This window comes from Aptenodytes patagonicus, chromosome 1 (genome assembly GCF_965638725.1).
Source record: "Aptenodytes patagonicus chromosome 1, bAptPat1.pri.cur, whole genome shotgun sequence".
Taxonomy (NCBI): Eukaryota; Metazoa; Chordata; class Aves; order Sphenisciformes; family Spheniscidae; genus Aptenodytes; species Aptenodytes patagonicus.
In genome coordinates this window covers 126,752,694-126,854,258 of record NC_134949.1, presented here as the reverse complement: position 1 = coordinate 126,854,258, position 101,565 = coordinate 126,752,694, and the positions used below count along the sequence as shown (strand labels likewise).

Below are 101,565 nucleotides of genomic sequence, written 5' to 3'. Positions count from 1 at the left end.
ACATCAGGAAAAATAAAGTGGTGCTGAGAACATCCCTAAAGGGTTACATTACAAAAGATCTAATCAGTTTTCATTCTCCAAGTTAAAGGAACTCAAAAAATAAAATAATATTCAGAAGTAAAGGAGATTTTCTAAATGTTCAGTTAATCTAGTGTTAATAATGTAAGTAAGGTTTATTTAAATAAGTTTCTACGGCATCATCCTGTATAATCCTTGCTGTACAAAGCTCAGAAATGTTCCTTATGCAGGTGCCTTCAGCTCCCCTGGCACAGGAGGAGTATAAGAGCCACAGGGGCAGTCGGAGAGTCTCTCAGGTGTTTGCAGTACGATGCGTATGGGCAGTACTCTACAAATATGAAAAAAAGGATTCCTGCTGGGGGTGTTAGTGCCCAGGCAGGGTGCAACAAGCTGTCATGACTCAGACCTTCTGGCTCGACCTCTGGTCCCTGGGGATGCTCAGTGAGGTGGCTGTGGTGGAGCATTTCCAGCGGATGGAGGGGAAAAGGCCTGGCTTTGCCTCAGAGGGGGCTGAAGGCAGGCACCCCACCTCAGAGGGGGCTGAAGGCAGGCACCCCACCAACCAAGCCCATCGTCACTGCCGCACTGGAACTAAGACTTTTTGCATGAGCCCCCTTTGCTTTTCACATGGACCGTCCCTGACACATCGCCCACAGTTTCGGTGGCATCGCTCTCACATTACAGCGAAGTCATACCCTGCTTCATGTTTACACCCAACCAGCTTTTAATGCCTGATGTTTACAGCTTGCCACCAGCGTCAGCAGTCTGTTTCCACAGGGAAGCAGTGCAGTGCAGTGTCACCCCCTCGGAGGCTTCTCGGGGTGACGTTTAGAGGCATACCAGTCTGCACAGCAACGTTATGGCCGTACACACAGATAGGTGCTAGGGACTAATGTGAAGAGAGAGAAACCATTAAACTGTGCAGATTAGCATATTCCGCTTGTGATAGCAGGCCAAGACCACAAACTACTTCACTAAGTAGCCCTTTGCTTAGAGGATTGACCTGTCTTGGGCCTATTTATAGTGGAAGGCAACACACCCCTGAGTTCACAGCTATTTTTGATATTTGACCAGGCAGATCAAATATCAAATGCAACCCTGGAGTGGCTGCACTGATTAGTTAGGAAAAGGTATTTATGTATCTCTATGCTTTTATATTTTTTTATATAAACGTATGTATGTATGTGTATGCATATGTTTGTGCAGCATATACACATGTTGTTTACCTTATCCTTTGCTTTAGATAGACTGTAACTAATGTGATGTGCACCCAAAACCAAGGGAAAACCGTGGGTTTCTGGGCATCACAGAGTCATCGCAATGCTTACAACAAATGTGTTGCTTCCACCCAGCCATCCCAGACGTGCCCTGGTGCTTCAGACCTGTCTCCAGGCAGTCAGTATCCACCAGAAGCACTGCCAGTTCTCCTCAGTTTTTAATGACAGGCCTTTCTGTCCGTGGCTTTCTCCCTGACCTGAGGGCTCAGCACTGGTGCGTCTACACTTTAAGATCCATGCTGGACCTTACAGAATGAATCCCAGGGTCGACTAAACATCACACCACCTGCAGCTCTGCTGCTTTCTGGTTGATAGCACAATGCCACGTGTTGAAGGAAAGCAGTATGCGGTATGGGGACATGGTTTAGTGGTGGACTTGGCGGTGTTAGGTTTACAGTTGGACTTGATAATCTTAAGGGTCTTTTCCAACCCAAATAATTCTATGATCCTATGATATAGATATATGGCTGGCTACCTGCCAATATGCACAGCAGCAAGGGCAACTATGGCCCTGACGTGAACGGGTGGCCAAGGAGAGGCTGCTCCTTCCCCTCCCCTCTGCTGACGCCAGGGCTCTGTGACATGCAACCTTCAGGTCCTGTCAAGGCAGGTTGTCCTGCCTGTGCTGTGGTGCAACCTCAGTGCCTGATCTACCAGGGCTGCGGCGTGGGAGGAGGCACTTGCGAATACCAGGGAGGCAAATGCCACTGCGTGAGGATAGCAGAGATCTCCTCCAACCGAGCACAACTGGGGAGCAAGAACAAGTGCTAGGAGGAACTCAGGGTTATCTATGTACTGGCCCGAGCCAAAGGGAAACAATTCTATCTTGAGGCTATTAAGTACACGAACTAACTAGAAACAATTGATTTCTTTCTCCTGCAGCAAGCTGGAGTGCTGTGGGGCAGCTCAGGAACCGGTGTGCTCAGCTGGTGGTGGAGGGAGGGAGGGAGGGGAAGGGGGAAACAGGAGGATGACCCTTCGGGACCCCTGGTGCCTGGATTACAGGAACCGTTTAAACAAGCAGCATTGGGTCATCTGTGCGCAGGAACCATGACAGGGAAGAGAGGCCAACGGCTGGATCAGGTTGCTCACACCTGGGTGTTGGGTGCCCTATAGCAAGCCTCCCAGGTCCTGTGTGATACCAACCAGCACCCAGCAGTGTCGCAGATGCCATGGGGTAGTGCAGCTGGCACTAGGGGTGCAGACAACCGAATCGAGCCCTGATGCAAAGCTCTCAGGGACTCTGGCACGCCCAAACCCACAAGCAAGCACCATCAGGGTCATTTCCCCAGCGCAACCCACAGAGTGGGGTTTCTGCTTAAGGAGACCCTCCCACCGGGGTCTGCACTTAGGCAGCTGGGGCAGGAAGCTCCTGTCAAAAGAGAGGCAAGTGGTCTCCCTTGCAGGGAGGAGCCGAAGCCCCTCCAGGTAGGTGAAGATGGCTGGGGAGAGCTGGGTTGGCAGCAGCGGGGCCGAGGGGGGCTCAGGGCAGGCAGGGTCCCCCGTTGCCAGCACCTGCGAGCAGCTAGCAGCCTTTCTGCCAGGGACCACCACCACCGTCCCTCCTCTTCCTCCCCCTGCACACCCAATCCATATGCCAGAAGAGAGAGTGCAAAGCCCACTCACAAAGCAGGGCACAGCACTTCGGAAGATCAGCGCTTCCTAGGTTAAAACGTGCTCAATTTAAAAAGAAGAAATGAAATGAAGACCCCTATCTCCGGTAATTAGTCGCTTCATATTTCCTGTCCCAATATTGGTGAAGAAGAAAAAGCAGGAGGAAAATATGGGGTGTGCAATTACCAGCCCTTCCTGTGCAATCCTGAGGGCTGGCAGGGCAGGAGAGTCTCTGGAGCTGCAGCAGCTCCCCCGGGTCAGGGAGGGCCCCAGGTCCAGGGCTGCAGGCAGGCAGGGACAGGCAGGGAGGGTCCAGCCATGGCTGGTGCAGCTTCAGCCCTTCCTGGGACTCAGTTAAAGCTGAACTTCTGCCGCTTGACCCACGAACACTTGTGTTTTCATGGGAATTGGGGAAAAAAGGTTCAGATAGCGCAAGGAGCAAATGGATCTGCTGACAGCCCCAGACGTCGGGAGCCTGTGGTCCTGGCTGTGCTCTCTTGTAGGCAGGAAAGTGTTGTTACAGGCAAAGGCTGGGGCAGCAGAGCTGTGCGCTGGCTTCAGCTGACCTGCTGAATACAAACACTGTGACCTTGACTCTCTCCATCTCCTGCAAGGATCTTGCATTTCAGAGGGGGTTTGCTCCTATGATTTCAACTCTGGATAATTAACCCTACCCTAGAGCCTGGGGAAGAGGATTTCAAAAACAGTTTTGCTAACTTTTAGGCCCAGGAGACTTTCTATGGAGGACCAGAGAGGAAAGACATCTTCTAAATTTGACTGTGTGAGAAGGCAGGGGAGTAAAGGACGTGCTGAAATCTGCTTTCCTCCTGCTCCTTTCTTGCAGAGGGGGCTTGCTACCTATGTCCTCTGAGCAAACTGGGCTAGGCAAGACCTCGGATGGAAAGGCTGGCACCCAAAGCTCGGGACAGAGGGCTGATCCAGCATGTGTGACCTTGTTTCTTCAGGAATTAGCACCAATCCAGCATGAACAGAGGGGCTCGAGATACCCCTGCTGCCTCCTGGTTTGTGAAGGCGGGAGAAAAGGCCATCTAAGTCTGGGGCTGCTGTCACATTTCCTTGGACACTAGTCCAGGGTGCATCAGATTAAAAGCCACCAGCCCAAGCAGGAACAAGCCAGCAACATTAGCATAAGCCTGGGCTGGGCTGTTTTCCCCCGTGGCAAGGTCCAGTCACATCAAGCCCTGTGAAGCCATCGCTGGCCCACACTGAGCTTCAGGTGACATGTAGTCAGAGGGGTAACCTGTAGTGCAACCAGGAACCTAAGCCATTAAAGCAAGTATTCACTATGGCATGTGTATTTTTCATTTTAAAATGTCTATAAAGGTAAAAGGATGCTAAGAGAAAACTATTTCCTTCTCCTAAATCTCGTCCTACTTCCAGCTGTGTCATGGGAGAGTAATGAGTTCAAGACAGGAATGGCCCAAATGTTACTGTAACAAAGCACAGGATTTAAAGCACATCTGCTTTGTAGCCATCTATATGCCCAGAGCCACTTTGATTTAACCAGCTAAGAAAAGAAAGAAAGAAAACAAAAGAGAGAGAGAAATAAACAATATTTAAGGGTTTATTTTCTCCCCATCAGTCCTACAGATAGATGACTCACATTTCTATATCATAGAGGAACATAAAGATGATAGATGGAGCATATAAAGCCCTTTGTCCTCATCTTGTCCTCATCCACCCATTTTGCTACAACCACAGCATAGGAATTGGTCTCTTCAAGAACACACGTAAACCTGTTTCCTTTCTTTCTGTTAAAAGGTGAGGTGAATGAGGTCAGGCCAGTAGCAGACAGTCCTGTTGGCACTAGGATGACCCACCTAATGTGAATGGGACTCAAATGTTCATGCCCGAGCTGAAGCCCTGACCCTGGGGCCATTAAAGCCAGCGAAGCTCACCTTCCCGGCTCCCTCCGTGGCCAGACAGGCTCTTTCAGAAGAGAAAGAAGCCTCATTGCCAAGGTTACCCTCTTCGGGACCTCCCAGCTGTCCTGATGGCTTCTCCCACTTGAATTCTGTTTGAAATCTATTTTTCCAGGAGCATTTTAGCTGAGGGTATCTCATCAGGGTCACTACTTTGCACCATCTGCAGGTCTGCGTTTCCCAAGGGCCAACAATAGGGATCGTTTGTTTTGAACATTGAAAATCTCTGAGACTAATGTAATACCAAAAAAATCACCAAAATAGCCCTTAAAGTAGCAAGCATTTTGTTACATCACGCAGTTACAAAGGCCAAGTTTAGTTACAGCATGGGAAGAAAACTTCTGACTGAAAATTTCTGACCAGCGTGTTGGCTCCCATAACTGGGCAGGGAACGATCTAATCAAAGTTTGTATAAAGCTACACTTAGGAATGGCAAACAAAGCATTTACTAAAAAACAGTTATTCTGAATAGATCCTAACACAAACATCAGGGGCTGTATAGGTGGCAACAGATAATTTGAATTAAATTATTGGCAGAACTTTTTCTTACTTCTAGTGTAATTTTACTAAGTAAAAGTATTTTAAAGGGGCAAAGGGACTGAGCCAGGGATTTACCTCCAGTCCAGGCTAGAGGAAAGAATGAGGGGAAAAACGCCAACTCCAAAACCTTCAGGTGAGGACACCTGGCAGGGGCTCCCAACTTCTGAGGCTTCATTCTGACTCACCTGGTTCACCTCTCAGTTTGTCCCCTTGCAGGTGGCCCTCCTTAACGCAAACAATTAAATGTGCATTAGGTAAAAGTGGCTGATCCTATTGCCTAATGAGAAGGACATTTGGCAGGAAGGTAAGGGCACCTGGCTTGTTGTTCAGAAATCGGGCCCTTTCTTATAGGGCCGTCATGTTTTCCACACGTCTAAAGCTCTCCTTTGTTATCGAGGAGATGAATAAAGAGGTTCTGAACCTCTCCAAACAAAGTCCAGCCAGCCTGAGACTGAAACCCAGAAACAGTGTTTATAGAACACAGTAACAGTGGGTTCCAGCAACCAGAAACTTATCGTCCAGTTTATATGTAATTAAAGCTTGCTGGCCCTCCTGTCAGCAATGGGTGCTGCCATTGCAATGCCCTCAGCTGCAAAGTGCTGTGCACCCGTGCTCTGAACTGGTAACCAGCTCAGGATGCAACACAGCGGGTCTCTAGGGGTATGGGAGGGGGGCGTTTGCCACCAAGGAAGTGTTTTCAGTGGGGCAGGACTGGTGAGAGGGCTGGCCTGCTTTCCGTTGCCTGCCTGGCATGAACGTACCTGTAACAGCTGGGCAAGAGCCTGTTCCTGCTTTGGGAAAAATGGTTTCACTTGGGGAAAAAAAAAGCAGTCTTCAGTCTCTGGCTGGTGAAATGAGAAACGCCATGGACTCGGCCTGAAGTCCGCCAGGTTTGCATGAAGTTCATCAATGGCAAAGCCTGCCCTCTGTGCACATGTGGTTTTGCAGATGTTGTTGCTGAAAAAGGCCATCCAGAAGCCTCGATGGCCGTTACAACAGGTCACTGAATCTCACCAGCGCTTCTTGTCTAGCCTGGATGTGGTTAATGTGCCTTCATCTATGAACAAAAAGCAGTGGAGGGCTGTAATGCAGATACCGCAGGTCCTGGGGACCAACAGGAAAAAGAGTTGGGGACGGCCAGGGCTGTGCGCACAGCCGATCCCAGCAGCGTTGTCCTCCTTCAGCCCAGGGTGCAGGTCACCCCCAGCATCCCTATCGTGTGGGGCAGCCCCAGGGAAGCAGCAGGCCCTGAACTCCCAAAAAGTCTCCTACAGAGCTAGAGCTGAGCCAGGCTGTGGTGTATGCTGTCAGGAAGCAGCTACCTGTTGGTGACTGCCAGGGTGGCCAAGTGTCACTGGAGGTAACAGAGTGTCCAGGATGGTCTGGTGCTGTGGTTCAGTATTTGTCTTCACCCTTCAGGAGGAATCTGTGATGTTACCAGGCAGGGATGCCTGGTGGGATGGTTTGCTGCCCTTTTGGTTAACTAAAACCACAGATGCAGCCCCTTCCTTGAGAAAAGGTAAAAGCCCACAGGACATCTCCGGTTCTTGCATCGCAATCTCTCCCGGAGCAGCATCTGTTAGCGCTGACACCAGCATACCCCCAGCCCTCTCCCTTCCTTGGCCTCCCAGCACACTGACATCCAGCTGTCTGAAATGGCACCCAGCGTACTGCCTATTTCCTTTTTCTCTTTCTATTCTTATTTGTAGTCCCTTCATCATTAGTTCCCACAGGACTATCAATAGCAGATTTGTCTGACACAGACAGTTTCACTGCTATAAATTCTCCACAGCCCATTGAATAGAGACTTTTTAATTAGCTTTTAGAATTTTTCCATTAGCAGAGAGACATTGAGAATTCAGGTCTCACTTCTGAAAAGCAAAATACGAGAGAGAGGGAAGCTGCTTGATTTACTGCAATATTAACATTTTCCTCCCTGTATTTATGGGCATGAATCAATTGCTGTTTTGCTACTGTGGACAGAAATGTGTTTGACAATTTACTTTATTGTGCTACAAATGAGAGATTTAATCCAGTGATCCAATGTGAGAGCCCTCCTGGGCTACTGTATTGTCTGTGTGACATATACAGAAAATGTGAACAACATCTTTTATCATAAAAATTTGATTGCTTTCCTATTTGCACCCAAAAGGCTGTACGTTCTCACTATTAAAGGAGTTTTCTGGCTTTAGCTCTCACTTTGCCTCACAGATCTGAGATAGGGCCTCATATGAAAGGGGAAAAGATTGAGCGGGTGCCATCTCCTCGACAAGTGTGAAAGAGCAAAGCTGTGCTGCCTTCGGCCCTAGACACCAGCCTCCACGGTCACAACAAGAGGGCAAGCATTCACTTCTAGTATACTCCAGCTGCTGGGTATTCCCGACTCAGGGAATTCATGAACCAACTGTGATATTTCTGGTTTTTTAAAAGCCTGGATGGATTTTCCCTTCCAGGAACTGTTGCAAATGGCTTTCTGTTGAGCTGACAGAGAGCTCTCTTGCTTGCTGTCTGTCACATCCCAAAACACCTTCAGATCGGGAAGGACTGTCACGGAGGTGTTTTACCAATGCAATCCTTGCAGGCATCAAGTTTCTATTTCCATCTACCCATCCTGACAAAACTTTATGTTGAAAAAAATCCCAGCCAATGCTAACGAGCAATGTTTTAATCCTGCTGGGTACATTTGATCTAGTTCTTGCACCTCAGCTATAGTCCAATGTGTTGCATCATCTTTTGTCGGGTTACGCCGGGTAAGCAGGACACAGCAAGGGCAGCCTCAGGTGCCATTTCATCCGCCGTGGCATCCTTTGTACCAGCTGGAGACCGCCAACATGCTCGTCTAGGCCTGAGCTAAAGAACTTTGTGGCTTCTGCAATGCTCTCACCTGCAGTAACATATTATAAAAAACATGGTAAAGAAAAAAGTTCTTATTAAGATTTTATAGTTTTGAAAGGAGGAAAATTTTTTTTCCTTTCCTGATTCTTGCCAAAACTTTACAGTTCACTTCATACGTTCACTCTCTTTAAAATCCTTAAAAGGAAGATTTCGAAGGAATTTTATAACTAGCCTTCTTTTTTCTTTTGAAATGTCTACTTTTTTCTTTCTACTTTTTTCTTTCATTATTTTGTTAACTCCTTTGAAGAATTTAACTATATAGAGAGACGTTTTTCCCCTGAAGTAGCTCTCCCATTACTTCTCATATACTCTTGCTAACATTAGACCTTAATATTTCTCCCTCTATTTTTAACCACATTTAATTGGTACGGAAGGAACACTTCCTGGCCAGTATTTCCTCCACTCACTGTCATCAATGAAAAGACCAATAACTAAAACTTGCTAAAAGCAGCAATTGTCTTGACTCCACTCTGCCACCACAGTAGGTAATTTTTGCTAGCGGCTCAGCTGAGCCAGTCCAGGTCACTTTCTGCCCTCTAATTTTTTTACAGACCCTGCCACACTGCACCTCCCTCTGAGCATTCTCCAGTCCTCACCGTTATTTGGAGACAGCAGTTTAGGCCGTATCTTTTTTGCTACCCGCTTTTGAAACGGCTAGGACAAAACTCTGAAACGACCTTTTCCTTCCACATGATGTCTTAGGCTCACTTATTATTTCCTAGGTTTCCTGCTTCTCCTATTTAAAGAATTTCTCATTTGTATTTCGCTCTTTAGCTGTTTATGCCAGAAATAACCTTACAGCCCTTTGCCTGCATTGCCTGGTTTTCGAAGTTTTGATCACCCACTGTTCCTATAGTAGCAAATGAGAACTACATTTTTTTTTCCTCATGTGTCCTGAATAATATTCAGTCCTTGACATGTAAGGTGAAAACCACAGTTCACAATCTGCTCTAAGAAGCTGCAAGAAAACTAAAAGGGAGACATTGACCTTTAGCTTGCAGGATTAACGGCTACTAACCCCTGCGTGCTCCTATTTACATTACCACCTGCTCTGACATTAATTAATTAACTATGCTAATATGATACAATACAGGCAACATTTATCAGCTGCTCCATGCCATTGCCCTCAGCACATCAGTGTTTGGAGCTGCCGACCGGTCTCGGTGCCTCCCCGTCCCCTGTCTCAGGCGCAGATGAGAGGTGTTGGCCTGCTTGTACCCCTCGCCGGCTGCACCGCAGGCGATGCATTTCCCTGCACCTGCGAGCATCCCTCACGCCAGTCACCGTGGGAGAGAACCGACCCAGAAACCCTCCCCCTCCACAAGCGGTGCTAGATTTGTGTCTTTCTTCCAGTAATTGCAATGGATCCATGGCAGGTGGGTTTGCTTTGGGTTTGGTGAATTTCAGAAGCATCTGTGAAACTCCACACATCAGAGCATTTTCCATTCTCCAAACTGAGACATTTTTACCAGATTCAGAATTAAAAACAAACTAGGTTTTATTGATTTTGAGCTCAAAACTTTCACCGGATGATAAAACTCATCAATTTAGGAGCATCTTTTCAAACTCTCCCAAAAAATGATGAAAATCAAAAGATGCAATGATAAAATCATAGGATTGGCCAGACTAAGCCAGGCTAAATCCATCCCCAGCCCAGTTCCCCATGCCGTGCATGGCCAGTCACAGTTGCTTACAGGAAAACTTCAAGAAGGAGTACAGAGAACACAGTCATGCACTGTATTCTTCTCATTTACAACCCCTGCCTCATCATTTAGTTGAATGTCTTCTGGTTGTTGCATTCTGAGAAATGATGAGTAACATTAGCTCAAGTCCAGCCAGCCAGTGTCCCGTCTTCAAGAGCGGCAAGAGTAGTCGTACGGGCAGTGATACTTCCCCAGAATACTCTTCCAACCTCCAGTGATTTGCTGCTTAGACATTTCCTGAGATAGATACATTGGGGATTTAATAGCCCCAGACAATGTTTCTTCAATGAGTTAATCCAATTGCTTTTCAGACCTGTGTGAAGTTTTAGCATCCACAACATCCTGCAGAAGGGAGATCCAAAGCTGAACTGCATCATACCCATGTGCTCGGTGAAGAACCATCTTCCTTCATGTGCTTCTAACCTGCCACTCAGACTTTTATATAGTCGAGACAATGAGCTCTGCCTCCTGTGACCTGTGCAGACCTGGCAGCCTGGAGAGACCTAGCGTATGCAGTCATTCCTGGTGTGGATGCTGTCCCACACCACTGTCCTCGTCACGGGACCTTCTACAGGTTGGAGTTTGAGAACACGGCATGAAAAAAGTAGACGTACCGTGGGTTTATAAGTTGGCATAACAGCGTGAATCTGTGTGATTCTCTATCCCTTCCCTAATAATTGTTAACCTGCCATTTGCTTTTCTCATGGTTGCTAAGCACTGAGCTGGTGTTTTCATAAAACTGTCTGTTATCCTCCATATGCTCATGTCATACTTACATTGCACTTGCATGTACCCGAGTGATCATAATCAGCTCAGGGCCCATAATTTTATTTGAAGAGGTAGGATTGCTCCTTTCCCAGGTGTGTGTTGCTTCATATTTACGGACATTAAGCATCACCTGCCATCTTACTCTGCAGTCATTCAATTTTGCACAATCCATCTGAGCAATTGGCTCATATCTTTGCCACCACAGAAATATTGTGTTGTCAACAAATTTTACCCTCTCGCCTCCTCTTCCAGATGGTTTATGAGTTTGTTAAGCTGCAAAGGTCCCGGCGTAGCTCTCTGCAGGAGCCTCCTCGTGACCTCTCCCCGCAGCAAAAACCGTCCGCTGGCTCCCACCCTCTGCTTGTTACCCCGTTATTTATCCAGGAGAAAACCTCCCCGTCTGTCCTATGACACCTGAGTTTCTAAAATCCTTACACTATTCAAAATCTTTTTTCATAGCTCATTGCTCCCATGAGCCAGAGGGCTTTTCTCAGCATCTCTTCTAATTACACTTTCTCCTCCTTAACCTGGGGCAACCAGAACATCAAAAAGTGATGCAGGCATGGGAGCAGCAGGGAGTGCGGCTGTACCAAAATTATGTTTGCCGCTTTGTACTCAGTTCCTCTCCTAATAACTGCTACAACTCAATTTGCCTTTTTGACACTTTGAATATTCAGTTGGCATATCCACAGTGATGCAAAGCTCTCTGAGTGACAATAGCTAATTTGCAGCCCATCTTTATGTTTATATAATTAGGTTACTCTTCCTCCATGCACTTTACTTTGCACTTACCCACTCTGCCTTTCATTTGCCATTTATCACCCAGTCACTCAGTCTTGTAAGATATTCCTGCAACTGTTCAGTTACCTGCACTTTTGAAAAATATGAAAAATATTCTGAATAATCAGCATATTCATCGCCTCATTATTCACTAACCTTTCCTGATCATTTATGAGTATATTGAATAACAAAAATCCTCTCCTCTCCCTGGCGATAGCTGACCTTTGTCTCCTATCTTAAAATAAGTTATTTGTTTATCTCTTTATGATTTTACTTTCCTGCAGCCAGGGTTTTTTTTCTGCTTTCTTTATTTGGCTTTGAAAAAAAGTCTTTTTTTCTTCTAGTAGCTTCACTTACTCTGCCATTTACTTATTCTGGGTCTATATGTGTGACTGAGGACATCCTTTTCGTATTTTTTGTTTGGTGGTAAATATTTACTCTGAGTCTTTCATATTGTGTCTTTAAATAGCACCCTGCTGTTTGCGAGCTTTTAACTCATTTTACTCTTCCTTTAAGTTCCATTTAATAAGTTTCCCTGGTTTATATATTTCCCTTTTTAGAAGGTAGTAGATCAGGATTTGGGTTTTTTTCTTGCTTGGGGCATGGTAAACTGGAATACATCACAACCACTATCATGAAGAGGCTTTTCAATAGGCACGTCTTGAACCAGATCTTCCGCATTTCTCGGGCCAAATTCAAGAGTTTCTTCCCCTGTCTGGGTCACTGCAAAGACTGATGGGGTCTAGAAAAGAGATTAAGACTACATCTTTCACTGCCTTGCTGGTTACAGCCAGCGTGCCCTTTTCTCCACAGGCTGGTCCCCACCTCATCTCAGGAACGATAAGCATTTTCTGGTGTTGCTTTGGCGCTCACAAAAAAAAAAGGTGAATGCTGGCAACACAGGTATCATGTGCTGCTTGGAGAACCCAGAAACATTAGGAAAAATAATAGGCTCGGACCTGCATTTCGAAATTGGCACTGAGCTTTGCAGTTGCAACCAAAACTTTTTATGATGTATTGGATGTTGAAATTCAGGCTTTTAGGTCTGATTCAGCTCTGAGTTATATATTTGATTAACTTCAGGTAATTATTGTTTTCATTTTACTTTGTGCAAGGATGTTGGCCACAGAAATGTGACAAAAGCCCTCCTCCAGCACTGCCTCTGGTTTGTAGAAATGACATATTCTTTTACAAAATTCCCCTGAAGGAGTCTGTACACACTAGGTTAAGGTTGGTTTTCACACCTGCATTAGTACATCTCAGGTAGGTATGTTTATCGAAGTGATGGATCTCAATTGTTACTTTGAACTGTCCATTCCCAGAATTAAGATGTAGGGTTTTCTCTACTTTTTGAACCCACAGTGTTATGTGGTAGATAGGCAGATAACATCCTGAATTGAGGGCTTCTGTGTGCTAACTCATCTAGTTAAAATATGTGGGAGGCTAACGGCGCTCTCCCTCATTCACACCAGAAATGCCAGGGTTTCCCCACTGCTCCCAACGCATGGATCAACACACCTTACACAACAGGTTGTCAGAGACCATACAGTACCTATTATCCCTACTATTTTCTTCTTTCCCCCCCCCCCCCCCCCCCCCTTTACAGCTCAAGGCTTCTTTCTCTTTCTCTAGTTCCTTCTCCAGACCTGTTCAGATTTTAATCCCACAGAGGGTGAGTTTAGCAGCTTGGGGAGACAAGAAGTGTGGTGGAACACTGTCTGCTGTAGTGACCTACATCCAAACTTAGGTGCATGTGAGGGTCACAGAGTTCCTCTCTATATCCAATTTCTCCTGACTCAGTGCCTCCCCTGTTTTCCCCAGTGACACGTATCTGCCCCTGCTCTGATGGCTGATGTTTCTCTGTAGCGTGGCTTGCAAAAGTAAGCCAGGCAGCAACCATGCAACTGGAGCATTGCAAAACCTTTGGCTGGACTCCAGGGGCTTACATATATAAATGAGTGTTTACATTTTTCCAAAAATCTCACCTGTCCCATATTTCAGCCTGTGTTTAACAACATGTTCAAGCTTTAGAGTCCCGTGCACTATAGTTAGGTCCAGCTGTATTTTCCTAGATGTGGTATTTTTAAGCTTCCCTGTGAAGCATTGCTTGGCTGATTGCTTCTGAAATGGGGGCCACCCTGAAAGAAAAAGGGAAAGCCAGCCCCAGTCCATGCCCAGCAAGGGTTACCCAAGCGAGCGGCACAGGTCGTACTGCTCCGCCTGGACACCTCCAAGCTGCAGCACAGCTCCTGCCTGCATTGTGGGAAACAAAATTTTTGAGCATGTTTTACAACAGACCTATATCTAAAAATAACATGGTTAGACACCTCCCACACACACTCAAAATATTGATCTTTAAGCTTCAAAAACACAGGGATTTCCTACGTGGGCTAGAGAATAACCTCTGGTAGGGAAGCCCAATACAAATCTGAGACCGTGATGCTTGTTACGGGCATTGAGCAGTGAATCTTACTGGGAACCTCTTCCTGGTATTTTTGCTTCTGTTCAAATGCACGCTCCTGCACAATCCCAACAACCTTGCTGGCCTCTTGAAAATCCTATTGCCAGATGTGTTTGGCACAGAAATAAATGAGTAGAGGCTCAGAACAAGAAAGAACATTAGGAATAGACTGCAACATCACTTAAAATTTCCATTACAAGTTTTTCAACCTCCAGGTAACTCTAATTTACACCAGGGACTGGGGAATGGAATGATTTCTGCCATTAGCCCAGGATCCCTGCTGCATGCAGAAACCTGCAGCTCCAAATCCAGACCCCTATGTTATTTATCTTTATTTAATTTTCTCTAGGGTTTAACAGGAGCAGCAAGGAAGCTTATCGCCGTACCATGCCTTGCAAGGACAAGTGGCACGTGGGAATGTGCCTATTGACAACATGAGGGTCCGCAGGACAGTAGCTGGAAGAGACCCACGTCCCTCATTTCAGCATCTTATCCAGAGATGCACGCTGAGATGAACATCCCCGCGTTGGGAGCCCAGACCCTGCCCACAGATGCAGCAGCTGCCCGCTGTGCGGGTACCCTGTGTATATGCACACATAGGCAGTTTGTGTCGGTGCCTGCTCCGTGCGTGATTTGCCCGCTCACCATCTCACCCACTCCCCTGGGCACCGCCGTTGCGAGCTGCGTGGGGGGATTGCCTCACCTCCTTACTGCAAAAATAAACGCCAGGTCCCAGTCACACATGCGCTGTGTGAGCCGGTGGCTGGGACCTCCCAGCACAGGGAGAGGACGAGCCTGGAGCGCAGGCATAGCCCAAAGCCTGCGGCCAGGACTGCAGCTCCCTGTCTGCAATTCCCAGGAGGGACGGAGACCCCTGGGAGCCCCAGCCCCTGGCTGTCCCTGCCGTCGCTGGTGTCCCTGCCATCCCCTTTGCACCAGGACAGGGCCAGGTGGCGGCAGTCACTCAGGGGTACTGTCAGCCTTCGCAGAGGGTCGTCCAGACCCTACGGGGCTGTTGCAGGCAGGGTCATATCAGCTCCTAGCTCTGCTCTCCAACTCAATAGGGTCATCACAGGGACCCCACATCGAGATACGCCCCTCTGCCTCCAAATGCCAAAACCTCCATATGCAAACCATCTATATAACTCGTCAGGGTAGAGCAGACCCACAGCACAGTCTTATGGGCCCCAGGGAAAGTACACTCTGAAAAATACACCCTTTAAATGTTGTGGTCCTACAGGCCATACCGTGGGGGAGAGCAGGCACCTGCGCTGCCTGTTCCCCACACCAACCCCCGTGTACCTGCAAATGACATGGAGGAAGGGAGATATAGCAGGGCACCAGTGGCCGTCAGAGCAAGGCAAACAGTAAGCCTAATGATAAGGGAGGAGAGTACTGCTCATTGCTATGGTTTCTAGAAACACTCTCATAAAAACCAGTATTGCGGTGAAAGAGTGGCATGGAGTGAGGTTCACCTAAGTGGTGTTGTCAAACCATCCCTGCTCCAAGTCTCTCCTCCTGCTGAGCGCCCCTTGCACAGCTGGAAGGAGCAAAATTGCTGAAGACTGCCCCCTCCCTTGTCTCTGATTTTTTTCTCTTTTATGATGTTTTATTTTAGGGAGCACTCAAAACTTGGGATTTATTTTGTTGGGCTCACATGCAAGTGGTGTTGGCCCAGTGACAGATTTCTGAAGTCAGCACTCATACTAACAGTTACCCCAAAAGGAAATTCCATTTAGAACAAAATACTCCCTTTAGGATGAAAACCTAATTTGTGCTGTTGGTTGCTGGTTCTTTGTTTTTAAGTGAAAAGGAAAAGAAAAAAATACCCACATCCTTTAAAAGTTCTGCAATATCAGAATACAAAGTTGCAGCCTGTTATTCACCCGCAGGGAGAAGGTCTGTATCAGCCATGGTAATTTCTCATTTCCTTGCTGGGAAGGAAGTGAGAGCACCACAGCTCAGCTAAAAGCCCCGTGGGACCGGAGGAGGGTGGTAAGGGAGGACATGGAGGCTGGAGAGGAGGAAGGAGCCCTCCAAGCCCCTTCTGGCCATGGGCACTTGCTGACCCTGAGCGCCCTACGCCGAGTTACCAAAATGTCTAGCTAGGTGCCGGCCTCAGGGAAAGAAACACGTTTACAGGGGAACTCCAGATAGTTTTCAAGGCTTTGCTATATAAACATATTAACGATATTAAAGTAATTCGCTGGCAGAAAGCAAAAAGCTTATTTCTTTCAGTGTGTTTGTTTTAAGATGCCAATCAAATGCTCTTTCCGCAGCAAAAACTCAGTGGTAGATTTGCCTTTGTGCACGCAGTTGGGATCGGGCCCAAGAGGTGACAGCTGACAGATAAGGAGTTAATTAATGTCCAGTAAGAGGCAGGAGGAACAAATGTTATCGGCAGTTTCACCTGACTCATGCGATGGGCTGATAATCTACTGAGAACAGCTACGGAGGTCTGAAAGCAGCGCGGTCCCCCACTCAGGATAACCGCTTTCCTTTCGTGCGTGGGCAACATTTCAGCCAATCTCACCCCCTGCACTGCGAGAAGAAAGCTGATGGAAAAATTGCTAATGACTTCACTGGACCAGGTGTAACGATGGACATTTGGGAGCACTGTCAATGTTGCACATAAGGAGAAAACTGTGTTTTTAAGTTTTAAATCTGATGTTTTCTCCCAGTGATGGAGGTAAAAGGTGTGATGCAAACTGCTGAGTGCTGGAACACAGTCCTCTTCTGCCTGCAGCTTGGTATCTCATGAAATGAAGGATACACAAAATGTTTGGTTTACGAATCATGACTTTCAACAAGAAGTGTCATCAATATATTAAGTAGGGATGGGCATAAATAAAGTATTAAAAAAGTTAAACAGCAGGAAAATGAGCTCTATTATTTTTTCCCTTGTAGACCAAAATTCTTCCTACAGGGTTCAAAATACTTTTCAACAAATAAATTACCTTCAAAACACAACCATGGAAGTTAAAAGTTCTTGCTTTGAACTTTGCCAAGGAAAGAGGCACAAAATAAACTCATATATAAAAATCAAAGGCATGAAGACTCAATTCTGTCAAAGATCAAAAAAGTGCATTGAATCCCTTTTCTGGTGAGGAACAGGAAGAATTCCCTGGTGGTTCTCCCATGGGAAAAGGGACGCTGCAGAGCACCACGGGGGCTGCGGCTGGCCATGCCTGCTCCACAGGTGCCTCCTTTGGGGAGGGTGTGGAGCCAGTCCCACCAGCCCACTGCTTGTGTCCCCCTCCCTGGCACTGCTCTGCTTGTGTTCAAGCATCGGAAAGTAGCTAGAAGTTAAGAAATGTTACAGTAAATGGTAGAAAAAGATCCAAAAGGAAGACTAAAGCCTGACCAGGCTGTCCAAGTCCCAAGGCCCGGTGTCCTGACACAGCCCAAAGGCTGCGTTAGAGGTCACCTTTAAAACCAGGAGAAAAACAATTGTGAAATTAATAGGTCAAACGTGGTGCTTCAGAAGTTTGTTTCTGGTAAATCACGTGCCTGTGGTGTTGGATGGGTTGCGAAGCAATACCCTGCTCTGGGGACCAGGCAGAGGGGACAGGGACGTGGTCCCCAGGGGCAGGACCTGCAGGCTGGGAGGGGGTCTGCTCCAGGAGCCTGACCTTCCTCCTTGCACAGGACCTCGAGTCCAAAATATTGGCTGGGGCACTCAGCTCTGATCCCTGGACGAGCACAGTGCCTGTGGGTCAGGCTGAGATCATACATAAACTCTCCTTTCCTCTCTTGAGTCTCTTTGTGCTGTTGCCTCTCTTGCTTTTTTGTTTGTTTGGTTTTTTTCCCCTGATCTTACCTTCTTTTCCTATTGCAAACTGGTGTAAATTGCCTCATGTGTGGAAACAAACAGCGGCCTCAGCCAGGCTCGGTATTTCACAGTCACACCTTCCACTTTCTGTGTTTACGTATTTCTTCAGGTCTGTAGCAGCAGTTCTCGGTCCCCCAGCACGGTTCGCCCTGTGGTCTCCTGAAGCTCGGAGGTGCCACACCTCCAACCCTCCTGCCTTACCCGTTTCAGAGTAAGCGTAACCAAAACCTTAAGGCCAGGGAAAAATTCAGGCAGAAAAGATACACTTGGATAGGAAATATATGTATATATTTTTCAGTAGTGGCAAAAACTTAAAGCTGCCCAGAAGTCTGAAATACTCTAATGGCAATGAAAGCAGCTGGGGTTGCCAGAGCCACCCAGCAGCATCCAATTAAGAGATTATGGGATCACGTAATAGATACGTATCTATAGGTATGTAATAGGTACAGGATCAATAGATCATGGGAGCCTAGAAAGTTATCTCAGGGATATCAAAATATGCACGGCAACATTTCCTAATTAAACAAAGGAAAACCCAACCTCTGGGTGAAACATTGGATGGAACAATGTTATCAGACCTCGCTGGGCAAACACGAGGAGCGTATAAAACGAGCTGCTCCGAGGGAGAGCGGCACCTCTCCTCCACCCGCCTTCCAAGAGCAATGGATCTCAAAGTGATCTGTGTGCTCTCCGTCGTCCTCATCATAGCCCTCAGCACCTTGGCAGAGGGAAAGACAGTACCAAGTAAGTACATTCATCTTCTGCTGCCTTCACAGGTATGTATGTGGGCCTGATCCTACTGACTGTAACTGCAGCAAGACGATGTCTCCAGTTTACGTATCAGACAGCAAATGTCTGGTTCTGGTACTATTACCAAAGTTGGAATCTACTTTTTAATTTTTTCAGAGAAATCTATGGCAAAATAAAAAAGACTGCAGATGGGCTCTTGTGTTGGTGGAATAAGCAGGAACCTGCTACAAAGGTAGAGGGACAGACATGTCCAGGAGCTTGCTAGAACAGGACCAGGACAGGAACAGGAGCTAGCTTTGTCTAAATAGTCTTCTGACATTAATTTTATGCTACTTTGCCACATGAATACCATTTTAAAGAAGTCTATCTGCCTCCTCAATAAAAGACAAGTCATTTAAGACTTTCCAATTAAGTCTTGGAAATTTGCTTCCAATTAAGAATTGGAAAGCAAGTAACTCAATGGCAGACACCTAAGGACATCTCCAGAATTTCTTGGTTGCGGATGACTGTGCAATAGGCTTCAAATGTTAAAAGTATAGCTGCAACTATTTGCATGTAATCCTACATTTTTATAGTCACCTGACGATAATGCAAAGATTTTGTATTTTTACACCTGTTCGAATATCTGCTGGACCCTTAACTCTTTCTTTTTTTCACATGGGATGGGCAAAGCAACAGACATTTATTAGCATGACATTTGAAGTTATGGGGTTTTACCGTTTGATGTGGTCTATTTGAAGTCCAGAGACCCCACTGTGCTGGGCTGGCTCGGCTGCAAATGAGACCACAGATTCTCAAAGGGTGGAGTACAACCCTTACTGAAATCGGTGGGAGTTTAAAAGCAGCTTTTAAACCGCACGAGTTCTGGTCTTAGCAAGCGACACTTGCAAAGATGGACAGAGCCTAGGGGAAGATCATTGTTCCCAGTGGACATCTGATAAATGCACCTCTGCTAACGAGTGTGCAAACTGACACCCAGTAACTTGCTACTTCTGTCCTGAACAGCAAGATGCCAGTGTAAATTGCCCCCCAGGGAGCGGAAGAACTGCGGCTACCCGGGAATCTCAGCAGTGGAGTGCAGGAAAGCTGGGTGCTGCTTCAACACTTCAGTCCCTGGCGTTCCCTGGTGCTTTGCTCCTAAAGCAAAGAAAGGTAATATCTCTGCCAGAAACACCGATTTACCTAGTGTTTGACTATGCAAAAATGTGTACAACTGGGGAGCAGCTCTGCTTTTCTTCTTAGGCCAACGAAGTGGGCACAAACCTCTATTAGAAGACCACTGGTAGTAAAATGCAAAGTCAAACCTTGCTTACCCATCAGTCTTTTGTCTCATCTCTTCACACTATAATACATTTCCTCTTCCTTCAGGCTTCTAGTTATGAAATAACCCGTGCTCATTATTTAAAAACATTTCACTGCCATTTGTGGTCCTGTTCATCAGTAGAGCAAGGGATCCTCAGCACTTATTTAAGTTTCTATGTGGCTGAGGAGGACTTCAGCACTGCATGTCAAAGTCCTGAGTAGATGAGTCCCTCTGTAGTTTTTTGACACCTGTACAAAAGACCACAGGCATCCTGTAACTTCTGGGGTTTTCGCTCTTTTCTCCAGCCTGTTTTGATAATTGCTACTTCCCTCCTCTCCTGCCTCTTTCCCAGCATGATTCCTCTTGGTGTTTCTTTTTTTTCCTGTCATTTTTGCTCCCAGTCTTCATTCAATGAAATCTCCAAAATATCCCAGGAAAAATCCTTTTCTCCGTTAGATCCTTCCTTCTAAAGTCCTGCTTCTATTTTTTGCCTTTGTTTTCTCAAAGAGGGTAAGAGCTGCTCTCCCAGTCCTTCAAGGACCAGGTGTATTTTTCACATAACTGCTGAATGTAACCTACATTTGCTGGGCTGACCGCGCGACTCCTTCTTAGGAGAACTTGAGGGCAATCTCAGCAGTTGCAGAGGTGAAATGAAAGGAAGTCAGGGTGCAAGGCAACATTACCCAATAAAAGAACTTGATATGAATCAAGATTGGTCAACAGGGCTCAGAATTGTCAGAGGAAAAAAATAATTTTTCTTTTGAACATTGTTGCATCTCATGAAAATCTTGAAAAATGAATGGCAGCACCTTACAGTGTCATTTTCATAGAATTGCTTTTCTGAGCAGAACTGTTTTAGGAGAGGAAAACTGAATTATTCAGGCTGGGTGGTATAACCTCTTTACCTGTCATTCTACTTTAAACTGCCTGGATGAGCTGCAATTTCCTCCTAAATGACCTACCTCCTTTCCGTAACTCAAGTTGGCACGCAGAGGAGGCTGGGTTTTCCTGTCCCCGCATTAGCCAGGCTGCTTTGGGGTTAGCTTTGGGTCTGGTCATGAATATACCCTGGTCCGAGGCCAGTGTCTGTGGTACCATTACAGGAGACACGTGGCTTTTCACCCCATTGCTGGATCTAGGAAAAGTAAAGCTGGGTCGCTGCCTACCGGACACTTGTAGGGGCAAATTTAGCCCCTTCTGGCCCCTGGGGCACAGCAGCAATTTCTCACCCCCTGGTATTTAGTTTTGCCTAACAGGCGTGGTAAGGATTTGGGTGAACCTGCTGCCTGAAATTGGTATGGAGAAGGTCATCATGGCTGTCACGTCTGCTCACTGACCTCACCTTCGTGGTCTGCCTTTTATTTGTGAATTATGCCACCAGGAGCATAAAGTAACACGGCCTCCTTTCTTCCTTTGTTTTTGCTTTATGCAGTTGAGAAAGTATGTCCCAACGATCCTCACGCCAGGATAAACTGCGGCTTCCCTGGCATCACGGCTAAGGAGTGCGAAAGGAAGGGGTGCTGCTTCACGGCACATCCCGCTGGTGTCCCCTGGTGCTTCTACCACCGCGTGGTGGAGGAGGGTAATGTCCTGCACGAGGCAGCGTCCCCCGTGTCCCCGTGGACCCACCACGGCTCCCAGCAGGGTCCGTGCTGTGCCCGGGCTTGGTGTGCTGTGCCAGCCCGGCACGGCGGGAGGCCACGCTCGAGGGAGTGAGCAGGATGGGGTCTCCCCCCCCTTCCCGGTGTGGGTGCAGACCTTCCTCACCCAGGGCATGAGAGGGGAAGAGGTGGCTAAACCCTAAAAAGACCGTCTTCTTGCACAGACGGGTGGGTGTTGCCGACGCATCTGAGCCAGGGACTTGTGAGCAATGTGGCTGCACAGGTAGCCTGGGCTCAGGTGTGAGCTCAAGCCCGCAGCTAATGCGATGGTAGAGGTGCAGCTACCAAACTCACATCTACTTTACCACAAGAGAGAAAAGGCTTTCTTTTAGAAATGTGGAATGAAACTTACAGAAATTTCTGATCCCCTGCTTCCATTTTTTTAGTTAGGGTTGACCTTTCAGCATATCTAACATATTGACCTTTCAGCATATCTAACGTAGATAAGCAATAGCCTCAGCCAATTCCAACCCACCCCACAGTGTATTTTGTACTGGAAACAATTCACCATAATTTGTTTTTACTGACCTGAATCATAGCTAGGAAACAACATGTATGGATGCGGGGGGGGGGGGGGGCGGGCGGAGGGGAAGCAATTGCTAAAAAATTGCCTTTTTGGTGTCCTGCATCTAGGCAAAACACTTGCTAGCATCTTGTGTAATTCGTGGAGAAAACATGTCCCTTAATCTGCTTCTCCTCTTTACCTCCCCAGCTTGTTAAAGGAGAAACTTCCATCACGAACCTTGCGATCTTTGGACCTACTCCAATGGGAAACAACAGCCGGAGGTCCCAACTCAGACTTTATAGTTTGTAACAGCTATGATTTCTAGGTCATTTTTACCTTGGATTGACTCCTTTCCAATGAAAAGTTACTTGCAGCTTTTATTCTGTCAGTAGGCTAGTACCGTGCATTTTTTTCACTGTAATAAAAGCACTAAGACACAATTCTTGAGTTCTCTGCTATCTTTATTTTAAAGCTGTGTATTTCTCTGTTTCCCAGGCAATTCAGCATCTTAGCAACTCACCACTGACAGAGTAGTCACTAACACTTCTGAAAGGAACATGGCACTCAGCTTTTTGTGTTAGTTACACTTCACACTTGCAAGTGACTGCTTGCATTTGTTAGCTGATACATGGCTTCACACAGGCCACTCGCCCTTCTGAATGCTGAAAATATTCAGTGTTTCCCTTTATATAGCTACAGCTGTGGGTTTGGGCTTTTTTTTTTCCCCTAGAGACATAGAGAAGGGTACCTTTGTTAGCTGACCACCGAGCTGGTCTGACTCAGACACCTCCTGCTCTCTGCATCACCGTGTCTCTGGTGCTGCCAATCCCTTGGTGCGATGACCAGCGGGGCACCGAGTAGCTCAGGAAGGCAGGTACCCACCTGGTACCCTATCTAACCCAACATGGGCCTCAGCTGCTGATGTAACACGCAGCTGAATCACTGGGCACTCTCACTGTTAACCAGCGTCCCCACAGGCGGGTCCCATGGGTCATGCTCAGGAAAAGTCTCTGCAACGGTAAAGGCAAGAAACAGGTCCCCCTGGCCTTGACTTATACCTGAAATAGAGCCTGCTGTGTCTCACCAGACACAGGAGAATCTCCTGGTCCCCAGGTGAGTGTGACTGCTTTCTCCTTGGGTGTTTTAAATGCCCGGCACTGCAGCTCAAATGCTTCCCTGCTTCAGCTGAATGAGAGCACAGTAAAAAGCCTCTAAGAGCACTGTTGGGAACAAAATCATAGAATCATAGAATGGTTTGGGTTGGAAGGGACGTTAAAGATCATCTAGTTCCAACTCCCCTGCCATGGGCAGGGACACTTTCCACTAGACCAGGTTGCTCAAAGTCCCCATCCAGCCTGGCCTTGAACACTTCCAGGGAGGGGGCATCCACAACTTCTCTGGGCAACCTGTTCCAGTGCCTCACCACCCTCACAGTGAAGAATTTCTTCCTTCTAGCTAATCTAAATCTACCCTCTTTCAGTTTAAAGCCATTACCCCTTGTCCTATCACTACATGTCCTTGTAAAAAGTCCCTCTCCAGCTTTCTTGTAGGCCCCCTACTGATAGGCTGCTATAAGGTCTCCCTGGAGCCTTCTCTTCTCCAGGCTGAACAACCCCAACTCTCTCAGCCTGTCTTCATAGGAGAGGTGCTCCAGCCCTCTGATCATCTTCGTGGCCCTCCTCTGGACTCGCTCCAACAGGTCTGTGTCCTTCTTATGTTGCGGGCCCCAGAGCTGGATGCAGTACTCCAGGTGGGGTCTCACAAAGGCGGAGTAGAGGGGCAGGATCACCTCCCTCGACCTACTGGCCACGCTTCTTTTGATGCAGCCCAGGATACGGTTGGCCTTCTGGGCTGCAAGTACACATTGCCAGGTCATGCTGAGCTTCTCATCAACCAACACCCCAAAGTCCTTCTCCTCAGGGCTGCTCTCAATCCATTCTCCGCCCAGCCTATATTTGTGCTTGGGATTGCCCTGACCCATGTGCAGGACCTTGCACTTGGCCTTGTTGAACTTCATGGGGTTCACACAGGCCCACCTTTCAAGCCTGTCAAGGTCCCTCTGGATGGCATCCCTTCCCTCCAGCGTGTCGACTGCACCACACAGCTTGGTGTTGTCGGCAAACTTGCTGAGGGTGCACTCAGTCCCACTGTCCATGTCGCCGACAAAGAAGTTAAAGAGCACCAGCCCCAATACTGACCCCTGAGAAATGCCACTTGTCACTGGTAATGTGAGACTGCCATGGCTGCAAGCCATGCTCAGGGCTTAGCAGGAAAGAACCGTTGTGCAGGGTTGTGCTGCAAGGAGAGAGAAAATGGTGGAGACACATGCCTCCTTAGGGATTTCTCCAAGTACACTTTTGTGATGAGTAAGTTTATCCAAGCGGGTAAAAATTAGTCATTCATAAAACTTCATTACCTTGCACTTACAATAGGCTCAATAATATGATTTGAATATGGTAGGATATTGGTTGTAATATGAGCAATAAACTGACAAGTCTACTGAAGGTCTTTGAAGGTCTTTGCTAAGGAAGGTTTGGCGCTGTGGCCCAGGTGAATTTGGAAGGCCTAAGCACAGTGTAATCACGATAATACTGCACTGCAAAAGCTGGTGCAACAACTAGGTGCATTCACCAGGTAATGGGGCCTTCATGGGAGTCTCGTTGGCAGAAAGAATTAAAATGCAGCCACACTGAAAAGGGTAACCCTAATTAGTGCTGTGGGAAATCATCTGCAGGGACTGAAATTAGGCTGCCAGAATCAGTGCTCTTCCAGGGCAGAGCTCTCACTGAGCCACGCATACTCACCAAAAGGCTTTTCCTTCTGCAGAGGCACGTGCCGACGTGCGCAACACAAGAGTGTAATGGGGCATGCAGGTATTTCCGAGGGATAGGCTCAGATGGGTAACTGCTTGCTACTCTTGTCTCACCCTCCAGATCTCTCCCCTGGGGCTGTGCCAGTGAGGCAGGCGCAGGTCAGTGGTCCTGCTGAGCTTCCCCTGCCACAGTGTACCGGGGCTGTATTTGGCTTTGCAAGAAAAATGATGAACAGAAATGTCTTAGCAAAGGGGGTGGTGGGTACTGTGGCGTCCTGTGCTGCAAAACCTGATTGGGAAACTCAGCCTGGCAAGGCACAGCAGCTGAAACTCCTGGGAACTGCTTGAGTCCCTCTGTTGAAATGGTCTGCATGTTGGCATGGAGAAAAACAGCTGCCATGGTGCAGGAAAGCCACACTGACAGCGGTCTAACCCCAAAAGGATGAAGCACGAAGGGCTGAAATTGCTCACTTGCTGTCCCTGGGCATGGTGTCCACTGCAAAAACCATTAACTGCTGTGTGCTGACCAGCACACCATTCCCAACAGCATGCTAAGCCGAGGCACTGGGTCATGCAGTTTTCTGGACGTTTGAGGTTATAAATCAGAGTTAGTTGCTCATAGCACAAAGAATTATGACCTAAGGATCTGTCATCATCAGTAAGTCCTATGGGACGATGGTTATTCTGGGAATTTACATTAAGTAAATGCTTGAGGTCTGTCTATGTAGACTGTTATCCACACCCATCCAAATGCACTTGAAAAAACTGCCTAGAATTCTTAAAATTAACATTTCTGGTGAGAAAACAAGCTGGCAAAAAGAGAATAAAAGCCACAGCCGCTGAGGATTTGAAGATGGCAGGCAGAGCCAAGGTAGAGCAAAGTGAGATCCCAAAACAGGAATGCACACCAAAGAGGAGTGTGCAGGACCTGCAGGTATGTGGCTACAGAAGGAGGGACCTTCCTCTCCTCACCCTCAGGGTCACGCTGCGGGCTCCCCACACCCGAGTCTGTCACCACGGGCCCCGTTCACAGCCCTCAGAGAGAAAAAGACACCTCTGGGCTGGAAATCATCTGGCTAATTCAGATGTCCCCAGTAGGGTGAATTGAACTGCCCAGAAAGGCCTCCTTCCTGCCCAGCTCCAAGTGGTGTCTAGACTAGCAGCTGTATGTATCTGCTCTCCTTCCTTGGGTTTTCCCATCAGTGCCTTTTGAAGCTGGAGAGAGCTGCTGAAGGGACAGGAGAGAGGGAGAGATGGGGAACACCGCTGCCCTGGCACAGATTTCTGACTTGATGCTAGCTTTCCTAGCCGACCTGGTGGCAGAGGCCCAAGACAGACAAATCACTGCACGGGAACAGAGAGGACCTGGCTGCTGGCAATTGATTGCCTTTTGGAGCTCACAGTCTGACCAGCAGATAGACACAAGTAGATATGCACAGTTCATTCATTTATTTTGTGTCAATAGATCGACAAGCTTCACTAGCTAACGCGATTGAAATAGCTTCACATTATTGGATTGTGTAAAGTCTGTCCTTTTCTGTCCCTTCTTCATCTTTTTTGTTCTTTTTGCTTGTATGTAGCTCTATCCAGCCCTAGCAAGCAAAATTCAAACAGAAACTTTAAAGCTGTTCTTAGTGTTTCAGGCTGGTTACTTTACCCAATTAATCTGTATAATGGAAAGAAATCCGAGTGCACCCACAACGCCTTGAGACTGACGGGTGGCCACACTGGGTCATTTCAGATGTTCATCTAGCCCTCTGTCCGTCAGTGACCAAAAGGGTCGTCTAGGGACAGGTGCAGGATAAACATATAATGAGGCTTCTCCTCTAACAAAATGCAGGACTGTCACAAATGTGAATCAGTTTTAACAAGCAAGTATGAGAAGCCCAAATGAAGACTTACCCTTTGTATCTCTGCAACTCTGCTCGCACACCCACATAGCTGTACAGCGAGTGCCGGAATAAGTAAACAAAGTTCTGAATATTTTACTGGGGGAAAAAAAGTAGGTCAGCTACATGATTTTCGCCAGCAAAGGTGTTACCATAACAGGAATCAATTCTCTGTGACACAAAGCATTTGTGCTGATGAAGCTATTATGCAGATAGTGAATGACGTTTAGAATCACGAATGCCTGGTAGTCCTAAACTGTCTGTAATCATGACAGCTGTGTGCAACCAATGCTTCAGCTTCTAATAAAGGCTGAACAGAAAATGTTTGACATTGCAGATTGATTGCCTGTGTGGTTCTTCAATGAGTGAGGATATTCTACTGTTTTTTAAAGCAATTGTAGCCAAGGAAAAGGTCTTGGAAATAATTCATTTTGAAGCAATGCAGGAAAGCTGTATTTGGCTGACTTGAAGAATTAACAGGGGAGAAAACTAGGACAGACAAGGAGCTCAGAGCAGATGGGTGCTAGCAACAACGAACAAACCTGTAGCAATGTGAAAAAGGGATATAACTGAAAACACCTCCAAAAATGTGTATTTTAATGTGCCCACTTACTTCAGATCCCATTCCCAAATGTCTCTGAAAAGGGTATGCTTCCTGCTACAGTTAGTATCACACACCTCCTCTGGCAAAGCTCCTGTTCAAAAGGAAGGTTTCAGACAAGGTGCTAAACCAAAGCGAAAAAGAATACAGAAACTGAAATCTTCCTCTGTTGAGAGCAGCTAAATCGCACGGCTCTGCCACAAGTCTCTAACGAGCTACCGGTTTTACTAAAGCTTGAAAACTTGACCATGATGCCGTTAAACAGCTTGGAAAGCAGAAGGTAAAACACAAGAACCAAATCTGATTCCCTGTGTTAAAACCAGGCAGAATGACGATCTCAAGACCCAGATTCAATTTCCAGGAGGTTGCCCTCGCTGCCAGGCTGAGTCCAAAAAGGGGGACTCGCTGCTCTGAGGTGCGGGTCGCAAAATCTTCCTTACGAGCGAAGTTCAGGTGAGAGTTTCAGAAACTCTCAGGTGAGAGCTTCCCAAGCAGCTCTCTGAGAGAGAAACAAAAGTCCTCTTTGGCCAGAATAGTCCATTATTACTCTGTAGACTTCTTTTTCCCCATCTGAACCTTCTCCTAAAGCATTTGAAAGCTGCCAGTGTCAGTACACAAAACAGTGAGCTGCCCGACTACCTAAGACAGCGTGCACGGTCCCTGTCCCAGTACGCTCCACCAGGTACACAATGGGAGGATGAGACTACAAACGCGTCCTCAGTACTAGAAGAAAATGGCCAAACAGATAGACTTTGCTTTAAAATACGTGTGCTGCAATGCGTAATACATTCAAGCGCTAGAACTAGTAGCACTCTCAGATGCTATCAAAGAGGATGCTGTTTTGTTCAAGTGTTTGCAGTCATTTGGTGCTACTTTTCCTGCTAGTGAATGGTAAAATTTCTGTGTGCCTATCATCAGAGGTGAGCAGGGTAAGAAAACAAAGTACTTTTCTGTTAGAGACGAGCGTATCTATTCATCTAGCTATAATAACTTCTTGTGCTTTGTGAGCACCCTTTGTATACCCATTGTGGTACCCAGAAATTCCCCTCAGAGAAGACACTAGACAAAGACAGGCTCTTTCAGGGTCTTGCTCCCATCTGTCTCCGAGTTAAGTCTCCCAGGCTTCCCTCAACATGCGCTTCCGCCTCCGAGCATGACAAAAGGTTGTTTTGGAAAACAGAAGTTTTGAGGGTTTTAATACTGAAATACCACAATTGAAATGTAACTCTGGAAGTCTTGAATCAAAGCATTTCACTGCAGCTGAGCCAAACACCTTTATTGCTGAACTTGTTGCAGAAACTCTAGGAAATTCCCAGGGTTCAGAGCCCCCGAGTTAGTTGTGCCTGACTAAACACAGGAGTGGACTGACGGATGTTTGAAAGCAGGTATCATCAGTTTGATGATTTTGGTCTGTGGTGTTTCCAGGAAGCTTCATGAAAGGTAAATTTGGCAAGTAAAACCCAGCCCGGACACATGCTCCTTCCTGCCACAAAGTCGGATTTCCCCTGCTTGTTACCCTTTTTCAGACTTGGCGTTACGCCCCATCCAAGGGATGCTTCGCCAAGACTTAGGATATGGGTTTCAACAAACAGAAGAAGCAAAAGCAAAAGCTTTACTGTAGCTTTTGTTTCTTCTCCATCTATTTTGGGGCTACTTTCTGATTCTTACACAGGAGAAAGACAAAAAGCACCTGTAAGACTCTTGATAAAGCCATGAAATCTACTTAATATCTGACTCTACAGATGCCAGTGGAGATGAGCAAAGAGGTCCTAGGAACAGGTGGAGCTTTGTTCGACCTGCCCAGCAGAGCAGATGAACCGGCAGTGGGACAAGAGAATGACTATGTGCTAGAAAGAAGTGGGGGGAAATAGTGCAACTCTGAGGGGTGGTTTTGCAGTCAGAGGCTGACAATGGATCAGCTTCATGTTCTGGTAATACTTTCCGTCTGTGGAAGAGATCAAGCATTGACTTCCTTCTCAGCCTTCCTATGTGTGTGTGGGCACAGGCACAAAACTGAAATGTCAGGTATTCAGCAATGCCATTGCACAAAGTTAACATTGCATAAAAAATTCACAGAGGTTGAAAAGATCTTCAAGGCACAGAGAAAAATAAAAGAAACCAAATGCGGTTACGAAATTTAAAATGAAGTAAGAAATTGATGCAGGTAGTGCCAATTTGACTCATCCAACCCTTGACAGCTTTTCTGCCCTCAATAGAGCTTGCAACATACACCTCCCCGCCAAGCCCTTTATTAAGGCTCTCCCAAGGTAAGATGTCCGTGCTAGCGACTTGACAGCACAACGGCTGCTCATTGCTCACCTGGGCACTGCACAGATCCTGGTATCCTCCCATGCTGAAAGAGGCGATCATTCTTACCGTAGCAGCTTCCCTGGCTTCCAATGCCTTTCAACCTGCGTTACAAAGCAGGTTTTAAATGGATGGCTTTATTTTCAAACGCTCTTTATTTTATGAAACCATTTGGAGTACACAGTGGATGGTAATTGCATGTGAGGTCTATTAATTTTTGCAGCGTTGCTAATGAGAAGTTTATGGTTGGCTTATTTCATAGCACTAACTGTAATATAAAACACTTAAAGTAATCTACATTGCCACTCAGGCTACGAAGGACTCCTGTTCCTCCTCTTCCCTTCCTGCTCTATGGACAGTTGGCAAGGGGAGGCATCTAGTTTTTGGGACTGTAATTCCTTCAATCTAGTATTATTTGCAGGTCCATAAAACATAACATAAAGTATTATCTGTTATCATTAGAAGATTGTCTTGCCGTTAGTTTTGAAAAATGCAATCCTATTGCGTCCTTAGGGTAATTTATCCTTTAAGCATCACTGCTCACGTTATCTAGGACTGGACACTTAACTAACTTGTGAAAGTTACGTCTGCTGTCCTTGAACTGTGGTGACCAATGCAGGTAATTTTGTTGCTGTGGTGGTCAGGAGGGGTGGCACAAGGACAGCGATGTTGTCTAGGCTTGACCTTAAGTCCAATACAGGAACAGACAGCTTGAGAGCATGAAAAGCCACCCAGCCAAACAGAGTATATGGCAAAGTAAGGGATACCTACACTGAAACCCTTCTTCTGACACTGCTGTTCCCGGGCCCTTACACAGGTCGAGTTTTCTGCCCAAGAGTTTCCCTGCCAGTGCAACAGGAAGCAGCAGTCCCAATGCCTCACGGACCGTACTTTGGGAGACTGCTCAGCATGGCAGAAACAGTAAGCATGTCATTTCTTGGACAATGTGGAACTTCAGGAGAAACATGAGAGGAAAAATACTGGCTTTTTAAACTAGCTGAAGAGACCTTTCATGATGACAGAAATGCACAGAAGGCCGCAGAGGAACATAGCACGAGTGTTGTGGCTGAACGAGGGAGAACGGTGTTTTGTGAAATGGGGAATGGACAGGTGTGACCGGCAGAAAAAAAACACTGATTCTCTTCAGCTAGGAACAAGGGAGGAGGAAATCTATACATTCCAGAGCAGAAGGTAAAGAGGGAATGATACTTTATGGCCTCCTGCAATGCAAAAGCATGGGGAACATCTGCCGGCACTTGCAGGTAGCACGGTCAAGATGAACAGCAGGTAAGCCTGTGGGAAAAAAATCCATCAAAGGCAAGAAAATACAAAGACAATCCCGCTGGCTCAGGAAGTCCTCAAATTGTGTATGGTTTGTCAGGGAAGCACCCCTTGACGCTCGCCCTGTTCTTGCACTCTTCCCTGTGCAGTGCTGTTGTTCACTGTCAGTGTTGTGGTTTAACCCCAGTTGGCAACTAAGTAGCACCCAGACGCTTGTTCACCCTCCCACCCCCAGTAGGACGGGGGAGAGGATTGGGGGGGAAAAAAAAAGAGTAAAATTCGTGGGTTGAGATAAAGGCAGTTTAATAGGACAGAAAAGGAAGGGAAAATAATAGTAATGATAAAAAATATACAAAGCAAGTGATGCACGATGCAATTGCTCACCACCCACCGACCGATGCCCAGCCAGGCCCCGAGCAGCGGCCCCCCTCCTGCCAGCTTTACCCAGTTTATGTACAGAGCATGACGTCACATGGTATGGAATGTCCCTTGGCCAGTTTGGGTCAGCTGTCCTGGCTGTGCCCCCTCCCGGCTTCTTGTGCACCTCCAGCCTTCTCAGTCGGCAGAGCATGGGAAGCTGGAAAGCCCTTGACTAGTGTAAGCACTGCTTAGCAACAACTAAACCATCGGTGTGTTATCAACTTTGTTCTCCTCCTAAATCCAACACACAGCACTGTACCAGCTACTAGGAGGAAAATTAACTCTCTCCCAGCCAAAACAAGGACAGTCAGCTACTGGGCAATACAGACCTTTGCTCTGAGGCAATGTGACTGCACTTATGTTTTTAAGAATTTTTACTGGAAATTTCTGTAACCTACCTGTATTGGGAGTTACCTGAAACCACCACAATGTACTTGTGAAACAAGCAATTCTATGTCCTTGCTGGCTGCCAGATCCTAGGAGCAGGCAGTGAAAACATATCACTACCAATGCACCTGCCACTTCCCTTTGAGAGAGAACAGGGAGAAAGACATCTGTCTGAAAATAATAACACTTTATTTGATTTTTTTTTGTTACATTATCATAAATGTTTTCTATTCTCAGAAAACAAAGCCCTAGCTTGGAAAATAATGCACGTACAAATCTCTTCTTATGGGTATTGAGTATACAGAAATATACAAAGATTTCTCTATTATTGTAATATATCATCAGAATGCCCCACATCCCACATTTTTACTCAGGTCCACTGTACCGGTAAGCGTAAACTACAAAGGTAACAAGCAACCTGAAAAAGACATGGTTTATATAATATAATTATATATATGTGTATATATATATATCTACAACAGTGCAAATGTATCACAGCGTGCAGGCAGCAATAGTCTCTAGAGAAGCATAATAAAATTGATTCATAGTAATGCAAATGCATTACAGAAACAAGAGACAACAATGACATATTAGATACACAGAATATGCACACTTCAGCACGCCGATTTAAAATGATACCTTGCATTGACTCTTGCTTTAAAAACAAAAGAACAAATGTTAAATAATTCAATAACAGATTCAAGGGCAGTATCTCACAATAAGGTCAACTGATTCAGATAAGGAATTTCACAAATCTTTACTGACATAGGTAAAGGCTTGGCTACACTGCAGGACTTGTTTGTCTTCTTTTTAGATGTATCAGTGTAATCTTTTCCTTAAATTTCATTTACTTTTACCGTAATTCAAGAGCATTTTTTCCGTATTTTTAAAAATTGTTTAACAACTAATTCACATTTGTAAAGGTTGGTACAATTATCATTGAGGCCAGGAAAGCTGGTTTTTGGAAGTAATAGAAAGGAGCTTGTGTAGTGATTTGGGCTACTAAAATAAGATACAATGGGGTCAGAAAAAAAGACATCACAGATGCCACTGAGGTAAAAAACCCTGTCAACCTTATAAGTAAAGACTTCCACGTTGCCTTGCGATCTGCTTAAAAAGACATTTTAGATTTTTTTCTTCTTGAAAGAGTAAAGCACACCCACGGATCCAGCACATTAGGTATTCGGTAGCTCAAAGAAGTCTAAAAGTAATCCCTTCACCTCTAACTACCTCTCACTGTTCCCAAGCAGCTCATTTTTACACCCCACGTGGACAGCAACCACAAGTATCTAGCAATAAGCACACAAGGAATTGGTAAGCATGGGCTGAGCTGCATGGAGGCCCCCAGAAAGAAAATGGGTCGACAAAATCTTGATGTATCTTGAAGGCATAAACAATGCAGAGAATGCAGGCTGGCAGGCTGAGCCATGGGGATTTCTTGTGCCAAAGGATACGTATTTTGACTGGTCACCCTTTGTTTTACAGTGCTGGCAATGGGTCTCAACAGAAATCTAAATCTTTTAAAGGAAGGTTCTACAGTTGACAACTGCATAAAGTTATGGTTCATTACAAGATGTCAAAATAATAAAAACACTGAAGCTAGATTTCGTGCTCTACAGTACCATTACCCCTTCACAAACTCTACATGAAATGTGTACAGAAACAGAAATACGCTAACATATGCACAGAATTAAAAGGAAACTTGTTACGCTTGCAGGCTCAACCTGCAATTTTTGGACATGTAATATGCAGAATGATATCCAGGGTTATAAAAACCACTCAGTGGGATACATTACAACAATCTCTTTATGTATTATGAAAACAGGTATTTAAGAACAGGACAGTAGGAGTTGATCCCTGAAAATGCTACTGCCCCTGTCCACGAGTAGCAGAGCTCATGATTAACTTCAGTGACACTCAGCACTTAACTTATGCACTCACTGGTGCTGTGTGGCAGGATTAATAGGACCTGTGTCACGGGCACAGCAATGATCAGCCTGTCACAAACTGCTACAGAGGACATGACACGGTGTCATTTTCTGCCTACTTCTAGTTCCCAAAGGCTTTTCAAAATGCCTTTGTTATTATCATACTTTATAAATGGCTTTCCATACAGAACTAAAGGAAAGAAATTCCTCAGCAATTGCACCCTGTTGACCTGTTCTGGTATGAAAATGGATATACACGAGAAGATCATTTTCTCAAAGAAAAAAGAACACGTGGGGCAGCATCTCTGCAGCTACCACTGAGATCTCCTCTGCAGAAATACAGACCGATTATCTACCACAGTCAACCTGCTCCGGAGGAGCCTAAGGCTAGCTACTGCCAAAATCAACCTCAATGTTTTCTAATACTCCTGCTTTTGGCAGGGATCTTTGCTGCCCTGTGTGAATGTTAAAGGGAACAACAATCCTAACACTCAGAGTTCAGGGCAAAGTCCAGACCTTTTCTAACTTACAGTAGGGCTACAGAAACAAGGTAACTTAAAACACCACATCTACTTGTTAAGTGTGCCATGGCACCCACAATGCAAGACCAGTTTTAACAAGTTTCCATTTTAGCAAGGAATTGCTTGAACTTCCAGCTCCAAAGGTCTGAGCTCCAAAGCTCTAAGCGCCAAAGCTTTAAGCTCTAAAGTTTCAATGTACAGGGGCTCATCTCCTCTAACTTGACGTGTCCAGAGCAGGTAGGCAGACTATCTAAGGTACCTTCCTCAGCTCCCTTGATCCTCAGTGCAAGAGTTATGTACCTCCCTGAGGGCAAACCATACTTTTTTGTCACATTACCTAATTCCAAATCTTCTGCCAGTGCCCAAAACACATGCCTAAGAAAGACCACAAAGGAGATGCTAAGTTCAGTGTGAAGAATTGCCTCTGCAGCTGCCTGTCTAGTCCCCATTAACTAGAGAAGGAGCTTGGGAAACCAGAAGAAATGCATAAACTACCACGCAGTTAAGTCCAGGAAGCTGAATTACACTGCTAACATTTCAATTTATCCACTTCAGGGCTGTTGCAAAAACTGGAGCCACATTGGCAAAATGAGGATGATCCAGTTCTGCTCCAGCTGACATTGCTCTGAACCCCCCTGGGAACAGGCACAACTTCAAATGTGGCAACTGCTATAATAAAACTCACCGCATGGGCCAGAATTCAAGCCACTAGGGAAAATACTTCAGGGAACTACGGAAGTACCTCAGGTCCATTTGTCCTGGAGATGGCCATTTCCTTCCTTTTATTACAGAGAAAAGTAGATGATTAACTTAAGACTGGGCCTCTCGTTTTTAGACAGCTATGGTTCTGTGAGATAAACCGTGTCCAAAAACACTATCCAGTTGATGAAAATGAGAAAGAATTTAATTTCATTGGCCGAATCACGGTATCCATAGTTAAAAGCAGCATGCATGTAATTTCCTCTTACTCCACACCTGGATCCTAACAAGTAGGCCAATGCTGCAGCTGGCCACCTGCACCCAGAGCTCTGCCCATGCGTTCAGAAGGAAGCTCTGCCTCGCTGCTACTCCTGCAGCTGATGTCCTTTTCAACCATGTTCATACTGCCTCACAAAGCTTGGCCCAAAACAAACACAGGTCAAGAGAACTGTTCTGTTTGGGAAAGCATTCGAGCTTGTGCTTACATCCCACTCAACCCAAGACAGCTGATGCACTTCAAAATCCTCTGTGAATGAGGATACACCAGAGTAGAGCCAGTGCCAGACTGGGACAGAAAATGCTGCGCTCAACCCCGGTGAAGAAGACTCCAAGCCAGCTTCTGCTGCACTAAGATCAAGGAGCATCAGAGCAGATCCCACAGGTATCAAAAACTCTCCACAGAACTAACTTGACCCCAACGAAGGAGCTGATTAACCAACCCTGCAGTGCTGGTGGGCTCTCCTGCATTACGCAGGACAAACACGTGTGACCCTCTCTCCCACACAGCCACCAAATGAGACTGGACCTGAAGCTCAGTGAGCGAAGGCAACGTGGAAGAAGGTGCATTAGGCTGCAGAAAGAGGTACGCATGCCATTTGCACCCTCCTCACACACATTTTCTGAGGAGCTCTGTTTGGAAACAGCATCATCGCACCTTAAGTCTCTCCCTCTGCCCTTTGTTATCGTTCCTGAATATGATCGTCACAGAGCAGAAGACAAAAGAATAAAATCATATTCCAGTAAGAGTTAACACTGAAAAATAATTAATTAAGATCCCTTCCTGCTTAGTTTGGAAAGCAAAAATAAATGCTGACAATGTTCGTAGGTAAAGCAGTCCTGGATTGGCATTTCTAGCACAGAAAGAAAAAAAATAGAAAGTTCCTTTTTCCTTACCGAAACTATGCAGGTAACAAAAGCAATTATGCAAAGCAACAGTAAATACACAGAAAAATACACTCATCTCCATGCTTGATTTTCATTCTCCTCTTCCCCTCAAAAGAAGTATTTTGTGATTTGAAAAGATTAATTCAAGATCACTGTAAAGCTGTAATCTCCTAGAGACTAACCCAACGCAAATGGATTTTTCAGTATAGTCTCCGAGTCTGTTTAGACAGCCAACATCTCAGCCTTCCTGTGCAATACAGCCCTCACCCAGCAAAGCACTTAAGCCTGGACTTTATTTTAAAGACATTAGTTGTTCTTTTGATTCACATGAGACAATGGAGATGTGAGAAGTTATTAAGACACTTAAGCACTTTGTTGGAACAGGGCTTCAAAGGATCCCATTAGAGTCGAAAACATCCATCTAGTGCTGAGTAAATAGGACAGACAGGACCTCCTCTGGGAGGATCACTGGGGTGGTACAGGTCAGTATGTACCACACTGCTTTCTAGAAACAGATGTTTAATGAAATATTCACTTCAGTTGACAACATAGACTTTGACATAAAAGAGTAGATCAAAATGCCATTCATCGGATACATCTAGTACTTGGACTCAAGGGTTCATTATCTCCCACTTTACATAACCAGCTCTCCCTAATATGTGTATATATATTCCTCTCCTTTAATGAAAAAAAGGTAACTTGGGCTCCAAATATTAAGGAGTGGACAGGATTTCAGCACCAGATATTCTTCTGTTACCCCCTTTGATCCATAAAGATGCAATTTTTTCTATTTCTTATGTGAGTAGAATCTGCTTTCCATATCTTTTATTTAATTGTAAATAATAATGTTTTAAGTTCTTTTTAAAAATTTTCAGGGTTTTTCAGATTATATGCAAGTTTCCACAAAGAAAAACAACAAAAAACCATTTGAAGCACATAAAAGTCTTAACTGATGCACACAGTAACCAAAGCGACATGCACAAAGGAAGTCCAAATAAAACAAGACGGCCAGCAGAACACAAAAGTCTCCCTGCAGTCCCAACAGAAATCATACATTCAGTCTTCAACAGACCTTTAAAAAACCTTTAGCCTCTTATGCAACTTTTAGCCAGATTGTGACTGGTTCGAATGGTAATAATGGCATCGATTTCAACCAGTTTATGGCTATTTATATATGGCTATATAAATTGAGGATGTGAAGTCTTTAGAATCTTGCTGGCCTCATTATTCTTCCACATGAAGCCTCCAGAACTTCACAATGTGCTTGCTTCACGCTACAGCACGTGCATGCTCAGTCCATTAACCTGGGAATGCATTTTATACCAGCCTGTTAGAATTTATTTCCACATAAATAGAAAAAAGCCAAGTTGAGACTATGTTAAAAATCTTTGCAGTATATGAAAACATAATTGGGATGGACTTTACATACTCCTGTCGCACAGTAGTGGCAAAAGAGATATCATTAGTTAATTTTGGAGCTAAGGAGGGAAAGAATGATTATCTCATTTATGTGTAGCACTGAGTTGCAACAGAATTAATTTATTTCTTTACTGCGATACTACCGTCTGAAAGTGTTCCTTAGAATAGTAACTTTCAGCTAAATGCTGCCAGCAGATGGCTGGGAAAAAGCGTATCTAACAAAAAAAGGAGTGACAAAAAATATTCCAGAGCATGCATTTTTTTAGGAACACCTGTGGAGGACCAGACTTTTGGCTACCATAATACCATACAAAGGTACAGCACAGGAGGACATGTTGCAGACTAAAGAGGTAAAATAAGAAAGTCTACAAACAGAGGAATAGGCACAGCTAACAAGACAGTATCCAAGGAACTCATACTGCTAAACTGGTCTAAACGGGAGAAGACAGCATTGTCATCGTGTAAGTTAACAGTGTTGAAATGTCAGCAAAGTTACTTCATTTGGTAAATTGCAAGTGATTTTCAACGTGGTATTTGGTAAATGGTGTTGGTAAACACAAAACATGAACCCTGAAGGTATTTAATGCCATGGATGTCACATTCATACTTAGCTAGCCTGCGGCTGGACCAGCAGTGTGCAACAAAAGAGTAATTTGGCAAAGGTGGTCTTTTGTCTGCTTGCAAAGAGCATTTGAACTTCAGCCTGTAACATTCACAAATATTTTGAGAGTCTTGAAAGAATCAAGGCACGTTGTGCCAAGGGATTTCAGCTTGTGACTTATTTAAAAACTGTTCACAGTTACGAGCGTTATTTAGAACAGCCAAAATTCTTAATTTCTCCTATCTGACAGCCATATAGGCCCATACATGCTTGTGATTATGCCTGGAGAAGCTGCAGAACTGTATAAAAGCTCTACTGGCTCCAGGACATTTTGTGAAACACCAGCAACAAAACTATGCAAAGAGGTTGTGTAAGGATTTTTTTTTCCTTCTACAGTAAAGATTGACCTTGCTTTCACAGGTCAATCTTATTTTCAGGGAAAGTTCAGCTAACCTTCCTAAGCATGTGACTTGACTTAAAAGTTTTCCACAACACAGTCTTAATTCAAGCATCCTGAGTTTAACAGATACATGTGGTCTATGTCTGTATTGGTAAATTAAACAGAGCCTGGGTACGGGCCAGGAAAACTGAGAAGCAACTGTCTTCAGTTCTAAATGGCAGAGCTGCAGCCCAGCACAGCCAGAGCTTTTCCAGACAATGTTTGGGCTCTGTTTAGAAGTTAGTACAGGACAGGGACCATTCCTATTAGTCCCAGTTGTCGGAGGACTAACAGAGCTGGCCCTGGCACTATTTAGTTTACTAGTATAGACGTAGCCATGGAGTCCTCAAAAACAGTCTGTGAATTGTGACTGCTGGTGACCAGCAGATGCACAAGGTCTCTCTTCGTCTACTCTGTCATGAGCTGCTGAGCTCCTGAATGGTTTGCTGACATGGAGCTCCTTGCAATCTACAAGACTTCAGCATCCTGATAGGAATACTGCATTCATAGAATCTGCAGGTCTGACTCGGAGGTCTGTGATGCTAAGGTAAATGCACAGTAATGGCAGAAGGTAGTGGAATTTGCAGAAGGTCACCCAGGTGTCCAACACGAGTATGGGCCCCACAATTTCATTTTGGGTTGAACATCCAAACCCATGAAAATCCGTAACAAAATTCACATCAACTTAGAACCAGAATTCCCCCTGCCAAGTTTACAAAGGTGAGATATGCAAAACAAATGCACGCTTCTTTTAACGGTTTCATTGGTGTTTAGATCAATTAGCTATTAATTCCCATGTCGCACACATAGACTTCGGGATGAGAACAAAACTGCTTGGCATAATTACACCTGCAGTATTACAACATCATTTGTATATTTTGAGGCGCGTCCTACAAGTAGTATGTTGCAGATATAATGAACACTGCCACATGAGGCAGTCACAAGTGTTTTAACACAATACCCCAAGCTTTGAGCTGTGGCTAGCTCTTGCACTCCATCAGGCTTTAACAATCGCTCAGGCTTTAGGGATAGATTCTGCTTTCACAATTTAAGAAAAAATGAGCCTTGGAGTGCTTTGATTTTTTCATTCGCAGGAGGTAGATCAAACAGATAATGAGCAGAGTTAGTATTTTAAATATCACAAATATTGAGGATTGAAAAGACACTGCAAAAGAACATTTTTTCAATCATTCGGCAACAGCTTGAACATGTCTGAATGCCTGTGCTATCTGTTGTTGCTTCCAAATATGGACTACAGGTTGAGTGCAGACTCAGAATTTGCCTTTTCCTCCTATCATTACAATTTTCAGATATGAGACCAGCTCGACAAGTAAAGCACCAGAATTCTAAATTTAGACAGAAACAAAAATAATGACTTGAATCACTTTAGGTTTGTTTTAAAAAAGTATCCATATTAAAAAGATCTCTTTAACTTATTAATTAATACATCTACAGACTTTTGGCCAGAAGGGGTAATTCTGTGGAAAAGACTTGCAAAATAATACATAGAAAACTGCAAAGATGAAACTCTGAATTTAAAAAGATGAGAGAATCCTATTTTCTTTGCATTCCCCATTTTGCACCTCATTACCTTGTCACCTATAGATGACATTATATTATTCTGGCTACAAGGACTAGTATTACCTTACCACGAAATTGTTTTTCATAAGGAAAGTTCCTGCAGCCAGGCTTTTTATTACAGTTACTCTGCCTCAGTATTGATATTCTCTGGTGTAAAACTCCCTTCTATTTTTTTCTTCCTAGTTAAAGCTAGAAAGTGTAATGAAAGCATGACCCAACCCAACTGGACTGATTGGCTTAACACTATATGTCCACTATCCCATTGTGGTTCTCTATGGGCTAGGTCGTAACAGCATCTAGCTGGGCACTGGAGACTGGCCTGCCACAGTGAGACAATGTCAAGTGCCCTCTATAGCATGTCTAAAGATCTTCCTACTGCATTGTTTTAGCTGTTTTTCCTTTACCTCTCTGCGCGGATTTTGTATCTGAGAACAAAATAGGCAATTAGGCGCAGAGAGAAGAAGAAAATTCCAAGAACAATGAAGTCCAGGTAAAGTTTGGCATTTTCTACATCCAGTTCTCTCAGAATGGCCTCTGATTTTTGAAAATGGCAAGTATCATCTTTGTCACAATGCAGATCTTCTCGATCCAGTCCATAGATGGAGAGAATAACTCCTTCGAACCCGTATCTGGAAAGAAGAAGGACGGATTACAAGGAAAAGTCCTGATGATCTATTTAGAAGTACTCCACCAGCAATACAATCCCTATGAGAGCTCAGCTGGAAACACCGAGGGGTTCAATATCATTCTGACACACATGTCTCGGGGCAAGTTCTATCCCTGTTACAATCAAGCAAATGACATGTCACTGGCATTTTACGTAAGATTGAACAAAGACAGAAGTTTTGTCTTCAACTGCTTCCAGATAGCGTATAGTGCAATTTCTCCAAAGAAAAATGTTAAAATACAAAGCAGATTAATTTCATATTCAGAAATTCCCCTTTTAAAAGTAACATCATTAATTCCATTTTTTGAAACTAAGCAACGGGGATACAATTATGATTTGAAGTCAGAAATATATTAAAACTGGCATAAATCTAGAACATTGCTTCTCCTTCCTTCCATGTGCTATAGTTTCACTGGCAATGCACAATCTCCCCTGGCACTGGGTGCACTTAGGATTTGACTTTGTGAGCAGATACACCATCATGGATCCCATGCGTACAATAGCGCCCTCCGGCTTCAGGAGACTCCACACGGGCTAAACAATGCCTTAAGGCCTCATCTTGAATTCAGCTACTAATTCAGGGGGTGCGATCTCTTAATCTTTGATAGGTCTCTGTGTAAGACCTCACTGCCAAATGAGAGGATATTTTAGCTTGGGTTTTCTCCGTAATAGTGCAGCTTGGGCAGGGTGGAGAAAAGGGGGATGGGAAAATTCACCTCACCTAATTTCAGCTATAAACATTTAAGTGTCTAGTCTAAACTATCCCTTCGTGCCAGTCTTCAGAGGTTTCCTGATGGCAATCATCCCATCTTAAGATAGCTGTCTCAGACAGTGAGAGTGACAGACATAGATAGGATATAAAGTGCCTATGGTTCTTAAAACACTAGTTTAGATTAGAGATGACACAAATCCCACGCCTCTTGTGGCAGCGCTACTGCGAAACGTAAAAACAGGCCTTTATCCAACAAGTCTACCTAGGATACAGCAGTGATTTATACAACATTTTCTTCCAAAATGAGGTGCTGGCATCAATTTCTCAGCTGGGCATACTGTCCCTATTATTTCAGAAATCCACTATTGCAAAATCCAGGAAGATTTGCATGCTGTGCAACCCCACTGAATTCAAGGGGACTGACATGGACTTGCGGCCGATAATCTGTACTGAATGTTCCTATTTATTTCACATCATATACAACGTAAAATGCAGTGAGATAATGTGGTATATACCATATGTACGTTTATACTCTAAAAGAATGTGCTGTGAACATAGTGTCTTTGGCACTCAAAATAACCACCCAAACAAGCAAAGGCAAACAAACAGCATTTCCAGATGGGAGGTTAATGGCCTCCCTAGCAGTACCTGACATAGGAAATGTAGGACATCCACTGGAGGTATGTTGGGATGGTATCAAAGCTGACAAAAAACCCAGAGAACAGAAGCACTGGGATGGCAGTAACTGGGCCCACAAAAGTGGCCACCTGTGAAGAGAAGGAATAGACAGTCTCTTGTCAGAAAGCCAGAGAAAAGAATAAAAACTAACTTGCTCTTTCATCTGATGTCCTGACCTCCAGTGAGGAAACAAGCCTTTAAAAGAGCCAACTTTCCTTATGGCAAATCCTCTGTTCTGTGCCAAACCCAAATAGGCAATGCAAACTTACTCTTTAGGCAGTGGGGAGCGATGCCATTCAAGTCCTTCTTATAATGCTACTCCCCCAAATTATCACAGTTCCAAATACTAGGAAATAACTGATTTTTTTTGACGAGATTTCTTGTGAGGGGGAGGTGAGCTGCTGTTAGTAGAGGAAAAGGGGTCCCTCTCCTCTTTCTAAACCGTTCTAACTAGTTGATGCCGCCGCTGTGCTGGGGACCTGTCCTTTGAAGGACTTGAACCCACCAAGAAGTTTACAGAGCAAGATGGGCACTGTGATTCCCTTGCTTCTCTGAGTATGAGACCCCTCCTTCTAAATATTATCCTTTCTCACTCACTCCCCACTGAAGACACACAGACCTGCCTCCTCATTAACCCCACATGAACAGTAGCTTCAACTGGTCCTAAAACGTTGTGAAGAGGATAAAGAACATCTCCAGCTGGGTGGCTTTGGTGGGGAAGATAGATCTTGACCCAACTCCAGCCTGTCCTCTCTACATCCCCTCCAGGGCAAAGGGCCATACAGGTATCTCTGGGGAAAGCAGAAGCACAGGGATCATACAACAGGGCTTTGCTGGTCTCCACAGGGTGGCACAGAGATGGAATCAAGCCTTCTACTGCAGAAATCTTGATAGCATCAATGCATATTAATGTCAATATCATCTGTTATCATAAGCACCACAAAACAGATCGGCTGTGGAATGGTCACCTCAGCACATCTCCTGCCAGGAAGCAGGATGGAGTTACACGGCCAGCTTCCAGTGTGACTGTCATGCCAACAGCTGCTTCTCTCCCTCCCTCTGCAGAAGTTTAGTTTCTGGGCAAGCCTTTTCCTACCTTGCCTCCTGCAACCTTTTTGTATGTGTATGGAAGAACCCTCTCCTGAGCTACTGATCCTCATGGCCTACCGCCACTTTGTAGATGCATAGAAATGCATCAGTCCTGCAGTTTCTAGGACCTGCTCAGCCTGGGATGAATAGCAAGCAACAAGCCACTCAAGCAGGGGCAGGCACAGCCCCATTCAGATGGGGAAGGAACTTCAGAGCCTCACATCCAGTGCATGTGTATGCTGTTTAAGTCGATGCTAGTGGGAAACATCAAGTAGCTATATTCAGACCAAGACAACTCTTTGCCTGTCATCTCTCAACAAAGGTCTTGGGGACACAGCAGCAGTCACAGTAAGCAGTCAGTGTTAGGAGACAGCAGGGTTCCTGTGAGACCACAAAACATCATCAGTACCTGGAGGGATGTAGAGGCTGCACCTATGAGAAGACCCAGTGACTGAGCCACCAGGGATGTCATGGTTCCCAAGGCTGCGAAGAGGACAAATCGGAGTGCATCAGATGGCTGTGAAGTCATCCAGTACACAATGCTGCAATAAGCCACGGGAAACATGATCTGCAAGGAGATACACTTGGAGTTAGTCCATTAAAGCCAAACATTCACTGTTACTCTGAATACAATAAAAACATGGGGAGTTCTAGTTAATCCACAGATCTCAGCCTTTCCATTACGTGACAGGCATGGATGAAGACAATAAATGCATCTGCCACAGACTATGATATCTATCTTACTACTTGGGCATTAGAAAACAGATCCCACTCACTTACAGTCCTTTTCAATTCCTTCTGCAAAAAAGCAAAGATGGTCATCTGTTTATTAAAGAAATACTAGGTCAGGTCTCAGCTTTTGTTGTCCTGCTGTTTACTCTGAGGGTGCTTCTGATTTGGACCTGAAGCTTCAGCACACACATACGGACAGTTTCTCCACTATTCAGATGGATAAAATACTAGTACTAATCTTCTTGGCAAGTGGAGTAGCCATGAACTTAAATGGTTCTTGTCTTATTGGAGAGTAGAGCATATACCTGAAAAGGAACATCAGCCATGGTTTTGGCGAGGTAGTAGGCTTTCAGGCTGTACCAGTAGTTCAGATGCTCTCTAAGAAATACTCCCATCTCAAGAGGAACTACAGAGAACACAAATTAGTACGTTAGGTTGTCAGTGTGCAATATTGTTGTACATAATAACATAGTTTATCCGTATCTAATCCTGCACTGCTGCAGTCCCCTAGAGGGACTGGAACTCTGAGGCCTTTGACAGACCAGCAATAGCTTCAATGATTCATAATGAAATGTAAGAGGTCAGCCCTGAGAGTTGCTCACTGTTTAGACTATGTACCAGTCTACTCAGACGATCTGAACCTCCCTTAAAGAGGCTTTTTGAATTAAAAGTGGTGTCAAAACTTAAAGGACCTGGTTACTCCTTTTGGTCCACCAGAGAATCCAAAGTAACAGCGCTCCCAGAGGAAGCATGGAACAGTCCATACTGCAGGTGTTTGTTTCTGACACCACATGAATATGCTGATCTTATGCAGGAGTCACGACTTGGAAGTCCTAGAGAAATTATTACATCTTCCCTAAGACCAAACATGAGCTCATGACACAGCTGAGATGCACTGGCATAAGGGGAAATTCCAGTCCAGGACTGTAACGGTGAACTGTCCAGGTTGAGAAACGCTGGCAAAACTGGGGAGAGAGAGGTGCCACTAGACAAGCCTATCTCTGTTTGCCTCTACACAGCAGTTTAGTGAGTGCAAGATTTATCCCCACACCTGTCTTAGAAGCAGAAGCACATGTCAAACGTTATCTTATATGAAAAATACATTACAACACCCTCCCAGCTTACTGCAATCTCCTTGTCCATTGATGTAACAGTATGACTGGCACTCACATGTAAGGACAGTTGGCATGAGCGCAGCAAACATAAGAAACAACATGGAAAAAAAGAGGAAGCCGGAGTTGCTGAGGACTTTCTTAGCTTCATTGCCAATGCCTAAGTAGAGCAAGCCGATGAGCAGTCCAATGCCAATGTGTGAGGTGATACGCAAGTGTGTCAGGACCTACAGGCAAGGAAAGAGTAGTATTTCTCATCAGAAAGTCTGGGCTCAAAAACAATGGCAATATGACTGAAATCAGATTGCAGAAAAGGAGTACTTATGTCCAGAAGACCTTACATACAGATGTTAATTTCCTACTGGCAAACTGGGCTTCAGCTAAGGAATGCTTACTGTAATGAGCTTCCCAGTGTAAACCAGACACATGGCTATTACAGTACAGAAAATTTCTTCCTGTAAACACAGGCAGAAACTGCAAATGCTGCAACCTGAAATCGTACCGTCTGACAATGACATGGAGCCATTGGCCCTCATTCATCAGGAGAAGGAGACTCTCTCTCTGACTAAAAGATAAATTTCCCAGAGCAGAAGAGAGGCAGAAAAGGTATCTCGGGCTTGTAGAGACCAAACTAACTTAACCAGGTATAAATTAGCCTTCTGTGCCTTCTCTGCAATACAGTATTCCTACAAGAGGTATGGAAGAACGAAAGAAATAGTAAAATTTGGAACAACTGCAAGCCTTTACAGTTGAGCAGGAAAAAAAAAAATCTGAAAACCAACACTGTTCTTCAATCTATGCATCAGAAAATAAGTTACAATTTCCCCTTGGTGGAGACGAGGAGAGGACCATATGATCCACGGTTAGTGCTCACACACCTCTGAGATATGCTCTCCAAGCGTACCAGAGACATTCTGATTAGCTAGTTGAGCAGTGTGGAGAATGTGAAGCTGTATGTACGCTTTGGATTACAAGAGCCCTCCCACATGAACATGTCAATTTATTTTAGACCAAATATTTGGTACTAGACTAGATGTGCGAATTCTTACAGATTACAACTTAATTAATCCTTGAATGACAAATGCACTATAATGTAAAACAGCAAGGGAGAAGAACAAGTTACAGCAAAGAAATGCACTGGCAAAACAACAAATGGGCATAATATATATGGTCTGGAAATAAGAAGATGCTTCCTAACCACTAGAATCGCATAGTTCTGCCGTATCTTCCCAACCAGAGCAGTGGGGAAAACAGCTGATTGCTTTTACTATGGCATTCAATATAGTGTTTCCCTTTCTGAAAGGGAAGGAATACTGTGGTTATCTGACAGCGGAGGCTTGGACACAATGGTCCAGTAGGTTTCTTCCAAGCCTGTAGTTCTGTGTGGACATGTCTACACTGGAAACGGCAGTGTCCTAAAGAGATACCTGCCCGGGTGCAGGCCAAAACCATTGTGGCTGCAGCATCTGGAGCTCAGTGAAGCTCAGCTTACCCTGCGCAAGGGTAACTTACTCATGCTGTGCTCCACATGGCTCAATTGCTTTTGGTTTCCAAACTACCTCATCTGAATTCACCATATGCCCGCCAGTATAGATGTATCGTCTGGCTTTCTCCTTTTCTAAGGACAGATATGTCAAATTAATGCATCAATATATATTAACGTATATATTGTCTTCCCCCCCCTCATGTAAAGCACTGAAAACCTTCCAACACACAGAAAAAGCAGCAGACAAACCCTCCTCAGATTTATCAAACTGCAAATTTGCCACAGAGAAAACCACTTGGCCAACCAGTACCAATTATACTGTACACAGGTGAGTTCCCTGGACAGGTGTGCACATAAGGTCTGGTTGAGGAAGCTCATCTCCTTAACTCACACCTGTTAATGAAGGAACAATCCTATCTAGAGGACATTTCAAAGCATCAATCAGACAATGTAAATAGTCCTATCTTTTAAATTCACAAGCAACTCACCTACTTAGAGATAAGAAAAACTTCCTTGAGTAAAAGAAAAAAAAGTCCCATTGCATTTTGTTAATGCAAACTAGGCACCCAAAACATTTAATGAACATACATGAAAACTGCAGGGTTTGGGATTTTGAAGGGGGTTGTTTATTTTTAAGAAAAAAGGTGAAAGAGATGGTTTTTTTCCTTGGGAATGAAGAGTTTCATTATGATACTTACTTCAGCTTGATATTAAATGTATGAAAACAGATATGTTCCCTTTTCAGAGAAGCAAAATTTTTAGTTACGAATTTTCTGTTTCAAAAATAAAGACTTTAAGTATTAAAGTCTTACATCACACTGAAACTATCATCTCTGCCACACTGAATTTTCTGGAAAAACTGATTTTGTGACATACCAGTACAACTTCTCACTCACTTTTCAGTAGGATAAATAACTGAGTAAGAGACCTGCCAGCACAGAGGGGATTTAAGCTTTAGGTTTTTAGGCCAGATGCTTCTGAGTTCCTCTGAAGAAAACTGTTGTTCACAATGGAGATGGTACAGTTAATTGCAAGACTGAAAGACCAGTCTCTTTCCTTTGAAATTCTGTGATGATCTTCATGTGTGGGCTGTTGGACAGGACCTTTAAGGCATATTACACTACCTCACAACCAACTGAACAGACCTTTTGGCTACAAAAGTTATTATAACGGCAGTCTTACCGAATCCCTCATGATGGTAAGAAAAGTTCTTTTGAAGAGGATACAGAACTGGGTTAGGCAGCTGGCAGAGAAGCTGTGGCAGCCTTCTGTGGAGGAGGAATCCTGCGGAAACACATAAAAGAATAAACTTCTTTCTTTGCAGTATCTTGCTTGGTTTTCATTCACAAAACGCCACTCTCATCAGCTGAATGTGCCCAGAAACCTCCTCCACTGACAGAGGATTTAAATTCTCTTCCTCCCCCTCCAGCCTCAAGCCATGCCCATTAGTTGTGATATACAAAATACCTCTTCAGAAGGCCGGTGCCAGAGGAAGGGATTCAACTCATTCTCACCACCAACATCTCTCTTGTAGTCTGTGTCACATATCCTGTCCCGTACTGCCCGTACCAGCCGGCCATTCTGGTCTCCATATTCACCGGATGCTACTTCCATTACTACAAAAAACAGAAGGTAAGTTACTGGTTTATACTACTGGCTAGTCACAAGCCTTATTATTAGATCCACTTGATTCTGTAGCATTGACAGAAACAGGAGTTTTGTCTAGAACAGGCTCTAAAATGCCACATGCAAATTCATATGTATATACACATAATTTAAATGTATCTTTCTACAAATCTTCAGAGACTTCTCTTCATCCTGGAAGTTAAATGAACCATTTTAGATGAAAGGCAGTGAATATGGGATAGTCTTGGTAATAAAAAACTACAAAAGTCTATTTTTGTGGCCCTTAGTGCTTCTTTGGAATTAAGAAACAACAATGAAAAACCCCTCAATGCTATTAGCTGTACAATACCACAGTGGTATTGTTCAAGATAAAAAAACAGAACACTGGAGCCACTTTGAAAAGCCACTAAGATTAATTACTATGAAACACTTAAGAATATGTTTTATCTTTCATTTCCTGGACCTGGACTTCCACCAGAGAGAAATATTCACTAGATTTTACCACTAGATGGCATTCAAATTACTTAGAAAAAATCAGAATAATTTTATTTTGAATTTTGATACATATATGTACACATGCACATACGTATATATGTACAAAAGTATAAAACACACCATGGTCCCCGTTACCCTGAACGTGCTAATCGAATACAAAATAAATTAAATAAACTATTCAAATTGTCCTTACCAAAATCTGCCGGATTGTGGTAGGTTGGGCAATTCAACCCCAAATCTCTCAAGTAAGGGACTAGGTTTAATACCTTCCCACGGTAAATGCATTGACCTTGACTTAAAACATAGAGCTGGAAAACAAGGCAAAGAAAAGAAAAAGAAAAAATAAAAAGAGAAAAGAAAAATGTGAAATAGTATCAAAATATTTGAACTTGCTATCTGTATGACAGCAACCCATGAACCTAATGACCTTTTCTTGTCCCTGTGGGAAGAACACCTTGGGAAGATTTGTCACCACTTGGAACTACCTTTGCATGGAATTATAACTAATGGAAAATGAAATGCTTAAGGTTTGAATTCTGCAAACATTCCCTCCAGGACTTAAAGCACATTAACACAGAAACAGACTAATTCCAGCCTTAGACACATGCTGAAAATAGGCAAGAAACTGTAGAGCTGAGCCATCTAATTTCCACACATTATGGATATTTTGGGCTGGGAGATGAGGCTGGTGAATGCAGGAATGGAAGGAGAGGTGGAACAGCAGAGCAATGGGAAACAGCCTCATTATTCTTACCTTTAGCCACACTATTGACTTTAAATAAACCTCCTTGCCAGACTGGCAATCTGCAAGAGCTTGTTCACCTATGGTGCAGTAGGTTTTCTCTTGGCTCTCACAGGTCTAATTTAAATCTCCTAACAAGATTAAAGTAAATTTAAATCTAACCTAAACACACATGGTCCACATCCTGTTGTTAGGTTGGAGAAAAGATCTCCAACTGACTTCATTTCAATTATTATTATTTCACATGAATAAACTCTTCTGAATTTACACCTGTGCAGCTAGGATGAGAACGTGTACTAGCAACATTGCAGACATTGGCACTAAAGCTCTCTTGCTTTTAAATTACTCTAATTTACTTTACTGACAGCCCTGTGCCCAGGAGCAGTGGTGGGTGAAGGCATGAAAATCGCAAGTGCGATAATCATGATTTCACAAACATATCAGCCAGATTCTTTAAAAACATTACATGTAAATAATGGAAACAGGCAGAACGAGAAAAAAAAAATCAAAAAGTATATTTTGCTCTTATTTATTTAATTTCTTTATTTGATTTGGAACCATAGACTAGAATTATTCATGTTTTTACTTAAAGAGTGTAGCCTTAAAAGTATAACCTACCTAAACCACAGATAAAGAGAAAAAGTTTGAGAATAGTACCTGATCAAACAACTCGAACAGTTTAGCACTGGGCTGGTGAATTGTGCAGATGATGGACCTGCCACCCTGGGCTAAAGCCTTCATCAGAGAGACGACCTGAAAACATGATGCACTATCCAAGCCGCTGAATAAAAAGAAAGAAGTTTGTTATCCACAGGTTCATAGGCACCACTCAAAACTAGCAGACGTATTTGCTACTTTGGTCTCTTACTATTACCCTTTTATAAATTTTATCATATGCCAACCTTAGGCTTGTATTTTTCCATCAGTCTTTCAATTAAGTTGGAAACATGCATGAGAATGAAAAAGCTGCCTTAAGGGACTTCTACATTTTAGGACTGCAGATTTAAATGCTCCCAACTTTAATGAATAGATACATATTCATAGCTCTCCCAGCCTCCTCCTAGACTGATCACAGAATTTGATTCTAAATATGCTACATTCGTTATTAAAAGTCACACTTTAAAATGCTTATATTCAAGTTATCTTTGCTTGAAAAAGAAAACTCATGCCACAATCTGAAAAGATTTTCCTCTCTGTCTTCCTTCCTGTTTCAGTTTGTGTCTCCCTTAAAAATTATTCATAGTCCCATGGTCCGGCGGTTACAGCAGTGACCCAAGTCACTAAGCAGCCAAATCAAATTATTTCTTGTGGCCTTATTCAGTACTTACAGGCAACACAAAATTAGCCTTTTCCAAGGACTTAGAGGTGAATAACCTTTCTGCAGCACTGTTCTACTATATAAAGCAATATTTGTCTATCTTTCATTTTTGGCCTTGAAGTACCTGGTTGGTTCATCAAAAAACATGACAGGAGGATTGTTCACCAGCTCCAAAGCAATGGCAAGACGCTTTCTCTGGCCTCCAGAAAGACTCCCAGTCCTCGTATTGGCACATGTCAGCAAACCAAGGGCTGTCAATATTTCTTTTACCTAGAGGAAACACAACAGTGCGTCATTTAAATTTGTTAGCACGAAAGAAAAGCCTCTTTACTGATTTTCATGGAGAATGTAAACTAGCTCATGCTTTGTTTCACCATCCATACACCGAAGCCTTTGCCCATCTAATGGACCATTTATTAGATTCAGTGGGGCTTAACAGCCTACCATTTACTATTTTGACCCAAATTCTACCTGTTTGTCCTACATGACCTATGTCAGTAAGGAAGCCTTGCCTGTGAAAATGGAGTGGAAATGAGTTCTTCTATAGCACCCCTTGGATATGGCACCGATATCAAAAGAGCTTTGCATCATGTGAGGAGTTACTACACAGTGAAACCAAGAAGCTTCTTTCAACAGAACTTCTAGGCTGTATTTACAAGGGGCTGCAGAACTGTATAACAAGAATCAGTGGTTTCTATAGAGCAATGACCTGCTCTTATCTCATCTGTTCATCACAGTCTACTCTTTATAAAGTGCGGCCATTGATTTTAAGTGTTTTCATTCTCCTCAGAGCCAATTCAGTTGTCACACGTACTCTCAGATGTTTGGGACTTCCTCAAGGCACGGCCTCAGGAAAGGCACAGTTTGTCCCAGGGTCTTTGGAGCAAAAGGAGAACAACCCCAGCTGCTATGAATTTTTCTGTTTCAGTGATTGTAGATCCAGCCTGGTAGCCCTATATGAGGAAAATAGCTCTTTGGCATCAGTAAAAACATGGACATAAAAATGAGTGAATCCAAGCTATGCTGCTCATGCAATTAAAAAATCTACCACTTAAAAGGCAGAAAGAAAGCCCAGACATTTAATACTTCGAGCCCGTCATTTTTTAAAGTAATAGTTGCTTGGGTGGAGGAAGTTTTCCAGAAAGCGTGGCTAACATGGTAAAAATTGGTTAGACCAACCAGGGCCTGACCCTTCACTTGTCCTGATTTTGATTTCCAGGAGCTACCTCTCCCACTAAGAGGGGGTGAAAAAAGAACAAAACCCACTAAACCTCGTTCTCAGAGAGAAGAGCCCAACTACCTCCTTCCCTTTATCTCTAGGAAGGATGCTACGGGACACGGGCAGCACAAGCTAGGTCAACTAGAAACTTAAACTATGGTTCACTGGAGGATTTTTCACTTGTCCCTGTTTTAAACGAGCATCAGTAATCTTGCTAACACAAGTGTATAAATTCAGAAAATTTATCTATGATAAACATTTACCTTACAATTTTCAACAATAAAATGAATGATCTAGTCCAGCACAGGCCAGTAACACTAACTAGAAAATGACTGCTCTTCTAATATGTGTTGAATAAAGGCATACAGCACACATTTTTCCTCAAAGCGCTGTTTGTAATTACAGTGATAGTGTGAACAAGTGAATTAACTTGCTTGGCCTAACTTACTAAAGTGTATATGAATTAAGACTTTCAAAGTACAAATAAAATTAACAGCTGTTTCTGAACAAATGTATTTTCCAATAAAAAATCTGTGTTTAGCTTGTTTAAAAAAAAAAAAAAGTATTTGAGAGAATCAAAGCAATCTTAAGCTACCAAACATATGTTGATTCGTCTTAAGTTTCCCTCTCCGGAGCTCCTTCTGGTTTTCAAGGATTCTCTGAGATTGAAGAAATGCCAAATGTTCCAATTTGGAAATAAATACAGATAAAAGACAGGCACAGAAATGGCTGCTCTACCTTTGAAGTTGCCATAGTTTTCACATTTCAGGCAAAGGGTATACTTTTCACCAGGTGGGTCAGAAGTAGTGTCACCTTCTCCTTTATAAACCTCTGCTTAAGAATCACATGCAGCTACTGTCAGAGGCGTCTTTTACTAGAATAAGAGACTCCTCTGAAATGATTAAGTCCAACAAGTCAAGTTCAGGCCTCCATCAGATAAAAAAAATGAATTAAACTGGCATCTGGGGAGGAGCAGGAAGCCTCTCATATTCCTGAGACAGCAGGCCACAACTTTCTCATGTCCATGCTCCAATCCCACTCTTGTGTCCCCTCATCTCCTCCTTCCTCCTGCACAGCTTGGTTTCCATTGAGTCCTGCAAGGTGGCTTCTTCCAGTCACCTGCATGATTTCCTAATTTGCTCACGGAGGGTCTCCTCAGTGCATGGCTTTGGGAACACAAAATGCACCAAAATGAAAATCTCACCCTTCTTTCTATTTATGAAAAAGAACACTGAAAAATCATGGAAAGCCCAAAACTTGAATTTTACAAGAGTAATGATAGCAAAAACATTGGGAGCTTCCTATACCAATAGTAACTCCCTTTTCATTGGTGGGACAACTGAGCTGCTAAGCCACTAGAAGTCTTGTCCAGAGTAACACACGTCCCTAACAAAGGTAGAAGGAGCAGCCAGCTTTCTTGGAAGGTAAATCTCAATGTTAGCCATGGGGCCATATTATCACATGAGCTGCATTAGCCCTCAGCATAACCCCCACATAAGAGAGGCTTCCTCCTTGAGGAGGCAGTGTATGAGAGATCATACCATCTCCTTGTTGGTGCTGCCTTATGCTGGACTGAAACACAGCTTGAGGCCAGCCAAAACACCTCCAAACACTTTCTGAACTACCGTTTCACTTTTCACGACTCTCTCAACAACCTGAACCATCTCTGCTTTCACCAGTGCCATGATTTTTTGTTTATGTTTAGCTCCAGACATTACCCGCCCTGGGCATATATGGTTTTGAAACACACTGTGCAGCACCGAACTGTTCCTCTCCTAAGCTTTGGCATGCTCTGCTAACTCCACCCAAGCACAGAGAGACACCTGAGCTCTGAGTGTCCTTAGGAATACACAGGCCCAGACATTTTAAGTGCAGAATGAATGTGTTGAAAAGGCACATTTCCAGCCCTTTAAAGTATAACTGAGGTAATCAAATTCAGTTAAGAAAGCTGCCTCATGCACAAGCTAACATGTCAGAAGCCATTTTGTCTGGTCAGACACCTCCAAGGTATTTTCTTTGAAAGGACAGCCCTGTGTCAGAACAAATGACTGGGAGGAATCATGGCAATCAGATGGGTGAGAGGAGCACACTTCCTAGTGCAGGTCCAGCTGGGTTATAGGTCTCCATGGGCAAAAACACACCAGGACTTCTCTCCCACTCAGGAAAGTCATATGTCAGCCACAGGCAGAAGCAGGACAGTGCAGCGAATGTGCAAGAGTAAATGGTGCAACTCATTCCCAGTGTTTTAGAAAAGATACGTGCATGTTTTAGCCCGGTTTCCTACTTGTCCAAACCTCGGTCACCCAACACAGCTTCAAAATACATTAGTCTGTATCTCAACTGCAACTGCATTAACTTGTCCAGTGCAACAATATGCCCACCAGCATAGCCATGAAGAACAACGCTTTCAAACACGAGCACAGAAATTTCTGCAGCAGTTACAAGAACTGCTGAGTTTTTCATTAGTCCTTGGAAAAATTAAGGCCTACACTCACCATTACCAGACATGACTGATTTATCTCACCACACATGAGATGCCTGAGCCCTCAGACATGCATGGACAAGAATCTAAGGTGCTAAGGTACATTAAAAGGAATCCTACAAAACCTGTGTTTTTACCTGATTTTATTTCAGTAGATCTTTTACAATTATCTACTCAGTCTCATACTGAAAGCAACTTTCATAGAGACTGTAGTAAACATTCCCTCATAATGATAGCTGTCAACTTTGAGGTTATGATTTATTCTATCATTACAAGTCCAATGCAATTCAATGTTAGGTAAAAATGTCTGCTTTACAGAGCTCACTTCACAGCCCTCTTTGGCATCCCCCAAAATTCTCAGTTTGCTGGACAGTATACGTACCATTTCTCTCCTGCCTTCATCTTTCTCTTGAAGTTTCAGATGAGCAGATACCTGGAATGCAATACAATGGAATTTGATTTTGAACTGGTCTGAAGCACAACAACCAGTTACCGTGGATGTCTCAGGCACAGCATCCCAACGTACCATTTAAACAACTTCTTTCAACCCAGTCAGGAAAGTTTAAGTTGAACTATAATATTCAAATCACAAGCATCACATACGCCTGTGCAGTAGGTAACTGAGTATAATCTGATTTAAGCAATCACTCAAGCATCTGACAAAAAGCGTATTAGAAAAGAAAAGCCATCCTGCAAGTCAAAGAGGTTGCGAGGAAGATGGGAGAGTCATGTTTTTTGCACAGCCACTAACTTCCCAGGCAATGCTAGCATCACAGTTTATTTGCGCTTCATCCATACCATAATGATAACTAAACTCTGCCATTCTCCCAGACGTGAATAAATGAGTACAGAAATAAATAATCTTGTGAAAGATGTCACCTGCTGTCCTAACAGGCAGCTCCACAAAACATTATGATTAACCCTTATTAGAAGCAATTAAACTGTTAAGTAATTATTTTTGTCAGAGCCTTGATTGATTAATTTAGACAGCAATTATCATCTGGGCCCAATTCTACAAAAGTGGCCCTATGGGATTCTGACTACAAAGTTCAAGTAAACAGAACTTCTTCCTCACAGAGAAGTGCCTTTGCAGAAAATTAGCCACATAAAAACTACAGTGATTTCTTCTGACCTTAAAATTTGTGAATTGATGCTGGCATACAGTAGAAGCAACCTTAGCCTTATTTTGATAACATCCTCTGAGAAAAACTGGCTCATTTCTCCAACTGAGCAACAGGCACTTCTAGACTGATTGATCAAGCTGGCAATTAGTAAACTTCTTGATGCTACGAAAAACAGTAAGAAGAATTTACGTTGCCTGTAAGTCTTGGGATTATTCTGTTCCTGTTGTTTTCCTGTGAAGAACTAGAAGAGATTTTATACAATGTCTTTTCTTTAATAAAGGCACAAAAGAGTAGAAGTAGCAGAGAGACCACGCTCAAGTCAAAATAGCACTTTGCAGTCAGAACATGGAAGATGGGGAGAAAGAGAGAGACAAGGTTACTCATCCACCACCCAAGAAAAAAGACGGTCCCTACAAAGGCTCATTCTGTGCAGAATTTCAGGTTCTATTCTCTAGGACGTCTAAGGAGTAGAGCCTTAGATCTTCTTCCAAACCATAAAGCTGGTCACAAATTGAAAACCATAAAGCTAAAGAGGCTCAGGCAACCCCTAGAAGGATGAGCCTGAAATGGAATTCAAGGCATCACCAAAGTCCAAGCACTTTCACTGAGTGGGATCAAACAGAGATAACGGCTCGTGGCATTACCAGGAGTAAGAACATGTGCACAATACACACAGACTTTTCCATTTTCTCCCGCCCAAATAAATTTAGAGCAACAAAGCTCACCATCATAGCTTCCTGGACAGTCAGATGAGGAAGGAGCATGTCATCTTGCATGATGTAGCAGGAGACTTTGCGAAAAGAGCGCAGGTCACGAGGCTGTCCATTGATGAGAATTTCTCCTTTCATTCCCGTCTCTCTGAAACAAACCAAGAAAATAACCAGGGGTGAATCTTGCCTTCACTTGTGCTGCCACCAGGCCTCAGTATGTAGAAGTCTGAGGTAATTATTGCCCACTATGGAATAAACTGTTAAAGTGGATAGAGATTAATTTATTTCATGATTACGCTCTCTTCCATTAGAGGCTTCACACAATGTTGATGAAAATTTTACTCGAAGTTAGTACAAACTGTGTGCTGTCTCATATGAATGTCTGAAAAAATATCAAGCCATTCAAGTGATTTTTTTTTAGGTTTCTCTATCCTGTTCCTTGTGCCCTAATGACAATAACACAGAGACACTTTGTATTTGGCCATACAACAGGGGATTCAGGAAGATGAACCACAGTCACTTCACACATTGCAGTTTAGTCAAGAAGACATCAACACTATAAAAGTGGTGAGTAAAAAGGGTCATTTTTTTCAAGTGTTTATAAAATGTGATTTAAAAAATATCACAAACATAAGGTACTGAGTCAGATTAGTTACACAACTAGAAAGGAGAAATTTTTTTGTGTTTTGGACTTTAAATTGCTTCCTATTTTTGGATCAGACTTGTTAACAGATAAATCCTAAGTGACCAGAACAGGACAAACAGAAGAATATAAGCAATAAGAATCTAATTCAAAATCTGTAAAATACCTGTTTTCTACAAACACTGGGGTAAGATTTCTTCTGCTATTGTCTCCGAGGAGCCATCATGCTAGGTGATCTTATCTTACTTGGGATTTTCATTGTTACTGACCTGTATCCTGCCAGAATGTTCATGAGCGTTGACTTCCCAGCTCCTGAAGGACCCATAATTGCAACAAGTTCTCCACTGCTGAACTTCCCTGAAATTCCTTTCAAAAGGGTCTTATAACCTGAAAGAAGAAAGAAAAGTTCACTGAACCCTTTGCAATCATGTCTGGGGGGCAATGAAAGTTCATTTCCACTAAACAATGATGACAAATGGGCATTAGCAGGTACCTGCTGAGAGGTTGATGCTAAGATCAGCACACTGCAGTAACTATCGAAAGCCAAATTCTGAGTGGGAGCAGCAGCCTCCTCCCACTACACAAGTAGTATGGTGGGATTACAGGATCACACACTCTTGATTCACTGTAGGAAAATTTTCAAACAGGGCTAAGAAGCCTTGCTGCCATTTTCTAAGTGTCTTCTCAGAGTATTTTACTAGGATGCTGGTGTCTCTGTTAAAATATCTAATACTCCACAGCCAACGTAACTCCACAGCCTTGGAGCAGACTGCCCTCCAATCACTGCAGCTTCAATGCCAAAAGTCTGCCCTCTCACCAAAACAACAACTTCCTGGAGAGTAATAGGCATGATCTCAAAGGCAAAGCCCCATCCTTTTGTTCATTCCCTGCTAAAAGAGGTATGACAAGAAACACAGCAAAGGGAGACACACAGGAAAAGATGAACCTGCTTCATTCTATTATCATCAGAACTCTAAAGGCTTGTCTAGACAGGGAGACTGACCACAATAACTCTGTAAAAATAATTCCTAGGGAAATACTTATTCCAGATTAAGAACATGCAGGTTTTCTTCTCATGTAGATTAATCCACTTCAGAAGATCATGCCACAATAATTATGTCCTCAGGCAAAGCTGTTCTAGAATAACCACACCACCACCTTCAAATATCTCACCCTAATCCTGAGTAAATTACCTTTGTCAATAAACCTTAATTTAAACCCCAAACTCCGTGTTACTCTAGGTATAAGCAAACTGGACTCCAATGAGAATTCCAGATTTGGACTTAGCTGCATCGATCTTGTCCTGCATGATTCCCATTTTAAGGCATAAGGACTGGGTGGGGAGGGTGGAGAGAGCCCTGACCACATTTAAACTTTTCAGGATCTCTTTCCCTTTTATTTTTTTGCTTGCTTACTTTATTTTAATTACCAGTGCTTTTAGTTAAAACTTTTAATAATAAAAAAATCTTAAGTAAGGTGTCAAAAAACAATCTCATATGTTGAAAATGTTTCTGTAATTAAATTAAAACTGAAGGGTGGAAGATCCATTTACATGCAGTGTTGGGATGGGGCAATCCATTTTGCCATATTGGTGCATATTCAGGCAGCATTTATACTCCACATGTAAACTATCCCAGTCCTGTGATTATCATTAGCATAGGTTGTAGCTGGAATGTTGAAATGCTGTAAAAAAATCACATTGTCTGCAAGCTGCTAGCAAATGAATGGTGGATTATCTTCTGATTTCTCCTTCTTCCTAACTCCATAATTTCTTGTATTCCTTTCATCCCTGCTTAGCATTCTCTTTAAATTTTCTTCTTTTCTCTAGTCTCAGTTCACACTCTTTCAATGCCAGAGAGAGCAAACTTTTGCACCAAAACCATTAATGTCATGCTGCCATGGGCTCTCCCAAATCCACAGCAAATACTCTTCTCTGAGCATTTCCCAGCCCAGGAGGAAAGCAGTAGCCACAAAAACTCTCTCTAGAAATATTTGATCCTACTGTTTTCATGGCAAATGTCCTAGAAAATGTAATGGACCAAATGTATCAAAATAATAGTTTTCTTGAGTGCCTTTTTTAAAACAGGCCAGTAATTTTTCACTATAAAATCTTGTCCTGGACCTGAATGAAACAACTTGTTTGGAAGCTACAAGATATCATGGGTATGAAAACAGCAGTGTATTCACATTGCCTGTTTATGGCACAAGTCCTAAGAACAAAAGCAAAGACAATCTATCAAAGGGAACAGCTATTTCGAAGAGAGAAATCCGTGGCACCCCGACAAGGTCAACAAGCTTGTCCCTCACCCCAGTGTCACCATCCAAATCAGCATTTGAAGACAAAGTGCAAGGAAGAGATCAGACCTTTCAAACATGACAATATTTACTAAATGGGATCTAGAGAGACAAAGTCCTTCATACTTTCCCTTAAGTGTAATGAGAACCAGTAACCTCCCAAGCCTATTAAATATGTAAGGGACCCAAACATTAGACTTTACCACCAATTATTTGCATCCACCACACACAGAAGTTATACGCAGCTGGGAACTCTTTCTCACACTGGTCAAAAGCTGGCCAAATTGGCCTGTCATTAACTTCCACTGGGATGGGATTTCTTTCACCGGGTCCCACATGTAGTGCACAGGGTAAAGTACTCACTGGTGTCTGTCTCTATTCCCTGTCTGCCCCACAAAGCAGCTCAACATGACAGAACATCACATGGCAACTCCATTACGACAATTTCTATTGTACGGGCTTGTTCTGACCCAGATTTCCAGGGTAAAGGGTTCTTGTCAAGAGTTTTGCAATAGTCAGCTCATCATGACTTTTAAGATCAAGACAGTAAATATTGCACAAACTTATAGGGGAGCATAAAGAACGTGTACTGCCATGAATACTGAGGGAGGTACAATCTAAAATACACACTCATCATCTGAAAACATGTATCAACATACATAACATTACCTAAAACTGATGCCTTTCCTCTCACTACATATGACTGTGAGATTTAACATTACATCTACTAAAGTCACTTTTCCAAACATAATTTCACAAATGATAATCAGTTTACTTTTAATTGCAGTATCTTCCCCCCTCATTACCTCCACTTGTTTCTGCCCCTCTGATGGAGATTTCCATTTTAAGTATCCGGCACAAAATGTTAAATCAGAGCGGGACACATCTCTGCAACTCATTTGCAAAGCAGCAGAGAAACATGATTTAAGAAGAAATAGAAAAAACCTATGAATTTTAGATCAGGATCCCAATCATTGGCATTTTACGTTGTTATAAACTCAAAACCATCTCTTCTTTTGACTGGAAGCACATAAGAAGCCTTTCTATTACAAAGGTTAATTTAGCAAACCCACAAAAAGATTTGACACTGCAGCAGTAGCATGATGCCCAGTATAATCCTTTACAAGGAACTGAAGTCCATAAGTAACTATAGTCTTCTCTTTCAGAATATTGAGGCTAATATTGAGGCTAATCTTTAACTGAATCAGTTGACCTAAAACTTCTATATTGGGTCACATGTCTTTCACGAGAAACAGATTATGCATTTGGAGGGGATTGTATTGTTACAGTACAGGGACTGTTTCATATCCATCTGCCATATATTAGGAATTTCTGACCACCTACAATCCTGGTTTACCTGACCCACCTCGTTTTCCTTAGGCCACCAGTTCATTGAATCATAGAATCATAGAATCATAGAATCATTAAGGTTGGAAAAGACCTCTAAGATCATCGAGTCCAACCATCAACCCAACACCACCATGCCCACTAAACCATGTCCCTAAGCGCCTCATCTACACGTCTTTTAAATACCTCCAGGGATGGGGACTCCACCACTTCCCTGGGCAGCCTGTTCCAATGTTTAACCACTCTTTCAGTAAAGAAATTTTTCCTCACGTCCAATCTAAACCTCCCCTGGTCCAACTTGAGGCCATGTCCTCTCATCCTATCACTTGTTACTTGGGAGAAGAGACCGACACCCACCTGGCTACAACCTCCTTTCAGGTAGTTGTAGAGAGCGATGAGGTCTCCCCTCAGCCTCCTTTTCTCCAGGCTAAACAACCCCAGTTCCCTCAGCCGCTCCTCATAAGACTTGTTCTCCAGACCCCTCACCAGCCTCGTTGCCCTTCTCTGGACACGCTCCAGCACCTCGACGTCCTTCTTGTAGTGAGGGGCCCAAAACTGAACACAGTATTCGAGGTGCGGCCTCACCAGTGCCGAGTACAGGGGCACGATCACTTCCCTACTCCTGCTGGCCACACTATTTCTGATACAGGCCAGGATGCCATTGGCCTTCTTGGCTGCCTGGGCACACTGCCGGCTCACGTTCATGTTCATGATCCGTGCAGCAAGGAGTTTTGGTACCCCAGAGTTTAATGAAAGGCTGAACCTCAAAGCGAACTCACCCCAAGATGGATGAGTATTACAGGCCATTCAGTTCAAGCACCACAGTGGCTGTCTCCTTTTGGACTGGACTTACATCAAGACCAAGTTTAGCATCATGACTTTCAGTTACTTCTCTTAAAACTGTTTTGATTTCCAATAGAAAATAGTTTCGATCCTTTCAGTTTTCCAATGTCCGCTCCTGGAGTTACTGCGACCTCACCCTTAAAAATATATTTAGGGGTTGATGCCCATGGGAATCCAAATACCAGTTTTCAAGAACTACTTAAAATACAGATTTGTCAACAGGATATTAATACACCATCATCAACCAGAACAAGCACTCAGCAACTTTCTCAGTCCAACCCACTAAAAATAGACTACAAAAAGTAAGAAATCAAAACTGAAACAGAAAATTCAAGTGATACAAAATTTTTTGGTCTTGATTTCACCTCACATTACATTCCAGAGTTCAGCTGCTTCTCCCAGGAAGCGAAATGTGTTTCATTTTCTGTGGTAGGATTTCCCATTGAAAGCAAACTCCAGGCACTGTGATATTAGACCAGATTTGCAGCCAGAAACACGACTGGCCTAAACAGACCCCCATTCAAGAGGCGGATTTCCCTCACCGCCTGGCTGCAGCACAAAGCCCACAGCAGCCCCTTGTTTAATGAGCTGATCGAGAGTGACCTCCTTTGTATTGATGAAGATACTAGGGGTGCTCTCGTTGTTCGTCACCAAAATTTTTGCTAATGGATTCAGCAAGGGAAAAACATGTTGATGGTTTTATCTGCTTCCTCGTGGGTTCTACAAGGATTTCTGGGGAGATCTGGTTTTATCATTCTCACAAAAATTATGATTAATCTGGAAAGAAGCAAGCCACCCCCTTCCCCGTACTGAGGGTAGGAGCGCATGCTTCAGAATGTCTCTGAATCAGCACCAAAAAAATCGTAACTAAAACTCCTACCCTTACAGTGAATTTCCTCAGGTAAATACCGTCTCTAAGTTTTTGACTAAAATGCTTCATTCATTTGCATTTCATTGCCAGTAATATACTCATTTGTTACTCAGAAATGTCACACAGACTCCTAGAAGTTTCTAGGCATTGTAGCCTAATTCTGCATCCGTCAATAGGCACCAAAGCCCATCTCAGGTCCCAGGTGAGCACAGCAGGCTTTCCCTGCTCGCTGCAATTAGATCAGGATTTGCCCTTCCCAATATATCTGAACTGTTTCTCTTTCATCACAAGCTCTTCTGAAGGCAGGAAATAGCTGTTGGTACACCGCAAGTACCCCTGGCCCGAAATTGCTTAAAGGTTTCTCAGAAAATACACTATAGCAAATATGTAACACAGGAAATTTCAACTCAAACAGCTCAAGTTTGGCAAAACTACAAATGACTGAAAATGGAGCCACAAAATAATCAGTGTTTGGCACTTAAAATGTCAAAACCAAAGGCATGATAACCTCCTTTTTCCACACTCCCTACCTGCAGCCAGGTAGAAGTGCACCATTTCTTTATTAAAAAGGACTACATTGTCAAGTCTTTTTGTGGTGCTTTTTTAGATGGGATGTGATGTATTCCTGCTCAGAAACACCCACCTGGAAATACAGAAGATGCCTCTGGCAAGTACTCTGTTACTAACCTGCCTTACTTCCATGCCTTCAACAAGCAACACACTTTTTAAACAGCAATTTAAATACACAAATTTATTCATTTACAGTGTCATCAGTCAAATTGTTTGTTAAATCATGAGGAGAAACCGCAGCAATTTCTTGGCACTGTATACTGACCCTGTTCCATTAAAGAAACTCCATTGCATTTTCCTATTCTAAAACTTATAGGCTTAATCCTCAGCCCATTTCCTCTTGTTTCAATCAAAAAAACTATGCCAAAGCCCAGGGAATTCTCCAACACAAAACCCAAATAAGGGAAGTGGAATCAAGACGCCACATCCACACCTTTCCCCTTGAGGCAGGAGTAGAGAGTCCTCCTATTATGGAAAAATGCTCCTAGCAAATCCATGACTTTGCTGCTGCCCCAGAGATCTACCATACCCACACCTCGATGGGTAAAGACCATTCCCTGGACTACCTACTGTGCAACAACGCAAGTAAGGGAAAACCAGACTAAACAGGTCACATATCATACTAAATGGAAAGTTAGTGACTTATGGATGAGAGAAAGAGCTTGCAGAAGTCCATCCAGATGTGGAAAACATCCTCATGGTATCTGGCAGACACTTCATTTGTAGACTCCTTAGATTTATATCAGAAAACTGAACAGCTGGGGAATGCTGGCAGAAACTCCACAGAGAAGCACAAGATGAGAAACACACACAGATAACAGCCCAAGGCCAGATTTACACTAGAAACATTTGTAGATGTAATAAAACATTAGCTAGGAAACATACTTCTTTCTCATTTTTACACCAGCAAAAAAGCTTTTTCCATATACCTAGATGTAAATATATGTGTATATATATGTATATATATGTAAATATATGTAAATATATACCAACAAGAAGTCCTCTCGCCCAATCCTTCTCTAACTATTATTCACTTTCTGCATCTCAACTCTTGTTCTCACCCCTGAGAAGAAGCCACTGTCATAGCAAAACATCTACACGTTTACTGGTAGAGACTATGCCGGCCTGCTTCATCTAACAGAGATTTATCCCCGTGGGGCAGGGGTAAGCAAGGAGTGGCAGCACAGAGATTTACGTGAAGTTCCTGGAGAAAGCTATCCCATATCACCGTCCCATGGAGTCTCTCTCGGTCTCCTCATGCTTTATTTCCTCTGTCCCCGCCCTGCACTGAGTGAGCACCTTCCTAAACCCCAGAAGCAAGTATGCACTTACAGAAGACCAGCAGGTTGGCGCTGCAGAGCACCGAGGGCAGTGACAGTAAGTATCCTGCATTTATTGTGCTACTTTGTGGAGTGCACAGTCACGACCACATAGTTTATTTGCACATGAAAAGAGGTGCAGGTTATAGAATCATAGAACAGTTTGGGTTGGAAGGGACCTTTAAAGGTCATCTAGTCCAACCCCCCTGCCGTGGTCCTCTTCTTTGCACATTGGTAACATAATTGTGCATGCAAATTAGTTCCTGATGATTTACAGTTCCATTTTACAACTCAGCAGTCACACAGCCATCCAGTTTGTGCATGTAAACGTGATAGCTGTACACATACCAGGAGATGTGCGCAGTGACTAGTAGCTATTCCAAGGTGGCGGCCCACTTTGTGGGTTTGGGGCTATTTGGAGCATATAGTTTCAGAAGCAGCTTACAGCAATAGAAGATGATGTTGTTACTGAAGTGGGCAGTGGGCAGTGTCCTTCTGCCCTTTCTTCCCAGGACACCTTCCCATCACTTTCCCTGAGCTGGCTTTCAAGTGCACCTACACAACCAGTGAGGACAGCAAGCCCCGCCACCTGGAAACCGTTCCTGGGAAATTAAGAACAAAGAGGGATTGTTTCCAGCTGCATGGGCTGCAGGACTGTCACTGCCAGGACAAGATGGCACAGTTTGCAAGCAGGGCGGGGAGGTAGGACAGCCCTTTCAGCAGCTGGGGACCTTCCAGCAGTTTGTGCCACCCAGGAATCCGTCTCTTGAGATACCTTTTCTTTTCCATTCTGAAACAGAAATAGGACTTACAGTTAAATGGAATTACCCCTTATGCACAATTCACGCTGGGCCATTCAAACCGTTTCATTCCAAACTGGATTGCTTGTTTGCTTTATTTCAGTATGAAACAAAAATTAAATCACTTCCCGATGATAAGATGAAGATACTTGGGGCTTTTCACCTAAATCAAAGTTAGTTCAAAGCCACGGTGTTTCCATAAATTGGCATATCATCAGGGAGATGTTTTCCATATATTTCTAATTCTGCTGTTAACCAGCCAGGGCACCGTATTCCCCACTCACTACATGAGTACAGAACGCTTTCCTCTCAGTGCTATAGACAGGGTTTGTTAATGTTTAAGTAAGAGTTTGTAAATTCTCACATGAGAGGGATTATCTGTATCAGTTGATAATTATTTACATAATTTGAATTAAAAAAACCTCTTGATGGGGATTATTTAAATGGACATTTCTTTCCCAGGCTCCCCACTGAGTTCAAACAGGCTTAAGTTAAAGTAAATTACAGGTACCGATACTCGGGAAGAAAAAGAGGCATCTTTTAACTACCAGAAAATGTGTGGGACAGAAACAGCTTTCCTGACAAACAGAGTGAAAAAATATATTGCTTTAATTATAGGAACTTTCCTAATTGTATATTGGCCTGAACTGTACCTCTATAAAGCCTGGGGGGCAAAGTCACACTAGAAATAATAAACATGTTTAAGGTAACTGTCTACCAAATAAAACCTATATGTAAACTCACAGGTCATTGGTTCATGGCTTCCACCATCATTTGTGTATCACAACTGAATAAACCTTTTTATGAATCATTTTTCCACTTTAGCTTTAGAATCCACACATCCATATATTTCTATTCTAGTCACATGCCTCTCAACTAGAACAACAGGATTTCCCACCGTCAAAGCTCTGAGCCCTGCTTTAGGACAATTAAGGGACTTTACAATTGTAATGCATTCTTGTACCTTGCCTCAGAGAAACGACCTTCACTATGTAAATGTCTATAAAACAGCATGCCAGGCACCAAAACATCAGGACAGAGAGGGCAGAAAAGCTAAGTGAGCGCTTGAAGTAACCAAACCACACTCCTTTGCCTCAAAGTCCTTTCCAACCCAGAAATGAGGAATCCATTCCTCTTAACCTAAAAATGTAAGTCTTTCATGCTTTAAAAAAAAAAAAAAGAAATCCCCCTGGACAGCAAAGCTCTTTGTAGTGGACTAAACTGCATTTCTTAACATAGCCCACAACCAGGCCTTCTTAAACATACTGCTCTTGATCCACAGCCGATTTCCCACTCAGTGATCATGGGACGGATTATTCATAACTCAGATGAAGAGCTTAGCCCATGCTCACAGCGAGCCTTGTAACGTTCTATCTACCTAATTTTACACATCTAAAAGTTTGACACTTAACCTGAATTCATTGTTTAGGACCCATAAATAGAAAGAAACAGGCACACCTAACAGGTAATTAATTCTACCTGTTTTGCATTCCTATTCTGGGAAGGGATAAATAACCCTCTGGAAATGCATCTTTCTCTTAACTATAGTGGGAGTTCAGGACAATTGGCTTAGACTAGACACCAAACCTCTAGATGCTGTGACAAATCTCATCCTTTGCCAACAAAATAATGGCTGATTTCACTATCAGTCACAAAATGGATATCAAGACATTTTCTGTGTTTTTTAAATGTCAGTTTGATCATGGTCCCTCATTCGCCTGCTGGATTGCAGTAATTAAGCACACAAATGGCACACTCAAAATCTTCAAGTTGGACTGGCACTCCACACGTTCAGATGCTTCCTATGAACATATCAAGAAGAGCACCTGCCCGTGTTCAGGATGTATGAATGTATCAGACGTTGTGTTTTTACTTTATCATTAGTATTTAGCACTTACTTCGTGCTCTGATAACTGAGGACAGTTCAAATCTCTACGAATTTTTGCTTCAAGCTATCTACTAGCTCAAGAACACAGCACTGTATTGGTAGCACTTGGTTCAAACTTAACCAGAACATCTCAAAGCCTGAAAAATCCAAATGTGCTTTGGAAGATTAGATGTTAATCTAAAGCTAAATGTTTGCAAACAAACTTTAAAGCAGTTTTTGAATTTTGTTTGTGTGGGTGCCTAAGATTTGACTTCTATCAGTGCACTTCCTTTGCACTAAACATATCAGCTAACTTCCTTCTGTGGCAAGTCAGTAAAATATACAGTAAATTGGAACCTAAAGAGAGATCATAAGCCCCCAAGCCAAGATTTATGACATGAAATCCCTAGTTACTGTAGGCCATGTTGTATAATAAAAGAGAATGCCTTGATGAGAAGATGGCAATCCAGATGAGAAATTTGAGTCGTAGCAGAGGGAGAATGTTAAACCAAACTGTAGATTATAAAGAATCTGAAAAGTCCCTTTAATTTCATTGTTCTCTCAGATCCCTGGACTAGATATTAAACTTATGCAAGACATTGGATCTGACAGTCCATATTGTGCAGTCAAACAAAAAAAGCCCTGACTAAGTAAAGATTTCACTCTTTTGAAACTTCGAAATAAGAGTTGTGTGCACCATGCTCCTTCTCTATTATGCAGGCTGCTCATCGCATTATTTTAGTATCTGAATACTGCTTTTCTTCAGCATAGCTGATTCGATATGACAGTCTGCTAGGCTGCAAGCTCTGCAACCCCCTAATTTTGAGTTTGAAGGTTTAGTAGACTATACGACCTCACTCACCTTGTCTGGCTGTATCGCATCTCCTGGCCAGGCAATGTTTCTCTATAAACAAGATGGGTTTTATGTACACAGGACCCATACCACCAAGTAACAGGAGACTGAAGTGCTTGCAGGTGGACACAGAATTTACAGACTTTCTTGAAACATGCATTCCTCCAACAGTACGGAGGAGCAGAACAGGAGTCAGCAGCATCGTGGGCACACCTCCTTGCTCCTGCAACTATTGATTACACCTCCCTACCATGCTGTGAGATGGATGGGTTTTGTGCCAGCCCCCTTTAAGTCTACGCTCTTCACAGCTATGACCAGGCAGAGCTAAAGTACGTAAGTAACCCATCGATGCAACCTGAGCCAATAACAGGCCCAAGTAACTACTAGACACCCTTCTTGTTAAAGAAATATCTCATATTGGTTGATAGTAGTCCCACCTGGAACAGCTGCTCTGAGCCTTTCATTGTATTCACCTTTTCTGTATAGCTCCCTTTATCTGGTCCTACAGCAAAGTTACAGCCTTCTACTGAGGTTTACAGGATGATTACGATTATATATGGGTCCTGCCTATTAATTGTAATCAGATATGTCCACGGCAAAATTCGGTTCTTGTCGGTTTCTCTGTTGAATGTTTCTGCCTGAGAGAGTTAAAGCTCTTCATCTTCCATTCGCATGCACATGAAGCCATATGCCTGCAAGTGAGGATAGAGAATGACAACTAAATGGGTCAATGAACGAAAGTAACCTTCAAACATGAATGCAAATAAATCTGTACTTGCAGCAAGACCTGATGGCTTCAGAAGCAGTATTTACATGCTGAAGCATTTGGAGATCTGGGGCATAGCTTGTACTTTGCCTGCACAGAAAATAGCTACCCTAATTTATCTTCCACCCTTAGGAAACATGAAAGGGAAAAAAAAAAACCATGTATGAATGACGCACAGCTTTGTCTTCTTCTGAATCTAGTGGAAATGTCTTTTCAAAGCAATATCCATAGCCTAATCCTTGTTTGATAATTGCTTTTTGCTGCCTTTTTTTTAATTGCCTTTGTTTCTGTTACTTAAGCACGCAAGAAAGGTCTTTCCTGACAAAAGAAGAGCCAACACAATTTGAAATGAAAGGCTGACACATTCCCTCGAATGACAAACTGAAGTCATGAGCCTGATACATAGATTTAGAGATGAAAGCTGTTTACGTATGCCAGTCAGGCAGAAAGCAATTTCTCATAATTGCAGTACCTTTATATCTCAAAGTACAAATAGTATTATTCACAATCTTACACACAGATAAAACCAGAACCCTTCCCAACATCCCTTCCCTTTTAAAAAAAATGTTCAAGTAGGAGATATTCCAAAATAGTCCAGCAGCTGTTATGAACTGAACTGCTCCATCTGCTTTCATTTCAAAGTGCAGATCCAGCTGGGTCATTCTGTAACAAGGGAGACAGAAACCCTTCCTCCCTCAGAGAAGACTACTATGGGTCTCCTGTGTTGATGTTCAGAGTCACCACATTTTTTACTGTTGCTCTCTCCCTTCCTCCTCCCAGCCCCTCCCCACCCACATGCATGCACAGAGCAAGAAAGCGGGAAGGGAAAAAAGCAAAAGTAAAACTCTGGCTCTCTCCTCCTACCTACCTGTGTACGGGCTAGAGAGGAAGGCCCTGGGGCTCTCTAGAGTTACAGCAGAAGCGGCTGAAGTTATGTAGCACCTCTCTCCTCCAAGCTGGGCCTGATGGCAATATCTAGTCTGAAGAGCCTGGTGTGTAAAGAAAAGCTTTCCCTAATACTTCTGCGTACATCTTTATCACAAACTCTACATTAAACTGGAATGTGATGAAATATCTCCTGCAAACTGCATAGGAAAAAAACATACCTTTTCCCAGACTATTAGAAACAAGAGTCATTGTTTAAAACACAGATTTCTGCGATGACTTACATGCTCACAAGACAACATTTTGTCCCTAGCCCTTACAGACATGGGGAGCAACATTTCTTGGATTTTGAAAAATGTTTTCAGTCCTGGTCACTGCAATTTAAAAGTTGCCAGTGTCTGACCTTTAAAAAAAATCACAGCTCACAAGTCAGCTTCAATAACTCAAAATATTACATTTGACTCCAAACAAAAAGCAGTTTTTCACAGTAGTCTTATTCAACTGCAATAGTGATGACAGCTTGTTGCAGGAACTTTCTCTAAAGAACAGGCAACTGCCGAGCACCTTGGCCATCCGACCTTCTGAACAACTCCTGCACATCCTTCTCCTGCCTCTTCCCACCCTCTCAAACCAATTCTGCACTGCAAACTGCAAGAAGCACTTCCATCTCCTCACATTCCCACTGCTCCCATCCCATTCCCTCCCACAAGCAGGCGGAGGAACGCTTGAAGCCAGGAGGACCCTTTGAAACACGCTCAGAGGCAAATATCAGAGGTGTCTTAGAAAGTACATTTTAAACTCATGCATTGAGTCTTTAATTCTACTATATATGCCCAGGAGCAGAGACACGGATAGAAACTTCAGCGATTGTCCTCCAAAACTGGAAGAGCTCAGTGAATGAGAACAGGAGTCACGTTCAGAAGAACCGCTGAGGCTGAAGAAGCTCCTGGGGCAGCAGGACATCCCTGTGGCCAGCCATATGGACGGCTGGAGCATGTGTCCTGGGAGACTTTTATTTTCAGAAATAGCCATACTGATCCTGCCCATTTCTCCTCAACACTCTTAAGACTTTCATGAAATAGAAACACAGGATAATATATTTACTTTATTCTAGCACTAATCTAGTAACAGATATAACCTATGATCCTGAATGTAAAAATAAAGGAAAACCTGAAGTGTGTGCGGAAATGAACCTTGGATTACCTCCAGTTCTCACATTTTGCTTACAACAACTGTGTTTTTATGTCTCTTCTTGAATATTTACACTAATGAAGTTGCCCAAATTAAAATACTTTTCGTTGTCAGCAAACTAAATATAAAATCCTCTAAACACCACTGAACTAATTATCATCTTCTGTAGCATGTCAGTGCTGAATATGTTACAAACAAAACCCACTGCACAGGGCATTGCTGCTTCTGGAATGAAAATGAGTTAGAGTGAGTGCCTTTCAGCAGTCTGATTTCTGCTTTTTTTGCAACTCGGAACTGGAGAAGTTGGCAGCCTTGCAGGGAGATACATCCATTGAACTACCATAAACTACTAAATTTCTATCTGTTTTAAAAAGCTCCAGCTGACCTACATCTTATATTATGGATTAGCTGAAGCTTATAGAGTAGCATGAACAAAGCTTGGGTCTTGCTGCTAACCATATATCCTAAGCAATTAAATGTTTTATCAATAATATATCCCATGTAAGATGAATTTTCAAGAGGAAAACTCTTCGACACTTCACACACAAAATAGAAATAATCATTTGACAGATGCACTTAGATTGCAGTATAAGTATCAAATCGATTAACATCTATTTCACGTACTGAAAAAATTCAAATGTACACATTAAAATTATCTGAAGTTTAAAAAAAAGGGTAATGAACTTTAATTCACAATTTCAGGACGTGCTAAAATAAAGCATCAGAATCATTCAGCATTTTGGAAAACCTGTCTTTTCTAAATTATCTACAAAATTATTAGTAAAGCAAGTTGGGAAGCAGTAACTCATTTCACCAAAGCATGACTTCCACCTCAAGTTTCCGTTTCGTTCTTATTCTGAGGCAGAGAGAAAACTCAACTTTGAGTTTTGGTGGTGGATTTTTTGTTTGGTTGTGTTTTTTACAAACCAGTAACAAGTCATTCCAGAGGCCAGGGGAACACACTGAGATGAGGGTGAACCAAGTCTAAGTCCTTGAGTCAGATTAAGAGCTCCAACTTGGGTCTCTTACATTTTCAAGTGCCCTGGTCATCAGCTCGATTGGGTTTTCTCTCTTCCTAAATAGAAAGTCCTCGACCTAACAAATCTCCATGAAAATGTAGTCAGAAAAATACAGTGAAGAAACAAGTTTCTACTCTGATACACTACCATTTTCCAACAAAAAGAGGATATTGAAAATTTCCAGAGGGATTTTCATTATAGGCTCATCAGGAGACCCTCTGTGTTAACGGTTCTTTCACTTATACTTTATCTCTGCATTGGTTCATTTCCCGGTAACACCTGTAGCTTCTTTTGACACTTTCTGTCCTTCTTTACAATTAGGTTATTCATCTGTTCAATGAAAAGGCAAGGGGTTAGCTATGGACAGACTTAAGCTGGATGTTGGCTGATCCAACTGGTCTATTGGGACAGGAAAAATTTGGTAGTGAAAGCAGTTGCTTCCTCCACAAATTGGAAGTCCATCAAAAGAAATTAGCTGTGTTAATAGCCTGAAGACTCATGTATATCACTGGTAAGAGAGACTCACATAAAGAGCGTTGGTCTTCTCACATCCTTCTAATTAGATGTCCTTGTAAACCATATTCCAAAATACATCTGCTTTCCAAAGTCAAGACAACACGTTTCCATTTTTTCCTGACCACCAACTAAACTGACAATGACATTTCAAAAAAAATGCTGGTTGGATACATTACCAGAAAATTAAACTTGACTTGTCTCTTGAGGTTTCTTTATTCTCCTACTGTATGACTTCTATGTGATTGGTCTACCTATACTTAACATACTTTTGTAAGTCATTTATCTATGCTACCTATTAACATACCAGTACACACAGGAAAGAAAAAGGAGGTAAGAGTCCAGGCTGTTTACATGGTTTTTCTCGCAAATACTGTCACTTTAAATGAAATAATGAAGAGACACAGTTAGAACAATATCCATGTCACCTCAAAACACATGCTTTGTTCCTAAAAACCACAGGCACTCTCCGGACTCAGTTCCTGTAAAACAACGCGGCACCACTAAAATCAATACAGCAGCACAAGTTTACGCTAGTTCCGTAGCTGACACAGGCTAAGGGATTAAAAGCAGGGATTCATGACAATCTAGGCACACAGCAATATTGCAAGATTCAAAGACTGGAAAGTGAAAACCTTCCACTTAGGAATACTGATATATCAGGAACTCAAAATCTCAAGATGGGATTTATTTTAACCAGCTGCAAACATCTACAATGTAAACATTTGCATGTGAGCTGGTCTACTGGGTCTGGCTGGGATGGAGTTAATTTTCTTCAGAGCAGCCCCTATGGTGCTGTGTTTTGGATTTGTGACTAAAACAGTATTGATAACACACTGTGTTTTGGCTATTGCTGGGCAGTGCTTGCACAAAGTCAAGGCTTTCTTTTTTTAGAGTAGGCTGGGATGCACAAGAAGCTGGGAGGGGACACAGCCGGGACAACTGACCAAAGGGATATCCCATACCGTACGACATTGTGCTCAGCAATAAAAGCTGGCGGACAGGGGGAGGAAGGGGGGACGTTTGAGGTTACAGCATCTGTCTTCCTAAATGACCCTTCCACGTGCTGAGGCCCTGCTTTTCAGAAAGTGGCTAAACATCCACCTGCCGATGGGCAGCAGTGAATAAACTCCTTATTTCGTTTTGCTTGTGCACACAGCTTTGCTTCACTTCCTAAACTGCCCTGATCTCGATCCACGAGTTTTCAGCTTTCGCTCTTGTGACTCTCTCCCCTATTCTGGTGGGGGGGACTGAGAGAGCGGCTGTGTGGGTGCTCAGCTGCTGGCCGGGGCCACCCCACCACAGCTATTCCTCCTAGTAAATGTGGAGAGTCACTTGTTCGGCTCGTTTTGGATGAAACAAATAGTAATCTACACTCCATTGACCGTCAGTGAAATCTTTTGTCTATAAAAAGAGTCTAGGTTGTTGTCTAACTTGCACACAGCCTCTTATGCAGTAGAAACCTACATGGACTCAGATGAATCTGACTGTCAAGCCTGTCTCTCACTGCTATGAGATGCCCAAGGAAAAATGTGGTCTACTACCTATGAGGTATAACCGCTCATGCAATCCATGTTTTTAAAAATATCTGATATACCTAAGTATAATTTAAAATCTCATTGTGAGATGAACAGCTTCATTACAAACAATGATAAAGCAATTGCAGTCTGCTGGGCTACAGACAGTCCTTCTACGGGCAGTGCATTCAGCGCCATACGGAAGATGCACAAGTTCGAAGTTTTCATGCAATTTTTTCTAAATGTAAGTGACAGAACAAGGGAAAGTAATGACAGCTGCAGCCTGTGTGCAAATGGAAAAATAAGCACATCTCTAATATTGTTAGTTTTCATTTCAGTGCTAGCTAAATGCTTTTGATCATTATGTGCAAGTGGTGAATGTGTCTTTTTTGTCTTTGTGCCAACAGGTGAGATTACCTTATGCTGACAGGGGCTGCAGCAATCTGGGTAATGGCACAAGTGCAGAATGTTGCTCTGTCATCAGATCACAACATTTTCAAAATACTACTATTTTTTAAAATTTCTGTATGTACGTGTTAAAACCGAGTGACCACGCCACTTCCAATGAAGACCTGAGTTAAACCCAACAAACTGCTTTTAAGCTCTGCTATCTGCCCCCAACAGATGAGTTTCCACTTCTGCATTTGTAAGAGTTCTTGTGTATTTTGTAGTTGATATTACTCTTAGCACAGTAGCCTCCAGACGCCCTGGTCAGACTCATGGTCCCACGTTCTTAGTCAACTGACATCAAATATTAAGATCAAGACCTTGGAGCAGGGACAGAATCTGATCTACTCTATTCTTCTCCCCCACACTCTCCATTTATTTGCTGATGATAAATTGTCTCAATACAATGAAAGGGTTTGCTCAGTATATTTTCCTACAGGAACCCAAAGCACTACTCTAAGACCCTTGTATGTCAGTAAAGCGAAGGTCACACCAGGATTAGTTTCACATAAAGTCGTAAATTCAAAACTTAATCAAACCCGCAGTTTGGCTTTGCCCACAAAAATCCCACCATCTGTTATGTTAGAAGAATGCTTGGGGAAACTGCACAAGACATGCTCTTCTAGAGGGATGTTTCCTTTAGAGGTCCCTTCCAACCCAAACTATTTTATGATTCTATGTTTGCTGAACCTAAAGCAGAAAGTCATTTTGGAACTGATGCAGTACCAAAATCAGAGAATCAGGCATGAGTCCCAACGTATATAAACCCCAAGAATGGGGCCTGTGAATTGTGTAGCAACAGCCCCAGCTGCAGTATCTTCATATATTTAAACTATCTTGGCCATTTTCTGCAGTAAGGCAAAGCAACTACTGGGTGACAAGAGTCCTTGTTCAGGTAAAGGACCTTTTCTGGCAACTGGGAAGAATTCCCCGCTCCCTCCCACTCCCTCTCCATCCAGCTTATCTGAATCACGGCTCCAATTCCCTGATAAAGGCTACCTGTGCCTGTAATAAAATAACATGGGTGATTTGAAACCAGCAGACCCTCTCCTCAGGGTCTGACCCACTGAATTCCAGGGGAGCTGTTCTATCTCTGCCCTGGCAGCCCAGGGACAGCAAAGATAAGGGTCACCCACGGGGATCGTCCAAGAGTCCGTGGTTCGGGGGGCAGAAGTCTATTTAAAGGCAATGCGTGTAAGGAGAACATGCAACTGCCTTTGGGGAGGTTTACATCTGTTACTTTTTCCATCTTGCAAAGCCACAAAGAAAATGGTGTAGGTGGACGGCTGAAGACTGCTCTTCTCAAAGGCTTCCTCCTGAAATGGGTGCCTACGCTCTAATACTGACTAAGCCACAGGGCTTTGCTTCTTATCTAATTAGATAATGATACTGCAATACAAAAGGAGAGGTTAATCTTGACTATATCTTCAATCTCCTTTTCTTGTGTACAGTTGTAAACACCCTGGAAGCATTTGGAGCCACTTCTTCCTATGTGTTTTAGTGTCAGCACTTGCACAGAATGGCTACAAGTGTGGATAATTAGGGGAGCTGGAGAAGAGGAGACAGGAGAGACGATCTTTTAAAATGCACTGGGCAAGTCCCACAAATCCTGAGGTGTATTAGTGCCAGCGTGGCTAGCAAAAAAGATGATGACAACACCACAGCTCTTGCCACCCCTATCCCACTCCCCTCATCCTTGTGAAGAAAGACCACGGTGCACTCCTGCTCACACCTCTGAGGTATGTCAGGTGTAAGGGGTACACAGTGTGAATCCTCTCAAGGCTGACCACAACCAGAAAACATCCTCACCAGCCCTTTCTCTTCCCCACATCAGAGGTGCTCAGGGAAGGCAAATGCAGCCACAACGGAATATGGACACCCATCATGTGCAGAGAGCTCTTTCTGAGAAGTGCCCTCCATCTGCGGACCTTGGGTGCTGTTATTTGTCTCCCCCAGTGCAGTCAGGGGACATTTCTAGCCCCCAAGAAAATCAGCCAGAAGAACATCTCTACCATATTCCTGTTCTTTGCACCACTCTCTCAGTGGCTCTTGCAAATCGAAGCACATGTTCCCATTAATTTACGTAAGACCTTGGTATTTTCCTTCTGCACTCCAAGATACACACTCCTTCCAGTTTTCTGTCACCAGCAAACCGCAGGGAAGTGAGTTGCAATAATGCTCAGCTAATGAAGGAAATTCAATGATGACAGTTATAAACAGGCAAAATTGCCCAAACATGTATGAATTGGACCCACCATTGATACACACAAGAGCTCCAACCCATTCTTTCTTACAACTTCTAAAGAAAACAAGAACAAAGCACAAGCAATCTGATTACAAGAGAAATGACTGAGAGCAGGAAATTACTCAACTTATGTAATGCAGTAAGTCCCTATTGAAAAGCATCAGCAAAATGCTGTCTTTTCTTTATACCATTCTTTACACCACTGGCATTCAGGTGGATAAAACAGCTTCCATTTTACAGTCATTTTTCCTGCTACTTTAGCTTGTTATGCCGTTAACCCAGTAGCAACAGACTTGAACCACTTCTAAGCAACCGATATTCTTTTGCTTTTCATTTTAAAAAAAATCAGGTTGTTACTGCTTTTCTATAATTATATCATCTTGTCACTACAAAGGAGGAGGAATATACACCTCTAGAAATATATTATCTTCAAAATATTTGTTATAGTGATACACAGCCAGTTTTTGTACATAAATAAATATACCAGAGTGTATGGGCTTATGTGCATATATACACATATACATATGAAAACAGAGATAATAGGTATGTGTATATATATACTCACACCTATATTTATACATATCCATATAAATATATTAGATGTATCTATATATATACATTATATTGAATGTATTTAGCGATATATATAAAGACAATGAGCATACAATATACTCGCAGATTACTAAAAAGAAAATTTAGAAATCTTGGTAAGAAGCAATACATTACTCTTCGCACTCTGAAAGGGGGGCCTCTGATGCTTTGAGACACGCCTATATTGGATGATGGCTGCTGACATATTTCCATCACCATATGAACGTGCCTTGCACTCTCTCATTTGTAATGCTGACTATCTGGACAGGAGTTGGAATCCAAGTCAGGACAAGTTTTCTTAGGTTAAAACTGTGGGTGATGGGAGGGAGTGGGAAAAAGATGGCCTTTGCTTTATTACCCTGGTAGTTGAAAGTCTAGTTTGGCCCGAACGGCATATTGGTTGACATTCAACACTGACATTTCACATGAACTGCATTAGCTTCTGTAGTTTTTAGAATGCAGTTTTAGCAGTAAACCATATTAATGAGTGAAAAAGTGTCTTTTGGGTATTGGGCCATACTCTTCCTTCAGCAAGCTTTATTCATTTCAGTTAATTTATATTAGGGATGAATTGGTCCAAAATGTTCTATCATAGGACAACACTCCTAGCAGACTGTCGATACCTGTTCCTTGGGTAATCTCTATTCATTATGCCATTGCGGTGATTTCAAGGTTCATTTGGCCCTGTACTTTTAAACTGGCATTGTATGAACATCTGAGATGAGCTGTAGGTTGGCTTCTAAGTTAGTTTTATTTATTGCAGAATGTGTGTCACTTTTTGCCCCAACTCACTTTGTTTGGGGAGTTTATTTTTACTACCTGTCAATAAGAATCAAATGCTGAGTGTTAAAATGCCACAGCCATGCCCTGTACGGGAAGGCCTGCTTTATTTATTCAGTTGGTTTTATAACGTGTACATAGCATATTTAAAGCATATGGGATTCAGGAGATTGATGCTAATACTTCTGTTTGGAGGCTAAAGAGAAAATATGTCAAGTGTTATTATGCATCTTCTGAAGTTTCATCTTTCTTTTGGTGTCCCCAGGTGTCATACTATTACCGGACAAGACACAATCGTTCTCTGAACACCTAGTCTTAGGTGTCCCAGGGTTCATGGACTTGTGACTACTTCAGGTAATGTATTTCTCCTTGAGGTTTACATCATCTTTCTCCCGGACAAGAAATAAATAGTCAACCTTCTTCAGGAATGTCTGTCAAGCTCCTCTGACTGTTTTTGATATAGCAGCTCGCACACATACATAGTCATAACTCAGCCTTTAAGACAGCAGAACCTGATTTATTATAAACACAAGTGGCAGCAACTCGATTCCCTGTTTGCAGTTACTCACAACTTTCCTGAAACTTTCACATGTGAGAGTAAAAATGTGCCAGTGTGAGTTCCACTTCCATGACGATTTACATCACGGGGAAACTTTCCATGGGCTTAAACAAGCAACTGGCCAGCCACATTATTTCATTTTTTTTTAAATAGAAAACTTAGAAAAATCAAATCAGCCAAAAAGGTCTAAAAATGGTCTTTGCTCAGTTACGTGGTAAAAGGCCAGTCACACGGAGCACAGAGACCGAGTCGAGGCTCAGAGGACCAACCCTACTAACCTACCCAGTGCAAATGCAGCCCCCTGAATCGGCCACTCTGAAGACGCTCAGAGGAAAAGGACAGGACCACTGCTCCTGGAGGAAAGTCCACCGAGATGCGTCAACAGGGAAACTCTCTCCCTGGAACGCCGTGCAAGTGAGAGGGGGCGATGGCCTCCCGGGGAATAGGATTTACCATGTCATGCAGGGGGAACAGAAGTTTGGGATGGTGTAAAACCAGACGTGGGGTGCCTATGGGAATTATGGATAGTGAGAAATACTTATCACAGGACGTTTAGGGGAACTGCCAAAGGCAGAGAAAGGGATCGATCAAGGACTGAGGAGGAAGAAGCCTGAGAAAATGTAAAAGGGGAAGGGGCCAGACACATGTGAACAGGCAACTGGTCAGTACACCTGTCTGACCGAGCCCTGCCCCTGATCACCGCAGTCTAACCTGTACTCCTGCTAAACACTATTCCCAACTATCTACCGTGTGAATGCACTCTCTACTGTGAGCCTGCGTGCATGAACACTAGCAAATACCACGATGGACTCACTGGTGAGTAGCAGAAGTTTGCGTGCCAGCTGCTGGAGTGAGAGATTGCAAATCTGACGGCTTGTAGGTCCACGTACCAACAACTGGAGGAGACCAGAATCTGGGCCAGTGATTGGACTGACAGAGTGTCCAAAACCCACTGGTGGAGAGACCTGTCTTGTGTGCATGTGCAACCCACCAGCAGCCAGCAGGGAGGAACGGCAGTGAGCCACCAGTGGTGGTCAGGTTTGCACAAGTGCCGTCTGTGTTTAGGTGGGTGCCGTAAAGGCACTTCTGTCCTTGTGCTGGTCCGTGTGGCTGGCTGAGTGTATTGCATGTATGGATGTGTGTGTGTGCCTATTGGGAATACGTGCCCTGCCTCGTCACTAACTGGACCTGTAAATACAGAACTGAGGCTGCCACGTACCAATTGGGCTGGGGCAGGAGGAATCGCCTTGGGTCCCGAAGCCCCTCCAGATTCAGCTACTGCCAACGGTCTTGTTTTACAATCATGGCCATTAGAAACTCTTGCAAACTTCTCGTGAAGAACTCGCAGTTCTGATTACAAAACAGATCTGACCCAACTGGTTTTCAGAAAGGTCTCTGATCCAGCATCTGCACACTTAATATTTATTTACTGTCAATTTGCTCCTCTGGGGCAAATTCTCCTTGAAGTAATTCTCCAAGACTCAGGGTCAAAACCAAAATCCAAGAGAGTAACTTTTCATGGCCAGCTGTGCACAGATGCACCCCTCTGCATTTTTCCTTGTCTTTCTGACCCTCATGTTTCTCTGGTGGCAGCATATGACCTTCACCTCTCTGAGTGGGGAAGGAAGAGGAACTCAGTCCCAGACAGCCACCCACAGGCTTCAGCTTTATGAGCCTCAAATAATTATTTTAGACAGTCGGGCCTCAATATTCATATACAACAAGCTGGCTGAAGTTCGTGGCTTTTTGACCCAGAAAAAATAACTGCCCTTCCTCTAACAGCAAATATTTACTTTCAACCCCCTTCCTTTTAATTGTGTACTCATTTACCAATTCTAGCCCTGTCATGCTGGTGCTATTAGAGTGTTTAATTTCCGAAGCACTTGAGGTAGTAACTGGATCATGACTAAAAAAATTATACTAGCCATGCTCTATCAGTGCAGCCTCATCGACTTGGCTGCTTCCACAAGCACAAAACAGATGCAACAGGGCAGAATTTAACTCCATTGCTTAACAAGAGTATTAAAACCTTCAGATTTTTTTTTTCTTCAAATTTCCTATTAACTAGGTGCATCACTTCACTTGAAATTCCTTTCTTCTCATCTGCCATAAAAGCCTACCCTCTGAAGATCAGCAAGAGACAGAGCAGAGGTCTCATTCTCATTTACCCAGGAACCTGACCACTGCATGTTCCATCTTCTCCTCTCTCCTGTAGCAGATGTACTGCAATTATAAACAACATTTATTATTATTCTAAACATGCAAAGCAGGAAGAAATATGATTCTTACACAAAAGATGTAGGCTGTAGATACTAAATGAGAGGCAGATGGTAAATTATCTTGTAAAGCCAAGGTCTCTGCCATTTATTTTTCTTTGGAACAGATATGTAACAAAAAACGAACAAACAAAAAAGAGGTTAACTCAGTCAACTATTATGTAATTCCACATACTTCTTTCTGATAAGAATTTGGACAGCTTCATCTCTATCCTCTCTGAAGAGAATTAAGTCTTCAGAATGCATCTGTTTCTCCCCCTGAAATCAGCGAAGTCTAAATGAACTGTAAATGAGAATACAAGCCTAACAGCGACAAGAAAGTGCAATCGGGAAACGCAGTTACAAAGGTTCCCGAAGAGTGACTCAAGACATACTGCAGCATGCGTCTCCAGCCACACCATTTCCTAGACAGAATTATTTTGTCCTCATTCCAGAGACACTTACATAGCACTAGTCCTTCTGTATTTTATACTACCGCTTACATTCTGTATCAAATATTCATTCTAAAATCTTCTTTTCTAAGAGACGAAGTATCCAAAGGCCAAATTAAATGCAAACATCTGCACTAAAGCACATAATTCACAAGGGAGCCATTTTCAAATATATGAATCATCACCAATGGGATATTTCAACAGGCCTCCTGATAATTATTTCAGGAACAAATGAAATATATAAGAACATCTACTTGTAGGAATCTATTGAGATTCAAATAGTTACTGAAAACAACCAAAATTGCTTGGCCTTCTATGTATGTGCTGTGACCCTTTTCCATCACACTTAACGTGTTGTTTTGGGGATGAACAAGTTAAAGAATTGGTTGAAAAGGGCAGTAATTCTCCCATACATATTTTATTATACCGTAAATCCTTTTCATGTATTTGAAAGTTGGTGAAAAAGCGACTACATCTGGACGGATTTGGGGACCCTCAGTCTTTCCATTTCCTAATTAACAAGAAGAAGATGCCTGCTACAGCTTGGTCCTGGGCTTGATGAGGAGGACTCTGCCAGTCCTAAGCACTAAAGCTGTGCTTGTGAACTACCTTCATACTAGAGAACTAAATTTTCCACTTGGTACTGTCTAAGTAAGGACTGGTGGTTTTGCTGTCCTCTGTACCAATGGTGTTAAACAAAAATTGCTAGCTTCTAGGTTCAAAGCAGGCACAGTGGGCAGGCAATCTGAACCACCAACATCTCAGCTTGTTACTGTCCCAGTGCTTTTGATAGAGAAAAAAGACAGATCTTTTGCAGAAGTCTCTGATACAAAATTTGGTAATATAAATCGCATGTGATGTCTTTTGGAAGTAATACCTAAAAAAAGAGGGCCACTTTGTCATCTTACATGGATGTCATGTTTCAACATAGTCTTTTATTAAAATTCTTAAATAAATGAATCTCACAAGAAGGTAGATGGCCGGTTCTCAAATAAATGAGGAAGCAGATAAAGCAACAGGAAACAAAAGAGTAGGAGTCAGCGGTCAATCAATGAAAAAAGCTTACCCAAGTCTCAGGGAATCTTTATCAGGCTATGTGCTGTTCACCTTACTCCTGAATGGTTTGAAAAAGGAGGCAAATAGCGAGGTGACAGCGTGAACACCAAAAGCCCACTTAGGTTCAGGGGGCAAGTGAATGATTTTACAAAAGAAAAATCCGTCAAAAGCTAGTAAATACAAAGATACTACAACTAGCTCAGGAAACCTCTGAGCTGCAAGCTGCGAGAACCCAGGGGAACACTACTACACACTTGCCTGCACTTGAACTCTTCCCCAAGCATTCAGCTCTACCTGCTGAGAAGGGACACCGGACCAGGTGGACCTTCTCTGACTTTGTATAATGGCAAGCTGACCTAAACTCCCAGCTTATTTTTGTCAAAAACCCAGTCTCATGTTAGAGATATATCCTTACGCATCTCAAGAGTGCAAGTCAGAGAGGTTCTGGGGATAAGGCATGGCCTTTTCGGCTAATGCATTTAGGTTTTGCCTCAAGGACATTCATCTTGAGACTGAACACCCACCCTTCAGTTTGCAATGCTTTAATTTTAAATCCCAATCAGTTCATTCCTGTATGCTAAACTATCATGTAAATTTTGCTGGGATTGTCCTTGCATGTTGTTTCGAGTAAGTCTTGAGATGTTAATTTTAATAGTAAGACCAAACACTGTTTTCTAATAGAGGACAAAGGTAGCCATCAGTTTAACGGGTACAGTTGTGAATTATAATGCAGTTGAGTATTCCTTGTGAGTGTCTGCCACATTTTGAGTAGTATCATGTTCCCTGAACTTTGTCTTCCCAAAGCCAGCCAGTTTACCTACAAGAACAATGCTATAGGGAAGTGTGAAGCAATTAATTTCTTAGAGAATACAGAGCTGAACTCTGAGATATTAAATCCCCCGAGAACAAAAGACTGGCCTTAGCAAGCAGGTAAGTTTAGACCCCATGGGCTTCCAGAAGGCATTTTCCAAAATGGCATGTAAATACACAAGTAAAAATGGACTCTTAACAGCATTTTTACTTTTGAGCTAGCTTCTATTCTTCGTTGCTTTTGTGATTTCTCTTTCCTTTTACTGAGGTTATGGAGAACCCTGATGAACCATCTGATGGCTGAAGCCTTCAATTGCAAAATGACTCTTGCTTCATCTTCCTTCAGACTTCAGACATATCTTCAGACTATGGACCAAATTCTACTCTGAAACGTGAAAAAAGTACACCCATCTGATGGTGCATGCGGTCTCTACCTCCTTAACACCTCGAGCAAGGCATGACTGCGTATGGGCAGAGGACAGCAAAGCTGTCAGATCCCACTCAGTGTACAGAAAGTTGTAGTAGAGGGCTGTCAGGGTGAGTTACAGCCAGCCCCCAACACATGCTTACTGTGAGATGGAAACAGCAGAGACCATAGCTCAAAATCCCGACAACTCATCATCACCACTGCCATCACCACTTCCCTGGCATATAAAATCTGAAATGATTTAATTGGTATCTCTCTAAAACTTCCTTTCTCGGCCACAAGTTTTCACAACAGCAACTAATAAAATTTGTTGTATTAAAACATCAGCTAGAATGAAAAACAGTCAGGTCATTGTAATGTTTAGTTTTAATAAACAATACAGCAAAGAGAAAGAAGAAAAATATGTTCTACTCACACAAAGACTCAGTGACCAAAACTCACTGAGTCAAACTCAGACACATTTCCAAAAAAAGCTCCAGGTACAAAAAAACCCCCAAACCAAACCCACAACAACAATGGGTTCCGCATGGAGGAAAACAAGTAATGCTGAACTAAGGTCATACTCAGCTGGGAAACGGTAGAAGGATCAGACAAAGGGGCTGACCAAGACTTGTCCCCAGTAACCTCTATTTTATACAACCCATGCAAGAGGATGCTAGGAAGAGTTTTGTATCACTTAATAAAACACTGTGAACTATGCCGGTAACAGTGACTACTCAGTATATTTTTACCACCTTGAGACAGCTTAAGTGTTAAAAGAAAAACTGCATGGATTTTATCAAGGTTGAAACGCGTTTAGAAATCCTCTGCTAAAAATCATGTTTCATTTTCATTAATTTCACTAACATTTTAAGTCACCGAAAAAGGATCCACAAAATATTTGCTTAAAGAGCTTTTTACTAGTATCGCAGTTCATTTCAACCAGCTTAACTTGGTTATTCTTTCTAACATATGGATCTTAATTTGCATACATCCTGCTCTCCGAGATAAAAACACGCTCTCAGACAAAGCAGGCAAAAATGGATGAAAACAATACAACCCATCTGTCAGAGAAAGGCGGAAAAAAACCCCCAACAAACCCTCTCTCGGAAAGTGGGTTTTGCTCTTAACTGTTCTGCATCTTTTCCTCCCATCTTAGCAACAGTGCCTGGAGCAGCCAACCAGGGCCCGGGCGGAGGGGTGAGAGCATCACCGACGGGTTACTGCAGTGCATTGCCCGCCAGTAACCGCGCCGGGCGAGACCCAGACCGTGCATGCGGCACCTCTACCGCAGTGCACCTGCTGGGGATGAGGACAGGCTTTTTCTGACTCCTCCAGCAAGGATTAGCAAATAATTTAGGGCAAATCCTCCCCTCCTCGCCCCCCCTCCCCTTTTTCATTTGGGTCTTCAGATGTCTCGGGGGGGGGGGCGGGTAAAATCTTGTAAATGAAGTCACAGAAAGGATGCAGCAAAAAAAGCCTAACTAAATAAAAAGAAACAGGTCTGTCCAAGCGCACGTACCAGAACTAATTCGCAACAGAGCACCAAAGCAAACCAGTGAAACCCAGCCTGTTTAAATCTCTGCTGATGATTTGACAGTGGGTTAAGTTTCCATCTTATGCAGAGATCAGTACTAACGTAATACACAGACCTCTTCGCTGAAATGTAGGTATCTAGCTGTTTTGATGATGCTATCTTGGACTGTGACGGCCACTTTTTGTGTTTCATGAATATCAAGCAACCTGCCAAAGACTCCGTGTTTCCCCATCGGACACGACAGAGCCATCCAGAATAAGCACAGTCCTTCATTCCCCTCCTTCCACTCCTGCCGTTTAATGTGCTGAATCTCAAAGCTATGAAACTTTGAGACACAGCACCTCTCCGGCTGATTGTTTCCACAGGGTCTGAGCCATTAGAACAAACCCAAAATAACAGAAATATCACATTTTCTGCTGAGCATGAATTTCTGTATTGCTACTAAACCGCTCCATAAAAATACCCAGCCACATTTTGACCGGCTGGAGCCCGTTCCCTCAGAGGTTACTGAAGACCAAATTCTACCAGAACTTGCACTTGAACGCAGCATAAATGAGTCATTACAGTCCTAAAAATAACAACGGAGAAATTTCCAACTAAAATGCTGCCTAATTAACCATGAATACTGACAAGTATGAGGGGAAAAAAGTAATCCCTGAGTTGTTGTGGAGTTTTGAAAGCCAATTTATTACTCCTTTCTTCCTGGAGGCGCTCAAATTATGTAGGAACAATATTTCCATTTCCATCCTACATTATAACAAAAACACCTAGAAACAACAGGACAAATGTCCTTTGGTGGGTGTATAGAATCTATTTATCTTTTCAAAGTAAAGCTGAATGAATTTGACCAAGACAGAAGGCTCCAAAGTACTTTTCATGCCCTCTTCATATTTGGGACTATCCATAATTTTATCCCCAAACCACTCATTCTATTCAGATTACTTTATGGCACTTTTAACAAAACTGGCAGAAACCTAAGGCAGTGACTTTCCTCCAAAATCCTCTCAGTTTTTCAGGCAGTCCTAGAATTAAAACCTACGCGTCTATAATTTTTCTATAAACTGATAAAACCAGTATATGTTTCTGTGGTTTGCATTTCAAACTGCAGTTTAAACAGACAGTTCAGAAGCCAAGATAAGACCCACTTTCAGATCTCTTTCTCAACCCTTCGATAAATGGCTTTGTGACAAGACACTGAAATTTTGGACACAGTTTGCTCTGAAGCTCTGTGGGTCTTGCTTTTCCTCGTTTAAGAAGCCCATACTGGATCTAACAGAGGACTCTCCCCTTCTTCTTCCCCTCCAAGCCAGCCGGCTCCCTCTTTCTGAACGAAAGAAGGCATTCTCGGACTAAACAGCCCTACTACTTCTTTGTGTGCTGAAGTTTCCTTTTTCTGGCTTTGCCAGTTCATCTTCATCTTACAACACACTGTCTCTGCTCCAGCAGTCCTGCAGCTCTCTTTCTTACACAAATCTGGAACCTTGCTGACCACAGGAGACCCCTGGCACATGCTTGAACAAAGGCAGGATTCAAAGATCAAGACACATTTTTGGTTCTGGAAGATCCTTACCCTCACAAGATCTGGATTAAGTCACTTATCAATCTCTTTCCTTCAAAATTGAAGAAATAGATGATTCTACCAGTTGACTAATTCCCTAAAAGCTTTATGGGGAAAATGCCAAAGTCATCTGAGACCTTCTGAAACTTTTAGCTCTGTAACCTTTTCCACATTCCCATATTGTAAGAACTCCTACTGAACAGAATGGGTCAGATATAGCTTCTTTGATCAAGGACTCACCTACCAGATTCCTTCCCTGTTAATACCACTGACTTCAGGAGGAATTACAACATGAATAAATCAGGTCCAGAGTCATACCAATCTTTGCTATGAATTTGATAAAACCTCATTAAAATGACTAGAACAGCATTTATCATGTAAATCTGAGAATGAAAATGCCCTTCCTTATTTTTAAAGAGAAAATGAAATTTCATAGATAAATTAGGCATTTTAAGGCTGAGACACAAATCAATGAAAAACTCTAATTTGAAGTCTGTGATGGCTTATTTAGCTTCTTTGTTGTTGACAAGCAATGCAAATTCGCATTTCTTTGTGCTTTTAATAAAAAAGTAAATGATGTTACATACCATGAGTTTCATTGTCTGAACAATACAGCTAGGTACAGAACACAATGGCAGCATTACTAATTATTCCTCCTTTTGTTAATTTAGAGCCTAACCTTAACATTACTTTGCAATACCATTTTTACTGAAGGGAGTACATTTTTTTGTTCAATGTTGGTCTTTAGCTGAATTCCTCTCCAATGTGCTGGCACAAATTGTCTTTGCAAGGAAACTATACTTCTCCCTTTGTGATCCAACACTCATGAAAGGTTTTAACTAATTCATTACAGTCATGGAGAAAGATGTAGGAAGAGCAGAATTTTTTCCCAAGCTCCATTTCAGAATAGAAACACCATTAATTTAAAAGGCACATTTTCATAACAGCATCCCTTATCGCTTACTGCCACAACCAGCACCCAAGGACAATGTGAACTGAGAGATATCTCCCATCTTATTTTTTTTTTCAGCTTGTGCATACAAGTTTACTCTTTTTTAAAAATGTGTTGTATTTCCTACACTGGGCTTTGTACCTGCAGGAATGTGTTTTCTGCTACTCTTCTCATAAAAAAGTGACTTTAAAAATTTCACATCACGGCAATGACAGATCCTTTTACCACAGGGAACCCACAGGGAGTGTAGAGCTAAAACATCCACCAGTGTTTCAAGGCACAATATTGCCCTTTTGTTGAGCAGAGACAGATTAAAAACCATTGCAAAGTCCCAGTTTCCCACTGGGGGAGAAACCAGTAAGAGGCATTCAGAATAGTTTTAGGTGTAATGTATTCATCTACAAGCCCACCAGTTTTAAATAGAGATAGCCCAAATTGCACACAAATTCTATTGCAGAACCACTAAAAACAATTCAAGGAATCTGACAGTTCGGTCCTTACCTTCATTTGAGACAACTTAGACAACTCAGTTTTCTATTTCTCTAGTGGAAAACCTTTTCTATTAAAAGCAACACATTGGGTCAGTCCCTGGAGTAAAGAACATGGCTGTGAGGAAAGTTTGTTTATAGAAGGTTTCTATAACCTGGCTAGCAATTCACTGAATCATAGAAGTGCGGCTTGGAAGGGACCTCTGGAGGTCACCTAGTCCAGCCTTCTGCTCAAAGCTAGACGATCACCAATGCAAGATCAGGTCAGCTGTGGCTCTGCCCAGCCAAATTTCCTACACCCCCTGGTATGGAGAAAGCATACCATCTCTGGATGACCTGTTCCAGTGCTGCACCAACCTCCCGGTGAACGGATATTTCCTAACGTCCACCATAAGCCACCCAAACTGCAGTATGTGACCATTGGCTCTTGTACATCAGCTGGCACTACTGACAGGAGTTTGGCTCCACTGTCTTTATGGCTGCCCTCTAGGTAGTCGTACACCAGAATGAGATCATCCCCTAGCTTTCCCTTCACTAGACCGAACACGCCCAGCCTCCTCAGCCTCTCTTTGTAGGTCCCCTGACCAATTTTTTACCCCTCTGACAGACCCTTTCCAGCTTCCCAATATCTCTGTTGATCTGGAGGGACCAAAACTGGATACGGTATTCCAGTTGTACTCTCACCAACGTTGAGAAGGGTAACAACTTGCCTCCATCTGGCCAGGTCCTCCAAAGGTAGCTTATTATGCGGTTTACCTTACTTGCAGTGAGAATACATTTTGGCTCACATTCAGCTTGGCATCGACTGTAAACCCCCTCAAGTCTTTTTTAGAACCTTGGCTAGCAGAAAAGTGCCAAGACCTGCTGGCAGACAGCATGCCTCACAGCAACTCAGAAGCTGTCCTTAGTGGTCCAAGGAAAGACATATGGTGCAAGACCAGGTGAGGAGGGGAGAATATGAATTCCTGCTCACAGACAGCCAGAAAAGTGTAATCTCCTCTTTAAAATCTAAGTGTAGTGACACAGTCATAGCCAGCCATGCCCTAGAGCTAAATACCGCAACTGGTCCTGTTCAGCAGCAGTACATTTTGTCAGGATGTGCCATTTTGTTCAAGCCAAGTCACTCAGACATGTCCGCAAATGTGGACAGACATTTTTGGTCTAGAGCCCCTCGATCCCTTTTGGCCAGTAAGAAAGAGATCCAGTTAAAACCCTCAAGTTTTTAAATCTTACATGAGACACTATGGCATAGTTCCATTTCTTGGGGGGAAAAAAACTTCAACATTTGAGTTTGTTCTGGTAAGATCAAAAATAATTTTGAATGTACGAAAGTTGCTGCCAAACCAAGTTGTCCTCCTATGGACAGTATGGCTACATGTAATTTTAATAATTAAAAGAAGGCAGGTGTGTGTACATACAGTTTTGATGTTGAAAAAACCATTAAAGCCTCAAGTTTGCACATCCTTCAACAAATTAATAACTGTATGCACAGGCTGTCCACATACAGTAGCACTTCCATGGCCATAGATCCAGTGTTTTTCATACCACACGTTTTTAGACTATTAAAGCCTTGGTGTTGTGATAATGACACAATTTCCAGACAGCAGGAATGTACTTTGTGAAACAATTTCAAGTGGATTTACAGATTCAGGGCAAGTGCAGGTATCAAGTATGGCTCAGGTGAGCGGCGCGTTGGCAAGGGCTTATCTCTTAAAAAGAACTAAAGCACACAACCATACCAATTTATGTTACTAAGAGAGAATTCCTCAAGGAAGAGCAATTATGTCATTTAGTACACAAAATTCTCCTTAAGATTTCAGTATTTTCTCTTGGGCTTACTTCTTCTCACTAGCAGGAATTTACTGCACGACCTAGTTTTCCTTTCAGAGATGACGAGTCACACACACACACAAAAACCCAAAAACTCTCTAGGAAACACATGGCTACACAAAGCAGGTGAAAGTATAAAAAGAAGAAATGCAAAGCAGAAAAAAGGACAGAGCCACCTTACACCCACCTTTCAGAACTGGAATAGACCAAGAACATATGAAGAAGAGAGCTGAATATGCCCTCCTTACTCCCATCAGTAAATCAGCACCAGAAGAATTGTCTCAGAGCCAACTATAAGTGAAACTGGATTGTGAGAGGAAAGTGGTAACACTTCACTTCCTTGAGATGCATTCGATATCTCTATCATTTTGGTGTGCCCTGTGTTGCAGGCTGTGAACGCTTTGCTGTGTATTATTAGCATAGTAATAAACCCCCCACGGCAGGGGGGTTAGACTAGGTGACCTTTAGAGGTCCCTTCCAAACCAAACTATTCTGTGATTCTATAAAATAGCTAGCAAGAGCATCCTGGTCCTTGACTAAACCTCAGGATTCAGTCCTAGCAATAGCCAGTGATTGGCTTCACCAAGGGCAAGTCCTGCCTGACTGACCAAGTGGCCTTCTGTGATGGAGTGACTACGTCAGTGGACACGGGAAGGGCTACAGATGTCGTCTCTCTGGACCTCTGTAAGGCCTTTGACACGGTCCCCCACAACATCCTTCTCTCTAAACTGGAGAGGTATGGATTTGATGGGTGGACTGTCCGGTGGGTGAGGAACTGGTTAGGTGGTTGCATCCAGAGGGTAGTGGTCAACAGCTCAATGTCCAGATGGAGATCGGTGACGAGTGGCGTCCCGCAGGGGTCCGTATTGGGACCGGTACTGTTTAATATCTTCATCAGTGACATAGACAGTGGGATCGAGCGCACCCTCAGCAAGTTTGCAGATGACACCAAGCTGAGTGGTGCGGTTGACATGCCAGAGGGACGGGATGCCATCCAGAGGGACCTGGACAAGCTCGAGAAGTGGGCCCCTGTGAACCTCATGAGGTTTAACAAGGCCAAGTGCAAGGTCCTGCCCCTGGGTCGGGGCAACCCCCGGTATCAATACAGGCTGGGGGATGAAGGGATTGAGAGCAGCCCTGCCGAGAAGGACTTGGGGGTACCGGTGGATGAAAAGCTGGACATGAGCCAGCAATGTGTGCTCGCAGCCCAGGCGGCCAATCGTATCCTGGGCTGCGCCAAAAGCAGCGTGGCCAGCAGGTCGAGGGAGGTGATTCTGCCCCTCTACTCTGCTCTGGCGAGACCCCACCTGGAGTACTGCATCCAGCTCTGGAGCCCTCAGCATAAGACAGACACGGACCTGTTGGAGCAGGTCCAGAAGAGGGCCGCAAAAACAATCAGGGGGATGGAACACCTCTCCTATGAGGAAAGGCTGAGAGAGTTGGGGTTGTTCAGCCTAGAGAAGAGAAGGCTTCGGGGAGACCTTATTGCAGCCTATCAGTACTTAAAGGGGCTTATAAAAAAGATGGGGACAAACTTTTTAGCAGGGCCTGTTGCGACAGGACAAGGGGGAATGGCTTTAAACTAAAGGGGGGTAGTTTTAGATTAGATATGAGGAAGAAATTTTTTACGCTGAGGGTGGTGAAACACTGGCACAGGTTGCCCAGAGAGGTGGTGGATGCCCCATCCCTGGAAACATTCCAGGTCAGGTTGGAGGGGGCTCTGAGCAACCTGATCGAGTTGAAGATGTCCCTGCTCATTGCAGGGGGCTTGGACTAGATGACCTTTAGAGGTTCCTTCCAACCCAAACTATTCTATGATTCTATGATTCTATGATTTCATCAGTTAAAAGAAATGGTGAGGTTAGAGAGACCCATTGTAGAACACCAAGAGACATGGATGGGCTGACATTCCTATAGGTCACAGCATTTATTTCCAAACACAGCATTTTAAGAGAGTAATTTTTATCCTGGATTCAAATGCCTTCTGAAATTCTGAGATGCCTGCTGTTCTGAAAGAGTTCTGAAAAAAATAAGTATCTCACAAAACAGCCAATTGCAAAAGTAAAAAAAGCATCCTCTTTCCCCCCACCCCCATCTTTAAACTACTGCATGCTCTACCCACCCTCAACAATAAATTGTAGACATGCAAGATCACAGGACAGATATTTGGCAGCACAGCAATACTATATTTACTTCAGATAATTGAGAATTGGGAGGCAAAAACAAGCAGTTGTGTGAACTACTGCATCTACAGTTTCTTGGAGTGCAAGGGGCCGTATACCCCACTGCATCAGGCTCCAGGAAAGTTCCCTGGTGCCAGCTGAGGGGCAGTGGGTATATCAAGAAGCCAAGCAAAAAGCAACTGTGAAAACATGTTCTCTTTACTCGCTTTGTTCGCCATCCACAACAGACTCATTCCACCTATCATGACCACCCACATGGGCAATAACGTTTGTATGTTAGCGAGAACATTGTTTTTCTCACCTTTCTTCCTCCACCATGGCCCCTCTTGGATAGAGTATGACAGTTCTTTAAACTCAATATTCACAGCTGGTCTGCGGGGTAGGTAGGAGAAACGATGAGCTTCTGTCAGAGTATTGTCTACCTTTTTTAAATGTCCATTCATCAGTCGAATGTCTTGGTTATCTGTGCCATTTGAGACCACTTCATCCACTGAAACACACACTGACTTTGGCTCGGCCATGGTACAAGCAGAATTGCTGCCGTTCTAGAGGGAAAAAGTTGGAGAAAGGACAAAGTTCACAGACTTTTGTTTAGGAACACATTTCAAAACCTTCTGCATTAGAAGAATTATTATTTCAATAACACAAGAATCCAGCACAGTAATGCGCTGAAATGTGAAAGGAAAAAAAAATAAAACAATCTTTTGTTTGTTCTGGCAGTGCCTTGACAGAAGAGGTAAAAGAGCTCTTGCACTTGCAGCACACAAAGGGCAGTTCCTTTAGCACCAGTTTCCCCTCAAAGGGTATATACACAGCACATTAGTATCTTCAGAACAGAGTAGCTCTCGCACCAGATTAATAGAACATTTATAAGTTCAGTCCCCATTGTATTTGGTTTCTCATGCACTCAAAGAATTTGGTTCTAGTTACTCTGATTCCAGGGCTTGTATTGGGACAGAGCAGAAGGGGGAAGGGAGCTAGCTGAACTATTATTTGTGCAGACATTTCAAAAGACAACCACTCAAAAAGTCTAAGAGCTCTTATTCCTTTGGATCAGAATACACTTCTGTAAATGTGAAACTGCACAAGTTATACTTCTGCGAATTTTGAAATGTACTATTTTGTGCCTTATTTGCTCCTGCACTGACAGTTCTGCAGACTTTGCAACCTGGAACAGAACAACTTCTTTCCTAGAAGTCTGTTAGGAAAGCACAGTGCTTTCCACCCAAAATCCTTGCACACTGTCCTTGTTTGACAGTGATACCTAATGGAAATCTTATCAGCTACACAAACATATTAAACCCTGCTCCAGTACTTGCACCGTTGACACTGTAAGGTCAATGCTTTATGCTTACAGCCATACCTCTTACTACGCTTTGCCCATCATAGCACTCAGTGCAATTCCACTTGGCATTTTTTGGATCGAATCTTTTTCCCCTCCCCTCCTGACCATGACAATGGCTTGCCACCTGCCTTTCTCTTTTTTTTTATTATGCACACAAAATCTGAACTTCTTCCATTCTTTTTACCTGCACGGGCACCTTGCACCAGTATCAACAGGAGTATAAAGCTGAACGTAAAACAATCATGGATTTTCTTCAGCTAAGCAGAATTTTGAACAGTTCAGAGGCTGTTCATTGTCATCTGCTGTTTGCAGAATGTCATAAGTAGGGTCCAACATCTGCACAGTTGTCTATTAGAAAATTTAGTATTTTTAATGCAGAACTGTATTGGCAAAGACTTCTGTAGCTGGCTTATGTGCTAGGCTTTCCATGCTGTCACATCTGCCCAATAATCTACACGTCCCCAAAGGTATCTCTTGGACAGCATATGTGCTGCACTATTTTTCAAGGCATCAGTGTTGAACACCCTCAAATAAAGAGCTGTCGGTCATGCCACTGTGTCCCCCGACCTGTCCTCCAATGCACCTAAGAAGTCACAGTGCCTCCTTTTCACTGTGCCATTTTCACCCTCTCTGTCATCGTTAGTGGTCTTCCCATTTATGTTGTAAAAGCAGTGCTGCTCAGATCAGTCACTTGTCATGAATGCTGATGAAAAACATTAAAAAAACAGTCCTACATAACCACTATATAGCTAGCATCTTCAGGTTCTTCAAGCACAAGCCCCAAGTTCTGGATGTAAAAATCAGCTCCACTTACCACATTTTCTCAAGAGAGCAATTTTAATCGTGCTCTCAACTTACTCAGAGGTCAGGTATCCAGTAACACTTACTCCCAGTTTCTTAAATAGTTGACTGTAAAGGCATGTAATTTGAACATAACGAGAGTAATGTGAAACATCTTAGAACTGAACAATTAAAGTAGGGCAACCTCCCTCTTCCCTAAAAATTAAGAGAAGGTGAGTTAACATTCTTTCCTGAATGTTTTCAAGGCTTACTTTGGCACTCATAAGCTGTTTGGTTCAGAGGAACCACTGAGCACCTTCACACATCAGAGGGAATATCCAAAAACTAAAACTCAATGAGCAGGTCACCTTCAGTATTCAGGGGACGGTCAGAGCTTCTCCGGTTTAGATCAATTCAAAAAGAAACATCCTTTGGACAAAGTCGTTGTCTCTGCCTACTTAATCATCTGTGAGTATGAAGCCAGAGACTTTTGTTCCTGGGACATTAGACAAACCATTTCCATCACCCAGTGGACTGAAATGCCTGTTTTCAGCAGACGGTGACAGAATCCTGCCAGCCCTCAGTCACACGCCTGCCTCCTCCAGGGACCACCTGCTATGGGCGAGGATCTCCCCCCCTCAAGGACCACCTGCTATGGGCGAGGATCGCCCCCCCAGGGACCACCTGCTATGGGTGAGGATCCCCCCCCCAGGGACCACCTGCTATGGGCTAGGATCACCCCCGAGAGCCTGGGGTGGCGGAAATGGCTCCCAGTCGCGGGATCATCTCTGCTTGCGAAGAGGTGGGCAACTCCGGTGGTTACGACAGCCACAGACTTAGCCGAGCCCTGTGTAAGCAACCGCTCCTCAAACACACCAAACTCCCTTCATACATCCGCTAACATCAACAAACCGTTTCTCCACCGACACACCGACGTGTACGTACAGCCGTGCATTTCAAACTGGTGTCCATTTCAACCCCCCCGCGCACCAGACATGAAGAGCGTTATGTTCTCAAAGACTGCGCTCCCGTCTTACTTGGTTTCATGCAGCTTTATTTCCCACATAGTTTTATTTCGCCCGTAAGGAGCTGGACTGCTTCCCGGCGCCCACCGGGCACGGCAGCAAACGCCCGCCCGTTCCCAGCGGCAGGACGGTCCCACAGGCTCTGCCCGCTCCTTCCCCAGCCACCTCCCCGCTGTGCGTCCCCCCCCCCCCGGCTCCCGCCCATGTGCCGCTCGCCCCGGGTGTTATGCAAAGGTTACGGTCCCTCCGCAAATCTGTTTTGAAAACGACGGGGCGCAGCGGCGCAGGGAGCATGCTCGGAGCAGCCGCTAATCCCCCAGCCTTAGCTACAGCCCAGAGGTAACCAGCGGTCAAGCCCCGCCATGCGCCGTCGTCCCCTCACACACCCCGCCGCCGATCGGGGGCTGCCCCGCACCCCGTACCCGGCACCCCCCGGCGGGACGCAGCCCCGGGCCCGCCGCCCGGCCCCGGTTTTCCCTCAGGGAGAGCGGGAAGGCGCTCCGCGGAGCCTTCGCTCCGTCCCCCGCAGCCCCGCACCTCGTCCGCCCCGGCCGCGCAGCCCCCCCACGCCCGCCCCTCGCCGCGGCCCCGCGGAGGGAGGCAGGGAGGGGAGGGCGCGCCTTACCAAAGCGGTGCCCAGGGAGAAAGCCGCCATCAGACATGCCATGTGCCTCGCTGCCCGCCTGGCTGCTGGCGGCGGCTCCCGCTCCGCCGGCACCGCGCGGAGCCCTCGGGTGCCGCCTCTCCGCCCAGACTGGCTGCGGGAGGCAGGCGGGCAGGCAGGCAGGGAGGGAACGGCCTCCCGCCGCGCTGGGGCCGCCTCCGCCCCGGCTCGCCGCGGCAGGCACGGCCCCCGCCCGCCCCCGCGGTCCCCACCGTGGGGCTGGGGAGAGCCGGCGGGGCGGGGCCGGGGGGCCGGAGGGCCCCAGCCCTTAGGGGCGCCCCTCCGCCGTGGGGAAACGTGGGCAGCGTGCCCCCGCTGTGGGCACCGGCCCGTCCCGCGGGTGGCCGTGGCTTTCCGTCTGCCGAAACAGGCGGCAGACACTTCTCCAGGGGACTGGCCGCTGAAGACGGCTGGACGGGACATCCCTGCGGAGAGCTGCCGGGCATTACCTCCGCACTCATAACTGGCACAGCTTGCGGCCCGGCTTCCTAATGAGCTCCCGGAGAGGATGCGGGATGGCATTCCCCGAGGGGATGGGGAATCAAAGCACCATCTAATTGCGCCTTGTGCCATCCCGCCCGCGTGAGGAGACGGCTCCTCTGGCCCTGGGACTCACACGCCATTGATTTATGAGCTGAGCAAGCCATTGTGGTTCAGAAATGGAGAGAAAGGAAGGTTGACACTTGAGTTTCCATCTTCGTTCATTTTTTCCTCAAATCAAAGACCTGTATTTCAGTGAGGTCCTGCAAAGACGGGGCCTGAACCACACGCTTGCCCATGAAGTGCAATGGGTGGTGTTCACATGCCGTTAGGGTTGTGTTGGCACTGCTGACTTGAATCTAGATCCATTTGAGTTTGATTCATTAGCCATGCTACCCAGTGGCAGAAAGCTCTGCCCAACCAGTTCACCAAGAAGCCAGATACTGGAAGACCCACCAACTGTCTGAAGGGCTTCTGAACTTAGATACCCGCTGGGCCTGTTTCTGGCATGTGCTGAGGCTCCCTGTCTATTCCTTTGGAAGCAGCAGGAAGAGGGGATAAATTATAGCAGGGGTCTGAGAATTGGATTCAAAGTGTCTACCAAATGTTACGTACACGAGTTCATAATCTGTGAGGATTCTTCTAACCAGGGAGCTTTCCATAATGCTTGGTGTTCACGTAGCATTGTACAGACACAGAGGTAATCTTCACAAAGCCCCTGGAGGGTAAGTATTTTATCCTTGCTCAGCTGTGGAGGGGTGTTTACCACAGGCGGCACAGCACTGTGGGGAGGGAACTGCTGCACAGAACATCTGCGCCAGGTCAGACGGAAGCCCGTCTCCTGCAGTACCCTCCCTCCTGGCAGTGGCCAGGAGATGGATGCTCAAAGAAGAGCTTAAGCACAGGCCTGGCTTGTATCAGATGTCTCCCTGATACTCTCCCAACCTACAGCCCGTTTTGGCTCAAGGACTCCCTGACATAGTTGTCACTCCTGAATGTGCTCATAACCCTCATTAGATATCTCTTCCATGAGAGAAGGCTCCCCCTTGGAAACATAGGAACTTTTACCAACCCCTACATCCTATTGCCAAGGAATAGAGTGTGGAGACTGACTGAGCTTGACCTTGGATTCAGTCTGTAGATGTTGCAGAAAATTACTTACAGCTCGTGTATTGAGGAAAAAATGCCTGCCTGCTGTGGAATACCAGACCAAACATGGATGGGCCCATCCAGAAGTCCTCATTGAAGGCTTGAACTGTGTTTGAGAATGAATTAGAAATACAATTATCTCCTAATGTTAGAAATAAAGAGAAATTATGAAGCATTCTTCCAGTGAGGGTCCAAGGTTTTAATTAACTTGATTTGGAGCACGTGTCTATAGCACCTAAAATTTATTTAAGCTTGTCTCCTTTATCTTCCCTTAGAAACGTTGAGAAGGCTGCATTATCTCCTTACAGGACCTGAAAAGGGCTGTGAAATACTGCTGTATATGTTTAAGGCATTTACAAAGTAAAGCAAACTGTTTAAAGACATCATGTATTTTAACTGTGGTGTGGAACAAGATACAGAGAGCAGGAGATACCCTGGTCATAGTGAATGTATGATACAGACCCAGCATGATGCTTACTATCCTCCGTTTTAACTTCTTAAAGGCTCAGGAAGAAGCAAGGAAAACAACGCAAAGGCTGTAATGAAACTTAAATGTACAGTACTGAAATCTGCTGCACAAACAACAGTTTTAGCTCTGTAAGCAGCTTAGAGTACTAAGGGCTGGACTGTGCCTTTCATGAACCAGTCCTTCGCAGGAAGGCATGTGCTGCCTGTCAGCTGCAGGGCTGTCAGTGCTGCCCGCCTGGGCTTGCCCACGCCACCAGCTAGGTTGTGTTACTGCCCTTCGTTCACAGGCCAGCAGCGTGCAAGGAGGAGCATTACACCGAGTTCATGCGACGTTATATGCCCCTGATCAATAAAGTGATGGCTTCTCTATCAATACCATGGCTGAAGTCGTGTGGGCTCAACCACGTGTTTGCCATACTGCTTTTAACGATGTACGTGAAAACTACCCTTCACTGTATGAAGTGGCACAGAGGCACAGACATTAGGCATGATACAAAGACGAGTGATGGCTTGACCCTGCAGCCTCAAGCACCACTCCCGTCACCTTCCACAAGAGTTTTTCCTGAGCAAAGAGTACATGATCAGATCCTGAGGACTTATTTTTCTCATGGTGGCCGCAGTATCAGTACCTAAGGGAGCTTTTTGTGAAACGCTGAGACATAAAACAGGTTTCTCAGAAACCAACTTCTTTTTGGTATCTATTTTGATATCACACAGGAAAAAAATCATTACATAAGACGAAGCATGCTAAAAATAGCAGTCTCCTGCATTCCTACATTCCCTCATTAACTCTTCCATTAACTTTACAGGTGATCCCCTGGTCCCTGCAGACAAAAAGATCAAGAACACAACTCTGTGGGAAAAAAAAAAAGAAGAGAGAGAGAAAACTGTATTAAAAAAAATCCAGGACAAAAAAAAAGGGAAGCTGCAAATGAAGGTGAGGACAAGCAGGCAGGGACAGAACTGACTCCTAAAATAGATGAGGAAATAGTAGTAGCTTCCAGGCTTTACAGCAGGGTAAGCATTACAGACAGTAGACTGGTGCAGCCACAGGAAAGAAAAAGGACATCACAAGTAGAAACGCACTGAGGAAGGGCAGGGCAAAGTGGAAACGCACCAATGGCAGGAGAGGGCAGATTTACAGCACAGCCAGGGGAGGCATTTTAGTGCAGTGCTGATAGCTCTGGTGTCTCTATACAAGAACTAGTTCACATATAGAAGCGGTATAGCCTGGGGAAATGCAGCAGCCAGCATGGACGTAACTGCTGAGATACAACATGTAGGAAAAGTTCAACAGAGAAGTGTGGAAGAGGCAGATGAGAAAAAGAAAGTCTTAACTATAAAAGGCAAAATATTTTAGATGGAGTTTTCATTAAAAAAACCCCTCAGCTTTAACTATTTGCAACTTGCTGTTAAGCTGCTCTGGGCAGAGTTTAAGGAATTCTATGGAAAAGATTTAAGGAGCTTTTGAGAAAAATGTCCTTTTGAAAAAAATTTTTATCAAAGAAAAACATTTGGGGTTTTCATTTCAGAATTATGTTTCTAAATCTACCTAAAAAGTCAAAGGAGCTGAGAGCATGAGGAAACATATCCCACTGTGAAACGCTCACGCAATTATTGACCTAAATAAAAACCCAACAACAACAGTTTATCCCAGACGGAGTGTCACTTTGCCATTTGAAAATATACACTGTTTTGGATGGTTTCTGAAGTATGTTTTCTCTCTTCTTATGCCCTACCCTAATTATTTCCATAGGTTTAGTGAAATAAGAGTGGAAAGGATATCGGTAGGTTTGAACAGCCTAAAGATGAAGTTGAGAAAAAACTTACGGTCTGATCCTGAGAAAGGCTGAGCGCCTGGGTTTCTGGCAGCTAGTATTGTGCTAGAGTCTGCATTGTGCTTTAAAAAAAAAAGGACAGAGGAAAGGAAAGCATAGTGGGGGAAAAAAATCAGTATCTTACTGGAAGAGAATTATTTTAACTAAAGAGATATTATTCTATATGTACATTCCCATGTACTAGGACTTGAAAGACATACATACTACTTTTGGGTGATACATCAAACAAACCACCAGCAACATATCAAACTTGCCTTTACTAGGAAGTTATTAGCAGCTTTGCACTCAGTCTCCAACTAAAAAGACTATTCCAGTACTTTTTGGCAGTGGACTGGAAATTTGAAGAAGCATCTTACTAAAATACAATAAATCCCTGACTTAGATCACGTTTTTCTTCTCCCCTCCTGTTGTTCCCCTTCCCTATGTGTGGGAACAAGTCATAACCCCTCTCAACTTTGTCATGTCTTTTTGTAAATGGCATTAATACTTCCCTATCTATACTGGAAATGTGCACATAATGCTATTTGAGAAGAATGTGATCAGTCAGTTTAAACAGATCTGCCTCCAAATCTATTTAATATTGAAGAACATTATCAGTCATTCCTTTCAGGGTGGGTATACTCTGTATAATGGGTGGGATTTGTCTCTAATTTTAGCTGCCTAGAAAATTGGTATCTAAGCTAGTCATGCAGACTCTCTTTCAGTCAGTGGAGAGAAATGGGCATCCCCAAAAGAAAATTCAGTCTTTCCTTCTTAAATATTTACCTTGATTTGGGGTGGATTCTGGATCCATCTTGGCTTCCCTACCAAATGAGGAGGGCTCCAGACACCTAACATGGAATAGCCATGGCCAGTGTTGCAGAGATGGATACCACCCAAGCTGTGTTCTTACGCCACTTCTGTCCTCAACTAACATTTCCAGGAATAACACAAGATGTTTCACATGTTTATTTTACATGAGATTTTATCAGTATTTTTACGTCTCGGTACTCAAATGTCCTTCTTCTGAGATCCAAAGGCAAGAAGTTCAAGAGCAAAACACCAACCTATTTCTGACCAGTTTTAGCTGCAATTCATTTTTATGGCTACTGTCTGTTGTACTCATGGGAATCAGTAGGGTGTACAGCGCTCACTTTGATGCAAGGGGGTTATTTGTTTGAGCATTTTGGCTCAAGCAAACTGAGGGCGATAACACTGGAAAGAAGTAATGGTGCAATGGATTAGCTCAGCTCTGCAAGAGATGGTGGTTCATTAGTCTGTATCTAAGTAGCCCTCAGTTGCCACAGCCAGCTGATCCCAAGACATGCTAGGAGAGCAAGAAAACACATCATCAGACTTCCTGCTTGAACAAATAGAGTTATTTTGTCGGAGATTGAGCATAATTTATATAACTCACTACTTTCAGTTGATGTCAACATAGCATGCTCACAGCAAATTTACTTTCCCTCAGTTATCATGAGAGGAGAAATAGCAAATTTTTCTGTCACCCATATATCATGCTGGAAGCAGACAAAGGCTTTAAGGAAAACGTCCCCAGCACAGGGGATATTTCAGACATATTTCTGCATTCCTGCAGTGCAGTCCCCCTCAACTTATACTGCCTTCATTACAACCAGATATGCGGACACATTGCGCAGACTAATGGCTGGAAATCACAGCTAAGAGCAGCTGGATTTTAGGCATCATGTCTCCCTAGACGGCACCTTCCCAGACTGTAGCCTCAGGGTCTGGGCAGAAGGGAGCAAGTGATAGCATTCATGCAGCGATAGCCGAGGGGAGAAGCTTCAGCAACCCTGTCGTGAGCAGATTACATGAAGAAAATATTCTCACAGTCTGATGAAAAGACTACAGTCCCAATTCACAAGGCAACTTGAAAATTAGACATGGCACCAATCTTCTGAAATCCTTTACCAGCTTAGGCTCCCTATACAGTGCCAAGGGAGAGTGTCAAGCACCTGGGAAAGGGATACACAGACATCAGCAGGAAAAGTTAGGCAGAAGGAAATGCCAAGGAAAGACTCATGCCTGGAGGACTTGGACTTAGTTCCTGAAAGCTGTTTCCAAAGGGGATTCTCAG

At 43.7% G+C, this 101,565-nt stretch overlaps 2 protein-coding genes across 2 annotated transcripts; one reads left to right on the top strand and one right to left on the bottom strand.

The window, feature by feature from the left end:
* The first annotated feature begins 18,397 nt into the window (after positions 1-18,397).
* Positions 18,398-22,482, top strand: LOC143155900 (trefoil factor 1-like). Its single transcript, XM_076328875.1, has 4 exons — positions 18,398-18,575; positions 19,587-19,733; positions 21,317-21,466; positions 22,258-22,482. The coding sequence occupies exons 1-4, from the start codon at positions 18,398-18,400 to the stop codon at positions 22,263-22,265; spliced, it is 483 nt and encodes a 160-aa protein (XP_076184990.1). The 3' UTR covers positions 22,266-22,482.
* A 9,437-nt stretch (positions 22,483-31,919) lies between these two features.
* ABCG1 (ATP binding cassette subfamily G member 1) lies at positions 31,920-95,609 on the bottom strand. The gene is made up of 15 exons (XM_076354498.1): positions 95,515-95,609; positions 92,041-92,284; positions 57,204-57,321; positions 56,307-56,439; positions 54,840-54,890; positions 50,881-51,026; positions 50,096-50,219; positions 48,890-49,004; positions 48,043-48,191; positions 47,758-47,859; positions 45,148-45,316; positions 44,283-44,383; positions 43,655-43,813; positions 42,127-42,245; positions 31,920-40,728 (listed from the first exon to the last, which is right to left on the bottom strand). The coding sequence occupies exons 1-15, from the start codon at positions 95,554-95,556 to the stop codon at positions 40,500-40,502; spliced, it is 2,001 nt and encodes a 666-aa protein (XP_076210613.1). The 5' UTR covers positions 95,557-95,609; the 3' UTR covers positions 31,920-40,499.
* Positions 95,610-101,565: the final 5,956 nt, after the last annotated feature.

Coding starts and splice junctions, on each gene's coding strand:
- LOC143155900 (XM_076328875.1), top strand. CDS start 18,398: ATGTTATCAGACCTCGCTGGGCAAACACGAGGAGCGTATAAAACGAGC. Junction 18,576..19,586: donor AGAGGGAAAGACAGTACCAA/GTAAGTACATTC, acceptor TGTCCTGAACAG/CAAGATGCCAGTGTAAATTG. Junction 19,734..21,316: donor TGCTCCTAAAGCAAAGAAAG/GTAATATCTCTG, acceptor TGCTTTATGCAG/TTGAGAAAGTATGTCCCAAC.
- ABCG1 (XM_076354498.1), bottom strand. CDS start 95,556: ATGGCATGTCTGATGGCGGCTTTCTCCCTGGGCACCGCTTTG. Junction 51,027..54,839: donor ATGAAGGCAGGAGAGAAATG/GTACGTATACTG, acceptor TGTTTCCTCTAG/GTAAAAGAAATATTGACAGC. Junction 44,384..45,147: donor CATGCCAACTGTCCTTACAT/GTGAGTGCCAGT, acceptor TGTTCTCTGTAG/TTCCTCTTGAGATGGGAGTA.